This window comes from Cheilinus undulatus, linkage group 2, assembly GCF_018320785.1.
Source record: "Cheilinus undulatus linkage group 2, ASM1832078v1, whole genome shotgun sequence".
NCBI classification, from domain to species: Eukaryota; Metazoa; Chordata; class Actinopteri; order Labriformes; family Labridae; genus Cheilinus; species Cheilinus undulatus.
Genome location: NC_054866.1, coordinates 6,182,563 through 6,326,741, shown reverse-complemented (window position 1 = coordinate 6,326,741; position 144,179 = coordinate 6,182,563). Strand labels below are relative to the sequence as shown.

At 41.0% G+C, this 144,179-nt stretch overlaps 3 protein-coding genes across 6 annotated transcripts; 2 read left to right on the top strand and 1 right to left on the bottom strand.

Annotated features, from left to right (window-relative positions):
• The first annotated feature begins 46,447 nt into the window (after positions 1-46,447).
• Positions 46,448-74,690, top strand: slc19a3b (solute carrier family 19 member 3b). Its single transcript, XM_041806194.1, has 8 exons — positions 46,448-46,597; positions 48,580-48,759; positions 48,918-49,083; positions 53,909-54,224; positions 54,336-54,487; positions 57,404-57,596; positions 73,642-73,783; positions 73,854-74,690. Exons 1-8 carry the CDS (start codon positions 46,448-46,450, stop codon positions 74,004-74,006), a joined length of 1,452 nt encoding a protein of 483 aa, XP_041662128.1. The 3' UTR covers positions 74,007-74,690.
• A 2,851-nt stretch (positions 74,691-77,541) lies between these two features.
• slc19a3a (solute carrier family 19 member 3a) lies at positions 77,542-83,224 on the top strand. The gene is made up of 7 exons (XM_041811665.1): positions 77,542-77,688; positions 79,426-79,661; positions 81,092-81,596; positions 81,698-81,776; positions 82,342-82,534; positions 82,612-82,753; positions 82,840-83,224. Exons 1-7 carry the CDS (start codon positions 77,542-77,544, stop codon positions 82,987-82,989), a joined length of 1,452 nt encoding a protein of 483 aa, XP_041667599.1. The 3' UTR covers positions 82,990-83,224.
• A 5,194-nt stretch (positions 83,225-88,418) lies between these two features.
• Positions 88,419-137,636, bottom strand: agfg1a (ArfGAP with FG repeats 1a). Of its 4 annotated transcripts, XM_041804184.1 has the most exons (14): positions 137,247-137,636; positions 114,425-114,518; positions 110,492-110,607; positions 108,500-108,665; positions 107,654-107,816; positions 105,341-105,460; positions 102,287-102,358; positions 95,853-96,068; positions 93,776-93,947; positions 92,729-92,808; positions 92,202-92,318; positions 90,922-91,074; positions 90,723-90,817; positions 88,419-88,846 (listed from the first exon to the last, which is right to left on the bottom strand). In XM_041804184.1, exons 1-14 carry the CDS (start codon positions 137,411-137,413, stop codon positions 88,787-88,789), a joined length of 1,791 nt encoding a protein of 596 aa, XP_041660118.1. In that variant the 5' UTR covers positions 137,414-137,636; the 3' UTR covers positions 88,419-88,786. The 4 variants fall into 4 exon arrangements, with proteins under 4 accessions (XP_041660118.1, XP_041660127.1, XP_041660134.1 ...); XM_041804193.1 differs by lacking the exon at positions 102,287-102,358 and having other exon boundaries at positions 137,247-137,635; XM_041804200.1 differs by lacking the exons at positions 95,853-96,068; positions 102,287-102,358 and having other exon boundaries at positions 137,247-137,634.
• Between the last annotated feature and the right edge of the window lie 6,543 nt (positions 137,637-144,179).

Genomic DNA, 144,179 nt, shown 5'->3' with positions numbered 1-144,179 from the left:
CGTCACACTCACCGGGGATGAAGCGGCACAGGTGCAGGTGGAACGACTCCAGCGAGGTGGAGCTCCGACCGCAGGATGACAGGCAGGATGACAGGCAGGATGACGCCCCGGTCACCTCCCCGCTGCCGCATACAGCTGCACTCCGGGCGGATCCTGGATGCACGGCAGGTGCACGGCTGCTGCGTGCTCCAGATCTCCTCCATCCTCGACCGGTTGATGAGGGGAACGCCCATGGTGTCCGTCACCTCCTAGAAGGAGTCCAACAGCCCTGTATGAGCCACTTGGTCTCCTGGACTCCGCTGGTCCGGCGACAGCAGTGACGGACCATTTCTTTGGCTGTCAGCGTCACGGACGTGTCCCTCCCTTCGTCGACCTGCCTGGCCCACTGGAGGAGATCTACGTCACCCCGGTCCCACTCGTAGATGGCAAAGCTCAGCTGTGCCATGAAGGGGCCATAGAGTGGGTGTCTGTCCGTAGTGACACCTCTAGCGAATTGTCACATGAGGTGCCACACATCCAGCCACACCACCATGTGGTCTAACTACACAAACATAGCTGAGACCTGGAGAGGAGAAGAGAAAGGCGTGATGCTTAGGTCCACAAACAAATGATAACAAAGAATCTCAGAGACCCCCACAGACTCCAGAAACTGTACTTTGCACTGCCTGACGGCCACGCTGCAGTCCCGGTCGACATAGATCATGCTAGGAGGCGCCTGGCCCGCCTCCTTGTACCGCTGCATGAGGCCGCCATAGGTAGGAGCCCCTCGCCCTCCGAGTCGGTGACCACAGACATCAGCACCTGCCTGTGCTCGTTGCCGATGTTGGTGACCCAGGCGTCCGTCCCAGCTGCCTCACCCGCCAGCTTTTTTGCCACCTATAGAGAAGGAGGTAGGGAGAGTGAGGAGGAAGGAGGTAGGGACAGAAAGAGACGAAGACAAATGATCAGAGAATATCACATGATGCACACAGACATTTCTCTCCCGTGTTTAATGAAAATACTTGCCTTCTTGGTGGAATCCATCTTCAGGGTGTCCCCAAACACAGATGTTATCCTGGCCTTCGTCTCATCCACGTGCCCCAGCGCTCATCGAGCGTTGACAGACAAAAGCCAGTGCGTGCTGGGGACAGGGCGCATGGGGGGGACCGTCACCTCCTCCCTCTGCACCCCCAGCTGGACAAGGACACCAGTGAAGTCCAGGGCACGGCTCATCCACCCTTCGGTGTGGTGCTCCAGGAGGGTGGTCTGAAGACAAGCAGCGCTGTTACCCAGTGTGCGCTTGCTCATCTTGGTGATGACCCTCCTGTCACACGACAGCCTGTGGAGAAAGCCGAGAAAGAGCTTTGCCCATCACTGTCATACACAGGCTCACAAATGAAGAACAGAAAGCACAAGGCTATCATTTGTCCACTTACCTGTAGGTGAGGATGGCTGGTAACTTCAACTGGTGTCTCAGAGCCAGCTGTGCCACGATGTCCTGCCCCCACGCCGCATACTTTTTTCTGACAGGGATAGCACTCCAGGTACTCCGTGCCCATAAAGTACCAGGAATCCCTGTCAAGTACCCACCTTAAGGTCTTGTACAGACCGGCGCCGGTCAACCTGTGCTTAAAGTTGGGACACACAAGACTGTATGCCCACATCCTGTGAGGGGCCCACAGGAAGAACCGGCTGAGGAAGAAGGCCTGAGGCGAGGACGGCGGCTGGGTGTAGAGGGGCCTCACCTCTGGGGGGTGCCACCACAGCTGCAGCTGGCTGGTGAGCATGGCGTGCCCCCTCGGATCTCTCCTGAAGAGGGCAAGCCCAAGCCAATCGTGGTCCTGCTCAGGGAGCAGCCTCCTCCACTCCTTGGGGAGAAGCTGCACAAATAAGAAAAACACCAAAGATAAAGGTTAATAACAGTAAATGTGACGGTAATGACAGCTTGTGAAACAGAATCATCATTATCACCTCAACATCTATGAAGATGAAAATCAGGAGCTTTATACGAGCAAAATAATTCACTTTAGATCTATTTACCTGTGCACCAGCATTCAGGGTGGGGGGGTACAGGCTTGCCTGAGTCTCCAGCTGGCCCTGGTCCCTGTGCGGGTCCTGGTCCCGGAGCTGGCCCTGGTCCCAGAGCTGGACCTGGGCCTGGAGCTACTCCAGCAGCTGTAGAAACAAACACTACCACTCTTTACTGTGTTAAAGCTGATATGTGCACACAATAAGGCTATTAAAATGAAAACACAACCATCAACCTGTGCAGCAGCCTCCAGGAGGAGCTCATCAGAGATCTCCTCAGGTGCTGCACCTAGGTTTGCACAGGACAGACAAAACACGTCATGTGGCATTACAAATTTGTGACTGTAATTTCAAAGCTTCTTATTCTATAGCTGTGCTCACTAGGCTGAGGCAGGGGATGAGGGGCTGCCTGCTGGAGCGATGGCTAAAGAGCTGGCTGCTGGACAGGCTCCTTGTCCCTGCTTGTGATGTACAGCTGCAGCCTGTGGACCCTTGAGCCCTCCCTGGCTGTCTGGCTCCTCAGCCACTGCAGGTAGCTGCACACATGAAAAGATAAGTAAACAAAGCACAGTGTTGGGGCACATGTCACCAAAACACATTCCCTCTCCCCAGTACACACATCTCTGCCAGCAATACTCACCTCCTTGTCTCCGGGGTGTTCTCCTCATAGAGGGCTCGATATGTCCTGCCGGTGTACATGCCAAACTCCACCAGAGTGTCGTCCATGCCCCTCACAGACAGAGCACCCTCATGCATCCCCTGCTCCTGGAGGGCTGCCCTCACCTCCGGGAACAGCTCCGCGTATGTGACGAAGGCATCTTTGTTCAAGGCAAGGGGCAACTGTGAAGTGTCGCCACCTTCGCGCTCTTTCATATGGGAGGAAAGAACGTTGCAGGCGTAACCCATGTTGTGGCTCAAGAGCCACTTAAATGTCTGACCCCGGTACTGGCCAAACTGAAGCTCACTGGCAGAGAGCAACAGATTATGGTTCTTGGGGTCACCTCTAGCCTGGGTCACGCGTCCCCTCGCCTCTACGCTCACCCGTTTGGCCGACTTCACCGGGATCACGAGTAAGCCCTGGGCCCAGTAGGACTGGGCTACCCGTGATGCCTCAGATGAAGGGGCAAGGATGAGCTCTGAGGACAAGGGGAGCTTCCTCAGGGCTGGCCTGTAATCCATTCTGCAGGGAGAGAAGAAATACATCAATATTAATCAGATCATTAGAATATTGTTATATTGAAACTTTATGATTCAAACTAAACTACCTTTTTTTATCAGCCATGGCTATGCCAAAAAAACAGATGACTGTTTTAATCCACACACACTTACAAATAAATTCCTTTTATACAGCAGGATGAAGTGTCTTCTATGTGATTGCAAACAACAAACTATGCTAAAAAGCCCTGATAGAAAAACACACATGTGCATGCAGCTGAATAACAATTGTCATTATAACAACAAGCTCACAGCCACAACTCATGAATGAAACATGGCCTGACACACCACCAAACTACTAAAAGTGTGCTTAAATTGATGTAAAATACCTCTGATTTTACACTTTAATACCTGCCATTGTACAGTCTGAAGTCACTGTATTGCCAGAGAGTACAGTCTGGAGTCATTTTAATGCATCGTTGTCACTCTATGATTCAAAGTAAATTACCTGTATTATCAGACCTGACTATGCTTCGAACAGATGACTGTTTTAATCCACACATACCTACAAATAAATGCCTTTTGAACATCTTGATGAGCATCTTTATGTGATTGCAATCAAGATACTATGCTAAAAAGCCCTGATAGAAAAACACGTGCATGCAGACAATTTTCATGATAAAAATAAGCCAAAGCCACAACTCATGAATGAAACATGGCCTGAAACACCACCAAACTACTAAAAGTATGCTTAAATTGCTGTATCTCTATCATTTTACTAAAGGGATGAGTGCTTCCTTCTTCATCGCTGTGTAAAGTGTTGTTATAAAAGCATACCCAGTACAATTACATTTGCACACCCATTTAAACAGAGATCTCACTGAGACAAATCAAATGCACAGGGGGAAAGTCCAGAGGGAGGAAGGAAAATGGCCCCAGACAGCAAGCAGTTATTGAAACTATATTGAACCAATGTTATTTTTTTCAACCATAAGTCATTGAATCAACATTGAAATTTGCTGTTGATTCTACATCATGTTGCACCATTTTTTAATTTTGAAACATTGAAATTCTGAACATAGAAAAACAGAATTTCAATGGTATTTCAATTATCAGGAATATTGAAACAACGTGGACATTTCTTCTCAACTATGAATCAAAGTGGTTTCAATTCAATTTCAACTGTAATAAGCTGAATATCCAAGCCTAAAAACCCTGCTTTATCTACAGCCAGGATGTGAAAAATTGATGAAAACCTTTTAGAGTAGGCAAACAAGGACTACACCAGACAACTTTAAATTACATAATAACACATTTTTATTGCAATTTAATAGCATTTAGTGACACATTTCCTGGTGCTGGCATCCAATTCCCCTGCCCTGTCTGCCACTTCTGCACCTCCTGGGCTAACACGAATTGGGTGACTGTTCCGGGTCCCCCCTTCAGTACAAAAGCATCTAAATAGAAAATACAAACAAAGTGCAAAGTTAAGCTTAGTTTATACTTTAACAGCAGCAGGAAACCTAGAATGAAAATGTGACTTGATGCAGAATCCTGTCAGTTTCTGGTTCTTACTCTCTGATTGGGTAATGGTTGCAGCCTTGCATACTGACACACCTGCATTGAATTTAAAACAGAAAAAAACTAAAAACTACACAGGTTTTTTTGGTTTGTTTTTTTTATTTTATTTTGAAACGGAATGTCCAAAGAATGAATGGTTCACGGATTTGTCACCAACCTTGGCCTGTGCATATTATCAAGCAAGAATACCAGATTTTTGAACAATAGATAAAAGATTGTGTGCTTACCTGGGTGCCTGGCTTCAGAGTGAGACACTATGGATGAGTCCACCACGCGATGATCTCCTGGTCAACCATACATCATCTAATTTTTGATCGTATTTCCCAGGCAACTTTCAACTATAAATCGATGGCTTTTCAACAACATGCAGTTTCGCCATCAATCATTTTTCAATTATTTATCAACATTGGTGTCATCGCCCGGTCAACCAGAAGTAGATGCTTAATCAACCACAATAGCCGATCATAAATCAATGTTATTCCAACGTCATAGTCATGAACATCAGGTACCGTCAACACTGCAATGATGATTCAGTGTTTATTTATCATTGAGAAATCGATATCAACCATTATGACAGTTTAGATGAAATATCAACATTAATTCAATGTCGTTAAATGACATTAACAATCAATATTAAGGTTAAGCACAAGGCAGCGTTTAACACAACAGCAGCATTAGCCTATCTATTTTTAACAAAATTGTGGCAGTTTAAACGTCTTTTCAATGACAAAAGTTACCGAGGACGACTTGGTCATGTTAAAATAGCATTTTCACCTACGGAGAATGAATGACTGAATGAATGAATGAATGAATGGATGTGGACGAGCCATATCAGAAACAACACACACTTTGACCGTAACCGTAGTTTCAGTAAAGAAAACATCACAGTATCAAAAACTGATCATCAAAACTATTTAAAGAACTACTTTAAATTGCTACGTAAGTGAATCAATCCATTCAGAATCAAATGGTGGCAGAGTTAAGCTAGCAAAGAGCACGCCAGTCAGCGGTTTTACTGTTCGAGGAAATCGGAAAAGATAAGTATTAAGTAATGACTTGAATGGGATCATTACTACAGCATAATACAATCATTTATTCTCCGTACAAATTACGCTTTGACACCTTTGATAGCACTTACCTCGGTGTCAAACGACCTCAAAATCAAACCACCGAACGAAAGTCTTGACAGGAGATAGCGTCCAGAGCAGCGTCAAGAGGCAGAATGACACTCATTCCCGCTTGCTGGTATAAGTGGGCGTGAACATCCACACCAAGATGCTGGCGACTAATCAGACAGTGAGTCTTCAAGTAGAACCCACAAATCAGACGTTGTGATTTGTTGACCCGCTGTGTTTGGCTAAGGCTAAAGTAGAACAGGCCAATCAGGAGCTGCCCCCGAAAGTAGGTCATGCAATTGGAACGATACAAAAGTAGAACAGGCTGGAGTGAAGATCCTCAAGCGGGAGGCGCAATTAAGGATTAGGAATTGGAACAATACAGAGAAGATGGCCCTGTGCTGATCTTCTCTGTATCGTTCCAAATTTTAATTCTTAATTCTATGGCTCCATACTGATCTTCTCTGTATCATTTTAATTCAAATTTGTAATTAGGCCCAATACTGATCTTCTCTGGACTGTTTGAATTTTAAATTTGGTCCTGTGCTGATCTCCTCTCTGTTGTTCCAATTTATTTTTTTAATCTGGCCCCATGCTGATGTTCTCTGTATCAGTCCAGTTCTCATTTCTAAATTCATCCTATTCTATGGCCCCACTCTGATCTTCTCTGTATCTTTCCAATTCTTGATTTTTAATTTGGCCTTCTGCTGATCTCCCCTGTATCGTTCCAGTTTTTAGTTCTTAATCCTATGGCCCCATGCTGATCTTTTCTGTATTGTTCCAATTTCAAATTTTGAATTTGGCCCTATGCTTTCTACATTCATCCTATTCTATGGCCCTATGCTGATCTTCTCTGTATCATTCCAATCTTTAATTCCCTACTCTATGACTCCCTGCTGACCTTCTCTGTTTCGTTCTAATTCTTAATTCTAAAGCCTATCACCCCATGCTGATCTTTTCCACATGGTTCCAATTTTATATTTTAAATATGGCCCTGTGCTGATCTTCTCTGATCCAATTTTTGATTCTTTATTCTGTGGCTCAATGCTAATCTTCTCTGTATCATTCCAATTCTTAATTTTTAATTTGGCCTTGTGCTGATTTCCTCTGTGTCGTTCCAGTTTTTAATTCTTAATCCTATGGCCTGTGCTGATCTTCTCTGTATGGTTGCAATTCTTAATTTTCATTTTGGCCCCATGCAAATCTTCTCTGTATCATTCCAATTCTTAATTTTCGATTTGGCCATGCGCTGATTTCCTCTGTATCATTCCAGTTTTTAATTCTTAATCCTATGGCCCCATGTTTGTCTTCTCCTTGTCGTTCCAATTTTAAATTTTGAATTTGGCCCTATGCCGATGTTCACTGTATCATTACAGTTCTCCTTTCTAAATTCATCGTACTTCATGGCACCCTGTTGATCTTCTCTGAACTTTTCCAATGTTTTATTCTTAATTTTAAATCCCCTTTCTGATCTCCTCTGTGTCGTTCCAAATCCTAATTTTTCATTTGGCCCTGTGCTAATCTTCACTGTATTGTTCCAATTCTTAATTTTTAATTTGACCCCATGCTTATCTTCTCTGTATCGTTCCAATTTCTTATTCTTGGTGGCCCAGTGATGATCCTCTCTGTATCGTTCCAATTCTAAATTTTGAATTTGGCCCCATGCTGATGTTCTCTATATCATTCCAGTTCTCATTTCTAAATTCATCCTATTTTATGGCAAGTTAAGATTTGGAATGATACAGAGAACATCAGCATTGGCCGTAGAATTAAGAATTAAGAACTGGAACGATACAGAGGAGATCATCAAAGGGCCAAAATCAAAATTTAGAGGTGGAATGACACAGAGAAGGTCAGCATAGGGCCATACAATAGGATGAATTTAGAAAGCATAGGGCCAAATTCAAAATTTAAAATTGGAACGATACAGAGAAGATTAGCACAGGGCAACTGTGCTAATCTTCTCTGTATCGTTCCAAATCGTAATTTTTCATTTTACCCTGTGCTGATCTTCTCTTTGTCATTCCAATTCTTAATTTAATTTTGCCAAATGCTGATCTTCTCTGTATCACTCCTTTTCTTAATTCCTTTCTATGGCCCCATGTTCATCTTCTCTGTATCGTTGCAAATTTCAATTTCAATTTGGCACCATGCTGACCTTCTCTGTATCTTTTCAGTTCTCATTTCTAAATTCATTTGAATCAATGGCCCCCTGTTCTCTTCGTTCCAATTCTTAATATTAAATTTGGTCCTGTGCTGATCTTCTCTGTATCATACTGAATCTTAATTTTTAATTTGGCCCCATGCTAATCTTCTGTGTATCGTTCCAATTCTTAATTCTTAATTTTAAGGCCCCATCCTGATCTCCTCTGTGTCGTTCCAAATCTTAATTTTTAATTTGGTCATGTGCTGATCTTCTCTGTATCATTCCAATTCTTAATTTGGACCCATGCTAATCCTCTCTGTATCGTTCCAATTTTAGATTTTGAATATGGCCCCATGCTGGTGTTATCTATGTCATTCCAGTTCTCATTTCTAAATTCATCCTATTTTATGGGGAGTTAAGATTTGGAACGATACCGAGATGATCAGCATGGGCCATAGAATTAAGTTTTAAAAGTTGGAACAACACAGAGAAGATCAGCACAGGACTGAATTCAAAATTCAGAACTGAAACAGTACAAAGAAGATCAGTACGGGGACAAATTAAAAATTTAAATTTAAATGATACCATTGATATCAGTATGGAGCCATAGAATTAAGAAGTAAAAATTGGAACGATCAAGGAGAAAATCAACACAGAGCCATATTCAAAATCTAAAATTGGAACCATGCTGAAAAGAACAGCATGGGGCCAAATTAAAAATTAAGAATTGGAATGATACAGAGACGATCAACACAGGGCCATAGAATAGGATGAATGTAGAATTTAGAACTAGAATGATATAGAGAACATCAGCATGTCTCAGCTACGTTTGTGAAGTGGGACCGGATGGTGGTGCGGCTAGATGTAAGACAGCTCATGCGACGATTCGCTAGAGATGTCACTACGGACAGTCACCCACTCTATAGCCCCTTCATGGCACAGCTGAGCTTTGCCATCTACGAGTGGGACCAGGGTGATGTAGATCTCCTCCAGTGGGCCAGGCAGATCGAAGAGAGGAGGGACATGCATGTGATGCTGACGGCCAGCAAAATGGTCTGTCACTGCCTTTGCCGGACCAGGAGAGTCCAGGAGACTGAGCGAGCATACAGGAGCTGCTGGACTCCTTCTAGGAGGTGACGGACACCATAGGCATTCCCTTCATTGACCTGGTGACGATGGAGGAGATCTGGAGCAAGCAGCACCATCACCTGCCGTGCATCCAGGAACCGCCCGGAGTGCAGCTGTATGTGAAGTGGGGGGAGGTGACCAGAGGGGGGGGGTCATCCTGCCCATCTTTCACTGCGCTCGGGGCTCCATCTTGCTGGAGTCGTTCCACCTCCACCTGTACTGCTTCATCCCCGGTGAGTGTGACGTGCTGCGCACCTTTGCGGCATGAGTGCGCTTAGTTCTCAGTGTGGCTGACCCCTTTCCTCTCTCTTCACAGGCACAACAGCCAGCGTCCTCCACTTCCAGATGTTCCTGCTGGAGGGCCTGATGAGGTGGAACAAGAACCAGGCAAGAGAGGCAGTGCAGGGCGCCCGCAAGACACCTAGATGCAGACTCTCACATGTCCCACTCACTCATCAGGTGTTTGTGTTTCTCTTTTGTTTTTTTAACATTGTTCAGGGGAGCTCATCGGCCTAGAGTACCTGGAATACCTGAAGTACCCAGGCCCAGACCCGGATGCTGCCGATGGGACAGTGGAGGAGGAGGAGCAGCAGAGGCAACAGCAGCAGGAGGACAAGGGCTTCCATACTCAGAGAATTTATTTGGCCAATTTTGTCAGTTTTACATATTTCAATTACATGATAAATTGCTAACCAACTGAATTAAGTAATTCTAACACACTGATAAATATCTCTACTATAATGAAATTGAATAAAACTGAGATGAATAGACTATGAAGATTCAAACAAATGTAGCTCATAGAATATACTTAAATTCGGTTTATGTAATTTCTTTGAATAAATTCTATGTGATTCAAATATGTTGATGTACCCGTTGCAGTTACTTAAATTCAGTTCATTATTTCACAATAAATTACACTAAACACTAAGGGTGGGAGGAAAAGTTTGATACAGTAATGCGATATTTTGTCTGGTGATATATTGTATCATCTCATTCCCCAGGTATCGATTATTTCAAATTAATCGCTAATATGAACAGAATATAATAAAGGAAAAAAAATCAATAGTTTGTACAATTATTTGTCCAGTGAGGTTGGCAGAGGTGACGTCATAGAGCAGGAGAAAGTTAGTGCAAACAGGCCACAAAATAGATGGACATGACACATAAGGTTTGCAAGAAGTGCTACATGAAAACAAAATACTGCGTTAAGACAAACATATGGGCAAGACTAATGCTAAATAAGCTAAACACTTTAAAAAAAAAAGATATAAATTGCAACACAGTAACTGTGGTCTGAAAAGCCCAAAGTGCATATCCACATTAGGAACAAAGTGAGTTCTGTGGTGCCATTACACTCTTTAGTTTTTAAAAAATAAAGAATGTTTAAAAAAAAAAACCCAAAAGAACAAGCTTCTACTTTAACCTGTGAAATGACTCCTATGCTATAATGAACATAAACCCTGGTACAAACAACCCAAAACATGTTAAGATACTTGTGAACAGACAGCTGTGACTTTAAGACAAACAAAAATAAATTAGATATGTGTAACAAAACATTCTCCCTTCCTTGTGTAGTACCAATACAAAAGGCATGAGCACATCAGCTAGAAAGCCATCTGCTAAATTTGCTGTTGAACTTCACATTTCAAAGTTTGACAATTTTCAAGTAAACTTGTTTTGAAGTGCTTTTCTGCAAGAACGCAGTGAACATCTTCTGTAGCAATAATATTTTGAAAGTAAACTCTTACTCAAACTTAGAAAGAACCACATCGGTTTTATCTATTTAGAATAACTAAAGGTTGGAAATATGTCTGAGTAAAATCAAGTAAATTGGTTCATCTAATACCTCTACCAGTCAAAAATCATTTGTTTTTGAGTGCAGGGGGAGCTGGGGGACCTCCGGTTCACCTACAACATGAACTGGATCCTCTGGCAGCCTCCTACTGAGCCCAAAGCCCCCTGCTGTCTCCGGAGCCCCGACCGTCCCCGAAGCTCCCAGCGCTGTCAACGACAGCACCGTCACCGCGCCCCAGATGGAGGAGGAGGAGAAGGACAAGGAGGTAAGTGAATTCCATCTTCATCTAACATTTTTTGGATGGCTAAAAGGGCAAAGTAGTGATTTGTTTTAGCCCTCCTCTCCTCCCTACGTGTCTTTTGCAGGACGTTGTTGGCCCCGACAGGCACGGCGGATACCATCACACCGTCCGTCTGGCGGAGCTGCGTCACAACGCCTTTGTGAGACAGCCACAGATGAGGGAGATAGTCGCCCTGTGGCAAAAACTGTCCAACAGGGACAAGGCGGCTATTTCCTTTTTTTTAGTTGCTGTTGTTATCACAAATCCAGGTTAACTTTAAGAACCACAGAATGAAATCGACATTTTTATCACAGGTAAAATACATACATACAATACATACATGCAATACTGATTGTACAGTCTGAAGTCACCTTAATGCCTGAGAGTATAGTCTGAAGTCACCATAATGCTCAACACTTTTGCACTCATACAGGGCTCAAAAGCTCTGCTTTTGTCCGTTTACAAAGTGCTGGATGTGGCCATAGTCTTTCTGGGCAGGCTGACCACACTGCTGGCAGATCCAGAGCTTTGGTTCCTTTTTTCCGTCTTTCCGTCAGCTCCATCTTCCTGTCTCCTCCACGCTATGGACCTGGGGAGGGTTTCAACAGGGCTTCTGACTCTGCTGTCCCCTCCTTCAGGGGACAGAAACTTTCCCTTGAAGTAAGCATGGTTAGCAAAGGGTCAAAGGTTTTTGTTGACCCTTGTGGTTTCTCCTCTGGCCACAAATGTCACATGGGACCACTATAGAGCCACTGTAATGCCTGATTGTACAGTCTTAAAGCAATTTAATGCCTGAGAGTACTGTCTGAAGTCACTTTAATCATGTCAAAGCACTTTTAAACCCTTGTTTTTAAATGTGCTCTATAAATAAAGTTATTAACATTATTATTTTTGAATGTATCCAACTACCAAGTTGCAAGCCACTTGTTTAAAATAAATGTGATTCCTGATTGACTCAAATGATGTCTGATTTTTTTTTTTTTTTTTTTTTTTTAATCACAGATTAACATTGACCACACTTTGGGGCTAGAATGTCATCTCTCTCCAGGGCTTCTCTGCTCTTTGTTAGTAATATTCCTGTTATGTATGCATGTTTAGTTTTATGTGCCATGTTAATGTTTATTTTCTTTGAGGCACTCTGGCTGATTTGATCCTGGTCCTCTGTGGCACTACATGGCCTCCGTATACCGACTTCATGATATGGCTCTGCTCAACATATACAATCAAGCTCTCATCACCTGCACCTGTGGGGAGTCTACTAAAGCCCAAGAAGCACTTCTCCTCACTCTCTCTCAGCCTGCAGCCAGACCAGCCATGTTGTTTCAGCCACCATTATAATTTCATTGTTAAACCTCAGTTTTGTAAATAAAAGTCCTTTGTTAAAACTTTGATCGGTTTTCTACTCCCTTATGTTGCTTCCCCCCTGAGCCTGGGTCGTAACATATTGGGCACTCGTCTGGGATAACATTAAATCAACGCCAGATTAGTCAATTTTGTTGTTTTCCCGTAGATTGATAAATCTGTAGCTGTCTTTAGTGGTGAGCAGTTTAAATCATGTAGTTGTGTGCTGCTTCGTTCCTCTCTTCTGGTGAGCATGTGGTGAGTATAGTTTTGAGTATATTAACATTATGTACCTGTAATCTTCCCTGGTTGGGTTAGGAGGGGCGAGCTGGGCTGATTTCTGTCGTCCTTCCTTCAGCTTCTCATTTGTTATTTTGTTTTTTTTATTTTTGGTGGCAAACTCTGAGGAGGGACTGCATCAGATGTTGTCAGTATGTCTGGTGACGGTTCGAGCTTGGCAAGCCATCAAAGATAGTTAGGGTTGAGTTTAAGTTAGGTAGGGAACCAGTGGGGGGTTACTTTGTTAATATACTTGGGGCGTGCTTGCTGTGCTCACCAGTTTAGGTTTTGATTAGTTAGGTGAGTTTAAATTGGTGCTCCTTTTTGGGTTGGAGGCCATAGCAGTGTTGTGTCCGTGATCCTAACTTGTGTGTTTTGTGCAGCCTTGGTTTAGTCAAGTGTTTGTTTGTAGCTTGACTTCGTGTAGGCTAGTTTACCTGACTTTAGAGTTGCCTTTGTGTACTTTATATTACCAGTGTTTCCTATTTGGGTAATATTTTGTGCTAATTTGTATTGACAGGTAGTTTGTAGTCCTACTTTTGTGAATGTGGCTCCGGTAGCCATTTTTTTTGGAGAGAGCTTTTGAGATATAGCTGCTTCTACCGTGTTGGACACTGTTGAGGCCTTGAGCCTGTTTGTCTTGATGTTTTTGGGTGACTTGTTGTAGCTAACTGTTAAGCTGTTTAGCATTAACTTAGTTTTTTTGTAATGTTATCTAGGATGGCAACCCCTGATGACTTTATTAGTGCACCCTCTGAAGAGTTGCTTGTCAACTTTACAAAAGATCAACTTTTAAAACTTGCTGACTATTATGAAATTGAAATTTCTAGTAGTGACAAAAGCTTAAAGAAGAGCACTAACGATGCCCTTAAGGCTGCTCTGATTGAAAATGGCATCCTTAAATCTCAACTTTTGTCTCCATCTAAAAGCCCACCTCCTGAACTGTCAGATCCCGCCATTGAATTAAGGCTTAGAGAATTGGCTTTCAAAGAACTGGAATTACAGGAATGACAAAAAGATAGACTGTTAAAAGAGAAAGAAATGCACCTGGAAAATGAACGATTTCTTAAAGAAATGGAATTTAAGCATGCTTCACTTGTACACTCTATCCAGGTTGAACAATCTAGTTTTGATGTAGTCAAAAACATTAGACTTGTTCCTCCTTTTGTTGAGAAAGATGTTGAAATTTTTTTTTCACATTTTGAGCGTGTAGCTACCATCTCAAAATGGCCAAAACATGCCTGGACTCTACTTTTGCAAAGTGTTTTGGTAGGAAAAGCACAAGAGGCTTACTCCTCTTTGAGTCTTGAAGACAGTGAAGATTATGACAAAGTTAAAGGTTCAATATTAAAAATGTATGAACTTGTTCCTGAGGCTTATCGCCAGCGTTTCAGAAGCCTCAACAAGCTTGACCAGCAAACTTATGTTGAGTTCGCTAAAGAAAAAGAGACCCTATTTGATAGGTGGTGCAAATCTCAAAATGCAGAAACCAGAGAAGACCTTAGACAACTCATGTTGCTTGAAGAATTTAAAAACTGTCTACCTGATGTTGTCTGTATTCACCTTAATGAACAAAAGGTCACAACTCTTGACCAGGCTGCAGTTCTTGCAGATGAGTTTATTTTGACACACATGCTTAACTTTGACAGAGAACAGAATAAACAAAAAGAAAAACCTATGCTTCATAGAGCTCATTCCTCAAAGCAAGTTCCCCTGTAGCTGCTACTTTCAAAAAGACTTCTGGAAGTGCTTTTTCAGAAAAGGCTTGCTTCTACTGCAAAAAAACAGGTCATCTTGCTGAGTGCCATGTTCTGAGTAAGAAACAAAAATCTTCCAAACCTGTAGCCTTACTAAAAACTGTAAAAGAACCCTCTATTTTAACCACTCTTCAGCATTTATCTAAAAAAGGTCAGTTAGCTGGTTCTTCACCCTTCCTTGTGGATGGTTTTGTTTCCCTCAGTTCTGATCCAGCAAGTATGAAACCTATTAAGATCTGGAGAGACACTGGAGCTTTTCAGTCCCTGATTCTTCAGGACTTTTTGGAGTTTAGTGATGATTCTTCTTTAGGATCTAATGCTTTTGTTGAAGGTTTTGGTTATTTGTCATTGCCAATGCATCGTCTTAACCTCCAGACCTCTTTAGCTTACAGTGAAGTCGCTGTTGCTCTGTGTTCTCGTATCCCGATTGATGGTGTGTCCTTTATTTTGGGAAATGATCTTGCTGGTGACAGAGTAGTTGCTGTCCCTGAAGTGACTCCAGTTCCTGTTGTGACTGAAATCCCCGATGATCTAGAGAAGCTTTATCCAGATACTTTCCCTGTTTGTGTGAATACCAGTTCGATGTCGAAAAAAGACAAAGATTGCAACTCTGACCTTGAGCTTTCTGACACCTTTTTAGCTAAAGATGTGACGTTAGGGTTTGACAATGTTTTCCCCTCACGTGAAGAGCTAAAGGTTGGACAGAGTAATGACAAAACTTTGTCTCCCCTCTTTGAAGAGGCTGTTGATGAGGAGGCAGTTAAAGATGTTTCTTGTGGTTACTTTGTAGATGATGGAGTGCTCATGAGAAAGTGGACCCCTCCTAGCGTGTCTAGTCAGGATGATCGGAGTAGTGTGTTTCAAGTTGTTGTCCCTAGTGTTTACCGTCCTGATATCTTGAGCTTGGCTCATGATTATTGCCTTGCAGGACATATGGAAATTAAAAAGACTTCTGATCATGTTTTGAGGTATTTTTTCCTCTTTGCCCTTTTCCTTTTACTCGTCTTTGCAGCCAGGGAAGTGACCCAAGAGTCTTTTGGTTATAGCCCTGCAGAACTTGTGTTTGACCATGCTGTGTATTCTCCCTTGAAACTGTTGAAGGAAAAACCGTTAGCCAACCAGTCCTCGTTGACTGACTTGTTGAGTCCAAAGGTCCCGTTTGATTGGACAGATGTTTGTCAGTTGGCATTTGAAAGTTTGAAGGCTCTGCTAGCTAGTGCCCCTGTTCTTGCTGCTCCCAACTTTAACCTTCCTTTTAAGCTAGCTGTTGATGCTAGTGACGTGGGTGGTGGGGCTGTCCCCAACATTCCTGAGTGATACTGTAATGATCAATATGTCAATATTGACTAATCACCTGTCTTTACGCTTTGATCATAAACATTAGCCTCTGTATCAGCATTAACATCCTCATGTGGGATGACACATTTATGACCTTCCTTTCTCTGTCACCATGCTGTGACACTGCCAATGACAGAAACGAATGAAAACAGGTAGATCTCTTTATTAAATCACTTTTGAAACACTACAAGAGGTAAAACACACTGCTGGTTGTGAAATGTTCACTCAACACAGATGTAAGTCAGTTATCCAAGAGTAAAATGTTGTCCACAGACATCCACAGGTGTTGCTGCTCCACATCTGCATCTGTATAACAGCAATCAAAGGTGATCTCTGAGGAGGACTTGTTCCCATGCTCGTCTCCTAAAGGCTCGAAGGTTTGGGCCAATGAGATGGTTTCTCTGCACATTTGCATGGCTATGACCCTTCAGAGTGCTCAGACTTGTGTCTCTGCCAGCGTCACCTGTACTGTGGAGATGTTTGCAGAGGGGTTGATTGTTCCCGGCACCTCCACATCTGAGTTGGTTGACCTTTCCCCCCTCCCTGCTGAAGAGGAAGGGAGAAGTTTCTGAGTTACTGGTTGGATCAAGGAGGCCTGCCTGCTTTAAACTGATTGGTCAAAACTAGGTTTGAACTGATTGGTCAAAGGTGCAGGTAAAGAGTGTGTGTAGAGCTCTGAGGCCTTTTTCCTACACACAGAAGCAAGAGGAGAAGGATCACGACATAAACCTTTTTACTGCCTGTGAAAGTAAGTGCATGACTGAGTTGAGTGTCCTTTAATTCTGACCTGCTGTAAGTTTGAATCTGAATGTTGACTCTGCTTGTTCTTCACCTCTTTTTGTGTAGGTAATTTATTATTATTATATATTATTATATATTATATTATATTATATTATATATTATTATATATCTATTTCAGTGCTCACCAGATGAATTTTTGTTCGTTCGTAGAATCCCAGCAGTGATGATCTGAGGCATCAGCAGTCAGTCCTCCCTTCTCAGAAGGGGAATCAAGTTTGGGGGTGGGGGGGTGGGGGGAGTGAGAGGGACAGGGACAGGGTCCAAGCAGTAGACTGTCCGAGAGAGAATGAGCCCAGAGCACTGGGAGATGAGCATCTTTATCCAAGAGCAATGTCCCTCCGCAAGATGTTTGACACCCCAAAAACATTCTTCCTGCCCCCTCAGTCTGCTGAGACCCTCACCAGGACTGGGCCTCGTCTGGACACAAAGGGACCTTTTGGTTCACACCTGGAAGAGGGTTTCACACCTACACAGGAAGCCTGGCCCAGCCAGCCTTTGTTGTTCCCCACATAGCAAAACTGGTCTGGCCCCGTTCTGGCCCACACATTGCACTTAAACTCAGCCCACATACCGCAAAGAATGACAGTCCTTTGGTGGCCCAGATATAGTTTGCCAGAGGTGGCCCACACATAGGCCAGCATAAAGCCAGCCACAGAAACACTGGTGGCCCTGTGATGGCCCAGAACAGTTTCAGCACTGGCACCAAGTGTCAGCCAAATCTATACCACAATTAAGCTAGGTAATAACCACGTGCCACATTCCAGATTAAAAATACTTCAGCAACAATGACACCAGTATACATTTTTAAATTTGAAAATCTATTCACAAACATCAAATTCAAAAACATTATTTTTAATTTTTACACTCAAAAAAAAAAAAAAGATTTTTGACTATCATAGGTATTACTTGAACAAATTCACTTGGTTTTACTCAATTTAACATTTCCTACCTTTAGTTATTCTAAATAGATAAAACCAATGTGATTCTTTAAGTTTGAGTGAATTCAAATGAATTACATAAAACCAATGAGATTTGTTTACATAACAGTTCGGTCAGTAGGTGGCAGTATGCATCTGTAATGTTGTATTGTGGTCTGTAGGTAAGACCAAAGAACAAGAATAGTTGTTGTTTCTTTGGAGGAATGTTGACTCCTTGTTTGGAATTTTTGTCTCTCCCTGCCAGCATTTACTTGATACTTCAACTTTTTAGTAATCATTACTTATTCTTTTATATTTTGTCAAAAAATGTTGACATTACTAAATCAGATTAGTGGTTTGTACTATTCCGCTGAAAGATGCAATAAAATGATCATATTAAACTGAGATAACTTAGTATGTTTAGTTCGGTAAGGGGAGGGGCTAGTTCAAAATTTTCAAAAAACCATGGGTGAGACTGTCAGTGCATCTGTTGACATCGGCAGGCAACGCTTCATTTACTACATCTGAAGGCTGTGAAGTCACTCCTTTGACTTGCTGTGTCTTCTCCCCACCAGGGAGGGAGTAATTGTCTGATCTAAATCTGGCAATGCTTATAAAGGGCTCTTAATTTTTGAGAGATGTGGCTAATGGTGGAGGTCTTCAGTTCCTGAGTGTATGTTTTGTTCAATGCTGTGGCAAACAGTGATGAGATGGGATGATGATGATGATGATGATGATGGGATGATCATCAAACCACCAGAGCTGCTGTTGCCATGGTAATTAATGCCTGCATGGTTACGCATCACTGATCACAGATCAGTTACACCCGAGACAGCAGAGAGTAGTTTTGGGTGATTTTTGCTTGTAAACACAGTCTCCTTCTCCTCTCTGTGTGTTAAAACCGTAAATGGTGTCATCAAACGGATTTCGGCGTGAGCATCTGCAGGCTTGGAACTAGCAGTGATGTAATTTTGGTGTTGATTGTGCAAGAAATGAGGCCAGAAGGGCGAGCTAAAATTGGGCAGCTTTCAGACTCTTTAGGCCATTTTATCAGATTGGTAACATTGCAGCAGATCAGAGAGGTGTCAGCGTACTTGGGACAGGACAAAAATACCTGCGTTTTAAAGTTTGAATGATCTCTGTAGGTGAAAGTATGGCGAAGTAGTAGGGGTGGTAAAAAAAAACTAATTTTTGTGGTTTCATCGTCGCAGTTTTTTGCTAAAAATTGGCAAATCTCTTAGAAAAGTCATAGCACACCGATCGGGAACAAAACTCGCAGAGAAGACACACTAGGCCATGCTGATCAAAAGTTCTGAACCAATTTGCTGTTTCTCGAACGGTTTCCGAAAACCAAGCCCTCAAAGTTGGTCAACCTCAAAGAAGCCCTCCCTGCTGCTCCCATTCAAATGAATGGGGTGGTGGAATTCAGTGCCACATAAGCTGCGGCAGTTGGGCCTCTACACAAAAAAACCAAAGGTCCTACAGCTTTAAAAATTACATGGATGGATTCCTGACAAAATTTACTACAAAAATATCTTATTTTTAGAGAGATTTGGTCCAAATTGTGGCATCTGTGAGTTGAGATTCAAAAAAATTTCAGTCAATTTCACTCCTGAACAAGAGAGCAGTTGGTGATGATGTCACTCACTGATTGGCAGATCAAAGCAGCTGGTATGCAGGCATTGGTTACCGTGGCAACCGGACAGCCCTCAATGAGCTCTGATCACGCACACACGGAGCTGTTCCAGTAAAGCAGCCCATTTAAACAATGCTTTAACGGGATGGTGGGACTGAGGGTGGCTTCTCATCCACATACAGTCCCCCACAAAGTCTTTGGCAATGTCAGTCGCCAAAGACAGCCACTCATATATCCCATATGAAGTGAATGGGAGGGATGGTGCATTTGTGTGTGTGTGTTAGCGCGCGAAGCGCGCATGAGTGTGTGTTTGTGTGTCTTACAGATGCAGGTTTTTTGAACATTACAATAAGCTTACCATGCAGCTGGTCATGTGACTCACTGAACACGGGAAAATGGAATGCGTAATACACACCCATTATAAAGTCTGAGGCTCCTGACAGAGCTGAAGGGACACACCTCAGTCTAACTTTGAGCAGGTCAAAGGGTCAAAAAGGGATGAAACCCTCAAAGTGGAGGTCAAATGGGCATGAGGGATGTGCGACAGAGCGAGGACCCGACCAATGCTGCTTGCAGCTTTAATTAGGGCCCGAGCACCGACCCTCGGTGCGAGGACCCTATTGAAATGCTAGCCGTTTTTAATATTATTTTTCCGTATGCATTTGCTCTAATTTGAGGGCCTTCACATGCTCAAAAACTCACCAAGCCTTCACCCAAAATTGTCCCCTGCGAGAAAATCCAACCTTTTGGTGGAACTGTGCAAATCCGTCCAGCAGTCGCCAGTGGGCGGGGCCGAAAGTGAGATAGGGCCGTGGGTAACGCCTACATGCACCAAAATTGGTACGAATATGTATCATGATGAGACGAACAAAAAATTACATTATGGCCATCACCGCACTCCAAAACGTCAAACATCAAATTTTGGCGTTTTTGGAAAAGCACACATTTCGCAATTGAACAAACTCGTCCTAGGGCTTTCAACTGATGGACTCCAGAATTTTTTTGCATGAACTAGACCACCTGGAGATCTAAAGTTGTGCTCTGCAGGAGTTTTCACCAGTGGGCGGGGCTGTAATAGGAGCCCGGTTTTGCCCGATTTTTGATGTGTTTTTTACAGTCAAATTTACACCTTAAGGCCTTATAACTTTTTAGTGCTTATGTCAATCATCACCAAACGTCACATGGATAATCACACATTGGTCCTGAATACAACCATGCATCAATATCACCACTTTGTCACAACGCCCCCTTCTGCCAGGTAAACATTTACACCCTTACTTTTTCATGTCTGTTTTATGGGTTGTCACAAAAAAATTCACCAAAAATCAACTGTTCATCCTAGGCCTATGATTGTCACTGTGCTTATGGATCATCATCAGAGCTACAAAAAAAGCAATTTGGACCCATGCCAAAATCCCAATAGGAAGTCCACCAGCTCTGCCCCAAATCCAATATACCTCAATTTTTAGGACAATTATACACTGAACACTGATGTAACTTTGGTGGAGATCGTCCTATGGACTTCAGAATGTTATGGCAACACATCAGTATCACACTGAACACGCCCACATGAAAACGGATCTTAATGGCGCCATCCTCTGCCAACAGGAAGTGATGCAAATATGTGTTTTCTGCATTTTTCTTAGTGTGTTGAACCTTTCATGCTCTGGTTTTCACATAAAGTCCTCAATATCTGTCCCTACATTGACATGTTTCGTTAACAGACACCCCAGTGGTCATGTCAGCTATTTTGATCCTTCGCCATTGGACAGGAAGTGGGTCATTTCTGTGCTATTCTTACTTTTTTTTTCACCTTTAATCCTCTGATTTTCACCTGAATTCCTGTATATCTGTCCCAACATGGACATGTTTCATTAACAGACACCCCAGTGACCATGGCGTCCATGTTGATCCTTCGCCATTTCACAGGAAGTGGGTGCAACTCTCAAATGAAACACCCAATTGGCTTCAAATTTCACATGGATGATCAGGGTCTGCCTCTCTACAAATTTCTGTGTTCATTTCATGGATTTGCTATTGCGCCCCCTACTGGGAGATGCCATTAGCATCTCGATTAGTCCTCCGAGCGGACGTATCTCCTGGTTTCTTCATTGGTATTTCCTGAAACTAGACAAGATGGAGATCTCAGCTTGTACAGTGCAGGCAACACCCCAGTGGCCATGTCGGCCATTTTGAACATTCGCCATTGGGCAGGAAGTGGGTGTAACTCTCATATGGTACACCCGATTGCCTACCAATTTCACATGTATGATCAGGGTCTGCCTCTCCACTGATTCCAATGTAAATTTTAGGGTTTAGCTGTAGTGCCCCCTACTGTTAGATGCCATTACACTTCAGAAATAACAATTTCAATCTGTTTTTCAATGTTACATGATAAATAGTCAGTCCCTCATCACTTCTACACATCAACATCAGACATCCAAGCGGCCATGTCGGCCATTTTGATCCTTCGTCATCTGACAGGAAGTGGGTGTAACTCTCACATGAAACATCAGATTGTGTTCAAATTTCACATTTATTATCAGCATCTGCCTTTCATCAGATTTCAGTGTTATGTTCACAGTTTTCTTCTCCCTGTCCTTCGCCATTGGACAGGAAGTGGGGCATTTCTGTATTCCTCTTACTATGTTAAACCCATCATGCTCTGATTTTGACCTGAACTCTCGACATCCATCACAACATCAACATGTGTCATTTCCGGATGCCCCAGTGGCCACGGCAGCCACTTTGATTCTTCGCCATCAGACAGGAAGTGGGTGTAACTCTCAAGTGAAACATCTGATTGCCTGTAATTTTCACATGTATGCTCAGCGTCTGCCTCTTTACAAATTTCAACCTCAATTTCATGATTTTGCTGTAGCGCCCCCTACTGTAACATGCCATTAGCTCCTCCAAAATACAAATTCCAATGTTTTATGATTTTACATGATAAATAGTCCTTCCCTCATCAGCTCCACATGTCCACCTCCAATCCAATTTTAAAATTGGAACGATACATAGTTATTTTTGTAAAAAATCTTAGTTTTTTCACCAAAATATGATGTAAAGAAGGAACGCTTCACGAATTTGCGTGTCATCCTTGCGCCTCCCGAGCGGAGATCTTCTCTCCAGCCTGTTCTACTTTTGTATCATTCCAATTGCACGACCTGCTTTCGGGGGCAGCTCCTGATTGGCCTTTTCTACTTTAGCCTTAGCCAAACACAGCGGAGCGTGAAATCGCAACGTCTGATTCGTGGGTTCTACTTGAGGACTCGCTCTCTGATTGGGCGACAACATCTGGCTGTGGATGTTCACGCCCACTTATACCAGTAAGCGAGAATTACCGTCATTCTGCCTCTGGACGCTGTTCAGGATGCCAACTCCCGTCGTCAAGACAATTCGTTCAGTGGATAGAGTTTGTGGTTGTTTGAGATTGAGGTAAGTGCTATAAAAGGTGTCAAAGCGTCATTTGTATGGAGAATAAATGATTGTATTATACCGTAGTAATGATCCCATTCAAGTCATTACTTATTACTTAACTTTTCCGAGTTCTTCATACCGTAAACCCACCGACTGGCGTGCTCTTTGCTAGCTTAACTCCGCCACCTTCCGAACGGATTTACCGAGTGATTTAAGGTGTTTCTTTCGGTAGTTTGACTTTTAATACTGTGATGTTCTCTTCAGAACAACTACGGTTTCAGTCAAAGAGTGTGTTGTTTCCGATATGGCTCGTCCACATCACCGTAGGTGAAAATGCTATACCAAGTCGTCTCCGGTAACTTGTCATTCAACAGACGTTTAGACTGCCACAGTTTGGTTAAAAATAGGTCGGCTAATGCTGGTGTTGTGTGTGTTAAACGCTACCTTGTGCTTAACCTTAATATTGATGCTTGATGTGTCATGTAAAGCCATTCTCCGGTTCCTTTCTAGCTTAACTCCGCTGCCGGTTTATTCACTCACTTAGCGATTTAAAGTGTTTCTTTCGGTAGTTTTTGTGATGACTTTTGACATCGTGGTTTTCTTCGGTAAAACTACAGTTTTAGTCAAAAGTGTGTGTTGTTTCTGATATGGCGCGTCCAAATCCATTCATTCATTCATTCATTCATTCTCCGTTGGTGAAAACGACCAAGTCGTCTCCGGTAACTTGTCATTCAACAGACGTTTAGACTGCCACAGTTTGGTTAAAAATAGGTCGGCTAATGCTGGTGTTGTGTGTGTTAAACGCTACCTTGTGCTTGACCTTAATATTGATGCTTGGTGTGTCATGTAAAGCCATTCTCCGTTTTCTTCCTCCCTCTGGAGTTTTCCCCCTGTGCATTTGAATTGTCTCAGTAAGATCTCTGTTTAAACGGGCGTGCAACTGTAATTGTACTGGGTATGCATTTACAGCCACACTTTACACAGCGATGAAGAAGGAAGCACTCATCCCTTTACTAAAATGACAGATATAGCAATTTAAGCACACTTTTAATCGTTTGGTGGTGTTTCAGGCCATGTTTCATTCATGAGTTGTGGCTGTGGCTTATTTTTAGCATGAAAATTGGCTGTATGCACGTGTGAGTTTTTCTGTCAGGGCTTTTTAGCATCTTATGTTGTTTGCAGTCACATAAAGATGCTCAACAGGATGTGTAAAAGGCATTTATTTGTAAGTACGTGTGGATTAAAACAGTCATCTGTTCATGGCATAGTCATGTCTGATAATATGGGTAATTTATTTTGAATCATAGTTATAAAAATGCATTAAAATGACTCCAGACTGTACTCTTAGACCTTTAAATGACTCCAGACTGTACAGTGACGCATTAAAATGACTCCAGACTTTACTCTTAGACCTTTAAATGACTCCAGACTGTACTCTTAGACCTTTAAATGACTCTAGACTGTACAGTGACGCATTAAAATGACTCCAGACTGTACTCTTAGACGTTTAAATGACTCCAGACTGTACAATGGTGCATTAAAATGACTCTAGACTGTACAATGATGCGTTAAAGTGACTTCAGACTTTACCATGACAGTGATTTGTTACCTTGTACAATGAGAGGTATTAAAATGATTGTACTTGTGTACAATCAGAGGTATTTTACACTAATTTAAGCACACTTTTAATCGTTTGGTGGTGTGTCAGGCCATGTTTCATTTATGAGTTGTGGATGTGAGCTTGTTTTTATACTGAAAATTGTCATTCAGGTGCATGCACATGTGTGTTTTTCTATCAGGGCTTTTTAGCATAGTTTGTTGTTTGCGATCACATAAAAGACACTTTATCCAGCTGGATCAATGGAATTTATTTGTAAGTGTGTGTGGATTAAAACAGTCACTATTTTTTGGCATAGCCATGTCTGATAGAAAAGGTAGTTTAGTTTGAATCAGAGAGTTTCAGTGCTATTACTGTATATCAATATTCTGATGATATAAATAATAATGATGCATTTCTTCTCTCCCTGCAGAATGGATTACAGGCCAGCTTTTAGGAAGCTCCCCTCGTCCTCGGAGCTCATCCTGGCCCCTTCATCCGAGGCATCGCGGGTAGCCCAGGCCTACAGGGCCCAGGGCTTACTCGTGATCCCGGTGAAGTCGGCCAAACAGGTGAGCGAAGAGGCGAGGGGACGCGTGATCCAGGCTGGAGGTGACCCCAAGAGCCTTGATCTGTTGCTCTCTGCCAGTGAGCTTCAGTTTGGCCAGTACCGGGGTCAGACATTTAAGTGGCTCTTGAGCCACGACGTGGGTTACGCCTGCAGCGTTCTTTCCTCCCACATGAAAGAATGCGAAGGCGGCGACACGTCACAGTCGCCCCTTGCCCTAAACGAAGACGCCCTCGCTGCGTACACCGAGCTGTTCCCGGAGGTGAGGGCAGCCCTCCGGGAGCGGCGGATGCGCGAGGGTGCTCTGTCTGTGAGGGGCATGGACGACACGCTGGTGGGGTTCGGCGTGTACGCGGGCAGGACATGTCGAGCCCTATATGAGGAGAACACCCCGGAGACAAGGAGGTGAGTATTGCTGGCAGAGATGTGTGTGTGTGGGAGAGAGAATGTGTTTTGGTGACATGTGCCCTAACGCTGTGCTCTGTTTACTTATCTTTTCCTGTGTGCAGCTACCTGCAGTGGCTGAGGAGCCAGACAGCCAGGGAGGGCTCCAAGGTCCACAGGCTGCAGCTGTATGTGGCGGGCAGGGACAAGGAGCCCGTCCAGCAGCCAGCTCCTCAGCCATCGCTCCAGCAGGCAGCCCCTCATCCCCTGCCTCAACCTAGTGAGCACAGCTATAGAATAAGATGCTTCCAAATTACATTCTCAAATTTGTAATGCCACATGATGTGTTAATGTCTCTCCTGTGCAAACCTAGGTGCAGCACCTGAGGAGATCTCCGATGAGCTCCTCCTGGAGGCTGCTGCACAGGTTGATGAGCGTAAGTGTTTTCATTTTAATAGCATTATTGTGTGCACATATCAGTTGTAACACAGTATATACTAAATGTACATACTCCTGTTACGTTGTATATATGTGCTCTTCTTCAATTTACAATTTCTCCTTGCTTCTTAAAGCTTAATTAAGGTTAAAGCCTAATTTATGTTGTATATATGTATATATCTCAGTTTCATGTTTATTTAAGTTCCGTGTTTTTCTGTACAAGAGAGCAAAAGTTACCAGAGTCAAATTCCCTGTATGTGCACACATACTTGGCCAAAAAAGCTGATTCTGATAAAGAGCATTGGTGTTTGTTTCTACAGCTGCTGGAGTAGCTCCGGGCCCAGGACCAGTGCCAGGACCAGGGCCAGCTCCGGGACCAGGACCAGCACAGGGACCAGGGCCAGCTGGAGACTCAGGCGAGCCTGCACCCCCCGCCCTGAGTGTTGGTGCACAGGTAAATGGATCTAATGTCAATTATTTTGCTCATATAAAGCTCCTGATTTTCATCTTCATAGATGTTGAGGTGATAATGATGACTCTGCTGTCATCAAGCTGTCATTACGGTCACATTTACTGTTACTAATCTTTATCTTTTGTGTTTCTCTTATTTGTGCAGCTTCTCCCCAAGGAGTGGAGGAAGCTGCTCCCTGAGCAGGACCACGATTGGCTGGGGCGTGCCCTCTTCAGGAGAGATCCGAGGGGGCACGCCGTGCTCACCAGCCAGCTGCGGCTGTGGTGGCACCCCCCAGAGGTGAGGCCCCTCTACACCCAGCCGCCGTCCTCGCCCAACGCCTTCTTCCTCAGCCGGTTCTTCCTGTGGGCCCCTTACAGGATGTGGGCATACAGTCTTGTGTGTCCCATCTGTAAGCACAGGTTGACCGGCGCCGGTCTGTACAAGACCGTGAGGAGGGTACTTGACAGGGACTCCTGGTACTTTATGGGCACGGAGTACCTGGAGTGCCACCCCTGTCAGAAAAAGTACGCGGCGTGGGGGCAGGACATCGTGGCACAGCTGGCTCTGAGACACCAGTTGAAGTTTCCAGCCATCCTCACCTACAGGTAAGTGGACAAATGACAGCCTCGTGCTTTTTGTTCTTTATTTGTGAGCCTGTGTGTGACAGCGGTGGGCGATGCTCTTTCTCGGCTTTCTCCACAGGCTGTCGTGTGACAGGAGGGTCATCACCGAGAAGAGCCAGCGCACGCTGGGTAACAGCGTTGCTCGTCTTCGAGCGACCCTCCTGGAGCACCACACCGAGGAGTGGATGAGCCGTGCCCTGGACTTCACTGGTGTCCTTGTCCAGCTGGGGGTGCGGAAGGAGGAGGTGACGGTCCCCCCCCGCACCCTGTCCCCAGCACACACTGGCTTTTGTCCGTCTACGCTCGATGGGCGCTGGGGCTCGTAGATGAGATGAAGGCCAGGATAACATCTGTGTTTGGGGACATCCTGAAAATGGATTCCACCAAGAAGGCGAGTATTTTCACTAAACACAAGAGAGAAATGTCTGTGTGCATCATGTGATATTCTCTGATCATTTGTCTGTGTCTCTTCCTCTGCCCCCACCCCCCCCCCCCCCCACCCCCTCTGTCTCTCTCTCTCTCTCTCTCTCTCTCTGACTCCCTCCCTATAGGTGGCAAAGAAGCTGGCGGGCGAAGCAGCTGGGACGGCCGCCTGGGTGACCAACGTCGGCAACGAGCACGGGCAGGTGCTGATGTCCGTGCTCACCGACTCAGAGGGCGAGGGGCTCCTACCCATGGCGGCCGGGCTCATGCAGCGGTACAGGGAGGCGGGCGAGGCGCCTCCCAGCGTGATCTACGTCGACCGGGACTGCTGCGTGGCCGTTGGGCAGTGCAAAGTACAGTTTCTGGGCTCTGTGGGGGTCTCTGAGATTCTCTCTGTTATCATTTGTTTATGGACCTAAGCATAACGCCTTTCTCTTCTCCCCTCCAGGTCTCAGCTATGTTCGTGGAGTGGGACTGGATGGTGGTGCGGCTGGATGTGTGGCACCTCATGCGAAGATTCACTAGAGATGTCACTACGGACAGCCACCCACTCTATGGCCCCTTCATGGCACGGCTGAGCTTTGCCATCTTCGAGTGGGACCGGAGCGATGTAGATCTCCTCCAGCGGGCCAGGCAGGTCGAAGAGGGGAGGGACACGCTCGTGACGCTGACAGCCAAAGAAATGGCCCGTCACTGCCGTCGTCGGACCAGAGGAGTCCAGGAGACCGAGTGGCTCATTCAGGAGCTGCTGGACTCCTTCTGGGAGGTGACGGACACCATGGGCGTTCCCCTCATCGACTGGGCGAGGATGGAAGAGATCTGGAGCACACAGCGCCGTCACCTGTGGTGCATCCAGGATCCGCCCGGAGTGCAGCTGTACGCGAAGACGGGGGAGGTGACCAGAGGGGGGGGTCATCCTGCCAGTCTCTGGAGTCGTTCCACCTCCACCTGTGCCGCTTCATCCCCGGTGAGTGTGATGTGCTGCGTACCTTTGCGGCGCGAACGCGCTTAACTCTTGGTGTGGCTGACCCCTTCCCCTTCTTTCCTCTCTCTTCACAGGCACGACAGCCAGCACCCTCCACTTCCAGGTGTTCCTGCTGGAGGGCCTGATGAGGTGGAACGAGAACCGGGCGAGAGAGGCAGTGCAGGGCGCCCGCAAGACGCATCTGCGCTGCTACAGCGCCCAGTTGACCCAGGCCCTGGAGGACGCCACCCAGAAGTTGATGGGCTCCACTCTGGTGGCGACGTACACTAAGCCAAGGGAGTACACAGGTGAGCAGTCAGTGAAAGAGCGAGCGAGTGTAGATGCAGACTCTCACAGGTCCCACTGCCTCAAAACATTTTTTTGTGTTTCTCTTTTTGTTTTTTTAACATCGATCAGGGGAGCTCATCGGCCTTGAGTACCTGTACTCGCAGACGGGCACTCCGATGCAGGACCCAGGCCGAGACCTGGATGCTCCCGACGGCACAGGAGAGGAGGAGGTGGAGGAGGAAGAGCAGCAGCAGCAGCAGCGGCAGCAGGAGGAGGACGAGGGCTTCCAGGAGGAGGTGGGGGACCTCCGGTTCGCTTACAACTTGAACCGGACCCTCTGGCAGCCTCCTGCCGAGCCCGAAGCCCCTGCTGTTCCCGGAGCCCCGGCCGTCCCCGAAGCTCCCAGCGCGGTCGATGCCAGCACCGTCACCGCGCCCCAGATGGAGGAGGAGGACAAGGAGGTAAGTGTATTCCATCTTCATCTTATATTTTTTGGATGGCTTAAAGGGCAAAGCAGTGATTTGTTTTAACCCTCCTCTCCTCCCTCCTCGTCTTTTGCAGGATGTCGTCGGCCCCGACGGGCACAGCGGATACCACCACGCTGTCCGTCTGGCCCTGGCGGAGCTGCGTCACAACGCCTTTGTGACGCAGCCTCAGATGAGGGAGATAGTCGCCCTGTGGCAAAAACTGTCCGACAGGGACAAGGCGGCTATCTCCTTCCAGCCTCGCCACCAGGACCGCTTGGCGAAGGGCAGCTTTAAAGCGGGCCCTTCCAAGCACCAGGGCATCCCAGGGGTTGACAGCGTCACTCGGTACGCGTTTTTATTTTTCCTCCGTTCTCAAGGGCGTACCCTGATTAGAGTTTCTTAGTTGCTGTTGTTATCACAAATCCAGTTTAACTTTACAAACTACAGATTGGAATGGGCATTTTTATCACAGGTAAAATACATGTTTCTCACTCTCTCCATCTCTCTCTCTCTCTCTCTTTCTTTCTGCAGGTCCTTCCTGGGAGCTGGATCTGGTGCGGTGCAGTCTCCAAGCTGCAGCAGGATAGTGGAGGCTGTCTTCTTGGAGCTGTGCCGCATCCATTACGATGGCCGTACCATCGCCGGGGTGCGTGTAAACCGCTGGGCGGCTGTCAGGAGGGATTATGCCATTATCAGGGATAATGTGCGTAACCACCCTGGCCTCCTGGCAGCCGCGCCCATCCAGTTGTGCGAGGTCAACCAGAGGACCCTCCTGCAGTGGTAAGACTTGTGTCTCTAAGCCTTTCACGCTGTGACTGATAGATTGATCGACTGAGTGGTTGATAACAAAAGATGCTGGTTGCAACTCAAGTGCTTGAATGTGTTTCTACAAGGCACAACAAGCGGAGCAAGGCTGAGATGGTGCAGACAGTGACCATGGCGGTGCCAGGGCCCAGCGCGCAGGAGACCCCGGAGGAGGAGATGCCCACTGCTCGTGGTCTCCCGTCACATCCAGCACAGCCTGACCAGCCCATGGTTCTCGACCTGCCCCGGGACGCCACTGGTCAGGCTGTGACCCAACGCGGGCCCCTGGCACCAGAGCTGCATGCCGTCCTGGCGGCTCAGGGTCACGCCGCCCCTGCAGCTTCCATCTCAGCCACCAGCCCTGCAGCCTCGCCTCCCGGAACCCCGCAGCCCTCCACCTCCACAGCAGCTCCGGCCCAGCTGCCCCGGACCACCGCCTGGCAGAGGAAGCAGAGGGAGGAGGAGCGTCGCCAGGCCGAGGAGCTGGGTGCTCTCCTCTCGCCGGCACGGAAGAGTTTTACGCACTTCCTGTGCCGCCGCTGTGGCCAGCCCTAACCAAGGCCTTTGGCCACAGCCGCTACAGAGGAGAGCACTTCTGTGCCAAGGCCGAGGGACGCTCTGTGGAAGAATGGCTGGCAGAACGGAGGAGTGGAGAACAACCTCCGGTCAGTGACCTCCCTTTATTGAACTCTGTGCTCTCAATGCCAGTGTTTTATTATAGCTCTAAATGTGTGACTCTTTTATTCTAGCTTATTTGTCCATCTTCTCATTTCTGTCTGCAGGCTCTAGCTGCACAGCAGCATCTGCCAGCTGCCCTGCCCGGCCCTGCCTCTGCTCGCCCGCCCGCCCGCCCGCCCCTGCTGCTGCTGCCCGAGCGCTTGCCCCAGCGCCTGCCCGAGCGCTTGCCCCAGCGCCTGCCCCAGCTGCTGCCCCAGCGTCTGCCCCAGCTGCTGCCCGAGTGCTCGCCCCCGCTGCTGCCTCAGCGTCTGCCCACGCTGCTGCCTCAGCGCTTGCCCCAGTGCCTGCTCTTGACTCTGCCAGTGAGCAGCCACCTTCCTCCAAACGGGCAAGGAAACATAGGTGAAGGTAACACAGCGGGCACAGGGACATGTAAAAAGTGTAAATAGTGTACATTTTGTAAATAGTGTACATTTTGTAAATAGTGTACACTTTGTAAATAGTGTACAAAGTGTACGAAGTTGCAATCACTTTAATGCCTGATTGTACAGTCTAAGGTCACTGTAATGCCTGATTGTACAGTCTTGAAACACTTGAATGCCTCAATTTACCGTCTAAAGTCACTGTAATGCCTGATTGTACAGTCTGAAGACACTTGAATGCCTCAATTTACAGTCTGAAGTCATTTTAACCATGTCATAGCACTTTTTAAGCCCTTGTTTTAAAAAGCGCTCTATAAATAAAGGTTTTTATTATTATTTAATGTATCTGACTCTACCAAGTTGCAAGTCACTTGTTTAAAATAAATGTGATTCTTGATTGGCTCAAATGATGTCTGAATGTTCTTTTTTAACCACAGATTAGCATTGACCACACTTTGGGGCTAGAATGTCACCTCTCTCCAGGGCTTCTCTGCTCTTTGTTGGTAATATTCCTGAGTTATACTGTAATAATCAATATGCCAGTCTTAACTAATCATCTGTCTTTACACTTTGATCATAAACATTAGCCTCTATATCAGCTTTAACATCCTCATGTGGGATGACACATTTATGACCTTCCTTTCTCTGTCACCGTGCTGTGACACTGCCAATGACGGAAACGAATGAAAACAGGTAGATTTTAGAATGAAAACAGTGTTGCTGCTCCACATCTGCATCTGTATAACAGCAATCAAAGGTGATCTCTGAGGAGGACTTGTTCCCGCGCTGGTCTCCTAAAGGCTTGAAGGTTTGGGCCAATGAGATGGTTTCTCTGCACATTTGCATGGCTATGACCCTTCAGAGTGCTCAGACTTGTGTCTCTGCCAGCGTCTCCTGTACTGTGGAGATGTTTGCAGAGGGGTTGGTTGTTCCCGGCACCTCCACATCTGAGTTGGTTTGACCTTTCCCCCCTCCCTGCTGAAGGAGGAGGGGAGAAGTTTCTGAGTTACTGGTTGGATCAAGGAGGCCTGCCTGCTTTAAACTGATTGGTCAAAACTAGGTTCGAACTGATTGGTCAAAGGTGCAGGTAAAGAGTGCGTGCAGAGCTCTGAGGCCTTTTTCCTACACACAGAAGCGAGAGGAGAAGGATCGTCACCACATAAACCTTTTTACTGCCTGTGAAAGTAAGTGCATGACTGAGTTGAGTGTCCTTTAATTCTGACCTGCTGTAAGTTTGAATCTGAATGTTGACTCTGCTTGTTCTTCACCTCTTTTTGTGCAGGATGAAACCTAGAAAAGTCACCCAGAAGACCAAGCATGTGGAGAAGGAGGAGAAACATGAGTCGGGTATGTAGAAAAAGCCATTCAATGTTTACAATCAATCAGTCAGGAAAGTTTTAAAAAAAGACAAGAAAAAATAGCTGCCTGTCCCATTTATATCAAAATGTTCCTGTCCAATCTCTTGCAGACCAGACCCAGGTCCTGCCCGTGTCCTCCACCACCTCTGCTTCCTCCGAGTTCCCCTCCACCTCGGGAGCTTCCGGCCAGCCCCCAACAAGGAACACCCTCTACAGGTGCAGGAAGACACAGGAGAGGGACAGGGAGCTGCTCGCCAGCACCTCTGGGGCCAACGCCGCAGTCAGGGACCCCTGCGACATCTGCGGGGAGCAGAAACACCTCACCTCCGACCACGCCTATTTCAGAGGCGTCTTCTTCTGCCCCCTGGAGCAGGGCCCCGGAGCACCGACGGCGGAGGAGTGGCTGCAGAGCCAGAGGCCCTGCCAGTCCCTCCCAAAGACCACAGTGTGGAGGAAGAGGAAGCTGCAGCTAGAGCCCACTGAGGGGCAGAAGGCCCACAAGCCCCACAAGCTGCGGATCTGCAAACGCTGTGGCCAGCTGGCCCGAAAGGAATTTGGCCACAGCCAGCACTTCTCTCCCAGTGGCCGAAAGGAGAGCTTTTGCACTCTGTACGAGGGGAAAAGTGTGGAGCTGTGGCTGGCAGAGAGAAGGAGGAGGAGGACTGATTTCATTTTATTTTATTAGTGTAAAGATTTTTCATATTCTTTTTTTTTGTAAATAGTTTTCTTTATTGGTGTGTGTATTTGTGACCTTATTTAATCTGTATTTATATTGCCCCTCTATACTGTAACATAAACTGCACTGCCACTGTAATTTATTATTTAATTTATAATTAAACCTGATTTGTGCTTGACACTATTCCTCTCAGACTGCTTCTTTGACCCTGACACATGCTCTGCTTTGAAGAAAAACACACACACACACACAGGCTCCATAAATAATCACCATGACAAAACTGTTATAATCAAACCTAAACTTAGAACAATGAAGTGGGTGATTCTGTAAAAACTAAAGAAAATTGCTCCAGGATTACAATAATAACAATTTGACTTGTCAAGCAGGTTTTGAGGCAGTGGAATATAGGCCTCTTTATTTAAAGAAAATGTGCATGAAAATCCGATTGTACTCAATCCCTTAAAAAAAAAAAAAAATCAATATGAGACTCAAATGAGAGTGACTTTATTTAATGCTGGTAGGAAAATGTGGGCGTACAAATGTTTAAATATATTTTATGTCTTTATATGGGCTGATTAAATGTACTATCAGAGCATGAGCACTCTTGAATTAACTTTTAAAACTTGAGTCTTTCAAGTTTTGTACTTGAACAGTAACAAACTATTTTTTTTATATAGAGCCTTTGTAAATACACATGTCTATCATTGAGGACTCCGAGCTGCAACAATACCCGTACTGATTGTACAAATTTGCCAGTCAGAGGAAAGACTGTCGTGGACTCAAACACCGAAAATAAGTTGCAAAACATAGCTTAAATAAAATGTCTCCAAATTACTGCACACGCAGAAAACTGAGAGGCTAAATCAAATACTTCATCTTCTATCCACAGACCTCTAAAAATAGCTGGCTGGCTTATTATGCAAATGATATTTTTCTCTGATTTTCCTAAATATTAATGCAAATGACAGAATATTTTTCAAGTCATCAGCCATTAGAGCATAATTAAGATGTTTTCAAACAAACTTCATAATGACAAAAAATATAAAAAAAAAAAAACCCTCAAAATGCACTGTTCCACATTATTAAGCACAACAGCTTTTTAAAACATTTTATAGGTTGTAAAGAACTGAAAATGGTCATTTGTAGAAATTGCAGCATCAGGGGGTCATATTTACTGAAATCAAAGCTATTTCAATCAAAAACATCTTAACAGGACAAGTTCCATGTTAACATAGGAGCCCTTCTTTGATATCACCTTCACTATTCTTGCATCCATTGAACTTGTGAGTTTTTGGAGAGTTTCTGCTTGAATTTCTTTTGCAGGCTGTCAGAATATCCTCCCAGAGCTGCTGTTTGGATGTGAACTGCCTCCCACCCTCATAGATCTTTAGCTTGAGGATGCTCCAAAGGTTCTCAACAGGGTTGAGGTCAGGGGAGGATGGGGGCCACACCATGAGTTTCTCTCCTTTTATTCCCATAGCAGCCAATGACACAGAGGGATTCTTTGCAGCATGAGATGGTGCATTGTCATGCATGAAGAAAATTTTGCTACAGAAGGCACGATTCTCTTTTTGTACCATGGAAGAAAGTGGTCAGTCAGAAACTCTAGATACTTTGCCGAGGTCATTTTCACACCTTCAGGGACCCTAAAGGGGCTGACCAGCTCTCTCCTCATGATTCCGGCCCAAACATGACTCCGCCCCCTCCTTGTTGACGTCCCGGCTTCACTGGGACATGGTGGCCATCCACCAACCATCCACTACTCCTCCGTCTGGACCATCCAGGGTTGCACGGCACTCATCAGTCAACAAGACTGTTTGAAAATGAGTCTTCATGTATTTCTGGGCCCACTGCAACCATTTCTGCTTGTGAGCATTGGTTAGGGGTGGCTGAATAGTAGGTTTATACACGACTGCAAGCCTCTGGAGGATCCTACACCTTGAGGTTGGTGGGACTCCAGAGGCACCAGCAGCTTCAAATACTTGTTTGCTGCTTTGTAATGACATTTTAGCATCTGCTCTCTTAATCTGATGAATTTGTCCATCAGAAACCTTCCTCATTATGCCTTTATCTGCACAAACCTGTCTGTGCTCTGAATCAGCCACAAATTTCTTCACAGTACGATGATCATGCTTAATTTTTCCTGAAATATCGAATGTTTTCATTCCTTGTCCAAGGCATTACACTATTTGACACTTTTCAGCAGCAGAGAGATCCCTTTTCTTTCCCATATTGCTGAAACCTGTGGCCTGCTTAATAATGTGGAACATGTGGAAAAGTGCATTTTGAGGTTTTTATTTTTTATTTTTAAAAAATAATAGTTATCATTATCATCATTATCATTAAGTTTGTTCAAAAACATTTGAATTATATTCTAACTGTTGATGACTTGAAAAATATTATGACGGTCATTTGCATTGATATTTAGAAAATCAGAGAAAAGCGTTGTTTGCATAATAATGTGGAACACGGTGTAGCTGCCAGCCCTCTGACCAAAGCAACCTCATGAGTAAAGATCTGAATCAGGTGTGCTGCAACAAACCAGGGGTCCCATTTATAAAAGTTGCGTACGCACAAAGTGAGGCCTGAAGTTGGCATACGCCACTTCCCACGTGAAGTCTGATCTATAACCATCAGACCTGACAGTGAAATACAAGCAAACTCTGACCAACGCGTACGAATGTTATGGAGGCAGTTTCATTTTAACAAATGTATAGAGAGCAATATTTTACATTAGTGTGAAAATGCGTTAATATCTTTAATAAACCTTTTATGTATTTCATGATCAGTCTCACTTTCATTCACTCTGAGCGTTGGTGGTCAAACCTTGACATCATTTGATGTAGTAGATTCTAAACACTAAGACGTGTGAAATAAAGCCTACCTTGGCAGCAGTTATTGATTTAAAACAGTATCCTTTTTATAACAATGGTTTTTGTTTAAAGACCCTGTAAAATGAAAATAAATCTGTGTTTAGGTTTGTTGTGTGACAGGTCACTGTGCGATGAACCCTCAGGTCAAATTTCCTCGAACGAGGCAGGAATCTTCTCCTGGATGGTGTGGGCGTGTCTGTTGAATGAACTGAAGCCACGCCCACTCAGGAGAAATGTGATCCTGTCAGATTTAAAAAATGTTGAATTGATAAAGGCACTCGCACGATTACAATGCACCTTGTCTTTTCTTAGGTCAACAAAAGGTCAAGGTCCGTTTCTGGCTCAAATCTCTTATGATGTTTTAAATGATCCAGCCAGGAAAGAAGTGAAAAACTTTCTAAAGGTCTCAATACAGAATTCAGTCACATGTAGATCTCAGTGTTTTCATATGTTTACAGCAACCATATTCTAACATATCTGCACAAATTATGGATTTGACTTTACAGTTTTAAATAAAATTCAGTGTGAGACACAGTAGTGTCTGCTCCACACTCCATCACTGAACTCATTTTTTAATTCTTGCATATTTTTAATCATGACTGAGTAAACTAAACCCGGCTCTCACTTAATCATAAAATACCCTCATTATCTGTCAGAGTTCATGTTGAACTCACCAGAATGTATAAACGTTAAACAAAAATCTGTTTTAATGTCAGAAAATGTATTTTCTTCTACTTCATCCCTGTTGCTGTTGTGGTTCACTGTCAAAGTATAAATGTTAAAAAGGAGGCAGATCAACGTTCACACACTTCCAGGTGGATTGGGATCTATAAAGAATTACGTGAAGATGCGTGTACGCAACGTTTTCAAAGACCTGAATTTTTGTTGGAGCACGCTGATGTTGGACTTTTGAATCACGTGTAATTCTAGTATGGATTCTTCAGTCTGTATTTTAAATGAGACAGTTTTATAAATGAGACTCCAGGTGATTGTAGGCAGAAGTGCTGGCTGCCAGTGAGGCCAGGCTGGAACCGTGAAAGTCACTTTAACACCTTCTACCAAGGTACCAAGTTTCCAGTCTGACAGGAGGTAGTAGAGGTCCCAAAACCAGAGTCAAACATGGAAGATAGTTGCAAAACATTACTAATGAAAGATTAAAACAAAAGACAAGTTCTGAACAAAAGTTCACTCTCTGAATTACTGAACAGTCAGAAAACTGAGAGTCTGAATTAAATAGCAAATCTTCTATTCACAAACCTCAAAATCATAATCTGTCAGGTAACTTCAGAGCAGTGGTGGGTAAATGACTGTAAAACTCGTCAGTCTAATGAACCGCCGTGTTTCCATGCTTTGTGTTGGAACTTTTACCAAAACACAACAGTCACGTGAATGACGTTCAAAGCCTCCAACATCACTGGTGCTTTGTAGCTTGTTACTGGTTTTGACAGTGGCTGTAAACAGCTACACTGAGACTGATTTTTAAGTATAGGGAAAACAGCACCCTGCAGTGATGGGCCATTTTAATCTGATTTTACTTACGTGATAAAATTGACAATAAAGCCTAGCACTGTAATACTTTTCTAGATTAAAAAACAACAAGCTCCTGTTCATGAGCTCATTCTTGTTGTGTCCCAATTATTCAGAAATGACTGATGAATTAAAGTTCAACATTTACCCTGTGAATGTTAGCCATAGAGAAAAACATGTCTGTTGGGACAAAGATGATTGAAAATGTGAAATCTGGAGATGTGCCAGGTATTTCTGTGGCTTAATGGATACGTCTAATTGGGCAAATCAGACTCCTCTTTAATGAGGCGGGATGAAATCTCACTGTAGACCAACAGATACATCCTAATGAGCAATTCCTATTATTGCAACAGAAAAATAGCTTTGCAAACTGTTGCATAGCTGTGTTTTTAATGCAGAGATTTGAGTGTAAAATAGTGAGGTGCCTTTGTCTCTCAAGTGAACAGATGTAGTTTTAGTTTTTTAGTTTTTTTTTGGTTTGTTTTTTTTTTTGTTTTTTTGTTTTGTTTTGTTTTTTTGTTTGTTTTTTTGTTTTTTACCCAAGAATGAAATATCAAAGCTTCAAATCTTGTTTGGCACAACTGGATAGAAAGCCCCAGTGTTTCATGATACATCATCTGCCCATCACTGCTTCAGAGCAGACAGAGTTTCAGCTGCATGCTGGCAACCCTCTAACTAAAGTAACCTCATGATTAAAGATCTTCATCAGGTGTGCTGCAACAAACCAGGTGATTGCAGGCAGGTGTGTTGACTAACAGGGAAGTCAGGCTGAGACTGACAGACACTTTGATACCTCTGAAAAGTGCCGATCACCAATATTCTCATATTTTTTTAAGTTGCCAGTCACATTTGTTACCCTCACACACAAACAAAAGGCACTGAAACAAAAATCTCTTTCTTTAAATTCAAACACAAAGAGAGAGCCAACTGATGGTGTTGACCCTCAAACACTCACAACCCAACAGAACTGAGCAGCAACCTGCTCCCTCTATAGCCTCCCAGCCCTGCTGATCACCAGCAGCTCTCAGCTGGGAGCAGCCACCTCAGGTGCACCAAGTTTCCCTAAACGAGCAGGGTGAATTGTGACAAGGTTTGAGGGAAGAAAATCACCAGATTACAAACAAATCTAGGCATTCATAACACATTAATATCGCTGATTTCACAAAGTTGCTGATCACGAATATTCAAATTTTTTTTAAGTTGCCAGTCACTTTAATCACTTTGACTGTACAAAGTTGCGAGTTACATAATGCCCCAGCAGTGCCACAGACTGATTGGCTCTACGCCATTTCACAGAAATGCAGTAATTTGTGTGAAAGAAGCTCCATCCAAACACTGATTGCATAAATGAACATAATTTCCCATAAGGTCAAAATCTTGTTTTGTGAGGTGTATAGGCCACAATCATCAACATAACAAGAAAAGCTTTGAAATATTTCACTTGTAGTGATGAACCCAGAATTTACTTTTTTATGATAAGTCTAATTTTTAGTGATGCACCAGTTTGTTGTTAGAGTAAAATAAGTACAGGTAACAACCATACACATATTTGTTGCGTGTTTTTATCACCCCATAATTCAAAGTGACCTCTGAATGTTGATAAATTGTCAAAGAACTGTACTGAACTGCAAACAGTTGCATAGCTGTGTTTTGTGACTTTTAATGCAGAGTTTTGAGGGTTAAACAGTGAGGTGCTTTTGTCCCTCTGATGAGCAACTGTTATTTTAGTGTGCCACCAGATATCACCGCTTTTCTGTTTTGTTTTTTTTTTAACCAAGAATGAACGACAACGGTTCAAATCTTGCTCTGCACAACTGGATAGAAAGCCCCAGGGTTTCATGATACATCATCTGCCCATCACTTCTTCAGAGTGAACAGAGACGTTCTGGAAGCTGCATGCTGGCAACTCTCCTACCTAAGTAACCTCATGATTACAGATCTTCATCAGGTGTGCTTCAACAGCCCAGGTGATTGCAGGCAGGTGTGCTGCCAGACAGAGAAGTCAGACTGGGATCCTGATGCAGTCACTTTAAAGACCCTGTAAAGTGAAACTAAATCTGTATTTAGGTTTGTCGTATGTAAAGTCACTATGTTGTGAACCCCTAAATCAAATTTCTGTCAGATAAAACATCTCCAAGTTTATGAAATGAAGCTTCAAAATCATGAAAACGAGGCAGTAAAATCTGCTCCAGGATGATGTGGGCGTGTCTGTTGAATGAGCTGAAGCCACGCCCACTCAGGAGAAATATGATCCTCTCAAACTTAAAAAGATTTTACAATCTGAATTGAAGAAAGCACTCAGGCTACACTCATTCCCTTCACCTTTTGTTGACCTTAGAAGAAGAGACAGAGTCCCTTTTCTGGCTCAAATCTCTGTTATTTTGCTTTAAATGATCCATAGACCTGCCGGCTGACAGATTTGGTAAATTTACCTAACAGTGAACAGAGAAACAGCATTTAACTGACTGTTAACTTTCAATACAGGCAGTGACATCAGCTAACAACAGACTGGACTGAGATGAACTGCTCTGTGATTTTATATTGTAGCGTTAGAGGGGCGGGGTCATTCCCTAATGTGGGCCCATGACATCATGAGTCCACATAACGGCCCCACCCACATTAAACTAGGCCAGGAAAGAGGTCAACAATTTTCTAACAGTCTAAATCCAGAATTCAGTCACATGTAGATCTCAGTGTTTATATCTAGGGTGACAAGACAGAAATATGGGGTTTCACTTTACAGGCTCTTCAACGAAAAAAGTTTCTGACTCATGTCACAGCAGCACCTAATTATGGTGCCGGTACAGAATACGATAAGTACGGTGGCCCTGAAGGCCAACAGGAAATAAATATTTCAAAAGCGCAAAATACATTTCACAAAACACAAAAACATTTCACAATACACAAAAACATTTCACAATACACAAAAACATTTCACAAAACACAAAAACATTTCACCGATCGCAAAATACATTTCACGAAACCGGAAAGGGTAGGACCATGGTGCTTGTTTGTGATTGGCTTAACCCAAGTCTGTCCAGCATCAGTCATTTATCATTTCCTGTTTACACTTCTTACCGCAATGGCTGAGCCAACGCGAAATTTGAAGTGTCTACCGGCATGGAAGAGGAACTTGAGTTGATAGCGGAATACTTCAACAAGGGAAATACATATAGTGTGATTCTTGATATGCTCTCCTCGTATCATGACATACACATTTCAGTTGGAAGCCTAAAATCGCGCTGAAAGTGTCGTGCCAAAAGAAGTGCCCCCGGTAGGATTTGTATCCCCCTGCCGCCTTTGCCGAAGGAGCTGACTATCGACTATCAGGTGTAGATTTCGCCTCAGTGAATAAAAATGACAACAAAAGAATGTATAAAGCAGAAGATTAGTTTTGATCATCTGTTTTATTCATCATTATCGTGTTTTTGTCAGTAATATCTTTTAAAATAAGATCTTTTAAGTAAACGTTTTGATACTGCAGCTTGGTGCACACTCATTACGCCGAACTGAGAACGCATCTTTTTCCTCCTGCGTCCTGTCATTGTATTTTGGCGGCGTGTTGGTCATCAAATCTGGGTCCACGCTGCTGTACATGAGTAACAGACATATTTTCTTCATAACTTTTATCATCTTCTATTAGCGCTGTTTAGCGTCAAGCCGCTGACATGCACTCACCACTTCCCAATTCCACCTCGAGGTATTTCAAAATAAAGGTCCTGCATAGCCATTTCACTGAATATTAACTTGTCTATTGACCAGTCTGAACAAGATATATGTACAGAGAGATCAATTTCAGACCATTTATTTCAACACATCATCCACTTCGACTGCATCCCACTCTAAACAAGTGTTTCACAGTGTAAAGAACTGTAAAAAACAAAGGAACATTTAATTGCAATCAAATATGTCATCTCTTCGGGGTGTATACATGGTGTACTACTGCCTTGTCTTTGCTTTAATGCAAATTACAAATGATTTTAGGTCTCATTTTAGCCTTGCCAGGATTTGTACCCCCATCCACAAGGAAGAGGTGGGGCTCCCTGCCTCAATAGACTTTTCTTGGCCAGCTCTCATGACAACTGATGACATTTGGGACTTTGGAGAAGTTTGAAGCATTACTCTTGAAGTTAGAGGGGGGATAACAAATACATCAGGCCTAGATTTGGCCCTGAAATAATTTTTATCCCCCTGTAAATTGAAATAGAATTGAGTTAACCTGTTCAAACTCTCCAGTATTATCAGGCTTGATCAGAAATGAACACAAAATGAATGTTATGATGGTAGTTCATGATTTGAGCATTCTGGAGGGGGGATACATTTTGCACCATTTATACACCCTGAAGAGATGACATATTTGATCGCACTTTAAATGTTCCTTTGTTTTTTACAGTTCTTTACACTGTGAAACACTTGTTTAGAGTGGGATGCAGTCGAAGTGGATGATGTGTTGAAATAAATGGTCTGAAATTGATCTCTCTGTACATAAATCTTGTTCAGACTGGTCAATAGACAAGTTAATATTCAGTGAAATGGCTATGCAGGACCTTTATTTTGAAATACCTCGAGGCGGAAGTGGGAAGTGGTGAGTGCATGTCAGCGGCTTGGCGCTAAACAGCGCTAATAGAAGATGATAAAAGTTATGAAGAAAATATGTCTGTTACTCATGTACAGCAGCGTGGACCCAGATGTGATGACCAACAAACCGCCAAAATACAATGACAGGACGCAGGAGGAAAAAGATGCGTTCTCAGTTCAGCGTAATGAGTGTGCACCAAGCTGCAGTATTAAAACGTTCACTTAAAAGATCTTATTTTAAAAGATATTACTGACAAAAACACGATAATGATGAATAAAACAGATGATCAAAACTAATCTTCTGCTTTATACATTCTTTTATTGTCATTTTTATTCACTGAGGCGAAATCTACGCCTGATAGTCGATAGTCAGCTCCTTCGGCAGAGGCGGCAGGGGGATACAAATCCTACCAGGGGTACTTCTTTTGGCACGACACTTTCAGCGCGATTTTAGGCTTCCAACTGAAATGTGTATGTCATGATACGAGGAGAGCATATCAAGAATCACACTATATGTATTTCCCTTGTTGAAGTATTCCGCTATCAACTCAAGTTCCTCTTCCATGCCGGTAGACACTTCAAATTTCGCGTTGGCTCAGCCATTGCGGTAAGAAGTGTAAACAGGAAATGATAAATGACTGATGCCGGACAGACTTGGGTTTAGCCAATCACAAACAAGCACCATGGTCCTACCCTTTCCGGTTTCATGAAATGTATTTTGCGATCGGTGAAATGTTTTTGTGTATTGTGAAATGCTTTTGTGTTTTGTGAAATGTTTTTGTGTTTTGTGAAATGCTTTTGTGTTTTGTGAAATGTTTTTGTGTATTGTGAAATGTTTTTGTGTATTGTGAAATGTTTTTGTGTATTGTGAAATGTTTTTGTGTATTGTGAAATGTTTTTGTGTATTGTGAAATGTTTTTGTGTTGTGTGAAATGTATTTTGCGATCGGTGAAATGTTTTTGTGTTTTGTGAAATGTTTTTGTGTATTGTGAAATGTTTTTGTGTTTTGTGAAATGTTTTTGTGTATTGTGAAATGTTTTTGTGTTCTGTGAAATGTTTTTGTGTTTTGTGAAATGTATTTTGCGATCGGTGAAATGTTTTTGTGTTTTGTGAAATGTTTTTGTGTTCTGTGAAATGTTTTTGTGTTTTGTGAAATGTATTTTGCGCTTTTGAAATATTTATTTCCTGTTGGCCTTCAGGGCCACCGTAGATAAGGGACATCTTCTAAGGAGAAAATAGATTTAGGCAAGTCAAGATTAAAGTAAAAATGTTTGTGAGTAAAGTTGAAATGTCGAGAATAAAGTCAAAATACAATTTTAACATTAAAGTTGAAATGAAATGATTAATTTGATTGTTCAAGCGCAGTGCTGGGGAAGAAGTTGTTTAACTCCCTGGGTCCGTTCGAATACAGGGTATCCACGGGGTCTTAAACATCTTAAAAGTCTTGGCGCGCCGGTAGTCGAGTGGTTAAGGCGCATGCCATATACGCAGGTGACCCGGGTTCGAATCCGGCCCGTGGCACTATTTCCTGCATGTCTCTCCCCGCTCTCTCCCCTGTTTCCGACTCTATCCCCTGTCCTATACTATCAAATAAAGGCAAAAAGGCCAAAAATAAATCTTAAAAAAGTCTAAAATCCAATAATTTGAATTTAAGGCCTTAAAATGTCTAAATTTATCTTAAAATCTCATAAAATGTCTTAAATACGATATTAAAGGTCTTAAAAATGTATTAATATAACGGATCGAGGACGGAATCGGGGAATTGGCCTATAAAAACGGAATTTACAATTTAACGCGGAAATGGAATTAATTTGACTGAAATGCTGTGTTTTTTTAGAAAGAGGAACGTATATCTGAGAAATATGTCCCCGGGGGAACACTAAAGCGGGGCACAACCTGTCCCTCATTCCCCCCGCTCCCTCTTAAACAAATAACAGCATGTCAAAGCGACAGACAATGCATGAAACACCGGCAAACATCACGTAGCCCCATACGGGGCTGTACAGTGGGACTTAATGTTGCACCTTCAAGAAAACTCATCCGTACTTCAAGTTATTTTACCTCACCACACCACCTGAGCGGTGTGTCTCACCTCACGCGAGGCACACCGCTCACCCTTCGGAGGCTCAAAATCAAGTCGGGCGTATTCGAGATTTTATGGAGTCCCACAGTCTGAATGATGTTAAATTTGAGTAACAGTTATCTTAATAAATCCTCCCATAGATACTGTAGTTCCCTTTGGTTGCTTAATGAACCAGCACGTGTCTGTATTAACGTAGCGCCCTGTTATGAGGCAGACGGACAGACAGTGAGGGAGATGAGGAGAGAGCTGTTACAGTCAGGAGTAGAACAATGCAGCATCCCTCTGCATGGACTGTTACAGACTGTGAGAGTAAATACAAGTTTAACTTTAATGTGACCTTCTTATTAAGTTACTATCACTGTGTTTGAGAGAACAGAAGGATTTCTTCATTTATATCATAAACAACAGTTAGGATGTGATTATACACGTGGATGTGTCTTGAAATGTTGGAAATATCTGACTGTTACACTGGTTATAATTATTTTATATCAGCGTTACCCAACCAACTGCTTCTGGGCCAACTGTGGCCCTTATTCAATACATTTAAGATTATTTCTATTTAATTAGTGGACATTTGATTCATTTACATAAACAAAACACTCTTTTTTTCTGGGAAAAATAGTGGAAAGTTTAAAAAACGGAATTCCAAAAATTATTAAAATGGAAAAAAACAGAATTTGGCAAAAAAAAAAAAACAGATTTCATAGGGCCCTACATGTACTTTGCAAGTAATTCTGGGCCTCCGATATCCCTTCATGTCTTTTTAATTTTTTGCCAGTATGGATGTGAAATGCATCTTAAATTGTTTTTATTATGGTCTAAAAAAAGTCTTAAAAAGTCCTAAATTTGACTTGTTGAAACCTGCAGAGACCCTGGAATAGTCCATTTTTCTGAGGAGGGTTCCTAACTGTGAGAAACGACCCGGAAGTATTCTAGTGTCCGCCATGAAAAAGGCCATTTGAATTCTCTAACTCAGTCATTCTCAACTGGTGGGTTGGGACCCAAAACTGGGTCGCAGAGCAGTTTTCAGTGGGTCACGAATGTGTGTCTGGAAAAAAATGGTGGCAAAAGTCTATGAAGAACACACAACATAGCTTTTAATTTACTATGTTTTATTGCAATAATGGGTAAATGTAAATGTTGTATCAATATTTATCTCCTTTCTTTCAATAAAAATGCTGCTTTTACCAAGATGATGAGGTGATTTCTCAAGATCTCTGGTCAAAATTTACACAATATCACGGGGAAAGGGGGTGTAAACATGTCAGTTTTGTCCTTTGTTTTTTCCTATCATAAATTCTGTTCATCCAAGGTCTCAAGGTTTTATTTAATTCAAGTGCATTGTTGAAATTTTTGGTAATTTGGGTCACAATTTATCATCAGAGTTATTGGTGGGTCCTGAGGCTGGACCAGTTGAGAACCAGTGCTCTAACTTATAAGGAAAGGAGCTTCATTCCTTCCTTTATTATCTCCTTTGGCCTAGGAAATACTGGACCATCCTTTACCAAAGGAGAGATGAAAGACGACCCACAATTCTTTGCGTAAACTTCATTTAAAGTGATGCACCTGTCAACAGCTCATTAAAACGAGCGACCAATTTTACTGTAACTTTACTAGCCCTGATTTAAAAATTAAAATTCTGATTCTGATTTCATTTCTTCTCATTTCCATTTTTATCTAAACAGTAAACTGATCAGTCAGTATTTCAAACTGCATTTGTTTCTTTTTTTTAATATTAAAGTAAATGTGATAAAAGTTTGTAAAACACAACCAATTCAAGCGATAAAGTTGGCATGTTAACATATTGTAATTATTATATTTATATTTATTATCATAATGATGATAAATCACAGGAAATCACAATCCCGGAAAACAGGAACAGGAGCATAGCTCGTTGTGGAAACTTTGAGGAGGTGTAGTGGAGGGCATTGAACTTAAAAATATTATTTGTGGCAATAAAGTATGTATCAGCATAAAATGTCTCCTTAAAGGGTACCATCAATTTAATTCAAGTCTACTTCCATTATTTTTTCTAATGATTCTTTTGAACCACAACTAAGGAGCAATGTCTGATTTTAGTTAATTTTCCATACATTTTTATTTATCATTACTTTTGTCCGTTATTTCAGTGATCATTGCAGGTTTTTCTGTCTTTAACGGAATGGGAACCAACAGCTTTTTCAATGTGTGTATTACTCATCTGATATTATATCTCAGAGCAGGAGGCCCCAGACACTTCCTTTCCTTGTCCTGATAGTAAAACCACCTTTGAAACAATCTCCTGTCCTATTAGTCTTTATCTATTAAAACCTTGTGCTGATGCCAACACCAGAGGACGGTTTCCTCTCAGCTGTCCTTTGTTTACTGACAGCTCAAAGTCTACAGCTCATAAACTATGACTACGGCACGTGTAGATCATAAAGACTGAGTTTATAAAAGCTGCTGAGAGCTTTAACACTCCTCTTTGCACTCAGGTAGTTGGTTTGTTAACAGAAAGTTGTTTCAGTCAAGCTTGTGGAGTTTAAAGCCTCTGCAGAGGTAAAACCATGAGCTTTTTATCCAGACTGAGGTCCTCTGGCTGGGCTTATCCCACGGCCGTACTATCACTGTACGGTTTTTTTGCTAACTGCAGAGTAGCTGAGCCTTTCCTCACACCGTACCTGATTGGACCACACAAGAACATCTCTGAAGAAGTGGTAAGAACGGCAGACAAGGTCCAGTAATGTACATGGATATTGTCCTCCTGAGACCCAAGTATAAATTTGTATTTCTCCTAGTTATCTGGGATTAGTAGAACCTAATAAGCATATAGCATATAAAAACTAAACTAAACATTGTTTTTCAACAGGAAGTAGTTTCATTCAGGAACACTGTTGTCACATATTTAACCCTTTTGTTGCAAAATAGATATACAGTTTTATTTGGTGGAGAATACTTTGCTTAAAAGATGCTTCCTGGGTTTGTCAAGCTGCAGTCTTTGACTTTCCAGGGAGTGCATGGCTGGAGACCCTCATATGGATAGACAGACATTTGACAATGTGTATAAAGGAGGAGGCTGGGGTGGAGGAGGTGAAGCTTTATCAGCAGTAGCAGCAGCTGTGTTGTATATCAGCATTAATGCAATCAGGGATTAGCGCGAGGTATGTCATATCTAAATACTCCGCTGTGCTGAGAGAAAGAGCTTTGATTGGCTGTGGGAGCTCTGAGGAGATAATTGGGATCAGCTGGCCATCAGCAGATCACAGCTGGGCATATGACTCTGTGTCCTTCATGAACAAACTCTAGGCTTCATTAGAAAAAAAGATGTCCTCATATGTGGACAGTGGATTTATTTTACTGTATAACACAATAAAGATGCTGTTATTTAGCAAAGACTGGGGCATTCTACCAAACTGGTGCAAAAACAGAGTTAGAAATACTCTGGCAAAAAAGAATTTATTTTGTAAAGTTATGTGCTTGCATATTGATAAATATAGCTTTATCAATAGCTTTTTATAGATAGCTTTCCCTCCTCAAGGTCCCTTCCACTCTTTACAAATCTCCTATTCTTCCGCCTCCAAAGCCCCCCAGACCATCATGCTGCCTCCACTTTGCTTGACTGATGGTTTTAAGCTCTGTTCTTACATCTTTTTATTTGTTCTGCATCTCACAAATGTTCTTATGTTTGATCCAAAGACCTCAAACTTGGAATCATCAGTGCACAACACCTTCTTCCAGTCTTTCAGTGTCCAGTCTTTTTGCTCCCTTATTATTAAAATGGTTTTTAGCTGTGCAACAGGATTAACTTGGATTAGCAGCCGTACCAGGAGGTTGATGAAAAAAGGATTGACAATTGCTGATAACTGTTTGTGACCTGCATGAAAATGTTTTTTCTTTGGAAAACAAAGCGTGTATATATATGTGTTTATATTTGGTACTGAAAGGTAGTGAAAGCAGTGACAAAAAATGTTTAAACAGTTAATTTTGATTAAAATGACTGATAAATGGTAAAATAAGTATGTTTACCTTTTGTAATTTGATCATGTTGCAGTCTGATGCTACCGTTGTTTAAATCCATTTTTACTCGTCATTACTGAGTGAAAACAGAATTTTAGTCAACTTTTCAAATTTATTAAAAAGAAAAAACTGAAATATCACAATGACATAACTATCCACTAAGTTTACTCACTTCTTATTTTTGGCAGCAATTACAACCTCAAGTCTTTTTGAATATGATGCAACAGACCTTTGCACATCTGGATTTGGGAATTTTCTGCCATTCTTCTTTGCAAATCCTCTCAAGATCAGTCTGATCTCCTCAAACTCTTCCCTGCTCTGGAGTTAATATGAAATATATATCCCATGATGCCATGGATGTGTGAACATAATATTTACTGTTTCAGGTAAACAGAGACCTGGAAAACATTGTGATTGGTTGGAAGAATGATGTGCTTCATAATGGGTCATAATAAAAAGGGGTCCCCTAAAACAAAGCCAGTTTTGATTTCGATTTCTCAAGTGGGACTGAAAAACCAGAAACAAGACATAAAATACCAGCATGCAGCTCCAGATCTGTAGGTTGAGAATTGTTGTTGTAGAGCCTGTGATCATTACTGAGTCTGTTTTTAGGAGCTCTACCCGACTCTGAGGCCTGAACCATTAGCTCTGGATCAATTTTTGCTCTGTGGTGTTTACGCAGGTCACAAACTACCTGTTCCCGATCTGGACGTACTCCTACCTCGCCTTCCTTTTCCCTGTCTTCCTCCTCACCGACTTCCTGAGGTATAAGCCAGTGATCGTGGTGCAGGGTTTCTTCCTGGTCACCAACGCCGCCCTGCTCTGCTTTGCCACGGGTCTGCCTGCTATGGCTTACCTTCAGGTCCTCTGGAAGATAAAACATTCTTGAAAATATTTAACTGTCTTCCCTCTTGTAGTGGTAGTATTTTATCAACATAAATAATGAATATGTAGTTGATCAGGTGTACCTAATGAAGTGGTCAGTGGCATCATTTTGTACCTGCTCTCTCCCATCAACAGGTTAACTACGCTGTAGTGACCTCCACCGAGGTCGCCTACTTCTCCTACATTTACAGCGTTATTCCTGTGGAAAATTACCAAAGAGCCACCGGCTACCTGCGCAGCGCCATGCTAGCTGGATATACGTTTGGGGCCAGCCTGGGCCAGGTGCTCGTATCACTAGCAGGTAAGGTTTCCTAACCTTTAATGAATTAAAAATACATTGAAAAAAAAAATGGATTCTGTGTCTACACCGCGTTCCAAATTATTATGCAAATTGTGTTGAAGTGTCATAAAGGTAAAATGTGTTGTTTTCCAGTGAAACTCATGGATGGTATTGTGTCTCAGGGCTCTTTGGGTCAGTGAAATCAATCTCAGACACCTGTGCCAATTAGTTTGCCAGGTGAGTCCAATTAAAGGAAAAACTACTTAAGAAGGATGTTCCACATTATTAAGCAGACCACCATTTTCAAGCAATATGGGAAAGAAAAAGGATCTCTCTAGTGCTGAAAAGCGTGAAATAGTTGAATGCCTTGGACAAGGTATGAAAACCTTAGATATTTCACAAAAACTTAGGCGTGATCATCATACTATTAAGAGATTTGTAGCTGATTCAGAGCACACATGGATTCGTGCAGATAAAGGCACAATGGGGAAGGTTTCTGCCAGACAAATACATCGGATTGAGAGAGCAGATGCTAAAATGCCATTACAAAGCAGCAAACAGGTATTTGAAGCTGCTGGTGCCTCTGGAGTCCCACCAACCTCAAGGTGTAGGATCCTCCAGAGGCTTGCAGTTATGCATAAACCTTCTATTCGGCCACCCTTAACCAATGCTCACAAGCAGAAATGGCTCCAGTGGGCCCAGAAATACATGAAGACTAATTTTCAAACAGTCTTGTTGACTAATGAGTGCCGTGCAACCCTGGATGGTCCAGATGGATGGAGTGGTGGATGGTTGGTGGATGGCCACCATGTCCCAACAAGGCTGCGACGTCAGCGAGGAGGTGGCGGAGTCATGTTTTGGGCCGGAATCATGGGGAGAGAGCTGGTCGGCCCCTTGAGGGTCCCTGAAGGTGTGAAAATGACCTCTGTAAAGTATGTGGAGTTTCTGACTGACCACTTTCTTCCATGGTACAAAAAGAAGAAACGTGCTTTCCGTAACAAAATCATCTTCATGCATGATAATGCTCCATCTCATGCTGCAAGGAATACCTCTGTGTCATTGGCTGCTATGGGCATAAAAGGAGAGAAACTCATGGTGTGGCCCCCATCCTCCCCTGACCTCAACCCTACTGAGAACCTTTGGAGCATCCTCAAGCTAAAGATCTATGAGGGCGGGAGGCAGTTCACATCCAAACAGCAGCTCTGGGAGGATATTCTGATATCCTGCAAAGAAATTCAAGCAGAAACTCTCCAAAAACCCACAAGTTCAATGAATGCAAGAATTGTGAAGCTCCTATCAAATAAGGGTTCCTATGTTCAAATGTAGCTTGACCTGTTAAGATGTTTTGATGGAAATAGCTTTTGCTTTCAGTAAATATGACCTGCTAATGCTTCTAATTTAACAAATGCATATTTTCGGTTCTTTACAACAATAACATGGTTTGAAACTCTGTTGTGCATAATAATTTGGAACAGTGCATTTTAAGTATTTATTTTTGAAAAAAATACTGTTATCATTGGGGGGTTTGTTCAATAACATTTGAATTGTACTCTAAAGGTTGATGACTTAAAGATTATGATGACTGTCATTTATATTGACTATTTAGCCAAATCTGAGAAAAATATCATTTGCATAATAATTTGGAACACGGTGTATAGATGCATCTCAAAAAATAGAATATCATGATAAAGTTTCTCCTGTAATTTAATTCAAAAAGTGAAACTTCCAAATATTCTAGATTCATCACACATCAAGCGAAATATTTCAAGACTGCTTTTATTCTAATCTTCATGATTACTTCTTACAGCTCATAAAAAATATATATCTCAGAAAACAACGGCAATTCAAAAAAAGTTGAGCCGCTGTTTAAAATAAAAAGAATGCAATGATCATCAAATTTTACAAACCCACTTGTTGCATACACTTGTGGGTGCCTTCCTCAGCTACCTTAGCAGGTAGCTGTAGCCATTGGCCAGGAGCAGATGTCATCAGGTGGTGCACAACCTTCATTGAGTGTTTTGGCCCTCAACCACAAAACTCTGTAGTTGGTGGGCCGGCAGTGAGTGGCCAGCTCACTGCCCACCTACTCCTGACCTCCAGCCTTCCTCCTCCCGCTTGCTCCAAATCCAACACGAGGCTTGTCTGCCTCCTCCCCCGTCCTACGAGTAGCTTGCTTCTTGCTCTTCTCGTCCAGGCCCAGAGCTGACAGCAAGTGCCATGCCGACTTAGCTGGGAAGCCCCTGCATCCAATCTCTACAGGGAACAGCCACGCCTGCCAGCCCTTGTCTCTGCAGTCTTGGATTAGGGGCTGGTACTTTGAGGCCTTCCTCTCATGGGCCTCTTCACAGCTTTCCTCCCATGGTGCTGTTAGTTTGACCAGAATTATCTTCTGGTCTTTGGTTGACCACAGCACAATGTCTGGCTGGAGGGTTGTTTGAACCACCTCCAGGAACTGCAGCCTCCTTCCTACATCAACCCTCATCTCCCAGGAGCTTGCAGCTTGAAGAATGTTGGAACTTCTTCTTGTGGTTGGAATAGGCCTCGCTCCTTCCTTAAGGAAGGTGATTGCTCTCTCTATGACTGTGCCAGCTGGCCTCTTCTTGCCTCTCTCCCGCTCTATAGTGTCGGCGAGTGAGAGGAGAACTTTGTCACGGCGTCATCTATTCCACCCTTGAGTTAAAGCTGTTTTGCATCCAGACAGCATGTGCGCTAGAGTCCCCTTCTGGCTGCAGAGCTTGCAAAGTGGATCCTCTCTCAGTCCCCATGTGTGCAAGTGTGATGGTGAAGGAAGGGTGTCATACACAGACCTCAAGAGGAAGGAGATACGGTAAGGCTTCAGTCGCCGCAGTTCTCGCCATGTGACCTTGCGCTTGGGCAGATCCCATTTTGTCCAAGCTCCCTGGGAACCCTGTTCCACCGCCCTGGCTATCCGCATCTCCTCCTCCCTTCTCCTGACCTCCGTCTGCACCATGTCTCGTCTGGTCCTTGCATTTGCGTCTTCCCAAGATTGGAAATGAGCAGAGCCGAGGCCTTGCCGACAGACGCATTGGTTGCCGATGATGTCTCTCAGCATATTTTATTCACAGTAGAACATAAACAACATCAGATGTTGAACTGGAGACATTTTACCATTTCAGGAAAAAATTTTCTCATTTTGAATTAAATGGCAGCCACACATATCTAAAAAAATAGGAATGGGGCAACCAAAGGTTGGACAAGTAAGTTACACTAATGAATAACAGCTGAAAAGTTGTCAAAAACAAAGTGTGTGAAAAATGTAGAATTTATGATGGTTAGACTTTTTTTTCTATGGACCCATTTTTTTTGTACTAGTACCCTTTTTTTAAAATTTAGAATTTTTTCCTCAACTTTTGGACTGTTTTTATTTCTCAACATTTGCACATTTTTTCTTAACATTTGAAACATTGTCTCCACATATGGCACATTTTCTCAACATTACGAACTTTTTCTCAACATTTGGACTGTTTTCCTTAAAGACACTGTGAAGTGAAACTAGATCTGTATTTAGGTTTGTCGTATGAAAAGTCACTATGTTGTGAACCCCTAAATCAAATTTCTGTCAGATAAAACATCTCCAAGTTTATGAATTGAAGCTTCAAAATCATGTTGATCTTAGAAGAAGAGACAAAGTCCGTTTTCTGGCTCAAATCTCTGTTATGATGCTTTAAATGATCCATGGACCACTGTGGCTGATAGATTTGGTAAATTTACCTCACAATGAACAGAGAAACAGCATTTAACTGACTGTTAACTTTCAATACAGGCAGTGACGTCAGCTAACAACAGACTGTACTGAGATGAACTGCTCTGTAACTTATCTTGTAGTGTTAGAGGGGCGGGGTCATTCTCTACTGTGGGCTCGTGACATCATGAGTCTACATATTGGCCCCGCCCAGATTAAACCAAGCCAGGAAAGAGGTGAAAAATGTCACAGTCTAAATCCAGAATTCAGTCACATGTGGATCTCAGTGTTTTCACATGTTTACAGCAACCATATTCTAACATATCTAGTGTGTTCAGACACAAATTATGGATTTCACTTTAAAGGGTCTTCAACAATTGAACATTTTTTCCTCAATATTTGGAAATTTCTTTCACAACATTTGGACTTTTGTTACATTTTCCCTGACATTTGGACCTTTTTCTCTAAATATGGGCCTTTAATTCAGTATTTGGACATTTTCCTTGCATTTGGACCTTCTCTCAAACTTTGGAGGTTTTATTCCTCATTTGGACATTTTACTCAACATTTGCACAATTTTCTCCATATTTGGACCTTTTTCCTTGTGTTTGGACATTCTGACAACCTTTGATGGTATTTCTCCACATTTGGACTTTTCTATCTCATTTTCCCTGACATTTGGACCTTTGACTCAACATTTGGACAATTCTCTCTAAACCTCTAGACCTTTTTGTCAGTGTTTGGACCTTTTCCTTGCATTTGTACCTTCGCTCAAACTTTGGAGCTTTTTCTTAACATTTAGACCATTGACTTTACATGTGGAACTTTTTCTTGACTTTATTCTCAACATAACGATTTTTTTGCTTTGGACTTTTTTCTCATCATCATTCCCTTTTTTGACCATTGTTATCATATTTTGACTTTATACTCACTATTTTTTCTCAACATTTGGCCTTTACCCATGATGCTATAATGCAGAAAAAAAAACCTTCCTCCGCTCATAACTTGTCCCCATGTTTTTCTCTAATCCTGGTCTGTAGGATCCTAATAGCTGAGCCTGCATAAATAAACCACATCAAAGAAAACGAAGAACTGAACACTGTGTTTAATTTAAGCTGACGAAGCTCTAACTGTAACCTTCAGGAGTGGACTACTTCTACATCAATGCCATCACTCTGGGGATCGTCAGCATGGCTTTTCTCATCTCCTTCTGGTTACCCATGCCTCAGAGGACCCTCTTCTTCAAAGGGGAAAAAGCTGCAGCTGTGGGCCCTCTGTCACAGCAGGAGGGGCCTCTGGGAGCCCACGGGCCCGAGGAACCAATGACAGATGTGGGTGGAGTTGGCAGGAGGAATGAGAGGATGGAGCGTGATGACAATGCTGGCTGGTGCAGCAGAGAAAACGTGGCCGCTGCAGGCCGACTACTCTGGCAGAGCTTCAGGGAGTCCTACTCTTCCAGGTTTTGTCTTTAGTTTGGTTTACTGCAGACAAAGAAAACAGACAGCCGCTCATTATGATGTTTGAAGTTTTATTTATGATTTTAATGTGTTTTATCATGACCGTTACGCAGGCATTTAATCTACTGGTCCCTGTGGTGGGCTCTGGCAACAGCTGGCTACGTGCAGGTTTTTAACTACATCCAGCTCATGTGGGACCACATCGAACCATCTGCCACATCCTCCATCTACAACGGAGGAGTCGAGGCTGTCTGCTCTCTCGTGGGTAAGAGACGAGGATGGTGTGTTTGTCTGTGAGGAAGAAAATTAACAGGAACAAGAGAAAAAAAAAGAAAAATTAAATTAGAAATTTATAAAGGGTATTTTGGTATTTAGGCATCAACATGTTACACAAATTTTTACAGAATAAAGTTGAATTTTTCTGCACAATCACATCATTCTATACAGAAAAAAACTGTAACGTTAGTTAAAGCTGACCCATTAGAGCTTGCAGTAAAGAAAAACGACCTTTTCTTGATTCTTGGTTAATTATACAACCCTGATTCCAAAAAAGTTGGGGCAAAATGTAAATAAACCCATATTTTATTCATTATAGAATATAAACACATCAGATGTTCAAACTGGGATGTTTTACCATTTCATGAAAATAGTAGCTCATTTTAAATTTGATGGCAGCAACACACTCTAAAAAACTAGGGACAGGGCAACCAAAGGCTGGAAAGTAAGTGGTACTAACGAAAAACAACTTGAGGAGCATTTTGCAACTAATTACATAACAGGTCAGTAACATAACTGGGTATAAAAGGAGCATTTTGGAGAGACAGAGTCTCTCAGAAGTAAAGCTGAGCAAAGGTTCACAAATCTGTGAAAAACTGTCTAAAAATTGTGGAACAATTTCAGAAAATGTTTCTCAATGTAGAATTGTGAAGACTTTAAATATCCCATCATCTACAGTCCATAATGTAATCAAAAGATTATGGAGAAATCCCTGTGAGCAAGGGACAAGGCCAAAGGTCAATATTGGCTGCTGGTAATCGCATAAAAACAGGTTTGATATTTTACTGGAAATCACTGCATGGGCTCAGAAACAGTTCCAGAAATCACTGTCAACACAGATGGTCCTAACATCCGCAAATGCAAGAAGAAGCCATCGTTGAACAGGATCCAGAAATGTGTCCATCCTCTCTGGGCCAAAGCTCATACAAAATAGACTGCAGCAAAATGGAAAACTGTTCTGTGGTCATACAAATCAAAATGTGGAATTCTTTTTGGCAACCACAGACGCCGTGTCTTGTGGACTAAAGAGGAGAGGGATCATCCAACTTGTTATCCTGGCACAGTTCAAAAGCCTGCATCTCTGATGGTATGGGGTTACATTAGAGCTTAACTACATTTGTACATGGACCAGATTCTGTTTTTACAGACACTTTGGGGGCCAGACCATCAAACGAATTAAATCAAATACATATTTCTGTATTATTAAATTATTTGTATTTGTATTTCCTTCCATTTTTAAGCATTAACATTGACAACAACAGCCTCCACTGCCTATACCACAGCCAGCAACAAGGAAGCAATTGAGATATTTCAGCTTCAGCTCCATATTTCTGGAGGTTTCTACGTTGTCTAAGACTGGGTTTGACACCACTATGCTGTGTCCTAATTCATGAGCAAAATGTGCCAAAAATTAGTCTTTTCCTTTAAATCTCATGCAAGGAAAATTGTACTCTCCAAGAGCCTGGAGTCGGGCTGGGCAATATGGTTAAAAAATTGAATCTCCAGTTTGTTCACACAAAACTTGATTTACAATTTTAATCTTTTTTTGTTTGTTTGTTTTCAAATGAAAAAGAAAAACACTCAAACAGGTTTCTTTCACTTTTATCAACAACCAATAATAATAATAATAATAATAATAATAATAATAATGTTTGTATGATGTTTTTTTGTAACTAAATTGAACTGAATGTTCCTTTAAAGGTCAAAGTGTGAGCTGTTAACTTGTCTGTAAAAGTGCACTATGGAGGGTTATTTACATAAACATTCAGACTCTGAAAGTTTTAATCCACTTAAGAAGCAGACAGAAAGTTATGCTAAAGTCTCTCCATGATGTATGCAAGTAAACAAGAGCATCAGAGGAATATTGATTATTTCTGTATTTGATTTCTTGTCATCTCTGCTACAGAACCAGTGTCAAAAAAGAAAAAATATTTTGGCAAGCAGATCAAAACTACTTTTAGCTTCACTTTCTACTGAAAGTATTCAGGATAAATGTTGTTTACAGGGTTGCCAGAACTATCATACCATGGGAGATCGTATCGTGGGTATCGTACACGTATGGAAACTATCAATGCTGAAAAGTTGAGAGAGGTTTCAGAGCAACATATGCTCCCATCCAGACAAAGCTCTTTCAGGGGAGACCTTAACTATTTCAGCAAGACAGTCCTAAACCACATACCAACATCACAACAGCATGGCTTTACAGTAGAAGAGTCTGGGTCCTGAACGGGTCTGCCTGCAGTCCAGAGCTTTCACCAATAAAAACATTTGGAGCATTACAAAAGGAAAAAAAAAACAGCAAAGAAGACCCAGGACTGTTGAGCAGCCAGAATCCTACATCGGATAGGAATGGGGCAACATTCCTCCTCCAGCAACTGGTCTCCTCACTTCACAGATGTTTACAGACCGTTGTTAAAAGAAAGGGGGGATGCTACACAGTCGTAAACATGGCCCTGTCCCTACTTTTTTGAGATGTGTTGCTGCCCTCAAATTCAAAATTAGCTAATATTTTTATGAAATATTAAAATGTCTTAGTTTCAACATCCTGTACGTTGTTGATATTCTACTGGGAATAAAATATGGCTTTATACAGTATCCCATTTTTTTGGATATGGGGTTATAAAAGATGTTTCTGTCTGAAATACACATAGCAGCTTTGCTGCATGTTGGCTTAAACTCAGACCAGCTCAGAAGAAGTAGAGTAATGTCTTCAGTTAAGGAGGTAATGGATCCTGTGATTATTCCTGATGGTTGAGTCTGAGAGTCGGGAGGTTGTTCATCACAGAGAGCGGAAAAGACACGTGTCTGCATACATCTTTATTCTAGGAGGAGAGCAATGTAGTTTGTGGGTCACAGCAGACGAGGATGTTTAAGCGGCTGTCCTATCTCTCTGTTCCTCGGCCAGGAGCTGCGGCGGCCTTCTCCGTGGGCTACATCAAAGTATCATGGGCCGTGTGGGGGGAGCTGGCGTTGGGCTTGTTCTCTGCCGTGGGGACGTGTGCCGTGTTCCTGATGGCCCTCACCAGAAGCATCTGGTTGTGCTACGCTGGCTACGTCATATTCAAATCCTGCTACATGCTCCTCATCACCATCACAGCGTAAGCTCGCTTTCACACACGCTCACACCTGAGAAACTCCAGTCCTTCACAGTCCTAAGGTTTCCACCTAAGGGATGAGGATGGGGGTCTTAGGAGGTTAGACTGGTCTGCATGCAAAAGGTAAGGCTGGAATATTTAGAGAGGTAGAAGACAGAATGTTTGTGAAGCTGGGGATGTTGGGGCCATTTCCCCTCCATTTGTGCTGATGCTCTCTGAATTGTTCCTGTGATATCTTCATCTTCAGCTGAGCTGCTTTTAATGCAGGCAACATCTCTGCAGGTTACAACATGGCTCTCATGGGGGTTAACAGCTTCATCTCCTCAGGCACGCTCTAGGTTGTTCACTGCGTGCACGTTACTCTGGTGCCCTCTGTTGGCAACAAGATGCAATAACATACAACAGGCACTACATAACATCCCTCCCCTCTTAAATCTGAACCACCCTTTAGTTCTGAAACACAAGCAAGTCTTAACACACATGATCTAAGGAAAAAAGGGACTGGAGAGCGTCTTTAAACTTATAGTACTGGTAAAAAAAAGACAGAGCTCTTTAGTGAAAGGCATGAACAAATCCAGAAAAATATCAAGAAAGTCCTTATTAAACTGGAGTGCTCATAAATTAGAGCATGATGAAACCATTGACTTCAACACGTTTCAGTGTCTGGCCTTCTTGGGAAGAATAATTTTCACTCTAGCGTATAGAATTACAACTTTGAGATGGTGCATTTTGCATCTTTGTGATATTTGTAAGTTTATGAACTTGTTTCACTCTGTGTTTTCCTTTATTTTTTGGTCTGTACGTTTTTTCTACACACCTTAGTGTACAGGTGTGTCTCCATAAATTAGAATATCGTGGAAAAGTTCATTTATTTCAGTAGTTTAATACAAGAAGTGAAATGCGTATTATATGGATTTAGTACCGAGCAATAAATAGGTAGTCTTTATTTCTTTTATTTTGATGATTATGGATTACAGTTAATTAAAACCCAAAATTTGCGATCTCAAAAAATCAGAATATTACAAAATACCAATAAAAAGCGTTTTTAATGCAGAAATACTTCTGAAAAGTATGTTCTACTGGTCTGAATTTTTGGGTCTGGTGTCTCTCATCTTCCTCTTGAATATACACCTGAGATTCTCTACAGCAGGGGTCATCAACTACATTTGTACAAGGACCAGCTTTTTCCTAAACTTTGGGGGCAAACTTCCAATTAAACTAAAGACATTTTTGAAATGGTCCAATTAACACATTTTTGCTGTTATGAATGCTTAGATTTTTGAGAATCTGGATGATTTTTTTCTCCCCACAACAACTCAGTGAAAATTCACCCTGCTCGTTTAGGGAAACTTGGTGCACCTGAGGTGTCTGCTCCCAGCTGAGAGCTGTTGGTGATCAGCAGGGCTGGGAGGCTATATAGGGGACAGGCCTGTTCAGTTTGGGTTATGAGTGTGAGAGGCAACACCATCAGTTGGCTCTCTTTGTGGTTGAATATAGAAAACAAGAATTTGAGTGCCTTTTGTTTGTGTGAGGGGAAAAAAATCCAGACTATTGTTATTTCACCTTCCCTTAACTCCAATGACTCCCACCTACTTTTGTTTATGGGTCATATTTTCAGTTCGTCTATCATTTTGATAGACTTAGTGGGTGGCAGTGTGGAGACATAATCCCCTGCCATCTTTTAGGAATACAAGACCCATTTTTGGTTTGTTCATGCCGTTTTTTTGTTAGTTTCCCCTGTGGGACCTTTGTTATAAAAAACTGTATTCTTGGGGGGGTTAACCATATGTATTTCTTCTTTCTTTCAAATATATTCAATTTTAGGCTCCAACAGTGAGATCAGTCCCTATATCCCAGTCAGCCACAAGAAGGGGACTAATATATTTTAGCTAAATACTTTGGTGGCTGTCATGTTGTATATGCTGTGTAGTGATAAATGAAAAACCCAGTCAGGAAAGTTGCTTTCCCAAAACACCCAAAAGCGGCAGTTTTTATCAAGAATGAGCTCATAAGATATGAGGGGCCTGATGTGGCCCCCAGGCCATCAGCTGATGATAAATGCTCTATGGGGTTCAGGTCCAGCAAGTTTGCTGGCAGATCAAGCACAGTAATATCATGGTCATTTAAACAGTTTATGGTACTTTTGGCAGCGTGGGCTGTTGCCAAGTCCTGCTGGAAAAGGACATCAGTATCTCTATAAAGCTTCTCACCTCAGTGTAGTAATCATGCAGGATGTCTGTGTTTTTAATCCTGTACAAACTGACCACGTCTGTTAATCCAAGTCAAATTGCCAATTATATTCCAGCACACACAGAGGTCCATGCGTAATAGTTATCTAATGCAAATGGGCATCTCTGTATTTTATGGTGGTGATAAGGTTTTTTTTTTTTTTTAATACAGTCCTTCTGCATCTTTCTAAATAAAAAAATAATAAAGGCTGTGAAGAACATGTTTAACAAAGTTTTGGCACATAGGTTTTAAATAAGCCTTCTGTCAGTTAATTTCAGCTTATGTGTAAAAACACCTTTTAGTTAAATTATTTAAACTGCTGTCCAAAACACGTGGACACATCGCTGCTCTCTTCATACCCACAGTGCTTCTGCTCTGTCTCCTATAGCTCCTCTGTGCAAATTCCTGATTTGCTATCAGGATTATCTAGCCATAATTTCCATGCATACACAAATTGTGATTTTGAACATGTGAATTTAATCGAAGAGAGTTGTTTTATATGTAACATGTCCAGAGTGCAGGATATTAACAGCATCACCTGTGTAAAACTGTTGTGGTTCATATTTAACATTAGACGTGTTTCTCATACATTGATATGGGGATGTTCGACTATTTCTCTCGTCTGATAAGCTGCTAAATAAAGAGTTACAGATATTTCACTTGTTTATTAGCCATGGACAGCTTGATACAGATCTAAAAAAAGGTGAATTATAGAGGGAGAAAAAAAAACACTGAAGAGCATGTTATCTATGGGAAACTTTGGTTAATGGTAAGAAGAAGAGTGCATTTTCATTGCTGCAGCCATGCAGCGCCTTCATGTTTTCCTTCAGAAACGTCTGTAAATCTGAATACATTACAGACTACGCTTATCGAATAGAACTTAAAGGTCACATATTTTAGCCTTCTGAAAAAAGGTTATATTGTTCTTAGAGGTCCTCAAAACATCTAAGAAATTATAAATCTGTGATTTGAGCTTCCTTTTTAGTTTTTATTGAACTGAGCCATGACCCCAAAACTAAGGTAAGAGAGAAACTGGGACCTCTGAACTGTTACACCCCTAGTTTCTAAATGAAGGCTGCTGTGAATGGGCCGTTTCACCACTCCCTCATAGCAACTTCACTCTTGAACCCCCGTATACACACACTTTTTACCTGTCTTTACATGTCTTTTACTTTACAAGTATTTTTATTATTTTAGTAGGTTGACAGGAAACAGTGAAGTATTTCAAAACCTCTTGTTTTAATGTTGATGTATAAGGCTTACACCTCAAACATTTTTTTAAAAATCCAAAAGAATAATTTATTATACATAGATTTTGACCTTAAGGAAAATTGTGCTCATTTATGCAAACAGTATTTAGGTGAAGCTTCTTTTACAAAAATTACTGCATCTCCGTGACGTGTCGTGGAGCCAGTCAGTCTGTGGCACTGCTGGGGTGTTATGCAACTCGCAACTTTGTACAGTCAAACTGATTAAAGTGACTGGCAACTTAAAAAAAAATCTGAATATTAGTGATCAGCAAATTTCAGAGGTATTTATGTGACTGTCAGTCTCAGCCTGATGTCCCTGTTAGTCAGCACACCTGCCTGCAATCACCTGGTTTCTTGCAGCACACCTGATGAAGATCTCTAATGATGAGGCTACTTAGGTTAGAAGGCTGCCAGCATGAAGCTTCCAGAACGTCTCTGTTCTCTCTGAAGCAGTGATGGGCAGATGAAGTATCATGAAACACTGGGGGCTTTCTATCCAGCTGTGCCAAACAAGATTAGAAGCTTTATCGTTTCATTCCCAGAAAAAAAGGTTATCTTGTGGCATACCTAAATAACAGCTGTTCCTCAGCACCAAAGCACCTCACTGTTTCAATCTCAAATCTCTGCATTAAAAGTAAAAAAAAAAAACAATTATGCAACCATTTGCAAAGCTGTTTTTCTGTAGCAATGTAAAGTGCTCATTAGGATGAATCTGTTGGTTTACAGTGGGATTTGACTGTATCACAGTCCCAGCCTGACTTCATTAGCAGCCAGCACTCCTGCCTGCAATCACCTGAAGTCTCATTTGTAAAACAGGGTTTCATTTAAAATACAGAGTGAAGAATCCATACTAGAATTGCACGTGATTCAAAAATCCAACATCACTGGCAACCAAAAACACTGATTTATGAAATGTTGTGGACACACATCTTCACATAATTCTTTATAGATCCCAATCCACCTGGAAGTGAGTGAACATTGATCTGCCTCCTTTTTAACCTTTAAGCTTCTGGCAGTGAACCACAACAGCAACAGGGATGAAGTCGAAGAAAATAAATTTTCTGACATTTAAACAGAAGTGAATGAAGAGGTACAGACATGTCACTGATGCATTCACACGACACTATTACAGTGCTAAAAATCCACGCTTCACCATTACGCAGAGTTTCACTGCAGGTTTTATTTGTTTACAGGACATGCTGATGTCTCTATTTAACATCAGATGTCTCCCACTATAGGATATTATTGTAGAGAATTTTTATTGATCCCTGCAGATACTGATAAGCAACGTTTTGGTCAGTGTACAATGGGTTTGTATTTGTTCATAAATTCTGGTGAGTTCAGCATGAAATCTGACAGATAATGAGAATATGTTATGATTGTGTGAGATCCAGGTTTAATTTACTCAATTATAATTAAAAATATGCAAGAAATAAAAAATGAGTTCAGTGATGGCAGGCAAAGGTGGCTGAGTGTGGAGTAGACACCACTGTTTCTGTTTGTCCTGGTTCACACTAAAATCTATTTAAACAAATCACTGTTATAACAAGAATAACGGTTTAAATCAATGACTGCTGCTACGGTACGTTTTGTTTTACACACCCTAGTGTTTAGAATCTACTAGATCAGATGATAAGGTTTGACCTCCAACGCTCAGAGTGAATGAAAGTGAGACTGATCATGAAATCCATGACAGGTTTATTAAAGATATTAACACATTTTCATGTTATAATGTAAAATATCGCAATCTAGGAATTTGTAAAAAAAAAAAAAAAAAATGAAACTGCTTCAAAAACATTCCTACTCATAGGTCAGAGTTTGCTTATATTTCACTGTCAGGTCTGATGGTTGTAGATCAGACGTGGGAAGTGGCGTATGCCAACTTCAAGCCTCGTTTTGTGCGTACGCAACTTTGATAAATGGGACCCCTGGTTTGTTGCAGCACACCTGATTCAGATCTCTAATAGAGGTTGCTTTGGTTAGAGGGCTAGCAGCTGAAACATCTTTTTTCTCTCTGAAATTCTCAGCCAGTTATTTTTCGAGATCTGTGAATATAATAAGTATTTTATTCAGTCTCTCAGTTTCCTGCATGTGTAGTATTTGAGTTAATTTATTTTACAAATGTATGGCAACTTATTTTCTGTGTTTGAGTCTGCTTTTGGGTCCTCGACAACCTTTCGTCTGACTGGCAGATTTGTACAGTCAGAGGTATTAAGATTGTGTCACGGTGCCAGAATAATTTTTCAATACGGGTATTGTTGCAGCTCGGAGCCCTCAGTGACACAGACCTCTTGCCTTCGCCACATGGTGGCCAGTATTTACAAAGGCTCTAGAAAAGAAAATCATTTGTTAAATTTCAAGTACGAAACTTGTAATTCTCAAGTTTAAAATGTGAATAAACAGGACAGCAGTGATGAGCCCTTGCACTGGATGTCAGTGTCACTGGTGTGTCCCTCCCCTCCTTGACCTGCCTGGCCTGCTGGAGATCTACATCCCCTCAGCCCCACTTGTAGATGGCAAAGCTCAGCTGTGCCATGAAGGGGCCATACTTACAGACAGAGCACCCTCACGTATCCAACGTTCCCGGAGAGCTGCCCTCACCCCCCGGAACAGCTGGGCGTAGACGCCGAGGACGTCCTCGTTCAGGGCAAGGGGTGACTGTGCACAGAGCAACAGATTAGGGCTACCGGGGTCACCTTTCATCTTTAGTCCAGTCTTTAGACTGGATTCATACACTGATGTGATTAAAAAGTCTGAGTTTTAAGGAGTAATTGGCTGAGTAGAAAATGTAACTTTTCCAGCGTTATGGTTAAAAGGTGTTTGCTCCAATAGTACTTTAAACCTGCCAATGTAAAGACATCAACTATATTTAAAATGTTTAATGCCCAAATAGTCCTGCTGGCTTATCACAAAGTCAGTCTCATATGAGTCTCATTAACTTATTAAAGGGGATTTAGTAAAATCTGATTTTAATGCACATTGTCATAAAATATGGAGGCCTATATTCTTGAGAAGTCAAATTGTTATATATATAAAAAAAAATTTATCCATGTGTAAAACAGTACTTGATTCTAAAGAAGAGATCCTGGAGCAGTTTTCTTTAACCCTTAATTTTCACAAATACAGATTATAACATTTTGGGGTAATTATTGATTATAGAGTCTGTGTTTCTTCAAAGCAGAGCATGTGTCAGAGAAGCAGTCTGAGAGGAATAGTGTATATAGCACAAATGAAGTTTAATTGTAATTTTTTTTATTTATAGACAGTCTGAAGGGGCAGTATAAATACAGATTAAATAACATCAAAAATACAAACAAAAAAAACCCCACAAAAAAGGGAAATATTTAAACTATTTATATTTATAAAGGTCAAACAAAACCAGAGCTGCTTCTTTGTCCTCCTCCTCCTGCCCCATTCTGGCCCTCCTCTCTGCCAGCCACAGCTCTACATGTAATTGTAGATTTCCCCCGGATTCCCCAAACAAGCTTCTCTTCATATTTAAACATTTCAGGGTAAAATGCTGTCTTGTTGCCTAATTAACTGGGGAAGTTCGATGATCTGTTTTAGTTCATTTTTTATCCTATTCACCTGTAATGCCTTGACAAATGTATGCAAATGAGCACATTTTAATTAAGTAGTGCGTTACTTGGATATCAATGAGGCGATTTTGATGACAGATTTTTAAATACACGTAACTGTATTCACCTGTAGTTTCTCACCTTTAGTGCAGTGTGAGTCTGTATGACCAATGCACTTTGCCCATGACAAAAGAAACAGAAACAAAAAGAAGCCTGACATACTTTTTCCCCTCAGCACGCAGTGTGGTTAACTAGTGGCCATAACTTATGAGGGGTGTGTGCAGAGTCAGTCACACACACAAGATGCTCACTTCACTTCAGTCATCTTGCAAGAATACACCATGCACAAACAAATACCGCTGCAAAACCTACTCACCCGACCATCAGTTGTTGAAACACTCCCTCCTGACCGTCTTTAGCACCTCAGAAGCGCTTAGCTACAGGGCACATCTGGGCACGTGACGTCAGGGCAGTGAGGGCATGTCTACGTGGATCATGTGACCGACTGAGGGTAGACCCACCCCCACGGCACGTGCCGCCTCAACTCAGTCATGCACTTACTTTCACAGGCAGTAAAAAGGTTTGGTTCTCCTGCTTCTCTTGCTTCTGTGTGTAGAAAAAAAGGCCTCAGAGCTCGACACACACTCTTTACCTGCACCTTCGACCAATCAGTTCAAACCCAATTTTGACCAGTCAGGTCAAAGCAGGCCTCCCTGATCCAATCAGTTCCCGCCCTCAGCAACTCTTCTCCCTTTCCCCTCTGCAAACAACTCCACACTAAAGGAGACAGGGGCAGCGGTGGGTGTGCGCGCGGGCGGATGGGCAGAGGCAGGGCCAAGCAGGGCTGGCAGATGCTGCTGTGCAGCTAGAGGCTGCAGACAGAAATAAGAAGATGGACAAATGAGTTAGAATGAAAGAGTCACACATTTAGAGCTATGATAAAACACTGGCATTAAGAGCACAGAGTTAAACATGGGGCGGGGTCACTGACCGGAGATTGTTCTCCCCTCCTCCGTTCTGCCAGCCATCCTTCCATGGAGCGTCCCTCTGCCTTGGCATAGAAGTGCTCCCCTTTGTAGTGGCTGTGGCCGAACGCCTTGGTCTTTGGCTGGCCACAGTGAAGTGGGTAAAACTCTTCCATGCCAGCGAGAGGAGAGCACCCAGCTCGACGCTCCTCCTCCCTCTGCTTCCTCTGCCAAGCGGTGGTCCAGGGCAGCAAGGCCAAATCTGCTGTGGAGGTGGAGGGCTGTGGGGTTCCAGGAGGCGAGGCTGCAGGGCTGGTAGCTGAGATGGAAGCTGCAGGGGCGACGTGGGCCTAAGCCACCAGGACAGCATGGAGCTCCGGTGCCAGGGGCCCGAGTGGGTCACAGCCTGATCATTGGCGTCCTGTGGCAGGTCGAGAACCATGGGCTGGTCAGGCTGTGCTGGATGTGACAGGAGACCACGAGCAGTGGGCATCTCCTCCTCCGTGGTCTCCTGTGCGCTGGGTCCTGGCACCACCATGGTCACCATCTGCACCATCTCAGCCTTGCTCCGCTTGTTGTGCCTTGTAGAAACACATTCAAGCACATGAGTTGCAACCAGCATCTTTTGTTATCAACCACTCAGTCGATCAATCTATCAATCCCAGCGTGAAAGGCTTGGAGACACAAGTCTTACCACTGCAGGAGGGTCCTCTGGTTCACCTCGCACAACTGGATGGGCGCAGCTGCCAGGAGGCCAGGGTGGTTATCCACATTATCTCTGATAATGGCATAATCCCTCCTGACAGCCGCCCAGCGGTTCACACGCACCCTGGCGATGGTACGGCCGTCATAGTGGATGCGGCACAGCTCCAAGAAGACAGCCTCCACTATCCTGCTGCAGCTTGGAGACTTTGACACACCAGATCCAGCTCCCATGAAGGACCTGCAGAGAGAGAGAGATGGAGAGAGTGAGAAACATGTATTTTACCTGTGATAAAAATGCCCATTTCAATCTGTAGTTTGTGAAGTTAACCTGGATTTGTGGTAACAACAGCAACTAAAAAAAAAAAAAAAAAAATCTAAACAGGGCACACTCTTGAGAACAGAGGAAAATAAAAACATGTACCAAGTGATGCTGTCAACCCCTGGGGTGCTCTGGTGCTTGGAGGGGCCAGCTTTAAAGTGGCCCTTTGCTAAGCGGTCCTGGTGGCGAGGCGGGCAGGAGATAGCCACCTTGTCCCTGTCGGACAGTTTTTGCCACAGGGCGACTATCTCCCTCATCTGAGGCTGTGTCACAAAGGTGTTGTGACGCAGCTCCACCAGAGCCAGACGGGCGGCGTGATGGTATCCACCATCACATCCTGCAAAAGACATGGAGGGAGGAGAGGAGGGTTAAAACAAATCACTGCTTTGTCCTTTTAGCCATCCAAGATCCAAGAGAGAGAGACCCACAGTAAAATGATCAGAGAATATCACATGATGCACACAGACATTTCTCTCCCGTGTTTAATGAAAATACTTGACTTCTTGGTGGAATCGATCTTCAGGGTGTCCCCAAACACAGATGCTATCCCGGCCTTGGTCTCATCTCCGTGCCCCAGCACCCATCGAGCGTAGATAGACAAAAGCCAGTCTGTGCTGGGGACAGGGTGCATGGGGGGGACCGTCACCTCCTCCCGCCGCACCCCCAGCTGGACAAGGACACCAGTGAAGTCCAGGGCACGGCTCATCCACTCCTTGGTGTGGTGCTCCAGGAGGGTGGTTTGAAGACAAGCAGCGCTGTTACCCAGCGTCCGCTGGCTCATTTCGGTGATGACCCTCCTGTCACACGACAGCCTGTGGAGAAAGCCGAGAAAGAGCATCGGCCACTGCTGTCATACACAGGCTCACAAATGAAGAACAGAAAGCACAAGGCTGCCATTTGTCCACTTCCCTGTACGTGAGGATGGCTGGAAACTTCAACTGGTGCCTCAGGACCAGCTGTACCACGATGTCCTGCCCCCACGCCGCATACTTTTTTCTGACAGGGGTGGCACTCCAGGTACTCCGTGCCCATAAAGTACCAGGAGTCCCTGTCAAGTACCCTCCTCACGGTCTTGTACAGACTGGTGCCGGTCAACCTGTGCTTACAGTTGGGACACACAAGACTGTATGCCCACATCCTGTAAGGGGCCCACAGGAAGAACCGGCTGAGGAAGAAGGCGTGAGGCGAGGATGGCGGCTGGGTGTAGAGGGGCCTTACCTCTGGGGGGTGCAACCACAGCCACAGTTGGCTGGTGAGCACGGCGTGCCCCCTCGGCTCTCCTGAAGAGGGCACGCCCCAGCCAATCGTGGTCCTGCTCAGGGAGCAGCTTCCTCCACTCCTTGGGGAGAAGCTGCACAAATAAGAAAAACACCAAAGATAAAGACTAATAACAGTAAATGTGATGGTAATGACAGCTTGTGAAACAGAATCATCATTATCACCTCAACATCTATGAAGATGAAAATCAGGAGCTTTATATGAGTAAAATAATTCACTTTAGATCTATTTACCTGTGCACCAACACTCAGGGTGGGGGGTGCAGGCTCGCCTGAGTCTCCAGCTGGCCCAGGACCAGTGCTGGTCCTGGTCCAGGAGCTAGCGCTGGTCCCAGCACTGGTCCTGGGCCCGGAGCTACTCCAGCAGCTGTAGAAACAAACACTACCACTCTTTACTGTGTTAAAGCTGATATGTGCACACAATAAGGCTATTAAAATGAAAACACAACCATCAACCTGTGCAGCAGCCTCCAGGAGGAGCTCATCAGAGATCTCCTCAGGTGCTGCACATAGGTTTGCACAGGAGAGACATTATCACATCATGTGGCATTACAAATTTGTGACTGTAATTTGGAAGCATCTTATTCTATAGCTGTGTTCACAAGGCCGAGGCAGGGGATGAGGAGCTGGCTGCTGGACAGGCTCCTTGTCCCTGCCCATGATGTAGACCTGCAGCCTGTGGACCCTGGAGCCCTCCCTGGCTGTCTGGCTCCTCAGCCACTGCAGGTAGCTGCACACATGAAAAAGATAAGTAAACAGAACACAGTGTTGGGGCACATGTCACCAAAACACATTCCCTCTCCCCAGTACACACATCTCTGCCAGCAATTCTCACCTCCTTGTCTCCGGGGTGTTCTCCTCATAGAGGGCTCAACATGTCCTGCCGGCGTACACGCCGAACTCCACCAGAGTGTCGTCCATGCCCCTCACAGACAGAGCACCCTCAAGCATCTGCTGCTCCCGGAAGACTGCCCTCACCTCCAGGAACATGCGGCGAGGGCATCTTTGTTCAGGGCAAGGGGCGATTGAAGTGTCGCCGCCTTCGCGTTCTTTTATGTGTGAGGAAGGAACGTTGCAGGCATAACCCACGTCATGGCTTAGGAGCCACTTAAATGTCTGACCTCAGTACTGGCCAAACTGGAGCTCACTGGCAGAGAGCAACAGATCAAGGCTCCCGGGGTCACCTCCAGCCTGGATCACGCATCCCCTCACCTCTTCGCTCACCCATCTGGCTGAATTCACCAGGATCACGAGTAAGCCCTGGGCCCGGTAGGCCTGGTCTACCCGTGATGCCTCGGATGAAGGGGTGAGGATGAGCTCCAAGGACAGGGGGAGCTTCCTCAGTGCTGGCCTGTAATCCATTCTGCAGGGAGAGAAGAAATACATCAATATTAATCAGATCATCAGAATATTGTTATATTGAAACTCTATGATTCAGACTAAATTACCTTTTTTTATCAGACATGGCTATGCCAACAAACAGATGACTGTTTTAATCCACACACACAAATGAATTCCTTTTATACAGCAGGATGAAGTGTCTTTTATGTGATTGCAAACAACAAACTATACTAAAAAGCCCTGATAGAAAAACACACGTACATGCATTTAATCTCCATACAGATTACGCTTTGACACCTTTGATAGCACTTACCTCGATCTCAAACGACCTCAAAATCGAACCACCGTAAGAACGTCTTGACGGGAGATAGCGTCCAGAGCAGCGTCCAGAGGCAGAATGATGCTCATTCCCATTTGCCGGTATAAGTGGGCGTGAACATCCACAGCCAGATGTTGGCGACCAATCAGAGAGTGAGTTTTCAAGTAGAACCCAAAAACCAGACATTGCGATTTTTTGCCCCACTGTGTGTGGCTAAGGCTAAAGTAGAACAGGCCAATCAGGAGCTGCTCCCGAATGTAGGCCACGCAATTGGAACGAAACAAAAGTAAAACAGGCTGGAGAGAGGATCCCTGCCTTCAAGATTTAAAATTGGAATGATACAGAGAAAATCAGAATGAAACAACAGAATATAAAGTTTAAAAAATGGAACGGTACAGAAAAGATCAGCACAGGGCCGCAGGATGTAAACTATACAATGGGAACAACACAGAGAGGATTAGCAGGGGGCAGTGAAATTCAAAATTTACATTAGAAACGATACAGAGAACATCTGCATGAGGCCATAGAAATGAGAAAAATTGGGACTATACAGAGCAGTTAAGGACAAGGCCTAATTCAAAATTTAAAATAGGAATGATAAAGAGAAAATCAGCATGGGGCAATAGAATTTAGTCATCATCATTGAGGATAACACACAGTGATCACATGTAGAGATAACGTAATATCAAGTAAAAGTTGTCTAGACATAGGTGTTTCATTTGATTTTTAATGTACCACTGATGATAAATACCATCAAATGAGCAGAAATATAAGAACAAAGGTACAGAATGAGGCACAACGATGTGGCTGAGCTGCAGGTGTGAGGCAGGGCTGGTTTTAGTCATTTGCAGACCCAGGGCTAAGATGAATATGAGGCCCCTCCCCCTTTTGCTAAAGCATTAATAATGAGTGGGAAAAAATAGAAAGCATGTCTTTTATGTTAATAAAGCCACAGAACTACAGTAAAGGCCCCAGTGTGAGTTAAAAAAATATCCAAAAAGCCAACCATTATTCATCAGCCTTTAGAAAAGCACCTCATAGCTCAAACTCAGCACATTATAATATCTTAAAAAATCCTTAGGTCAAGTGGAACTCACATAATGCTGGTTTTGGGCCAAATGCTTCAAAATCACCACTTTTCAGGGAATAAAAAACACATCTTTTGATATATTTTATTGCTTTTCAATAGGTTAAAACCCAGTGAGAGATGTAAAGGGTGACCAGTAGCACTGATTTATAAAAACAAATTAAAATCATTAAAAAAAATTGAGACAGAAGGTTTTGGCCCTAAGTCAGCAAATAAAAATAAGCTGGAGCTCTTTTTTTCTTTTTTGTTGTCCTTTATGTCTGGTATGACAGGTGATATGATTTTCATTAAGCAATGAATTGTTGTATTTCTGTTGATTGTTTTTATGTTTGAGATAAAGATCAAATCAAATAAAAAAAATATATGGTCATTATCAGTGACATATGATTTCTTCTGACAATATATGACATTTTGATGAAGCCTGTTGTATCCCACTTAACATCACAATTACCTACCAATTATTTTTTAATTTCATTTCAGCTGTGGATTAACTGACCTATAATCTACCTCACATCCCCAGTTTGGATTGTGGATCTCACTAAAATATTTTTGACAATGTGGCTGTTTGGTAGAGTAAGGTTGAGTACCAGCCTTTTATGCTTAAAAAATAAATGTAGAACATGAGAACAAAATAAGCTGCATTTTTGTTGTGCAGATGTCTACTATCAGGGTCCAGTGGACATTCTTTCTCAGATTTGCCAATTAACATCACTTTGGGATTAGTTATGATCAATTTATTAAGTTTCGTGTGTATTTAATAGACCTCTGATTAGGAGTGTGCTACTGTTTCATGAATTGATTATTTGATTATTGTGGACTATTGTGACAGTGGATTATTGTCAACTCTGAGTAAGCTGCAGTCTCCATTGGTACTTTTTTTTTTTAGGAGTATTTATTGTGAGAATACAGTTTGCTGATTCGAACAGTCCTGCCTCCATTTCTACCGCTGAGTTAAGTTTTTGATGTAGTAATTTGTTTTATTCAAATGAAGCAGAATATCACAAACTGATGTGTAATCTTCTATAAACGATTGTTAGCACCATCCACAGAAAAAGATATAGGTTCAGACCATAAACAATTTAATGTGAGGGGTTATCAAGACTGTGGCCTGTTTTACTTGTGAAGTCTAACAGATTGTGGCGTGTTCATAAATAGTCTAATGGATTAGGACTACCTCCATTAGTTTAGCAAACTAGGGGACCCCCAAACAGCATCTTGCATAGGGCCCCCACAAAGCTAGAAAAGGCCCTGGGCATAATCGTCATAAGATATGGGTGTGAGAGCGCATTGGCAGGAAGTTAGTGGACAAAAAGTTGAAACGAGGGCATAGGAAGCTTCCATTTGAACACAAGACAGCACAGCTCAATGAATGAGCTCAACAAAGAGACACACCCCCAGCGGGCTTCCTCTGCTCTCTTCTCTTGCACGCCCCTACGTCGCTCCACTGCTGCGTGCACCCGACGGTGATAATATACAGATTTTAAAAAACCATAAAAGTTCAAATTTGGTAGAGAAAGCCTGTCTTCTTTGTGTGTGTAGCAGATTTATTGATGTGACCTACAATTAATCTTTACCAATGACAATGTTTACCTCAAGGCTTTTAGGAGTGTTTGTTCAAGTAAGCCCTAAGATAGCTGCAACTGGTCACTAAAGAGGCACATGCAGCTGGAGAGCCATTGGTTGAGTGTCACTGATATAAGGGTTAAAGACCCTGTAAAGTGAAATCCATAATTTGTGTCTTAACACACTAGATATGTTAGAATATGGTTGCTGTAAACATGTGAAAACACTGAGATCCACATGTGACTGAATTCTGGATTTAGACCGTGACATTTTTCACCTCTTTCCTGGCTTGGTTTAATCTGGGCGGGGCCAATATGTGGACTCATGATGTCACAAGCCCACAGTAGAGAATGACCCCGCCCCTCTAACACTACAAGATAAGTTACAGAGCAGTTCATCTCAGTCCAGTCTGTTGTTAGCTGATGTCACTGCCTGTATTGAAAGTTAACAGTCAGTTAAATGCTGTTTCTCTGTTCATTGTGAGGTAAATTTGCCAAATCTATCAGCCACAGCGGTCCATGGATCATTTAAAGTATCATAACAGATTTGAGCCAGAAAACGGACTTTGTCTCTTCTTCTAAGGTCAACAAAAGGTGAAGAGAATGAGTGTAGCCTGAGTGCTTTCTTCAATTCAGATTATAACTTTATTTAAGTTTGAGAGGATGGTATTTCTCCTGAGTGGGCGTGGCTTCAGCTCATTCAACAGACACGCCCACATCATCCTGGAGCAGATTTTATTGCCTCATTTTTCATGATTTTGAAGCTTCATTTCATAAACTTGGAGATGTTTTATCTGACAGAAATTTGATTTAGGGGTTCACAACATAGTGACTTTTTAAACGACAAACCTAAATACAGATTTATTTTCACTTAACAGGGTCTTTAAAGACGGGTAATTTTAATTCTTCTCAGAATAGGCTGGGGCTCCCTATTGACTTGTGGGGCCCTTTGCATTTGCATATTCTGCATATAGCAAGAAACGGCTCTGAGTGACTGAGCCACAGGCTAGCAGTACGAAACAATTTGTCACGTTCTATGAATTTTCTCAGTGAATATAAATAAGATGCAACAGACTGTGTAATGAAGGTTTGAGTGTGTGACAAAAATAATAGACCCAGTTTGTGAAGACCTTAAAGTTATAAACTTCCTCATTCTCACAGTCTCCCCCTTCCTCTTGTATGAATTTAATAAACTAAACTAATATTTTTCATGAAATGGTAAAGTGTCTCAGCTTCAACATCTAATATGTTGTTTATGTTTTCTTGTGATAAAATATGAGTTAATGACACAATCATTTACTGCTGTTTTTATTTACTCATTACAGAGCGCCCCAACTTTTTCGGAATTGAGGTTGTAGATTCCTTTGCAATAAGTTTGCATTGCTATCATTGATGTCTGTTTTAATTGTGTTTCAGTTTCCAGATAGCTTCAAACCTCTCCATGGAGTGCTACGCTCTGACCTTTGGGATCAACACGTTCGTGGCGCTGTCCCTGCAGACTATCTTGACCGGCGTGGTCGTCGATGAAGCTGCGCTGGGATTGGATATCGTCACACAGGTTTGTTTTATTTTTTAGTTAATATGATCTATTCATTATCAGTGAGGATGACTGAAGGTTTTCTCCACAGTTCATCATCTATGGCAGCTACTACGCTGCCATCTCACTGCTCTTTCTGGTCCGGGGGACCTACACGGCCTGGAGGAGTCGATGTGGCCCTGAGGATCCCCAAACCAGGGAGCAGGAGTCCGGGGAGGAGGTGATGTCTGCTGAGCGTTTCTGAACTGTCTCACCATTCAAGTCTTTGAAATGCTGGAGGAGTCAGATTTTGATTACCAAGAGATCGTTCCTTCTGCCTGTGAGGAGTAAAACATTCAAACACTCACGTTCCCCAGATCAGGATCTTGTTTCTGGTGGCTTTAAAGCCTCCCACTTCCTTTTAGTGTGTTTTTAGCTGCTGTGCCATCAGTGTTAAAATAACAAAGACATGACTGCACATTCTCTGATATGCACACACTTGTGCATGTCCCAGACAGAGGAAAATAAGACTACTGAGGCACCTTTTCTTTCTCTCACAGACATAAATACACACTCACAAATGCCTAAATACATCAGTGAATACGCAGCTCTGTTAAAACAATTACACTGATGTACATGGTATTAAATACTGTAAAAGAATAAAGCTCAAGATTTACAGCAGTGTGCCACACTGGGACAGTAGTTCCCTCAGACTCCTAAAATTTTTAACAATCATCCCTTAATTTGCAGCGTTTTCCCAGAATGCCTTTGAGCAGCAGACATGTTTGCACCCTGGGTGAAGCTACCAGCTGAGTTAGTGAAGTCCTGACTGTGGTAACCTTCATTTATATGACAAGGATGATAATTTGGACTCTGAAAGAGTGCTTTCTGGGTGAATTGCACCTTACAATCTTACACTGTAGGATTTCAGAGGAAGGTGTCATTGAGATAAGACCTTAAACTACATATAAAACTAGTTCCTGCACCCTAGATCTCTGGATGAGTGAAAATAAATACAAGTCTTGTACAGAAAGATGCATGCTTTGTATGAAATTCCTGTTTGACAGGCGTGGCACATGAATTGAAGCATGTTTTTGATGGCTTTAGTCTGTTCTTGTGACCGTCAGCCATGTTTACTTCCCTGACCTCTCTGTTCTTGCTCACTTCACTGACTACCTCTCAAGAGACTGTTTTTCAAGGCACATGTAAAAAAAGCAATGACAAGATTGTTAAGATTAAATGCACATGATGGAACCAGTTCCGGTTGATTCCCATCGTTACTCAAAGCCAAGGAAGAATCCTGGAATGGTCGTTTTTGAAGGATGCTACGTCATCGCCTGCTGTTGGAGGACTGCCCCAATGTTGAACTTGCTCAATTTTACAGTGTATGAGTTAAAAAAAGAGAGACAGATGTGCCTTAAGTGACATCAAAGCTGCAAGGATTTAATTCTGATCACACTTGACAATATTGGCTTCTAATACAGAGAGCAGCCATTTTAATTCTTTTTCTTTATATTCATGTTAATTATATCAGCTCAACTTTATTCATCCCAAAAGGTAATTTAGTTTGGCAGTCTACCCAGACCATACAAACATTAAAAATCAGCAAACAGGAGCTGTCATGGACAACAATAATAAATAAATGCATTAATAAATAAATGAATATAGAGGTACTCACTGGCACGTTGACCCCCTCATGTGGCTTCTCTAGGAACGACACACTCAGAGACTTCCTCTTGTTTCCTATTATTTCCCAACAGTCTTCTAAAAGACATTTTGCTGTTGGGTCACATTAAACAGTTTAATCCAGTATTGGAGCATGAGCTTATCTCTCCTTATTCTTATTATTTCAACAAGCAGGGCTGTCAGAGGAGTTGCTCTGAAAGCTCTTCTCAATTCAAAGAGCTTTGGCCTTAAGCCAGTCCAGTTTAGCAAACACAGATTTAGAGGCTGAGCCAAATACAACAACACACCCGTAGTCTAAAGTAGACCTCATCATGGCTTAATACAGTGTTTCCCAACCATTTTTCCTTGCAACCCCCACATAGCAGAGCCCCCCCCCCCCCGGACCCAAGAGAGAAGAAAAAGTGACACACTGATGTCAAAAATCAACATAGTGTTAGAATTTTGTGCTGTTCTTTGATTGGCAGAAGGACAAAAAGAGCATCAGTTCGGCTTAAATGGTCATTGACCCAAAGTTTATTAAGGATTACATATAAAGTTTATAAAATGTCACAGATATCACCCATCTGTGTGTCCCAGTGAGCTCTCAGAGCAGAGAGCTCCTGACCCTCGTTAAGTGTGTCTTTTTATCTTCAGGGGAGGATTCTCCTACACTTCCTAGTGAGGAGGAGCCCTGTGAATTACGACACTTCCCTGTAACAAAGAGTGGTCTCACTAACGTTAACCTTAGCTGTCATCACTGTATACAAAAAGGAGCCACTCACTCTAATCTTAGCAGAGGAAAAGATTAACTAGATCTAAAAGTACAACATGACATTTTGTAATATCTCACAATAGATTTCATTTTACTGATGAAACCCTTAAAAAGGCTTACGCATGCTTTCCTTGTCAAAAGAACTTTGAATAAACTACTTAATAACTGCTTTATCATGGTTTTAGTTAATATTTACAAATCTAAATTTTTGGCAGCCTCAGAGCAGACAAAGCTTTGCGCCCCACCCTAAAATCTTTTGCGATGATTGTCAGATAATTTGAGTCCAAAAAGAAAATACTTACAACACAACAACAACCTGCAACATAAACAACAACAACAGCATAACATCAACACAAAAAAAAAACAACCTGCACACAGTTGACTCCTGATGGTGGCAGGCTATCCATGCAGTGATACTACTAACTCACAATCCTGTGTGGTAAAATGGCATCAATGAATCCAAATATCTGAATAGTGAATGCATAGGTCACCACAAGCGAGCATCTATTTTCATTATTGTGAGTTCCACCTGGCCTAGATACGTGTTCAACTATTAGAAAGTAGTGAGTTTGACTTCTGATGCTCTTCTGAGAACTGATGGACTGTAGGCTACTTGGGAGTTTAGATTTAACATTTGTGTATGTCCTGTAGATCTCTGGAAGAATTTAAGAATTGAAAAGAGATGCTTAAGAATAATCTGTTTACTTGCTATGATTGACTTGAGCTACACCAGGGAGCACCTTTGCCTTTGGCATCTTCAAAGGCAGAGGATGGAGTATTTCATACATTTTGGTGACATAATGTTTAAAGGCAGAGGATGAAATGTTTATGAAACTGGAAACATTGGGGCCTTTTCCCTCCATTTTGCCATATATGGTAACTTTTGGATAAGTGGGTGAAACTTGCAAGCTGCAGGGAACCCTCACTTTTTGCCAGTTCCACCAAAAGTTGCAGTAAAAAATTCAAAGGTTGCCAACAAAAACAGTCAACATAAGATTGTCGGGTTACATGCTTTATAATAATGACAAAGAGATGAAGCATGGAAGCTTGCATTGATGTTGCTGATCTGTGCAATGATGCTGTAAAATCTCTGCAGAGCTTAATAAGAAAAAAATCACATGGCGCAATAAACATAGAATTATGACAGAAAGTTTGATAAAGTCCTGATATAACCCTGACATAATCTTGCTACCTGCTTCATTTGTGAATGGCGTTGGCCTTGAGGTGGACTGTCAGCTGCTGCTCTTTGACCGGGTTGTTCATTGACAAACTGAGCTCAACACTTAGACAGCTTCAGGTGTTTTGACATGAGGAAACAGCAGCAGGACTAGGAACCCTTACACCAGTGTCAAAGCAGAAGAAGATGGAGGCTTTGAGGAGATGGAGGGCCAGCTGGAGATATCCCACCACTCTGCTGTGCATGTACGGCTTCTTCAGCACCGTCAAACCTCTGGAGCCTTTCCTCATCCCCTACCTGACAGGGCCAGACAAGAATCTGACTTCAGAAGAGGTACGAACAGGAAATTTAGACTTAATGTCAAACAAAATGAGAAATGCATGATAATGTAAGTCCACCTGAAAGAACAGCTGTGCTCTGGTTTGTGCAGCCATCATGTTTTTTAAATGATTTTAATGCTTACTTAGAATCCTTTTTTTTTTTTTTTTGTACTGGTTAGAATTGTTTCCACATAAAAATGATACAAAGTAACAATGCTGGTTAATTTCAACATTGTCTTTATTACCTGAGTGGAAAAAAACACTCGGGATTATAATACTTCAATATCTCCTTATCATTCTATCATGAAGCAATTTCCTGTCTTGACTTTTTACTTTTTACTTTTATTATCATTAGTCTGCTGGCAGGTGTGGTTTCCACATTACTTAAACTCATGCATCAAGGGGGCCTAATCTGGCCTGCATGCAAAAGGTTAGGATGGAATGTTTTATAGTCATTGATGGGAAAACATGTATTTGAATGCAAATAAGGGGCTAAGAGTGAATAAAGTAAAATCAGAATAATAGAAAGTCTCACTGGAGGACTGACAATATCTTCAAAGGCAGACATCATTTTCAAAGGCAGATACAGATTGTTTCATCAAGCTAATGATAATTGGCCTCCACATTACTTAAACTGGCCAAGGCCTAATCTGGCCTGCATGCAAAAGGTTAGGATGGAATGTTTTATAGTCATTGATGACATCATCTTCAAAGGCAGAGGATAAATTGATTTTAAATTATTGATGACAATATCTTCAAAGGCAGACATCATTTTCAAAGGCAGAGGACAGATTGTTTCATCGTTGATGACATCATCTTCAAAGGCAGAGGACAGATTGTTTTATAAGGCAGAGGAAGGATTGTTTTATAGTCATTGATGACATCATCTTCAAAGACAGAGGACGGATTGTTTTATAATTGTTGATGTCATCTTCAAAGGAAGAGGACAGATTGTTTTATAAGGCAGAGGAAGGATTGTTTTATAGTCATTGATGAAATCATCTTCAAAGGCAGACATCATCTTCAAAGGCAGAGGACGGATTGTTACATCGTTGATGACATCATCTTCAAAGGCAGAGGACAGATTGTTACATCGTTGATGACATCATCTTCAAAGGCAGAGGACAGATTGTTTTATAAGGCAGAGGAAGGATTGTTTTATAGTCATTGATGACATCATCTTCAAAGGCAGAGGATGGATTGTTTTGTAATTGTTGATGACATCATCTTCAAAGACAGAAGACGGATCGTTTTAAAATTGTTGATATCATCTTCAAAGACAGAAGACGGATGGATTTTTTTTTAATTGTTGATGTCATCATCTTTAAAGACACAGGACAGATTGTTTTATAATCATTGATGTCATCATCTTCAAAGGCAGAGGATGGATTGTTTTGTAATTGTTGATGACATCATCTTCAAAGGCAAAGGATGGCTTGTTTTTTAATCATTGATGACATCTTCAAAGGCAGAGGACGGATTGTTACATAAACTTTGATGACATGCACAGGACTGAATGTTGGTGAAGCCTGGGATGTTGGCGCTTTCTCATTTTTTACCAAACAGTAGACCATAGTTGGTAACTTTTGGAAAAATGGGTGGTCATTGGCGAGGTCAAAATAAGGGAAAGATTGTTGGTATTGATGTGTTCCGGTGATGATAGATACATCAAGAAATGCCTCATACTGGCCCCAGCCAGGGCCCTCTACATCACTTAAAACAACCCTGTCTCTTGATTTTTCCTTCTCAGGTGAACAACCAAATTTTCCCTGTGTGGACGTACTCCTACCTGTGTCTGCTGGTTCCGGTGTTCCTGCTCACCGATTGGCTGCGTTACAAGCCTGTGGTGGTGTTTCAATGTGCCGCCCTCTTAGTCACAACAGCAATGATTAGATGGACACAAAGTGTTCCAGCCATGCAGGCCATGCAGTTCTTCTACGGGGTGGTGACTGCCAGCGAGGTGGCCTATTTCTCCTACATCTACAGGTAGTGGACCGTTTTCACGGGGTCAGGGACAATAAAGGGGACTGATGAGGACTAGGCTGTATGGAAGCCATGCTTCTGTATATTAAAAACAACCTTTGTAACAGCCTAATGTAATGAGCTTTTTAATTTATGTGTCTGTGACAAACAAAAATAATGGTTACATTTATACTCAGACTTGTGAATATTTACATTTTGATTAGACCTCCCACTTTCATAGACCCATGTTAATTTTGAATGTACCTCCTCTCAAAGTTGGCAGACAATGTATCTTCAAGCAACGTCTGCTTGTACATCACTCATCAGCATGCATTGGTACACATGCACAGTATAAGCCTAAACAGGCAAAGTAAAGGGCATACTAATCAGGCTAGAATCCATGAATATGTGCCATATTTTCACTTTAATATTTCTCCTGTTGTTTTTACAAGTTCCATGTCATTTAAATGCATTTTCCTGCCTACGTACCTTTCGGTCTACCCACCTACCTACCAACCTACCTTACTATCTGCCTGTCTACTGACCTACCTGCTTACTTGTCTGTCTACCTACCTTCCAGCCTACCAACCTACCTGCCTGCCTTCATTCCTACCTACCTACCCCCTGACCTTCCTGCCCACCTAACTACTAACCTACCTTCCTATCTGCTGGTCTACTGACCTACAGGCGAGATGGCAGGTGATCCAAAGTATGCCTACCTACCTGCCTGGTAACCTTCTGGCCTGCCAACCAAGCTACCCATCTACTCACCTGTATGCCTCCCTCCTTTCCCGACCATCCTACCTATCTACTGCCCTGCATACCTACCTACCTAACTTTGTGCCTCTCTGCCTGCCTAACTGCCTTGCCATTTTCTTGCCTGCATGCCTATCTACCTACCTACATGCCTACGTACTGGCATACCTACTTACCTGTCTGCCCACATACCTGCCTCCCTACCTACTTATCAAGCTACCTACATACCCTCTAACCTGCCTACCTACCTGCCTGCCTACCTACCTTCCTGCCTGCCTAGCTAACTAGCTACTGACTCACCTGCCTGCCCACCAACCAACCTATTTTCCTTTCTATCTACCTAGTTACCTACCTTACTGTCTGTCTACCTACCAACTTTTTACCTCCCTACCTGCCTGCCTACTTGCCTATCTGCCTGCCTGCCCACCTACCTACCTGTCAGCCCACTTCCCATTCTGCCTGCAGACCTACTTACCAACCTACCTTTCTACCTACCTGCCAACCTATCTACCAGTCTTACTATCTACCTGCCTACTTACCTTCCTGCCTGCCTGCCTACCTACCTACCTTCCATTTACAAGATGGCAGGCGGTCCAAAGTATGGACCAGTTGAGAACCACTGACTTAAAGGTCACCCTAATGATCCTGAGGGTTTTTGGAGAAGATGTGATATTTTGAACTTTTTTTTTTTTTTCCAGCATGTTGGATCTGAAGAGGTATAGAAAGGCCACATCTTACTGTCGCAGTGTCCAGCTCCTCGGGTACACGGTGGGCTCTGTTCTGGGTCAGGTGCTTGTCAGCTTTGACCTCATGTCCTACAACAACATAGTGGTGTTCACTCTGGTCCTCAGCGCCATCGCCTTCGTGTTTACTTGCCTCCTGCCGATGCCGCAGCAGAGCATGTTCTTTCACCACAGAAAGACGGCAGTGACAGAAGGTACCGATGGGGAGGGGACTGGAGATTCAAAACAGGAGGTACAGGAATCAAAAGTTGACCAGCAAGATGTAGGAGAGGAAGGAACGCCAAATTCAGAGGGGCGTGAGGAGACTGCTGAGTCAGCTGGGGCTGAAAGCTGCACCAAGGTCCTCTTCCGGCTGTGGACCGACTTTCGTTTGTGCTATTCGTCCAGACAGCTGCTCTACTGGTCACTGTGGTGGGCGATGGCCACCTGCGGCTACAACCAGACCGTCAACTATGTCCAGGTCAGTAACAGAGGGAACAGCGATAACATACTTCGTGATAATGGAGTGACCGATCACATGGTCACATGACCTGATGAATGATTGTTCAATGACCCTTGCAGGTGTTGTGGGAGCATGTGCAGCCATCTCAGAACTTCAGCATCTACAATGGCGGCGTGGAGGCTACGTCAACCCTGCTGAGTGAGATACATCATATTTAACAAGATTTATGGGATAAACATTACTATAATCTAGTGCCCTATGCACCCCCCCCCCCAAAGTGACTGACCTAATTCAAGAAAGGTCCAGCGAATTGGTGCTAGTAGTCTCATAGTTAGTGAAATCCTGATTACCTGAATGCAGTGAACGTGTCTCAAGTTATTGGAGTACAAAGACACCTGTGTCTGGAGGGTTCAGTCACTGGTTTATCAGTATTCCTTGCTACCATTACACCATGAGACAAAAGAACACTCTGAGCAACTCACTGAGTAAAATTTCAGTGTCCAGATGTTTGACCCTGATTGAGGCCTATTCACAAAGACTCAGTGCTGTGATGGCAGCAGAAGGTGACTCTACTAAATACTGACTTGAAGGGGGAAATATTTATACAGTCACTTATTTTATATAAAATAATATTATGTAACTGACTTTACTTGAGGAAATCTGTTTTCACTTTCTCATTAAAGAAGTTTTTTTGGTGACAAACCCAGATTACATCAACCATAATTGAACATCCAAGGAGGTGAATACTTTCACCGTCTTTCAGGTGCAGCCACGGCCTACGGTATCGGCTTCGTCGAAGTGAGATGGGAGCAGTGGGGGGAGCTCGCTCTGGGCGGTTTCTCCGGACTTGGAGCGGCAGCACTCTTTCTCATGACCTTCATCGGAAACATCTGGGTCTGCTACGTCTGTTACGTCATTTTCAAGTGCCTGTACATGCTGCTGATAACCATCGCCATGTAAGAGCATTTCATTTTCACAAGGGTTTTAACCTGATTGGCAAGAAAAGCAGCAAAAGTAACTGAACATCTTGTAGGTACCAGATCGCAACTGACCTGTCCATGGAGAGGTACGCACTCGTCTTTGGAGTGAACAACTTCGGAGCGTCGGCTCTCCAGACAGTAATCACATCCATTGTGGTCGACAGCAGAGGGATGAGTCTGAGCATCATTCCTCAGGTGAGCTGACCAATCAGATAAATGCCTTTATGACATTTACTACATTTTACTGTAAATGAGTTTGAATTTGTGTCCTTGTCTTACAGTTCACCATATACTCCACCTACTTCTTGCTCATCGCCGTTGTCTTCATGATCCGAGGAATCTTTACCATTTGGATGTCACGGAGAACCAGGAAGGCCCCCACGCCACCGGACAAAAGGGAGCCTCACGTCTACGCAGAACACCAGTTCTGATTAACAGAGGGATTCAATACTCCCAGCTTAGATCATCACTTTAGTGAGACAGCTGGGCCAAGTCTTCTCTGTGTGTAGTGGTGAAATTGTGACGTTAATTTCCTTCCTTCAGCATGGTTTAAAGGTTTTTACTTGGTAGAAATCTGTTTTCACTTTGACAGTAAAGAGGGTTTTTTTGTCAAAAAAGTCATTTTATATTGACCATGATTGATTTATAAAATCATTAAAAGGCATAACGTTCAAGGCGATGAATACTTTTTATAGGGATGGTGTCCTTGTTTTTATTCCTTTACTGAGGACAAGCTTATCAAACAAAACGATCAATTTATGATCAGTTAACCTCATCACCTGGGATTTTTAATGATTTAAATGGGAAGGATCCTGGCAACAAGACTGTTTGTCTAATCTAGAAACAGTAACTGAAGCGTGCAAGGCTTGACAAAGGTCAGTCCCTGGCAAACACATTTACAAGACAAGGAAATATGGGAAAGGTTTTCATTGGCCCAGGCTCATTGGGGGCTCATGGAGTTGAAGAAAAATGCTCATTTGTAAGTTTGAGCTATGATAAATGAAGATTATTTTTTAACTTCAAATACGTATTTTATTTATCGCTTTTAAGAATACATCATGTTAAAAAATGTAAACCCTGTTTAGTTTAAATAGATTCTTTTTTTTACCATTTTTTCCAATGCTCTGAGAAAAAGTCAGAATTCTGACTTTTCTAAGAAAACTGATTCCCTGTCTTTTTTTTTTTTTTTTAAAGTGTCCCTAACAGTGTTCTTGAAAAGCCAACTGAACATAATGGCACAAAGGTTTGGAAAGTAGAAAAGAAAGAAAAGGAGGGATCTAGTCAGACATTCAAGTTTTTTTGGGTGGTCCATGAGAGCTCATTTACAGTAAAATAAGACATATGCACCATTATAAAAAATCTAAATAATTATAAAAACACTTCATGACAGTTTTATCTGAGTTGAAAAGGACAACAACTTTGAAGCTCAGGTAGATTTAACTTTCATGACATGTTTTCATCATTTATACATGCACTGATCTGGACTACTCCATCTCCATTCTATCTTAGATCATTAAAAAACCTGTTCTTTTATCCGTTTTTATATTTCTTTTATCGTCACTGTGATTTCTTGCCACATGTGTATAGATTAATTTTTTATTTTTATCTTATTTCTTATATTCTCATATTTTCTCATAGTATATTTAATTTCTTTTATTCAGGAGATTTTTTTATCATTTAAAACTTTAACAACCTTTCTAGAACTTTACTGTCATTGCTGTTCCTTTCTATTGTTTTACTTTTATTGATTTTTGTGCTACAGTTGTTGTGACTTCTCGTTTGACTTTTCAAACCTTCTCCATTCAGTCAGACTTTTGTTTAATAATTCAGAGAATTTTGATTCCTTGAATTTCTGACTTTATTGTAAATGTTAAAGCATTTTATAAACATCTGTTTTTAAGCTGCTATAGAAATAAAGTTAATATTATTATAAGTTTATATATATTTTGTCTGATGTAACTGATGCCTCAGTTTAACTGGTGACACTCCACTTAACATTCTCCTGCACTGTTCGCCCTTTATAAACATTAACATCACTAGAAACAAGTTTGTGGAGTCACAAAGTGAAGAGATAAATGCCAGAAAAGAGAATACATGTGACTTTAGAGATGCCTGATCAAACACATGAACGGTGGTGGAAAGTTACTTATTCCAGAAACACTGTCCTTGTAACGTTAATGTTTCAGAAAGCACTTATAAACTATTATTATCAGGAACCGAGCAACGACAAAGGATGCTTACTGTTATTTCTAACAAAAACCCTAGCATTAAAAAAGAAGGGAAAAAATCATGTTTAAATGATAAAATACAAATATATTTATATTTCAAATCCTTTTTTCTCATTCTGAGATGTAAGTCAGAATTCAGACATTACTCTCAGACTTCTGAGATTTATGGCAGAATCTTCAGAATAATGTCGGGATCCTGAGTTCATTGTCGGAATTTTTGGAATAATGTAAACATTTTAACGTTAGTCTCAAAATTCTGAGACTCAAGTCTGAATTTTGAGATTAATTTCAGAATACTGAGATTGATGTTGAAATAAAAGATTGAAGTCCAAAATTTGAAATTAAAAACAGAATTTTTAGAATTATGTTGGAATTTTGAGATCAAAATCAGCATTTTAAGATTCCAGTCAGAATTCTGTGATTAAAGTCAGAACTTTGAGATCAATGTTATCTGTAGTTTACAGAGATAAATATTAGAAAATAAAATAAAGGTGATTATGCACATTTCCAATCAAAACAAAATAGATAACAGCAGCTATTAAATGTAATTTGTGAGCCCACAGACACTTTGATTAATGTTTATGTTTCTCAAAGCCAGATGTTCACATCAAAAAAACTCTGTGAAACAAAAGTTTAATAATAAATAAAATGTAAATATCTCAGTATCATGTTATGGATGTAAGAAAGTTTTGGTGGACCTCAGATGATTTTCAGTTTTAAATTGGACTGCAGTGTACTGAAGTTTAGGACAGCCTACCAGAGGCAAAACAAAGAGTTTACACTGAAACTCTGTTTATAAAAGAAATTAGCAAAGTGCATTTTTTTGAGTCTAATGTTTTGGTTGTATGAGGGTTTTTGGTGGGTCCATGAAGATTTCTGGGTCAAATTAGGCCATCGTGTACTGAAGTTTGGGAAAGGATAACAATCACCTTCTAATAAACTCCAGAAGCTGATTGAAGCCAGGCCAAATATTTGACTGCCAAGCTACTGATCCAATGTGAATTGGTGTATTCTAATAAATCACGTCTGTGATTGGGGGGGTCTACTGGGTCTTTCAGGGGCCCAGCAAGCTCTATGGATGGATCCTGGCTGCAACACCATGGATTTCAACAATGTTCTTTTTTTCTTTACATAAAAAACTAATTACAAGAGTTTTGTGTAAATAACTTCATAGAAATGAACAGTGTGGTCACATTTTCTTACTTAAAATTCATTTAATATATTTATATATATTTACTGTATATATTTACATATTAACTTAAAACTCTTAAACCCAAGGTCAGTGGTTTTCAGTTCCTGTTCAAGGATGTGGATCAGAAATGTGGTCAGCCTGTCGTTCCCTGACACAGCACTCACTCTTATCAGAACAGGCTCTGTTTTTTTTCTTCAGTGTGAATACATTTTTTTCTTAAAAGTCTCCTGGCTAAAAAAAAAAAATCAGTTTGGTTTTTCACAAATACAGCAAATGGCAGTACCCATAGTGCTGAGGTCAGACGACACGCTAAGAGAATGATTACAACCCGATCCCACAGCTGTAGGGTTTCAGGACCCAATGACCCTGAAAATCAGCGGTTTTATCCCATGTGGGGACTCAACAATCAAGGCCACATCTGGGATGCCTCACGACAGCACGTCTACCATGTTTGAGTTTTCTGTCTGTATGGAGTCATTATTGTTGCAAAATGTAAAAGCACATTTCAGTGTGTAGAGATTATGACTTGTTGATTTTGGGCTCAGATTTTTCTTCAAACTTTCCATCAGAACTTGCCTGTGTGCTCTAAATGAGCTCTGATTTTTCTCTGATGATGTTCAAAACTTTCTCTGCACTTACAAAACATATTTCTGATCTTGGTTTTTTTGATGAACCAACCAATAGGAAACAGGTAGAGGATGGACCAATCATGTTTGCTCTGCCTGTTGTTGCTATGTTGGTCCCAGGGAAACATTTGCTTTGATCTCGCCAAGAAAGTCCCGACATTCTGTCACATACACTGAGAGCCAAAAATCATCCTCAAACTTTCACTGTATTCAGTCAGGATCACTCATCATACATTTTATCATTTCTTTTGGCAGAGAAGGCTCTGCTCTAAAGACGCTCCCTGGGTTAGTCAAGCAGCATGCTTCGATTTTCCAGGGAGTGCATGGCCAGAAATCCCCCTCTGGATAGATACATTAATAACATTGTGTATAAAATCAATAAAATTAGTTCAAAAGCAATTAATACACAGTAGCATGAATCTCATTTTAAGGGGGCAAAAAGCTTTATGCTATAAACGAGCTGGCTGGGGTGGAGTACCTTAAACATTGCTAGCAGCAGCAGTGTGGTGCATAGCAACAATTGGCAGAGCAAATATGAATGGTCCATTCTCTTCCATATTCCTATTAGTGTGTTCATCAATAAATCCAAGAGTACAAATACACTTTGAACACACAGAGAACATTCAGAGTGTCCGTTTCACAAACGAGCAGAATTAGCCTGTATAAGAGGAGAATGGTTTTAGCACGACTACATGAAAACTTGAACAATCAACCAAAGCAGACGTTTAGAGCACCACGGAGAAAATATAAGCACAAGGAGGCAGTTTAGAGCATAAAGGCAGATTTGTTTGAGGAAAAATCCAAGCCCAAAATGAATAAGTTATACTCTCTAAACGTTAAAATAGTGTCTTCAGTTTTACCTCAACAATGACACCATATTACTAGTTTATTAAATATACTTCTGGAGTTCAGTTTCTATCTAAAAAAAAAACCCTCCTAAATTTAAAAAAGCAAGAGAGCAACAGATGTGGACCAAGCACTACTCATGATGGATGAATCCAGTAGGGCTGTACAGTCACGTCATCGAGGAACAACCTGGACAGACAGGAATGATGAGCTACATGGTCTTTAAAACTGCCATATTTTGAATACCTTGATGACTGCTGGAAGATGGCTGCTGCAGCAATGAAGGGTACAATAAAAAGTTAATTTAATGTCGTTTTAGTGCATGATGGTCCTTTCATTTGCTTTTGGACAAGGCCTAAATGGAAATGTTCGGTTAAGTTGTCATGACCTTCCACAAATGCTGCTGACGACTGCTGATGAAGAATGTGAAGGTCATCCCATTTTGCAGGGAGAGATTTCATGAGCGTGTGGTGTTAGTCCAGACAGGCCACTGAGTCAAGCGCTGCTGATTCACTGTAGGCATGCTATTGGCTAATAACACCCATGCTGCCATGATTAAAGTGCTCTAGTCTGGCTGCTCCCTCTGCAAGCTTCTTTTTGCAACCCTCCTCCACTCAGCTACTCCTTTATTCTGCTTCTTAATTAATCAGTGTTATTATGGTATCAGTGATGCCTGATCTGCTCTGGGTTTTTTTCTGCTTCTCTCCCTACCTAAGACTTTTCTTGTGGGCACAGGAAATGCAGGAACATGTGTGCATGTCAGTTCGTGGAACCCAGAACAGCCACAACGCCAAATATAAAAACGGCAGTAAGTGCGAATTAAAAACTGCTTATCAAGAGAAAAATTTATACTGCGAATCACATTTCTTGACAAAGTGGTGTCTTATGGCTCTGTAATCAGGGCATGGTGTCTGACCTCAGCGTAACCTTTCCCATCACTTAACAAATGTCGTGGTCGATACAAATACTGATATGCACAAAGAGCTCATTTCTTAGAGAAAATCATATGTACAGGATTGCAGCATAACAAACAGGATACACGGTATGAAATAAGTTAGTTTGATGATACATCGTGGTTCAGTAGAGGCCGGGCTCATTCACAGGATCGTCAGAGAGGAGGGGATCGACCTCTCCCTCCACTCACGCCGCAGTTTGTCGCGTAGCCGTCGACCGTTATCAGCAGGATGTCCGTCACATTGTTCCACCGGTGACAAAGCGCCATAAAAAATACAAATCCTTACAAACATTGTGTTTTTAAAGCTACTTGTGAAACCAAACAGTGCAATAGGAGCAAGCGCCCGTTGTTGACCCTGTAGTGAAGCTGATTGGATGGTTGCTATAAGAAGGGATTGGTGGAGGAGCCTCCAGCTGGGTACTGAGCAGGCGGACCGGCACCCTGCAGGGACAAAAAGAGACAATCAGGGAATGTACACGCTTTCTCCAAACACTGAGAGAGGAAGAAGTAGTATCCAATCAGTGAACAGTTCAATGTTTGACTCTGTTTACATCTTAAAATACCAGTGTGCTCTGACTATTCAGATACCAAGTGACTGCAGTTTACTACTTACAGAAGAGACATTATTATTACTATGATAATTTCAATTTTTCAAAAGTCTTTCCCAAGTGCCGTTAAACAGATCAATATATTTTTATTACATCTTTTTCAAACATCCTAGTTTTGTTATGGATGCTAACATTATTTCACTCTGTACACAAAAACCCAAAACTACCAGGGTCTAAATTCTTAGCCCCCCTGATGATGACAGTCAGTAGTGCCTCCTTTTTTCTGGATAACAGCCTGCAGTCGTTTGTTGTAGTTTTAGCCTCAGACTCATCTCCTGAGGAATCCGAGCCTGTTCTACTTCGGCCAATCTCTCAATGGACCTTGGTCTTCAATTCACCAATCAGAATTTCAGTGGGATTACGGTCAGGGCTTTGTGTTGGCCAGTCAGAAAGGTTCACTTTGGTCTTCCGGGGGTAGTTCTTCACCAGGGGCGTTGTATTTTTTGGGTTGTTGTCTTTTTGAAAGACAAAGTGACAACCCACACCAAGTTCTGCTGCTGACTGCTTGAGGTCTTCACTAAAATCTTCACATATCTGTTTTTCTTCACGATTCCTTCCATCTTTATCAGAATCCAAGTTCCAGATGCACTGAAGCATCCCCAAAGAGCAATACTCCCACCACCATGTTTCACTGCAGGGACGATGTTCTTTGGTTGACACGCCTCTCCCGTCTTTCTCCAAACATAACCAATGTCTCTATGGCCAAAGAGCTCTAGTTTAGTTTCATCTGACACGCTTCCAATATTAGGATCTTTCTCCAGGTTGTCCTTAGCGTACTTCAGTCTGGCTTGAAGGTGTCTCTTCTGCGGAAGTGGACATTTTCTTGGTCCATTCCCATTCAGGGCTCTAGTGATGGTCTTCTTTGAGACTACAATTCCCTGGCTAAGTCCTTCACAAGCATCTTGGCTGTTGTTCTGGGGTCTTCACATCTCTCACTAGTTTTCTTTCCAGAATCTTTGAAATTATTCTCCCCCTACCTCTGCCAGGCTTGTTCTGGACTGTGTGGCTCTCTTTGAATTTATTGATGAAACGCTGTCATAATGTTGTAGATCCGTCTCCTGCTTTGTGAGCATCAAAAATTCTTTCTCTTAAGTCTAAACTGATTTTTGGTTGTTGTTGCCATGATGCTTTCTCCAGTGACAGCTCAAACCCCTACTGAAGTTATTAGACTATGTGAAAATGTGAAGATAACCTCAGTTTAATTTGATTTTACAAGCTTTGAGCATTACAAAGTTAAGGCACATCACTGAGTACAGTGGTTTGTGCTGTGGCTCAACAAAAAGGTCTGTTCTAAAGAGGGTTAATAATATAGACCCTGGTAGTTTTTGTCTTTAGTGAAACAATATAGTTGCTGCATACAAAGTAAAATATTGTTAGCAACCAAAATAAAACAAGGATGTTTGGAATAATTAAAAAAAAAAATCCTTGCTCTTTTTAACAGCACTTTGGTCCTCATTTGTATGTGAATGTTAGGAGCTGGACTTTGCATTTTCATTGTTGTTTTAAAAAAGCTGAACTGGTATCAAACAAAGAGTTGTTTGGGAGCAGAAAGACAAGCAAGAAACTAAGATAAATAATCCTGATCTCTAAAAAAAGACCCATCATGGTTGAAGGCTGGATGGATGTACGCATACCACTGGTATCTGACCGAGCTTATCAGGTGTTAATTCAAGGTAGCTCTGAAATCAGACCATGCAGCTTTTACTAACCAGGAAAGGGTTACTAGAGACCATTGGTCCCGCCATGGCCTGTCCAAACGGAGTCACAACCGGCTTTACCTGGGCATAGGCCGGATATCCCCCACCTGAAAGACACAGGTGTCGCCAATTAATGGATGTGAATCTGCATCAGTGACCACATAAACAAACACAGATGGATGCCATCACTGTGATCTACACAGAAACACACCGTTGGGCTGCTGGGGGTACGCAGGAGGCTGAGGGAAGGGAGTCTGGCCAGGAAAGGGTTGCTGAAAGGTTCCACTAAAGCTGGTGGGGAGGTTGTAGGCTGCAGTGTTCCCAAATCCGGCAGGCATGCTCATGGAGCCCGTGCCGAATGATGCTGCGAGACAGCAGGAGAGTAAATGGTTAAAAAAGCTTTACACAAATACAACACAAAGTCGATATACAGGGCACATAAACATCCCATAAAACACACACAGGTTTCTAAATGGAAGCTGGAAGACAACAGAAGAAAACAGAAACTAAGGTGTTAGATCAACAGCAGCTGGTTAGAAAGCACACTGAGGAATGAATGAGCTGATAGGTTAGGATCAATACAATGGTCATCAGACTGGTACAGGGAATGTGGAGGTTTGGTGACTATTCATTTAAAAGGTCAGTAACTGAACCTAACTTTGTCATCTGCCAATCAGGGCTGGGTCATTCAGACCAAAAATACCCTGATATTTTTAGCTGAATGGGGATAAACTAAAGCAGACCAGCTGGGGTGAAGGAAGGGGGAAGTGGTTATGCTCAGACAGGTCTGAAACAATCCTGCCAAACCCCCTCAGACTCATACCGAGTTAGTTAATGTGTGACGATTATAACTAAGGCGCATTGTCCTGATATATTTAGTGAACAGGAAGCAGAGCCAGAAAAGATGCAAGCAGAGGACACCAGGGAACGTACCAAAGGCTGGAGGGTAACCCTGCCCAGGAAGAACCCTCATCAAGCCTGTCCAGCATGGCGAGAGCAATCAGACAGAAACTGAATCTTCATTTCAGCAACTTTCAGCAGTATTGATCTTCTCTGAGCTCTACTGCCCACACCCACAGCAAACATTTCTTTACCATACTTTGATCAGTAAGGCTGGCCACATGCTAGACCAGTGGCTCCCAACCTGCAGTCAGGGCCCCCCTGGGGGGTGGGCAACAAAGATCTCAAGGGAAGATAAGGCTCTGATATCCTCCAAATTATTTATTAACTTAACTCATAATACACTCATTAAATACTTTATACAAAAGTATTTTGGTAATAAACACGTACGGGTCTATTTTTTAGGGTTTTATCAATTAAAAATGTCACATTGATGTTGATTTTTGTCATACAATTGACACTCTGTTTTCATGTGGGTCTTGAGGGGGGTTCAACTTGTTTCTTACACAAGGAGGGGGACTCAAAGGAAAAACGGTTGGGAACCACTGCACTAGACCACGTCAGATCCACACAAATGTCCACAGAACAAACCTGCTGCCGCTGCTGCCGCTGCCGCCATGTTTGCTGCTCTGCCGTTGCTCTGGAAAGGGTTGGTGGCCGCTGCAGCGGGGGCCACTCCAGCGGCGACGAATGGATTTGTTGATGGAGCTGTCAGAAATAGAAATCAAGTCACAGATGAAGACTACAGAGCAGAGAAGATAACGGGAAAACATGTAGGAAAAGTCTCAAATGTCTTCTGTGACCTCTAGACTAAAAAATCCAGGAAAGTAAATGATCACGGATGAACTCCAGCTGAAAGTTCAAGATTCGTCCACAGCCCTCAGCGAGAGTTCTTAAAGAGCACAACCATTCAGGCCTCCACATCGTCCATTAATCCCTGATAATTGGACACCTCGTTGGGCTCTAACCCTTACACGTCAGCCCTGTGATTGACTGGTGACCAGTCCAGCGTGTACCCTGCCCCTCTCCCAATGACAGCTGGGATAGGGTCCAGCCCCCTGATGGGATAAGTGGTGTAGAAAATGGATGGATGGATGGATGGATATATTTTTACTGACCTCCAAAGCCTTGTGCCATGCCAGGCAGGACTGGTTGCGCTTGTACTGTTGACACTCCGGTCTCCTGACCAAACATAGCCCTGAAGGGAAATAGAAACACAGAGACTGGCTAGGAAGACCAGGAAAAAACCCAGAACAACCCGTCTGATAGATGTGTTGCTACTGTATGTTTTGTTAAACTTTATTGCTCTGACATGACTTTAGTGACCGTCTGAATGTGCTAACTGTAGTTTTCAGTATTTTTATTGTTTTTTCCTGATACTTTTTGATATTTTCAGACTAGATTAGCCCAAAATGACTGAGAATGAATGATCAACTTTCTCTACTGAAGGGTTGTAGTCATGTTTGCCCACATGTCTAACTGTACTGTTGACATGCTTTTCTAATATCGTAGCTGTGCTACAACAGAGAGCATGGAGACCTCTGTTGAACAGTTTGGGATGTTCAGGGCCTTGGAAATGTTTCTGTGTCCATCACCTGACTTATACTTTCCAACACTCTGAGTTGCTTGGAGTGTTCTTTTGTCTTCATAGTGTAATGGCAGCCAGGAATACTTATTAACCAGGGACTGAACCTTCCAGGCACAGGTGTCTTTATACTCTAATCACTAGAGACACATTCACTGCACTCAGGTGATCCCCATTTCACTAACTGTGAGACTACTGGCACCAAGTGACTAGACCTCTTTTCAACTGTGTTTGTTTAAAAAATAGGAAAGTGACAGAACTGAACTAGTGATGTAACATTCTTTTCTTTCCCTTTATGTGTGACTTTGTGCAGGTATTGTCAGAAAAAAAGATATTACATCACCAGTGTTCTGTTCTGTAAACTTTGTTTTTTTGTTTTTTGTTTTAAGACAAACACAAAAACTAAACTATTGTCATTTCTCATTTCTCTTTTGAAAACAAAAAGAAATTAAAAACAAAAAACTGTTTGTTTTTTAATCTTAATATAAAATAAACTACCTCAAAGAGCAAAATGTAGGTTTTAAGTGTTTTGTTCTGTTGGCTTTAAAATAAACTGTTCCTGTGTGTGCCTGTGTCTCACCCTTGTGATGTGCTGCTGGTGTTGTAAACGCTTGTTGCTGGCGCTGATGAGCTGAAGGCGGTATCCAGCTCAGCTAGAGCGGCATAGCGGTCCCCTCCTGTCAGCTGCTTCTGAGATAAACCGCCCACTCCTGCTGCCGTGGCCGAGCTCACGCCACCAGGAGCACCACCCCCTGGAACAGAAACAGAACAGGAGAGGTGTGCTAAGTCCAAGGATCAACGCAGGAAGGAATCTATTATCTCAAAAGACACAAAGAAAAGGTCCAGAGATAGCTGCCATATCAACCTATTAAAATAAAGAGGAATAAATGTTCAGTCAGTATGATGTGCACTTCTAACATAGAAATACAGTTATTAATACAAACAATCAGACTAAAACCAGCCTGTGAAGTCTCTGGATTCTGATCAAATACCAAGAAGGCTATTTAAGCAGGTTGAATAATCCGGGGGTTTGTTGTGTTAAAGTAGACTGGCTTGAAAGCTCTGCGACCGGGGGACCGACTCTAAAAATACTAACGTCATCTAAAATCACCCAAACCTCCAACAAGAGACAAAGAAGTAGACTGAACTGTCCCTGCAGAGGGGCTGAAGAGTCAAAGGGGCAAAGGTCTAGGGACTTGATACTCAAACTCAACAACCACTTTATTAGGTACACCTATTCAACTGTTTATTAACAGAATATCCAATCAGCCAAAGGCATAGCAGCAGCTACTTTATTTAGACATGGTGAAGATGATGTGACCAAAAACCACAAGACATGTATAAATCATCTTTCGACCCCATTCTGATGCTAAATTCATCCTTCAGAACTTCATTCTCACTATGGTTTTGTCCTGTTCATTTTATTTTAACTACAAGTACCCTATTATTCAATTACACTGTCTATGATATTATAAAAATTTCATTACATTCAAATTATAATACAACCATTCTTTACATTCAGATAATATTGCATTTTTTACACTCAAATTATATAAATTCTGCACATTTGTATAATTTTTTACACTCAAATTATATAAATTCTGCACATTTAAATTATAATACAATCTCTATTCTTTATGTTCAGATTACAGTACAATATCAATTCTCTATGTTCATATTATTAAAAAACCTCAATTCTTTATGTTCAGACTTTAATATAACCTCAAGTCTTTAAATCCAGATTATAATATAATATCAATTCATTACATTCAGATTATAATATCATCTCAATTCTTTATTTTTATATTATAATAAAATCTCAATTCTTTAAATTTATATTATAATCTAATCACAATTCTTCTTACTCAAATTATAAAATAACTAAAATTCTTTATGCTCAGATTATGATATAATCTCAATTTTTTATGTTCAGATAATAATATTACTAATTATTTACGTTCAGAATATAATATTAAAAAATCTTTACATTTTAGAGATTATAATATAATATCAATTCGTTATGTTCAGATTATAATATAACCTCAATTGTTTATGTTCAGATAAAAATATATAATTACAATTCTTTACATTTAGAATTTAATCACAATTGTTCACTTTCAGATTATTATAACATTCTTAATGTTCAGATAATAATATAACCCTTATTCTTCACATTCACATTATAATATGGTCACAATGTTCACGTTCAGTTTATAAAATAACGGCAATTGTTTACATTCATATAAAAATATAAACACAATTCCTAACATTCAGATTATAATATAATTGCAGTTCATTATTTCTCTCTGGATGAGCTCCTGTCTCTTTCAGCTTTCAACCATGCATCCATCATGAACATACAACCAGTTTTTTGTTATATATGCATATGATAAATAAAGGCCACTGTCTTTTAGTTAAAAAGGTTTTATCAAAGACCGGCGTGGGAGTCAGACACATAGAATTCAATAAAGTTAAGACATATTAAATGTTTTCATCACAAAGATATTTCAGCCGCTGGTAAGATGTTAGTTCTGACGAGCAGTTGGGTAGGTGTACCTAATAAAGTGGTTAGGGAGTGTAACGTTCCATTATACTTCTGTTTTTGGTCTTTCCCTTCAACAGAGATGTAAGGAACAGGCTAGGCAGGAGGAGTTTACCTTGCTCTGATTTGGCAGAGCTAAACATGTTATCCAGGTCAGCCAGGGCTGCGTATTTATCAGCAGGGCCGCTAGAACTCTGAACAACATCTCTGCCTGCTGCTGTGGAGTTACTCTGCGAGGATGAACTGAAGGATCCAAAGTCAGCGCTACACGATTTGGGGAAGTGGTCAAAATTTGCAAAATTGGAATTTGCTAGTCCGCCTGCTGTGCTACCTGTGTGGAAGAGAGAGATTGAGAGGTCATGAGGGGGCCCTTGATGGTTTTAGGAGAAACAGCAGTGACAGGATGGAGAGGAAGAGGAGGAGCTGCAGGGGCGGGAGAGAGTAAGGCTGTAGACATAAATACAAAGACGCTGCATTGACCAGCTGTTGCAATACGCCAGTGCTCCTGCCATAATGGTAGAAAAAGCTCACCCTTTTAACACTTGAGAGGTTTTCTGTCTAAAAAGCACCATCATTTACATTTGGATGATGCATCGTCCTTACAGCCAATCATTTCTGTTCACTGAAGGACTCATTAGTTGTAAAACTAGCAAGAAGTGAAGCCTATTGTTTTTAAAAGAGATTTCATATCACAAGATGGGGCAGGACTTGACACACCTTTGGCTTCATCTTGCCCCTTCTGAAGCTCTTAATTTGTGCTTTTCAAAATGTTGAATGTATGACGCATTGACTGTCAAGATTATGTGGCTTCACTTGCTGTGAATTATTTTCTTTCAGATATGTTCAAGATAAATAAAGATCAAATCATATGACAATCACTGAGACTAAAAACATTACCAACATGGCATAAACATAAATGTATGAGCCAGCTAACCAATGCAGTGTCTATGTACAACCCCAATTCCCCAAAAATTGGGTTGCTGTGTAAAATGTAAAGAAAAACAGAATTATGCAAATTTCATAAACCCATATTTTATTGACAACAGAACATAAACAACATATCAAACATTCAGAATGAGAAATTTTACCATTTCATAAATAATAATAGCTCTTTGGAATTTTCTGGTTGCAGCACATCTCAAAAAAGTGGGGACAGGGCAACAGGAGGCTGGAAAAGTAAGTGGTACTACTGCAAGCCAGCTGGAGGAGCATTTTGCAACTAATTAAGTTACTAAGCCACAGGTCAGTAACATAACGAGGTATAACAGGAGCAATTTAGAGAGGCAGAGGTTCACCAATCTATAAAAAACTGTGTTTAAAGTTATTCGTGGAACAATTTCATAAAAATGTTCCTCAATGTAAAATTGTGAAGACTGAATAGCCCACCATCTATGTCCCATAATATCAAAGATTCAGAGAATCTGCAGAAATCTCTGTGTGCAAGGGACAAGGCTGAAGGTCAGTATTGGATGTTGGTGATCTTTGGGCCCTCAGGGGCCACTGCATTAAAAACAGGCATGATTCTGTACTGGACACCACTGTATGGGCTCAGGAACATGTCCAGAAATCATTGTCTGTGTTGCAGTTGGCCGTGCCATCCACAAATGCAAAATAAGGCTGTATCATGCAAAGAAGAAGTCACATACGTGTGAAAATGATGCAGAAACACTGCCCTCTTCTCTAGGCCAAAGCTATGTAAAATGGACTGTGGTAAAATGGAAAACTGTTCTGTGGTCATATCAGTCAAAATTTGAAATTCTTGCTTGAAATCACAATCATCTTGTCCTGATGTCCTGACTAAAGAGGAAAGGGACCATCCAGCTTGTTATCCTTGCATAGTTCTAAAGCCTGCTAGTGCTTATGGCGTGGGCAGCTTACACATCTGAAAAGGAACTATCAATGCTGAAAAGTAGAGAGAGGTTTTAGAGGAACATATGCTCCCATCCAGACAATGTCTCTTTCAGGGAAGGCCTCGGCTATTACATTAAGACAATTCTAAATCACATACCACATCCATTACAACATCATGGCTTCACAATAGAAGAGTCTAGGTGCTGAACTGGCCTGCCTGCAGTCCAGACCTTTTACCAACAGAAAACATTTGGAGCATCATAAAAGAAAAAAAAAAAGAAAAGAAAAGAAGCTCAAGGACTGTTGAGCAGCAAAAATCCTACATAAGACAAGAATGGGACAACATTCTTCTCCCAAAACTCCAGCATCTGCTCTCCTCACTTCCCAGATGTTTACAGACTGTTGTTAAAAAAGAGGGGATGTTACACAACGGTAAACATGGCTCTGTCCCAATTTTTTTGAGATGTGTTGCTGCCATCAATTTCAAAATGAGGAAATTTTTTCATGAAATGGTAAAATGTCTCAGTTACAACATCTAGTATGTTGTTTATGTTCTATTGTGAATAAAATATGTGGTTTTGAGATTTGCAAATCACTGGCTTTGATTTTTCTTTACATTGTACACAGTGACCCAACATTTTTGGATTGGGGTTGTGCATATCATGTCTTTGGAGTCAGCTGGGATACCTCCATTTTTTTGGGACAGTTAGCAACGTCGCTAAGAATATCCTAGTGAGAAAGAAAAAAAAACAGTTTAATTTACTACTGTTGGAGAACCATTAAGGCAGAATGGTGCCTTTGTGGTTAAACCAATGCTGAATACCACTCAGACAAAACCAAGACTAATCAAGATTTTGTGTCAAAACAACAAAAGTTCAACATTCTTTAGCCCAATTCAGACCAAAAATATAGACTGAGCTGCAACTCGCAACTGCTTGGCCGTTCTGTGACTTTCTTAAAGCTGACTAGTTCACGCCGCTGCAAGTGAAGGAGGCGAAGCACTGCTTCCATAGCAACAACTCTCACAGTCACCCTAAAGTTCCTACACAATAAATCTGTCTCCACAAGAGGGACAGAAATGCATTTTCACTGTTTTACTGCATATTTATCATATTGTTTAACATCAGGCCTGACGATTCATCTATTCCCTTTGACATCTCAAAGGGATGTCCTCTTATAACTAGGGTATTTAAGGTATCTGCTGAGGGAAATTGATTTTCCACATAGAAGTTTAACTTGTACAGCCTTAAATTTCTGATGGATAAGCTTGTGTAGCGCTAGGGCTGAACAATTTTCAAAAATAATCTAGTTGTGATTTTTTCACAAATATTGTGATTTTGATTTAATACGCTATTATTCTTGGGTAATCTTATGTATTTTCGACAAATTCAAGTGATAAATACTCCCATAAATAAGACTGTGCGTATTGAAAACAATGAAATTATTTCCGAAGCAATTAATCCATAGTACCATGAATCTGAATATGGGGGTGCAACAAGCTTTAAGCTATTAAGGAGGCGACTGGGGTGGAGGAAGTGAGGCTGGCTACCAGCAGATCACAGCCGGGGTATGATTGTCATGAAGTAACGCTAGGCTTCATCAGTTTTAGATAGAATGAGCTAACTATTTTTGCTCAAATTGCAAATGTGACGTCATTTGCTTTGTTTAAGGGCATTTTCATTTTTATGTTACTTATTTTGATTAAGAAAAACATACATAAAAACAAAAAGGAGGATTGTTGTAAACCATTATTAAAAAACACACACTTGAATATTTGCATAATGTGCATCAATCTCTGCTGCTGCAAAAAATTTATTTATTAAACTGTATTTTGACATCCAGCATCAACGTTAAGATAAAGAAATCAAATGCAGAATTCTGAGATCAAAGTCAAAATTGTGAGACTTATTTCAGAGCTCTGAGATTGAATTAAGAATTTTGGGATCGAAGTCAGGTCCCTGCGATCAAAGTCAGAACTAAAAACTGAGAAAAAAAGTTGTTTTCCAAATTAATCTTCAGTGGCTCTCCTCCTGTTCGGTAATATAGAGATGTTATCACATGATTCACAGCACACCTTTATATAATGAAATATTCTACTTTGAGTGAATATTTTTCAATATGTCCTATTTATCTGTATGTCACATCCTAACCAGTTGATTTCAATTTGCTGAACTGAATTACAGACATCACCATTGTGTCCTTTGACAGTTTTGTTGTTCACTAATATTTGGTCTGAAATGGGCCTAAGATTGCAGCTGATAGATAGTAAACAAAATCCTGGCTTTTTAAGGAAGAAAAAGAACTTCAAGAAAAGATAAATGTCACATTTTACTAAAAACAAACAACCAAATCCAAGCACATGCTAACTTAGGCACTTGCCACTTTTTTAGAACTCTCACACCATGTCCTAACAGCATGCAAGCATCAGATATCGAAGCCACATTGTAGCATCACACAGTCACCATCCACACTGTACTGTTACATATTTCTCTACTCTTTTTGGCTTCTCCAAGTTAAAATTACATCTAGGGCTTTTATTTTGAGTTCAGATAAACAGAGGAATGGTGCTTGTATCAACAGCTGTGTGCTTCATAGTTTAGCCTGAGTTTTATAACAAGCCAGAGTTCAGATATGGTTATTATCATTGTACAGCTGTCTCCACTTTAAAAAAAACAAGCTAATCTGTGAAAAATGAAAGACAATCAAAGAAATCTTGCTGTTAGACACTCCTGGTTCCCTGTCATCTCCCTCTTTCCTCACTCTTTGTCAACATGAGCAGGAGAGAGGTGAATGAGGATGGGGTGACAGGTCGAAAATGACATGCTGCATCGCTCAAAAGCTGTCAGAATATTACAATCAGTGTAATCAAGCTTGTTTAGTAGCTGATGCTCAATCGAGTCACGTGCAGTTAAGACACGCCACAAGAACACTGTGCAGACTTTAATTTGTTCCAAAACAGCATCATCAGTTTGAGTCAACACATCAACAACTGCAACGGCATAACAAAGACCTCAGACTTATCTAAAGGCAAGGAAGAGCTATCTGGAGTTGGGCAGCCATTGACTTTAAACTGTTAAATCTTTGACATTGTTTAACCCTTATGGGAGGTTGTGTGTATTTAACATCCTTTTAATTCTTCACATTTTGTTAAGTTTGGCTGTGTTCATGTATATGGCATGGATTTTGGCAAGATTGTGTATTTTATTTGGTCTCAGAATTTCCAGCTCAGCTCCGACAGTCAGTCTCAAATACACTGTTTACAAGCAAGAGTTACACTCAAGCTGAAACCCATTCAAACTGATATTTCTGATCTCACTTCCATTAAAGCATAAAACATGCATTTTATTGTATCTGGGTGTCAATCTGGGCTTTTGCTTTGAAGTGTTTATTTTTAACTACTCTCCATCAGATGGCATCCTTCAGACCATATTTGGCATATGAAGAAAAAAACATGCCAAACATGCAAAAAATAATTATGCATAAAAATCAATGATGCTTCTAATTATATACATATCCCAGGCTGCAATAATTCAACACAAAAAAATACTTTGCATATAGTATATTAAAAATAATCAAATTTTCTGTGTTCTTTTTTCATTGAAAACATGGTGGTATCACGGCAATAAAACTGAGATTCAAAGAGTTAAAATCTTTAAAAATGAATGACTATTAATTATATCAATAATTAAGTTAATTTTATTAGAAAAAATTAAATGAAGCAGAATAAATTATTAATGTACGATATTTATTAAAGCTGCTGAATGAAAATTGCATTTTTTGTGCTTAGCAGCTTGAGATTCAGTATTTGACATTGCACAAAAATGATAATGCATAAAAATCGATGTTTCTGCTCATCATTTACATATCCCAAGCTGTGACTCTACGAGTAAAAAATTACATTGGATGTAGAATACTGAAAATAATTGATTTCTCTGTTTTTTCCTTCTAAAAACATGGTGGCATCATGAAAGACACTGGCATTCACAGGGTTAAAATCTTTCACAATTAATGAATATTTGATATCAATAGTTAGGTCAGTCGTTGGTGAAAAAATAGCTCAATTCAAGTAGCATAAAATATTAACACATTATATTTTTTTAGCTACTGTAAGAAAAGTGCATTTTTTTGTACTTAGCAGCTTGAGTGTGACTAATATTAAAATAATCTCTAATGGTTAACAAGGCCTGGGAGATAATTCGATTATCAGTTAGAAAATGTATATTCTAAAGAACAAATATCTAGATTTCTCTTAAACTTTCTCTGCTGCTAGATGATAGATGGAATGTTTTAAAAACTTTATAGGATGACATCATCAAAGGCAGAAGACGGAATGTTGGTGAAGCTTGCCATGTTGGTGTTTGATGTCAATTTTTGCTGAATAGTAGGTCACAGTTGACAACTTTTGGAAGAGTGAGTGGAACTGAACTGGCTCCTCCACCGTGGTATCAACTTCCGGGGTTATTCTATAAATCATCCCGTCAGGACTCTGTTTCCCAGAGTCATCTTTAATAATGGAGCATCTATCGGACGCTATAATCCCTGTTTTGAACCAGTCAGATTAGCAGCAGTGATTCAGGCCTACAGACACAAAAAGAGCTACATGCTGAGACACAAAAACATCCACAGAGGAGAGGATCAGAGACGACATGTTGGGCATGGAGGACAGGGTGAAAGCTGTTAGCCCAGAGAGAGACTTACTGTGAGCGCCCTGGAGAGGCAGGGCGGCGGCAAACTCACCCACACTGCGGCTGGATGAGAGCACAGTGAACGCTGGCAGCCAAAAACCAAAGAGGGGAGGGAAGAAATGAGGCAATGAGCAATGGACGACAAGGTGGAACAAAACAAAAGAAAACATGTAGAGGTAGAAAAAAACGATCAAAGCACACGAGCTGCTGCTGAAGAAAAAGGATGAAACACGTGAGATGGAGCGAACAGCTTAGGCCGGACGGCACGGCCAGAGAGAGGAGGATTATTTTACAAAGCCAAGAGAGATAGAGAAAGAGAAAGAGAAGGCCTTATCCATCAACTGTAAACATGCTGAGCTACATGTAGGGACAGCAGAGGGCGCTACAGTGCATGAGATGTATCTGAGAGGAGGGAAGGAGGTCACTGATAGTAATCCAGTCTGTTTGTGCACCAATATAATGACTGAAATGCTCCAGTACAAAATTTAAAATATCCTTTATGTTTAAAAAACCAAACAAACAGTGTGGGGTGTTCACAGAGGGAAATGTGGACTAAGGTTGGGCAATATGTAGTTTTGAAAATATATTGGTGTATTTTAGGATATGTTAAAGGGTCTGAGAGCAACACACAGACTCCCTCCTTCATACTGTCCCTAATCAGCAACATCATCATTCAGTCTATGCTGCTTTTTAGATTTAATTATTAGCCATAATGCCATAACCATTCAGGGTAGACTTACAAGCTACCTAAAAGAGAAACCATAATATATGGGCATGAAGAAGACACTATTCCTCATGTTATTAGCATTGTTTTAAGAAAAACATGGTTTATTTGCGATCTGAGTTAACAGCACAAGTTTACCCATTAGACTTCCACTTTCACACAGGAGGCGGTCCTAGAATGTGCATGTGCACTGGAAGTGATGCCAGAGTGCATGCACAGCTTGTAACCAGCATGAGGGTGGAAGTGCCTTTTTCAGTGCATTTCTCCCTCATTATGAGAAATTTATGAATGAAAACAAACCGTCTGTTTTCTGTGTAGTAAATAGGGCTCAATGGTGTGGTTCCAGAAGCCAAAAACCCATTCATTTTCTCCATAGCTTTGATTATTAGCTACATCATCAGAAGTACCCCAGCTACACTTACCATAAGCTACCTGAATGTTAAACATTGATATATGCTTTTGGGATATGCGCGGTTAAATTTTTTTGTCAGATTAGCTGGAGTGAGAGTTACAAGTAGGTTAGACTAACAGCCAATAACTTTTTTTATAAACACAGGCCTAAAAGCCCGGTCTATAATCCTCTTTAAAACTGCAATGAACCTCCCACCAGTAGCCACTGTAGCTTCAATGAATGGCTGCTGCCTTTCTGTCTAAGCTTTCCCCCGGCACTTTAACAATGTAAACATGAGAAGCTCAGCAGTTACCATGTAGTAGGAACATCTTGGTATGACAGTTTTTTAAGTAATAAATGGAAATAAAGTGGTATGTAGGCTGTCAAGGGTTGAACTCGCGTACAGCTACTTAACCAAAGGGAAAAGGCCACACATCAAAAAGGCACAAAATTAACCTGCAAAGAGGAACGAAGGCTGGCGGAGCTAGCTGCTAATGTTAACAGGTGTGATGCGAGCCTGATATACTCTGTACAGCGGGGCTAACACAGCGACCCTGTGATGAATTTGACTGATTTTTAAGTATTTTCCCATTTTAGACTAGTTGGCTAAACGCAAGTTAAATGAGTGTTTAGTCGAATGGGGAAATAGACGCATAGGAACATCCCTAATGTGCTCCAGTAGAATGAAAAATTTTGCATAATATCAACCTCGTTTTAAGAAAAAAACAGTTATTTGTGATCTCTGTTAAAAATACTACAGTAGGTTGTGTCTCTCACCCTTCAGTTTGGCAAAACAGTGTCTCCTCGATCATATTTTTATGTATGTTACTACGAGTACTATATTTTCTTGCATTTTGTGTTTGTGCTAAAATTTCAAAAAGCTAAATATAATAATGATTAAAAATAAAATACTACAGTTATCACTATATGAGTGTCACAGTGATGTGTCTGATTGGTTGGGTCTCAGGTTACCATGGAAACGTCTACTGAGCCAGTGAACAAAGGCTGTTAACTGCTGGTGACAACAGTACATGCCACAGTTATATGGTGCAATAAATGCTCAAACTACAACATGTTACATATTGTCCTTTAACATAAACACTACAGTAAAGGTAAGGGTAAAACAGGCACATATACGGTTTAAATCACAATGGATTGTGGGCTATGGAGTTCCTTCCTCCTTGTAAAGAAATATCTAGAGTATTTTACCTTTGCCTTTTTCAAATGCTATTTTTGTGCTGAATCAAACGTTTTATAGTCCGGAGTATTCAGGTAGGTGGTTAGCTAGGTTCATGCCTTATGAGAGGGATTTTATGAAACGTCTATGGGGGATTTAAATGGCAAATTTCACTTCTGGAACCAGCACTGCTGAACCATTGAACAGAGCCCTCAATTCAAAACAAGAAGTAAACAGCGGGACTGGACAGAACTCATACAGAGTTATTTCTTGGTTGGGAGCCCCCTTGTGGAGGAATTTTACACGCTGTGCGTTTAAAGTTAAAGAGACGAAGGATCTGTTTTTAATACGAGAGGAAGAGATTCTGAAAATAAAGGATGATAAAGATGCTTAAAATTATTTAGCTGATGTGGATAGAAATAATTTTCATCACTTATTGTGACCATGAAACAGATCAGAGTTTGTTCAATATGTGACTTTCTCTGCGGCCTATTAAATAAATTGATTCATTGCATTGGTGCATCCCTTATTTCAGTGTTTAATATGAATGTCAAAGACACTGGCTATAAGCTTTTGGCAAAGACACTCCATGCAGCCTTTGAACTTGTTTTTCTGTGTGCTGAGTCATACATTTTCACTGCTAATGTGTACACATCTTCAGAGAGATTGTTTGTATATAAGTAAACCAGTAAAACTAGATTTATGCAGCACTTTAAACCTGTGCAGGACTTGATTCCATGTCTGAAAGTTGCCCCACAAAGAGAGCGTGGTCTACCTGTATTTGAGGGTTGGAACGAGGCTGGAGGTGCTGAGGGGAAACCACCTGTCGACCCAGACGTGCTCCCAAATGCATCAAAATTAGCAAAGTCAGCATTCACGTTGGCATTCTGTGTCGCTGTCGGTGGATGAGGTTAGGATGGAGACGTGAACAGAAAAAGCACAATGAGAGGAAAACATGGGATGAGACAACAGGGTGGATTAAACATATAATGAAAACAGACATGGACTACAACATAAATACAAAGGATTATGAATAAATATGAGGGATAATCATAGCATGACGTCAGAGCGTGGTGGATTAAAAGGCCGAGGAGATGGTCTGTGGTTAACCCCTCCTCCAGGTTACCGTTAGGACTCCTCATCTAGAACAGAGCAATAATCACGATTCATCTCCTGGGTGTAAACGCTAGGATGCCGTCTAAGTAGGTGGAATAACAGCCTGTCTTGATGGCTCTTGGAGGGGAAATGAGAGGACGTTCTGCTCCATGGGGGCCAACACTAATAGGCTGATGCTACAGACATTAGTAACCATGGAGGCGAGTCCACCCATAACATCATCAGTGCTGCTCTATAATGTATGGCTGTGTGTTATAATCATGGATGAGCTGCTGACATTTAACAGATTCAGCCTGATCCCGTTGTTTCTGAAGGTCATTGATCACTGATCAGCATTCAGCCATGCCTTTAGACGTGAAGGATTTTACACAGCTGCTGCATTAATGGACATGCATATGATGACTGTGTTCTCCATAAAAAGAAGGGGGGTATGCATCAATAACCCTTTTCTAACAGGCCACACCTCCTCAGACAAAAAATAAACATGGTGGCCGTCCACAATGAGAACATACAGTGGTAAAACAAATATCTGCTCAAAATAAGGCACTTTTGGCTTTGACAGAGCTCTGTACTGATTACTAAAGACACAGTGCACCATGGGTGTGGGAAGAAACAGGTTTTCTGACACTAAAAATCTCAAGTAGAGGTATTACATTAACACAGTTTAAAATTTTTATCAATACCAAATTCAAACCAAATTAAATCAGTACAGGTCTTGATACCACAGAAAAACCAAAACTGATCACTTGTTTCCTTTTTCCCATTTTGCACACCAGAAACGTTCACTGTTTCACAGCTAAAGAAGTTTAAAACACAACAAAACCTCTGCACAGGTATGAAGGAAGACTCAGGATTTAGTTTGACTGATGATGAGGCCGTGACTCTCGGCTACGCTCTCCGTCACAGCTTCTATCGTAACTATTCAAGTCACTGTCTGGTGAAAATACAAACAGATAGAGAGCAGAGGAGAGAGACTGAGATGTCTCCTGGTCCGTTAAAGTTTTCCTTTCCATCCTGATCAACAGGCTGATGACAGCCTCATAGCCTCGCACAAACATTGACACCCATAAAAATGACCTAAATATGAAAAAATTAGAAATTACACACAGAGCAGAATTACTGCAGACAGTTCTTCTGGTTTATTAAAAATCATTCAGAGGATATATATTTGATTTTATGTGGGACAGATACTTTATTTTAGCAAAATTTGATTTATTTTTTCCTTTACTACTATGAACAGTCAAATCTTATAATTGGTTCACTGTTTGATGAGCCTTTTTAATGTACAGGTGGGAAATTTAAAAAAGGCAGTTTTGGATGTCAAGGAGATCATTTTTGTTGTCTTGGTATCAAAACTGTAAACTAACCTGACACGTTTTCCACATGGATGTGTTTCACACATCCATGTGGAAAACTTCCCATAGATGGTGTTTGGGAAAGGGCAGAGCCTTTGAATAAAAACTCGGATTGTGACTGGATGAATGTTCTGTCTGTCACATCTTTACAGGTCAATCAGAGCAACAAAACATGAAGACTCTTGGTGAATTCAGTCAAGAGAGGGGCATAAACATCATTTCTGCAAAGAAAACAACTCAGTGCTGTTCTTTGTTCTGAAGAAATGTCGTCAAGTCAACTTTGACATCATGTGGATACCCTCCTTATCAGTATTAGCTACAGGTTTATTGAACCTCCTCCAGTTATTTTTCCAACACTCCTTAATAAAAGCATGCGTACAGCTCTCTGCTGAATATTATCTCCTAAAGTTAAAGACACTTCCTCATTTATAAAGGGCATTACCATAATCACTGCAGATTACTCATTTCCTGCATTTCCTCACTACTTCCTGTCTCAAAGAGCCCCTTCCCTGTTGAGCAGAGACATTTATGTTTTCCTGACTTGTTAACTGGGAACAGAGTTCATAATGCCATCACATATAAGTTATTGCTCAATCACTCAATTGTGTGTTCCTTACTTGTGTGGCTGTTGAAATGTGCAAAGTTAGCAAAACTGGAGCTGCCTCCAGCGTTCATGTTGGGAGGGGCGGCAAAGATGTCTCCACCCAAGTCACTGAGGAGGTCAAACCTCTTGTCACTGAACTGCTGCTGGTGGGTTTGACCACGGCTCGCCACAGGAGACTGGTGGAGAGAAGAGATGAAGTTCATTAAGGCTTCAGGAAGGTGGTGGACAACACACAGAGAAATGACTGGATCTGGATGAAGCCTCCTTGAGACTGCACGAATGTAGGCGAGCCTTATTCAATATCTACAAATGTAATTGGTGCCAAACAAAAACTGACATATAATTAAGAAATTGTGTGATTGGACAAAATAATGTATAACATTAGACAGGCCCCTCTTTTTTTTTTAGATTGACTTCAAAGTTGCAAGTGGGCTTAAATGGTGGCTGGGCTTAATGGGTACACTTACCCTACTTTCCTAGTCTTTTGTTGTCCCGTCCCTACTTTTGTGAGATATGTTGCTGCCATCAAATTTAAAATGAGCTAATATTTTTCATGAAATAGTAAAATGTCTCAGTTTCAACATCTGATATGTTGTTCATGTTCTACTGTGAATAAAATACAGGTTTAAGAAATCTGACTATCATTGCACTCTGTTTTTATTTACATTTAACACAGTGCCCCAACTTTTTTGAAATTGGGGTGATAACTCATTCATTAAGATTCACAGACATAGAGGCAGTCAGGGGTTCACCACGTGGCTGCAAGAACTGGGGATTGAGCCCCTTACTGAAATACGACCACAACCACCTAGTGAAACAATAACATGTAGAGTACATGAACGCAGCACAGATATCTCACCTGGTTAGGTGGGGTGCTCTTGTTGAGATGCAGGGCCGGGGCAGAGTCCCCCAGCAGGGACTTGAGCGGCCTGACCTCAGGAGTGCTGCTAGTGCTGCTGTTTGAGGAGCCCGAGATGGAAGCATGGACGGACGCCACAACCTTGGCCTGCTCTGGAGGTATGTACCTGGACAACAGATAAGGTAACAGGTGTGAGGATAGAGTTAATACCAAACAGGTTTGAAAAATAAACCACAGGATAAAAACAAAACCACTGGAAAAACAGAGGAGGAGAGAAAGATCTCAGCATGTTTAGACCTGATCTGTTCTTTGTGGAAGTCAAACAAACAATAGCAAACAGATATTATGAAATCACCCATTTTAAGAGCTGTGCTAGTGATGTGAAATTTACATCTTCATTAAACTACATAGTGTGAACATTAGAGCTGAGTAACTAAAGCCTACAGTTTCAGCTGAGGTTCATCTGCCCCAGAAATCAAAGAGATGCCTTTATGATAGTATAAAGGCTTAGAGGGAGGAGGGATAAGACACACCCATTCCCTCCTTCCTACTGTCTCTTATCAGCCACATCATTCAGCCTATGCTGCTTTTAAGCTTTGATAATCATCCTTAATGTCACAACCATTCAAGGTACACTCACCACGAGCTACATATTTGATTATGGAGTAGACACAATTTCCCATGGAATAAACCTCACTTTGACAAAAACATGGTTTTACTCACAATCTTAGTCAACAATACTACATTACCCACAATCCCTTAGTGTCACAGAAATGTCCCTGATTGGCTGAACCTGCCTTTACATGCAAAACTTTAACAACAAATGGTCAACAAAGGAGGAATTGGGTAACGAAGGTGTGTTGGAGATCATATAGAAAATGTAATTTTTTAAAGCATTTTCCAAGTGCTGTTAAGAAGAGCAAGGATTTCTTTAACACAGCTTTTCCAAACATCCCAGTTTTATTTTGGATGCTAACATTATTCTACTTTGCACACAGAAACAAAATTATCCCTCAAAAACCAAAAACTACCAGGGTCTAAATTACTGGCCCCCTTTAGAACTGGCCTTTTTGTTAAGTCACAGTCAGCAGCAAAACTGGGTCTGGGACGTCGCTTTGTCTTCCAACACGACAATGACCCAAAACATACGTCTCTTACGGTGAACTAAATGTCCAATGTTGACGTTACTGACTGGCCTGCACAAAGCCCGGACATAAATCCCATTGAAACCATCAAATCTGGAAGAGCTTGAGAGATTGGCCAAAGAAGAATGGGGATTCATCAGGAGACGTGTCAGCAACTTATTCAAACTACAATGAATGACAGGCTGTTATCCAACAAATATAAGACACGACTGATTATTAGCATCTGGGGGGATCATAATTTAGACCCTGGTAGTTCTGGGTTTTTGTGAAATAATTTAGTTTGTATGTGCAAAGTAAAATAATGTAAGCATCCAAAATAAACCTAGGATGTTTGAAAAAGCTGTGTCAAAAAATCTTTGCTTTGTTAACAGCACTTGGCAAATACTTTAAAGAAAATTACATTTTTGTAGGGGACTAATAATTTCATCCTCATCTGTATGTTGCATGCATCTGTGTCATTAAAGAACTGTCATTACAAACAATTTTAAGTTTAACTTAATGATAATGGTAGAGAAATTAAACCACAGCTATCAGTAGAACAGTTTCATCCAACAACAACTTAAAGTTTTCATGCTTATTTTTAGCATTCCACCTATTCCAGACTGACAGAGCTGAACTCAGTTGACCCATAACTACATGAAACAACTTCGTCTTGCACGTGGAGCAGCTCGACTGTCATGACATTCTCTGCATTTAAAGTTGAATATCTGCTGACTTGCTGGAGTTTAACTGCTACGAGCCGCCGGTGAGACATTCCTAACCACAGAGAGGAGAAGCACAAAGGAAAGCTACGTGTCTGAGCACAGCACACATCCACCGGGGTGTTCCTCTACTCAGACAGACTCACCATCTCTTCTTCTCATATTTGTCTTGAAGGAACTCCTTGACTTTCTGCGGTTCCCTGAAGTCGGGTATTGAAGAGGTCCTGTCATCATAAAGGCCCAGCCAGATCTGCTTACACACCTGGAGAATTTAGAGAAGAACTGTTTGTTGGTGGAGGATTTCTGCTGCACTCACAACAACAAATACCTGCAAGTCTTTTTAACTGTCACAATGAGCCATTAAACTACGAACTGTATCAGCCCATAATGTGTTCTGTGGTCACAGAACACATTATGGGCTAATACAGGGATGATATACAGTAGTTAATAGTTAATTTCCTTAAGAGCCATTAAATGTTGATCAAGAAAGCATTCATTTCAGTTTGAGAGAGGTTTGCCAGGTTGGTGAGTTACTTAAGGAAAAAAATCAAAGCCTTGTCATTCTCTGACCTTGGCTTTTAAAAAGCATCACAGAGGAGTTTGCCTCTAACAGACATATATAAAGGCATCATGCATGTGTACCTGCAGTAGAGGACGCATTTGATGCTTTTAGACTTTAGCCGTAAAACTAATCGAACTAATCCTGGTATCAGATATTGCTCTGTTTATATTTGAGTGATGCATACCAAATGACATCTCAGAGCGCAGTGAAGCTGCTATTAAGAATGAATGGTAGCTAATAAGCCATGAGCTCAGAGGCTAGCAGTGCTTCTTTAACAGCTTTTCTTCCTCATGTTGTCATAAACATGCTTTTAAAGGGCACACAACCGGGAGCCTCGAGTGGTCGGCATACAGGTGCAGCTCAAACAAATTCAAATATCATGAGAAAGTTAATTATTTTTCCTTTGATTTACTTCAGAAAGTTAAACTTCCATGTCTTCTAGATTCATCTCACAGAAAGTGAAACACTTCAAGACTCTTTTGCTTTAGTCTTGATGAGTACGCCTTACAGCTCACAAAAATTTACTACCTCAAAATATCAGAATATCACAAATCATCAGCCCAAGAAAAAGATTTATATACTTATACAATTTATTTATTTTTACTGCATCTATATAGGGTAGCATGGAGCTGACCAGTCCATGGCACTGCTGAGGCTTTCCCCTCTTTTTCTGCCAAATAGTAGGCCATAGTTGGCAAATTATGGAGAAGTGGGTGGAACTGGCAAGACAACCTTGCAGAGTTATTAGATGTTAAAATGATAAGGCTGTGATATTATTGGATAGTGCAACAGGCTAAAAACTTACATTATCATATAGCAGCAACTTTATTTCAAGTGCCACCAATGAAATGCCTATTCTAAGTGTATGATATGTTAGGAGACAATAGTAGCAACATGAAAAAGTGAACAAAGCAGTTTGGCTCCTTCACAGATACAGTGCAGCTAAACCAGGATTAGCTGTGACAGCAGAGGGCGAGTGATAATGCTTAAGTGATAGACGGTGGCGCAGACGGCGATAACAAATTCACTCTACGTGAATTTATTTATCAAAAGCTATTTTACGAAGTAGCACCTGATAATGCCTTACACATCAATGATTCCCAGTCTCATTGTCCCAGAGGGGAAGGTAGGTTAGCGATTTAACTCTGGGATTGAGTAGACCTATATAGTCAATGGATTGTCCCAATTCCATGTCTGACATCAGGACAGGAAGATCCAACTTCCAAAGCTTCAAGCTGATTGTTCCCAGTCAGAGAATGACCAGACTAATAGAGGTGGCAGCTCTAGGTGTGGTAAGTGTGGTTTTGTTAAAGTGACTGCAAATCTGTAAACAAAGGCGGCCGGTCTAGAGATTAGCGTGGATGCAGCTATTGCAGCAGTTTGATCAGAACTGGGCAACATTTCTTTATAAAAGGCGAGAAAAGAACCACACTGAAAGCTTTCATTGGTGGAAAATATGTTTTTGCTCTTCTCCTGACCAGCTCTACTGTGGAGGTGTGCGCCTTCTATGTCATGTTATGTGGTTCTGATTGGACTGTTATGAATGTGACTGACAGAGCGTATATCAAGGCCTTTATGGCACTGCCAAGATGGGTGTAAAAAATACCCCACAGTATGGAGATCTGAAACGCCCATCTGTGTCCCAGTATCAATAAATACCCAAAGCCAAGGTACCAGATCTGAATCAGAGCTTAGAAAGCTGGATTGGTGCCTCACTTCATGTAAGGGTAAATGCCCGATGAGGTGTCCATTTATCAGGGATAAATGGACAACGTGGAGGCCTGAACCATCTGACGCGCAGCCTCTGCAAAGTCCATTAATCCCTGATAACTGGACACCTCGAAGGGCATTAACCTGCTTATACCATGGTCACTTGCCAACGAAAATTATTAATAGAACTACCAATTTATAATTTCATACGTTTTGTGATCAAAATAGAAAGTTTTACTAAAGCAAAAATTTCTTTCCCCTAAAAACACCTGAGGGCTTGACTAATAACTGGAATAGCCATTCCAATCCTGTGACGTTCTCAGGTAATATAAACATAGTTCAGTACTGCAGTAAATAGGGCGGGCCACAGATACAAAGTCACAACTGAACAGAAAAACTAGTCCGCTCAGCGCACTTTCTGAACGGATTTATCAATGAAAAGACATGAAGACGAGTGAGACTGAGAGACATCTGTGATCAGACTATAAACCTGTGAGGTAACATGGACAGTCAACATGAACAGCCATCTGATAGAAAGCTTAGTTTTAGCAGACCAGCTGTTTGAATAAACAGATCAATTCCCCCTTCTGCACTACGAGGTCACAGACGTGAAACAGAGCTGTCCACGCCCTGCAGGTGCCGATTCTCCATCAGACACGTCAATATTTATCAGATATTATCATGCCGGTTCATCAGAAGCATTTCCTTTGGCTCTACAAAGAAATAATGGCTTCTTCTCTTTTCTTTTTGTTATTCAAATCTTCTGACAATAGTTTATAGCAGTTAGAACAGGAGGGAAGTGAGTTTTTTGTGACACTCACTTCTCAGAGTTAAGGTGAGCATGGAAACAAGACGTCCATCGGATATAGAAGATAAGACCGTCTTAGGTTACAGGTCTTAAACCTGGAGTCTGTCATTTTATTCATGTCAGTTAAGTGATGGTTGATGTGGGTCCTTATGCTCCTTAGGCTGGCAGCGCTGCACTCCCAGCTCAGAAAATATGACTGCCTCAGGTTGCTATAGTAACTCCTAACGGAGTAACGGCTAACGGCTGCTGCGCATTAATTTGGAACACTGTAATGATTTTTTGACTGGAACTACTTGTGTGGTTCGAACAGTGTCCATATGTATTAGAAGTTAATGGACACCAATGGAATTTCCAGAGCCAATCAGAATCGAGTATTCACAGAGACCATGGTATGAAACAGATTTAATGTCTTTCTCTGTCTTTGGTACGGTGCTTTGTCCTTCGGTAGCCTTTACGTATCGAGTGCTCTCCTTGAGCTCATCTTGAAGGAAGTGGTATTTTTACAGCAGGAAGGATACATGCATCATCTCCAGCCTTCAGTCTCCTCCGCGTCTGCCTGCCCCAGCATTGCCAAAGCTTTTAATAGGCCATGTTTCCCATGTGGCATTGCTCCATTTCCTACATTTCCTTTTACAAGAACTGGCTCTTTAATGATCCTGCTCCTTGGTTTCTTTAACAGAAAAGGGCTGAAGAATTTAAAAAATCAGACATTACTTAGACTTTTCTCTAACCTTTTGTATAATTTAATCAATGTAATCAACTGATCCTTTAAACATGGCTGAATAAAGTTAGCACTGAGAAAATACAGTGATCCACACATCAGGAAGCTCCCTTATCAAGCCTTTAAATGGAACCACTGTCATTTTAAGCCATCATGCTCTTCTTATGACAAATATTTGTGACATAGATACTAGGGTTAAATGAGTACAGTTAACTGGTAACAGATAAAGGAAGTAACAGAGGTGACATTAGTGATCGGGCAGAGAGTCGCTGGCTCACCTCATTTCCATGTTTCTGTAGAAACTCTATTTCCTGTTGTGTGAAGGTTGTCATGGAGATGGACTTAACTCTGTGGGGTGGGTTCAGTCCTCGTCTGTGGGAGGAGAAACAGAAACAGGTCAATTTAAACGAGACACTGATCGCGATGGTCACATCTAGGGCTGAGTGATACAGACCAAAAATCATTCCTGATACGTCTGATCTGAATGAATGCACACAATGTTTATCTGCAGGTTTTTATACTAAGAAACAAAGAATTGTTTTCACAAAACCAGAATTATAAACTTTGATATAAAAAGTGAAAGATGTCTGATACCACAGCAACAAAAACAGAAGTCTTAGACAACTAATATACGGCAAGTTAGATGAACAGAAATTTAAAATGAACTCCTACATACTTGCATAAAAACAGTGGCAACATATTGGTAGACTGAGGTCATTAAAATGTTCTGTCTTCTTAAATATCATATTTTTGAAATTGTACAAATATCCTATTTTGATGACTTCATTGTCTTCAATCAGAATTTAACCAAAGGTAAGAGAGAGATGTCTGCAAATCCATCGGCAACATGATGTATTATGTTGCCCAGCCGTTAGTCTATTTTACCACCAAAAGACTTGTTTTGAAAATGAGAAACCATAAATAAAAAAACAAGCTGTCTGACAATTACCATTAAAAATAGGAAAACAGAACATTGAAAAATCCTGACCCTGGCTCTTTAAGGTGGTTCATGTCAAATTTGAATCAAAAGAACAAAAGCTGTTTTCACTTCTCTTTGTTTTTCTTTTCCAAAAAGAATGAATACATAAAAATAGTTCATTTTTCATTTTTATTGTTTCTGTGTTCTGATCAAAAAGAAGGATAAAAGAATTGAACACTGGTGATGAAAACTTTCTTTTTCAAAACACCTTCAGGGAAAAAAAGAATGTTACATCACCAGTGTTCTTTGATCTTCTTTCTTTGATCAGAAAACACAAACATGTTGAAAATTAACTATTTATTTATTTATTTATTTGGAAAATGATAGAAGAAAAAACAAAAAATGAACAACAGATATGGAAAATGGAAATCAGAAAAATGGACCACTGTCATGTTTCCAAACAGTATGAAAACGGTTTATTCTTTATCTTATTGCTAATGTGTTCTGATCAATTAAAAAAAAAGATAGAAGAGCAGAATACTGCTGATGCATCATTCTTTTTAACAACACGATCAGGAAAAAAAGGACGTTACATCCCCAGTGTTCCCTTCTTTGAGCTTCCTTTTTAACCAGAACAAAAAAAAACAACAGATTTTGTACAAATAACTTTTTTCAATTATTTCTTTAGTAAATTAAAAAATGAGAAAAATTGGAAAAATGTGTTTTCATTTCTTGTTATCCAAAAAGCATGAAAACGCAAAAAATGGTTTATTCTTTATCTTACTGTTTGTGTTCTTAAAAACAAAGAAGATAAAAGAATGAAACACTGCAGATGTAACATCCTTTTTCACAACACCTTTAGGAAAAAATAAGATTACATCACCAGTGTTCTGTTCTTTTATTTCCTTTCTATGATCAGAACACATAAACAATAAGTTGAAAAATAAACTATTAACTATTGAGTTCTTTTGGAAAATAAAAAAAGAGAAAACGAAAAACAGCAAACAGTTCATTTTATATCCTCAATTTTTTAAATTCCCAATTTAATGCAAACTGCCCGGAAATAAGTTATTTCTTAATTTTGGATCATTGGTTTCAGTTGAAAAATCTGTTTGCTGTAAACTACACTGAACCCCAGTTGCCAGTGTCTCCTGGAAGCTCTACTTTCTAAACAATCTACAGGATGTTACATATCGTAAATAAAACTCGTAGCTCTAGTGTTATCTGAACATCCTCAGCCTCTTTGAACTGGGCGGTTAAATGAGCAGCACACTGAGACGAACCGCAGAAACAAACGCTGACAGAGACGAGGAATGACCAGGACAAAGGGGTCGGGTGAAACTTCCTTCTAATTGGTGTTCAGTGAACAGAGGCTGTCAGCACTGTGGCAAACTCAGTGATCTCCTTTAATACAGAAACTTCATTTATGAGGTAAAACCCATTAGACTCCACGAGCCCAGGTCACATCCCTCAGAAGGCCATGGCTCACGCCACCACAGCCCAAATTAAAACCTCCTGTTCACTGTAAGGGTTTAAAGAGCCAGCATTAGGCTTGTATATTAAGCTCCAGGCTCACTACTAAAGGGAAAGTGTGGCACTGGTTTCAAGGTCGCCACATGTTTTGTCTGTGAAGGTGACCAATCAGCATCCAGAACGCAAGCAGATTATTTTAACAGCGAGCAGAGAGAGAGACTGCTGAGTAACACAGCCATCAATAGAGGAGGAGACGACTTACTGCAGCACAATCTGACAACACAAGACCCGAAGCTCTGTTATTCACGCTGTCAGTAGGGCTGGGAAATATATCAGGTTTTTCAGATGCATTGATATATTTCAAATAATTTATTCATGTGTTCATGAGTCTGAACTACATGAGTTAGCTCAGTAACAAGGCGGTGCTTCCAGATATTACCAACAACTGACAGTTGGTAGGGCTGGGAAATAAACCAAGAATTTTGGTTTATCAAAATATGTTCAAATGAGATAGAGGGTATGACCAAACTGTTTATACTGATATGTTGATGTTAATTCTTAAAACATGATATCAGCACTAATGCTCAGAAAAACATAATTTAAACCAAGAACCACAGACATTTATGTCATTGATCACAAGATATTGAAAATGTCTAGTTTGAATAGGGCATTATTTATTCATTTTCTTTATTTAAGGGAGCATTAAATTATTAGTTTAATCAAATGATGATGATACTTGTTTAATACCACAGCAACAACAACAAACACTCCTTAGCACCTTAGCTCTTTTATGTCTTTATTTGAAATATTATTCCCCAGAAAACCTTAAAAGGGAAGATTTTACATCAGAAATGATCCATTGCAAGTAACATGAATCTGTGAGTTTCCCACAATTACACAGCAGGCTTTAATTGTCAAACTTAATTATCTACCTCTATTTTTTGCCTGCATATTTCCATTGCCCTTATTGGCAATTTTTCGCTACTTTAATTCCATTTTTACTGCTTTTAGCCCATTTTCGACACTTTTATCCTGCTTTTAGGAATTTTTGGCCCCTTTGATTTCATTTTTAAGCTGCCTTTTGCCATTAAATGCCACTAATTTCCCATTTTGCCAGTCTTTCATGAATTTTGCCAATTTTTTCCACCTTTCTTCAAATCTATTGCCCATTTTAGTCACTTTTCACTCATTTTTCTCCACGTTTTTGCCACTTTTTGACCATTTTTGCCACCTCTAACTCACTGTTTTTTGCCACTTTCCACCCATTTTTGCCACTCTGCCTTTTTTTGGCCACTTTTCTCCCAGTGTTTGCTGCTTTAAGCCCATTTTTGCCACTTCTTTTTGCCACTTCTCCCCCCTTTTTGACACTCTTATCCTGCTTTTTGCTATTTTTTGCCTCTTTCTGACACTTCTCACCCATTTAAGCTGCCATTAGCAATGTAATGCCACTTTTAGCCCATTTTTCCCACCTTTTTTTCTGATTTTTTCCCATTTTAGTCACTTTTCACTCATCTTTTGCAATGTTTTTGAACTCATTAGTTGGTCACTTCTCACCCATTGTTGCCACTTTTCTCCTGGTGTTCGCCACTTTTTGACAATTTTTGCCACCTTTAACTTATTGTAATTGCTGCTTTTCACTCAGATTGTGGCTCTTGCAAATGTATTGTTCAACAATTTGGCTCTTTGGTTGAGCAGAGTTGAGTAACACTGGTTTAGACATTGCTCGCTCTCTTTTTTTTACCTTAACATTTCAAAATTTAGTTTTGCAAGAGTTTGCCTGCAGTTTTTGTTTCTATAAAAATGTCCAACATGACTGTGTATGATTTCTTATGTCTCTGTGGTATCAGACAGGTTTGGTTTAATTTCTACCAATGTGAATTTTTACTTGTCCATGGTCCAGCTATAGGTCAAAATTACCAGCTGACACATCAGCTGAAAATATCAGCAATACCGATATCATGGCGCTAATATTGTGTATTTCTTTTTTCTTTTAAAGATTTATTTTTGGCCTTTGTGCCTTTATTCGATAGGACAGTGGATAGAGTCGGAAACAGGGAAGAGAGCGCGGAGAGACATGCAGGAAATAGTGCCATAGGCTGGATTGGAACCCGAGTCGCCTGCGTATATGGCGCGCGCCTTAACCACTCGACTACCGGCGTGCCAATATTGTGTATTTCTAATCTAGATGTACACCTTTTATCACCATTCAGATAAAAAGAAGTAGGTAGGATTATGGTCCACGTTTCTCCATGCTTCCCACCCCTAACTTCCACTGAGGGACAAATCAGACGATAGCGTCCGGTGAGACTCATCAGTCATCCATCATTAGGATTAATTTTTACATCAAATGTGACCTCAAATGTCTTCCTTCTAAACCTGCCTCAGAGCAGCTCAGTGACAGTGTCTGCCTCCTCATTAGAATCCTTCACAGTACAGCAGAGCATTCTGACAGCTTTATAGACACAGTTAAAGTAAATCTACACATGTAGATTCTACTAAAGCTTCATGACATGTGACCTAATCTAGCAATGCCATGGACATTGCCATCTAATGTCATCTATCACCATCGATCATCATCCCACGGTGATGAATGTATGCCTTCAGGAACAGATGCCTGTTTTTCAGTATCTAACAGTTGAACACTTTCAACTTTCAACACTGAACAACTTTCAGCCCAGACTTCAAGCTTCTTGTGCTGCTATAAATACTAGGGACGATAAACCCCAAGAGTAGCTCCTGATCAGCTGTTCTCTCTCCTCTCCTAACCTGCAGGTTGAAAAAGTTGACCATTTTCATGTAATCTATCCTGATATAGCCAGAATTAGTCTGAAGGCACAGGTGATAAAGTTGAACTATTCCTCTGTTTTTGTCTGACATCGATCATTGCTCCTTCTCTACAACATGAGAACATTCAAGCCAGAGACATCTTAGCTGTAATATAAAATCATCCTCCAGACACCCCCGCTGGTCTTAGAAATTTGATCCACAGCGTAACTATTACAAACACAATGTCATACACATGAGTGGGATCCTAAAGGCAGTGAAACAGTAGACAAGACTGCTGAATAATTCATCACAGTTAGCCCTGACAGAAGGTGCTCCTGTTCTTTACACATCCACCAATCAGCTGGCTGCTCTGCTAATTAGCCCACACGACAGATAAGTAACACTTTAAGCTATCAGAGGGTTTAAAAGAACACAATCACATTTTCACACACAATTGTTTGGTGCCATGCCTGAGCACGAATACTCCCCCTCCCATCTCCCTTGATGTCCTGCTTTCACAACACACAGAGTGCTATCCTGGTGTGAGTCCACTTCAAGAAGTGTTCCTGGGGACGAATCATGTACATGAACAAGGTACATGCAAGATATGAACACAACTGTGCTCAAGTACAGGGTACTCTTGAGTAAGGTTGTAAGATCAATCCTAAACATTTCTTTAAAAACCATAATATCTGTGCAGCATGGGCCTATTTCATCCTCTGACTTACATGGTAGATGTAGAAGTACGAAGAGGGTCATTGTTGGTGTCTCAGAAATAATAACAGGACTTGGTTAAAACCTAGTATATGGCTCACCGCAATTATCTGGGATCCCTGTTGAAATGCCTGACTGAATTGTGTGTTCTGGCAGAGTGATTAGCTTTTGGGGTGTGTTATTGTGCCGTCTCTAATGTCTGTGGGTTGAGAATTGAAGGACATAAAGCCCTGTCAGCAAGAAACAGCAAACCTGACACGCCAGATTGACTGAATATATTTCACAATCCTCTGGGAATGCTCCCATGGAAAGTGTTTCGGAAGGGCAGGACTTTTCAGAAAATCTTCAGAAGGTGATTGGAGGAACGTTCTGTCTGTCACGTTCATGATGGGCCAATAAGAATGACAAATAAAGTGGTGCGCATGCGCTACTCTTGTGCAGGCTACCGCTGCCTTAGATCGTTAATGGCAGAGCTTCATGTAAAATGATGCCAAGGCCGGTCAGGAGATGAGCAAAACCAACTTCTGTGCCAAGTCAAGCTTTTGGTGTGACTCTTTGCGCTTGTTTTAAAAAGAAATGTGTTCCACTTCCAATTAAACTGCCGCTTTTCTACAGCTACATCCAAGCTAACGGCTACCGTGGCAGCAGCCCCAGGATACACCGGAAAACCTGACCAGAACGATCGCATACCGATGCTGAAACAGAGTGGGAGAAGTGTGAAAACATCTTTTCTGTCACAAAAAGCTTTCAGTGTTGCTCCCTGCCCTGGTTTTTAATAAAGAGATGTTGTCCAGTTCTGACCAAACTGCCGCTGTGGCTAATTCTGAGCTAATCACTCCACTAGCGGCTATTGTATACAATCACTCACAACAACTAACTCTTTCCCCGTAACTATCACATACTCATGCCGAAGCACATCAGCAAAAAGAGAAAAAAACACCTTTTAGAGCACAACAAGCTTTTAGGGTTGTTTTTATTCATCATGGCATACAGAAACTTGGTCCAGTTCAAGTAAAACAGATGCAGTGCTAAAGCTTTATCCTAAGTAATCACCGCAGTGAGGCAGCTATCACTAATGGCTTTCAGTACAACAAAACGCCACCGTTAGCACAACTCTGTATATATGGCTCTGAATGTAGAGTCACTAAGTCAGTCAGTCAGTCACATACAGACCCATGTGTAGGGCAGTCAGCCAAAAATTTCCATGATGGACTCCATTGCCCACATTGAGCATAAGCAAATGTTGTTTTGAGTGTTTGCCATGGTTGTCTCTTCTTCTTTCTTCTTCTTGGCAGATTTTCCAACCAACTACATGCACACCAGAGAGAAAATTCTCTGACATTGATGGATTGTTTTATAAAGGATGATAGAAAATTTTGAAGGCTGTCCATCATTTTGACCATCTAGAAAAAATGAGGACGACCCTTGTTTAGCATGCTCACACAGACAGACACAGCACTTTTGTATTTTGCATGGCCAATCATGGAGGTTATTAAATACATTTAAAGGATTCTGTTCACAGCCTGTCGGTTTTATCACAGGAGATGCAGCACAACTGAAAACTTTAACTGAAAAAAACAAATGTTTGTTTAATTGGAATCATCCTCGCGTAATCATGTTGCAGCTGCATCACAAAATGACTCAAATACTGATAACGAATCTGTAAAGATAAACTGTAACACATGAAAATAGATTATTATAAAAAATTCACATGCACCTATCGTCCAATCACTGAAGTAGTTCTTAAGTGAATGTACCAGCAGGAAAACAGAAGATGAAGCGAGAGAGCCCTGCGGTAGGTGAGCAATAAGATCCTCCAGTCGTCTGATGAAGATGAAACTAGGTCAGGTACAGAAAGGAAGCCTCCAAGCCCTGCAGCTCCAAAATGAAGACAGGATCTCTACACAGAGGTTCAGTCATGGTGAAATGATAACAGGTCGCTCTTGTGGGTGGTTACTTCTGATAGACACCTTTATAAAATCACCGTCATGAATTCAGAATATTTTACATCTTAGAATAGTAAGATTCATATTATAATCATTTTTCATTTAACAACTACCCTCATTTACCATTAAAACACTAAATGATGATGAGAGGGTGTGATGCTGCTCAGAGAGAGGGAGAAATTCTCTGATGTGTTTACCAATGGAGTGATTACAATAGAAAGAAAACATGAATTTAGCATACTTCAGGTCTCTCTTATTTTAGAAAACAACAATCTCTACCTTATTTTGACCGTCCTCTGTTGTCAGCGTTTGTAAAAGTGGGTAGAACTGCTAACTATGGCTTACTATTTTGCAAAAATGGAGGGAAAAAGCCCCCAACATCCCCAGCTTCACTAACATTCCTCCCTTTGCCTTACATGAGTGGGTCCCTGAGTTCCAGCTAAGGTTCATCAAAAAATACCTTTGTGACATCACATGTCTTTATGCTATCAAAGAGGCTGGGAGGAAGGGGGGATAACACATGCCCACTCCCTCCTTTCTACTGTCCCTTATCAGCCACAACATCATTCAGTCTGTGCTGCTTGTTAGATTTGATTATTATCCATACTGTCAGAACCATTCAAGATGGAGTTACTGCAAGGTACCTGAGTGAGAAACCATGATATATGGGCATGGTTCATTTGGCCAAAGGCACTACGTTACCCACAATCCTATAGCCTCGCAGCAACATCCTGAGAATGTAACAATGGTATGTGCTCCCGTAGAAGATGAAAGTCTGTCAGATATCAAGTTCCATTCAAGAAAAAACATAGGCACACACTCATTCCCTACCCTATCCACCATACAGTGAGCTGCATATGGTGGAATATATTGTGGACTCAACTGCAAAACACAAAAATAATTTTGGACACTACTTTAGCCACGGGAAAAGACGTCATTGCTGTCTCAAAATTAAAATGTTTAGCAACAACGGCTCGTAGATTTTCATGACAACGGCTGTGGAAGGAAATAAACAGTAGAATTTCACTGAAAACTGATACTAAATGTGATGTATTTTCCCCCCAAAATAAAAATAATACTAGGTTTTAAAAAAAGCTTGTATCGTCAGTTGCAAAACAGTGTATGTTTTTGTGTGTAATGTAACTTATTTTAAGTATAAATATAATGGTCTCATGTCTTACAATCCTCAGAGCTACTCCGTTTTAAATCCTTAACATTTTCTTACAGATTTAGTTAAAACCAACAAAAAAAGAAGTGTTAAATAAAGTCTTATATGGGTTCCTGTGCTCCTCTCAATCGTCCGTCATGTTTGAGAGCAGCAACCGCGATGCATGATGGTAAATATTGCTGGGCTAGTGAGCATCAATCATTCACTACTTTTCACAATGCATTGTGGGATAGAATGAGCGCATTACATAGTGAATAACAATTCACACTCAGAATTCGGACACCACTACAAAATGGCGTATTCACTTCATAGTGCACTATATAACGAGGTCCGAAACCTGGGCGTAATCCTGGACTCTACTTTCTCCTTCAAGTCCCACATAAAATCTATCACCAAATCCACCTTCTATGACATCAAGAACATCTCCAGACACAGACCATCACTTCCTGACCCTGTGGCAGAAACATTCATGCTTTCATAGCCTCCCACCTGGACTACTGTAATGGAGTCCTGTCTGGGGTACCCAGCAAAACCCTGGACAGCCTCCAGTACGTCCAAAACTCTGCAGCTAGAGTTCTCACCTGCACTAGACCCTGGCAACACATCACTGCGACCCTCATCCACCTTCACTGGCTCCCTATCAAGTCCTGCATCAACTACAAAATCCTCCTCCTCGCATACAAATCTCTCCATGCCCTGGCTCCTCATTACCTTTCTGATCCCCTCCATCCATACACACCATCCCGCAACCTTCGGTCTTTAAACACTGGCCTACTTTCCATACCCAAAACCAAACTCCGAACCTATGGAGACAGAGCCTTCAGTGCTGGAACACTCTTCCTGCAGACATCCACAAACACCACCTGTTCAAGACAGCATACAGTCTTCACTAAACCACCCCTTACACCCATCCTTCCCTTCACACAGTTTGTCCATGTCTATGTGTTCTTGTAAAGCGTCCTTGGGTTTCTTGAAAGGCGCTATATAAATTCCAGATATTATTATTATTATTATTATATAGTGAATAGGGAGTGATTTCGGACACAGCCAGAGCTTATTCATGATCTCAGCCAGAAATGCTACAATACTCACAGTCCTTGAGTGTCACAACAACATCGCTGATTGGTGGGGTGTCTGGTTACCATGGAAATGTCTACTATTCCTGCAAACGAAGGCTGTTGACTGTCAATGATGATAATACATGCCACTGCAGTGTGAAGCATTGAATATGCAAACTACAAAATTGTAGATTAATTTAATTAATCACAGGAATGAAAGTGGAATTAAAAATATATGTACATTAATCGCCCTCTGATTGCCATCACACAACCGGCTAAGGTAGCTCTGTAACTTCTATTGGAACTATTGGAAAACTGAAAATTAATTTTTCTTAATTTCTATTACTACATGGACAAAATCCACATTCCACAATTAACAACATCCGAGATTGACTAGTGGACTCTGGACAATCTGCACTTGGTCTCCTCTTCTACTGTTTCAAAAGCTAGTAGATAGTTTTGATGCCATTCTGAAGCATGCCCCCCCCCAAAAAAAAATCACAGTGAATTTATCACAAAGTCTATCCAATTAGATTAATTTTTGATCAACTGACGGTGCTAATTACAACATTATCATTTCACATATAACCACTACATTGAAGATAAGTGTCTTGTACTTTTGCCTTCTTCTCCGTTTTTGAACGCTGTTTTTGCACTGAATCAAATGTATTATAGCATGGGCCTAAGCAACAGCACTACATTACCCACAATCCTAGAGTCTCATAACAGTATCTTGATTGGTGAACTGTGAATTTCAGCTGTGGGCTGCTACTGGATAGGTTAACAGTCTTTTAAAAAGTGGGCGGTAACAGTTGAGCTCTGTGGTGACAACAGATGGCGCTACATACGTCACAGATCACAAGATAGGCCAATGGAAAGCGATCAAAATAACTCAGTTGCAGTAGACTGTTCCAGACTGTAGAGGGCAGTCACTTTACTATCTTTATTAGCAACACAAAATGTAGATGTAAAAAACTTTGAAGGTATGGACCCTTACTAATCAACAAGCAAACTAAATCCATAGATATGTGTGGTTTATTTGTGAATAAAGGGCACTGAGGGTTAGGGTCTCTTTAACGGTGGTTATCAAACAGTATTTTGTTACTTGTCAGATACCCATCACCCATGGAAAAATATCTTTTCAAACATGCTATAAGTCAGGTAAAATTTGTACATTTTTACAATTTAATGATTGTTCAGTTGTTTGAAAACTGTTCCCCATCCCTAGCAGGAACTGTGTTGAATTAAGAGTAATGACAACCCCCCCACATACACACCAGTGTGTGGTGTTTTGACGGGGTGGAGCTGGAATCTCCCATGTAAACACATTCCTTCTGAAGGTGGAGGCGTTCCCAGGAGGAACACCACTCACAATGTTTCTTTCTAGAGATCTGCTCCAGGCAGGAAGTGACCCCACTTGGTCTCTGTGTTCCTGAAAGCAATGCTGGAGCAGAGCATAACAGAGAGGTTGGGAAGTGTCGTTGGCACCGGCTGTCCAGGATGATATTTATCATGAGCAGGTTAACAGAAACGACAGGAACTGTGAAAATGAGCATGTTCAGCTCTCCTTTAACCCTGACGTTTGACCTCCTAGGAAAAGCTCCTGAGTCAGTGAGTTATGAGCATGAAGATGTCGTACAGAAAGATCCAGAAGAATGCCTTCAGTCTGATTTAAAGCACTTAAAGCACTAAATGAGGATGGTGTGTAGCCCCTTGTCTCTTTGGAGACCCATCTTTGGCAGCCTATCATGCCCTGGAGCTGTTACAGTATGCAAATGAGGCGAGCTGGTCTGCTGCACAGTAACGCCTCGGTCATGATTATTTTACTGTGCAATATGTGATACTATTGTCTGACACACAACTCTACCCAGCAGATAGGACGGGAAAATAGGTGAGGCTGGAAACAGGCTGGAGCTATCACTGATTAAATAATTTCAATTTTTAATACAAATACTGTCAATTAGAAAGAAGTCAACATGTCATCCCAAACTAAATTACTGAATACACTCAGTCATTAAGACAGGAAATTTGAAGATTCACATGGCCTTTATCATGTCTTAAAGATAAATTTTGATGGTTTTCACCAACTCTTCTAAAAGTGTGTCACAATCATTCCATCTTCTGCCGTTGATGATGTCTCTTTTTATAAAACATTCCATCTGCCAGCAATCTTTCCCTGCCAATCAGGAACCTGATTGGCAGCACCTGTGGGTACCAGAAGCTCAAAGCAACAGTCAATAGCAACAGCAAAAAAAGCTGTTTGGCATTGGCAGAGAAGATTTGGCATATTTTTCATAGGCGCAACCCACACACTCAGCTCTGCTGCTCATCCCACAAATGCATGATCCTTACAAATGTGGCATCATTTAAAAGGGTAATAAACAGGCTTTCCAACGGTATAAGATTTATTACCAAGAAGCATTGTTACAACAAAGAAATAATGTACAAAACACAAATTGCCTTACTTTTTGTTTTAAGTTTAGATACTGCATTTTAAAATGTCTATAAAGTATCATGCCAGGAAATATTTAAGATATTTTAGTGTATCGACTTTTTGTCCCACCCCTAGTCATTATGGAGGCATGGTAAGAGAAGATCACTTAGGAGGATGTGAGACGTGTGATTTGATTAAGATTCAGGTGTGAATCTTTAGACAAGAGATGACTGCCCAAACTTACTCGCAGGCTTCGTTACATTATTTTTAAAGAGGAACAAGTAAATCCTCCGTATTCAAACATACCTGACTACATGTGGAATAGGCCTCAGAGAAAAGTGTATTTTATTTTACACTGGCCTCAGTGGGGTCTTACTACAGAACAAGTCATATTAAAAAAAAATTAACTACATCATCTCAAGTGTCATTTTGAACTTTAATTAAAAACAGGCAACAATTTTTGAAGATAACTCTAGAACTGACTAGCCCCAGTAAAAGCCTTTTGCTCAAATGGAAAAACAAAACCTATATAAAGGCCTTTGCATATTTTCTGTCTGTCATATTATATAAGACCTAAAACCAGAAACTTCAAATCAGCAGAATAATCTCACATGATCAGTTTTTCTAGATTTGCTCTTTTTTTTCCTTTTAAAGGACGCCACATAACAAACAGCTCTCTGTATTCATGAAGAAAAGTTCACAGCCCAAAACACAGCATCAAGTCTGAGCATGAATCTTGAGACAAGTTCTCACAACGCCAAAATCTTTGCCTCACTCGAACTGAGAGGCAGACAGTGACCTCTATGCCACTTCCTGTTGCACATGTTGGAGCACATGCTGCTGATGAAGTGCGGTGGAGCCATACCACTTCCTGAGCCTACAATCACACCAGGCTTCCTGTGCACATCAGTGTGTTTAAACCCACACTCTTCTGCTGGGAGCCGGCTGACAGTCAAACTCCTACAACGGCAACAACAACACGATTCGTCTCAATAAAGTTCACAGAGAGAACAGCAGCGTGGACGACGGAGGGAAATGTAAATCACAATCTGGAGCTATTAAAGAAGTCAATTAACTGGCATAATGGGCTTTAATACCATAGGGTGAGCAGATGGAAAATTCGCATAAGAGTCCCAGTAGACCCACTGGTGGAGTGAAATAGAGGGCAAACTGAGCCCATCAGCAAAAACACCATTAATCTCACTCTTTTCACTGCTACAGTAAATATATCCATATATATCACGTGGAAACAAGCAGAGGCAGCAGATTAAGGTCAGAGACAGAGTCACAGAGAGAATGTATAGAAGGGAAAAAAGCCATGACTCAAACAGGGAGCATAGATTAGCTCAAAACAGGTGTTTCTAGTCAGGTAAGGCACGTATAGATCAAACGAGGTGTTTCTATAAGGTCAAACTATGAGGTGTTTCTATCATCATATGCATATCAAGTTAAATAAAGTACAAAAACCAGCCAGATACATCATGTCTATGTGAATATATGACTATATTTTAGTCAAATTTGTACATTTATTTGGTCAAATATAGTAACATTAGGCCAAATAAGGTAGGTATATTAGTTAAATTAGATCCATATTCTGACAAATTATGTCTGTACACTAGGTCAAAGAGGGTGCACATATTAGGTCAAATAGGATACATCTATTAGGTCAAATCTGGTAGGTATAATAAGTCAAATAAGATCCACATATTAGGTCAAATAAGGTATGTACACCGCATTCCACATTATTTTGCAAATGATATTTTTCTCTGATTTTCCTAAATATTATATATTAGGTCACATAGGGTGAACATATTAGGTCAAATAAGGTATGATTATTTGGTCAAATTGGGTGTGCATATTAGGTCAATTAGGTTATGCAAATTATGTCACATAGCACGCACATATTAGGTCAAGTAAGTGATTTTTATGTGGTTAATTAGGGTATGTATATTAGGTCACATAGGGCGCACATATTAGGTCAAATAAGGTATGATTATTTGGTCAAATTGGGTATGCATATTAGGTCAAATAATGAACGTTTAGTAGGTCAATTAATGTAGGTACACTATGTCAAATAGGGCATGTATATAAGGTAGGGGTGTGACGAGATCAAAACGCCACGAGATTTCTCGTCGCAGAAAATCAATCTCGCGAGATCAATGTTGTGCAGACACTTGGAGCAGCAGCTCTCCTTACAGAAGATGATACCAAACTGGAATTTATATCCAAAGATGCCCTGGACACTATAAACTGTTGGTGAGAGAGCAAATGAGGAAACGGAGCTGTGCAGAGCTGGTCTGTATACTGCAGCGGTAAACTTAGCAAAACAAACTCTGTATGAGCGCCATAGAGTAGCTCCAGTTAAATGCACCCTGTTTGCTGTCTGACAGCAGACAGAGCAGAGAGACACACTCGCTCACAAACGCACACACATTAACACACACGCTCATCTGTGCGTCATGTCCAACACTGTCAAAGCACATATGAGAAAAAAAGACCACAAAAACGATAAGATAATCTATTTCTTTAAATAACAGCAAATGTGTTATTGACAGAAATTTTTCTTTTTAGTGTTTAAAATATAGATGTCCTTAAAGAGGATGAGAAACTGTTTGATTTTACTGATGCAGCTCTTTATATTTCAGTCTGTTGTAAACAGTGCTTTAAGTACTTTTAAAATAATCTAAATTTTTTATTATATGTAAGTAAGTATAATATTATACTGTTTTTAATATTACTAAAAACAGTTATTGTAATTGTAGCGATGAGAGCATAGTGTAGTAAATTAAAGATTTTGTAGACTGTTAAAATGAAAGGTTTGATTTGAAGAGCATTAAAATGTACAGTTTGAGTCAAAGTTAGACAAAACATACTCTTTGGAAGCATTAATAGCCTATTCAGTACTTGGTTCAAACATTTTTGAATAGACCTGAATGCATTGTAATTATCACTTTCAGTTGTATAAAGGACACATTATCCAATCATTAATTTTATTTCCAAAATTGAAAAAAAGTTTAAAATCTCGTCTCATCTCGTCTCGTGAGTTAAGTGTCTCATCATACCCCTAATATAAGGATAAATAGAATGCACATGTTAGGTAAAATAAGGCATATAATATGTCAAATAGGGTACAATTCTTAGGTCAAATAAGGTATGATTATTTGGTCAAATTGGGTATGCATATTAAGTCATATGAGGCATGTGTATTAGGTCCAATAGGACACATTTCTTAGGTCAATTATGGTAGGTACATTAGGTCAAATAAGGTTCTATTAGTAGGTCAAATGAGGAATGTGTATTAGTTCAAAGATGGTAGGTGTATTAGGTCAAAGATGGTAGGTGTATTAGGTCAAAGATGGCAGGTGTATTAGGTCAAAGATGGTAGGTGTATTAGGTCAAAGATGGCAGGTGTATTAGGTCAAAGATGGCAGGTGTATTAGGTCAAAGATGGCAGGTGTATTAGGTCAAAGATGGTAGGTGTATTAGGTCAAAGATGGCAGGTGTATTAGTTCAAATACGGTAGGTGTATTAGGTCAAAGATGGTAGGTGTATTAGGTCAAAGATGGCAGGTGTATTAGGTCAAAGATGGTAGGTGTATTAGGTCAAAGATGGCAGGTGTATTAGTTCAAATACGGTAGGTGTATTAGGTCAAAGATGGTAGGTGTATTAGGTCAAAGATGGTAGGTGTATTAGGTCAAAGATGGCAGGTGTATTAGGTCAAAGATGGCAGGTGTATTAGGTCAAAGATGGTAGGTGTATTAGGTCAAAGATGGCAGGTGTATTAGGTCAAAGATGGTAGGTGTATTAGGTCAAAGATGGCAGGTGTATTAGTTCAAATACGGTAGGTGTATTAGGTCAAAGATGGCAGGTGTATTAGGTCAAAGATGGTAGGTGTATTAGGTCAAAGATGGTAGGTGTATTAGGTCAAAGATGGCAGGTGTATTAGTTCAAATACGGTAGGTGTATTAGGTCAAAGATGGCAGGTGTATTAGGTCAAAGATGGCAGGTGTATTAGGTCAAAGATGGTAGGTGTATTAGGTCAAAGATGGTAGGTGTATTAGGTCAAAGATGGCAGGTGTATTAGTTCAAATACGGTAGGTGTATTAGGTCAAAGATGGCAGGTGTATTAGGTCAAAGATGGTAGGTGTATTAGGTCAAAGATGGTAGGTGTATTAGGTCAAAGATGGCAGGTGTATTAGTTCAAATACGGTAGGTGTATTAGGTCAAAGATGGTAGGTGTATTAGGTCAAAGATGGCAGGTGTATTAGGTCAAAGATGGTAGGTGTATTAGGTCAAAGATGGCAGGTGTATTAGGTCAAAGATGGTAGGTGTATTAGGTCAAAGATGGCAGGTGTATTAGGTCAAAGATGGTAGGTGTATTAGGTCAAAGATGGCAGGTGTATTAGTTCAAATACGGTAGGTGTATTAGGTCAAAGATGGTAGGTGTATTAGGTCAAAGATGGCAGGTGTATTAGGTCAAAGATGGCAGGTGTATTAGGTCAAAGATGGTAGGTGTATTAGGTCAAAGATGGCAGGTGTATTAGTTCAAATACGGTAGGTGTATTAGTTCAAATACGGTAGGTGTATTAGTTCAAATACGGTAGGTGTATTAGGTCAAAGATGGTAGGTGTATTAGTTCAAATACAGTAGGTGTATTAGTTCAAATACGGTAGGTGTATTAGTTCAAATACGGTAGATGTATTAGGTCAAAGATGGCAGGTGTATTAGTTCAAATACGGTAGGTGTATTAGTTCAAATACGGTAGGTGTATTAGTTCAAATACGGTAGATGTATTAGGTCAAAGATGGCAGGTGTATTAGGCAAAAGATGGCAGGTGTAATTGGTCAAAGATGGTAGGTGTATTAGGTCAAAGATTGCAGGTGTAATTGGTCAAAGATGGTAGTAGTATTAGGTCAAAGATGGCAGGTGTATTAGGTCAAAGATGGCAGGTGTATTAGGTCAAAGATGGTAGGTGTATTAGGTCAAAGATGGCAGGTGTATTAGGTCAAAGATGGCAGGTGTATTAGGTCAAAGATGGCAGGTGTATTAGGTCAAAGATGGTAGGTGTATTAGGTCAAATATGGCAGGTGTACTAGGTCAAAGAGTGCATGTATATTAAGTTAAAATTAGGTTTTTTTAGTCTTATAGGAAACATACAAACCTACCTTGCCCTATTCAAAAAAGTAGGGGTGTCTCAATCCTGATCATGTGTACTAGAGCTGACGTTTAAGCAATTTTTGTAACTGTATGGAAACTTTCTATTTGATCTGATGATTGAGTCTGACATCAAAATCTGCAGTTTAGGACCCAGTAAGGTCAAACTGATGTTCAGGCTAATTAAGGCTCCATGTTCAATTCAGATACAGACAATCTAGAAGCTTACAGGACCTATCGGGGCAATACTACCAGAGATCTGTGTGATCTAGTGGCCTGTAGTTGAGGAATTTTTCAACATACACCTGGACGTAAAGAATATGAGTGAGTATGTGGGAAGGGACAGTAGTTTTCTTCTGGGAAGGGAGCAAAAATGAGCCAAAAGGCTGAATAAACTGTTCAACATTCGACATAAAGATCATTTAGCATCTACTGGTTGACAAACATTTTCCATTTCCACTTCAGCATTTACATTACTCTTGGGTGTAATTTAGTTGTGATAAAGCATTTAGACGAGCCTACGTCAGCTGGTTACCATCAGGATGATCAGTTCATTGAGTTAACAGTAAACCGCCACTTTACTTTTCCTCTGTTTCATTCACAGAGGCCTGTGATAAGTAAATAAACTTTAAACAGTTAAAAAGAAAAAAAACAGCCTTTGAGTCGAGAGGAGACTTCATGGGAAGGAGACCATTTTAACAGTTATGATAGAACGTCACAGATCTGCTGCGAGGCTTGACAGCTGAGTTTAACAATCAACAAAAAAGCACCTGCATCAAAAAGTCCTCCTCAGAGCTGCTGTACAAGACAAAGATGGAGCTAGATGACTATCTGCTTCCAGGCATTATAAGTAGGTGGTAAACAGGTATCATTCCTGCCACTAAATGGAAATTTAACACCGTCAACTCCAGTTTAAACCCATGCTTTGTTTTGTAGTGCACACATGAGGCATAATTGATGCTACTGATAGCCTGAACTGGCAGCGATGGTGGTGGGTGAATAAAAGTAGTTTAACAGAGTGATCTGTGACAGACAGATTTGTTTTAGTCCCATCTAGTGATGTTCCTATGTGTATAATTTCCCATCCGTTTTGCAAAATACAATTGTGCTTAGCCGACTAGTCTAAAATCAATTAAAGACATTCTGTAAACCAACTTCACATTGCAACTGTCACAGCCTAACAATGTGAATTTGGTTTGGAGAATGTGGCTGATGTTAGCAGTGCCAGCACCACAGGCCTTCGATCCTCAGTGCAGGGATATTACTGAGCTAATTGTCGTCACAGAATACTTGGGTTTATTTGGGAGTATGTTCTCTCATTCACACAGATGAGTATTGAAAAATATTTCCAGCGACTGCAAAGGCCTTGTCCTGAAGAGGAGGCAATACAGTTTGGATCACAGGAGGTACAAAACGGTGAAGACATCTAAGAAACACATGAAAGAGTGAACAGATGTCTACCAGTGTGACAATTAATTTGCCTCCAATATTTCCAGGCTTCAACTAGTGCCGCAGCTGTGGCAGCTGAGGCAGTAAGAGAGGGTCAGGAGGAAGGGATAGCAGCAGGTAATCAGGGAGACGTAGGACAGGAGGAGGACAGCAGCCAACATGCTGTAGAGCCTGCTAAGGCAGAAGCAACAGGTGAGACTTAGCAAACACAGGGACGTCAAGCAGGGGCCGGATCAGAAAAGCAGTTTTCTCAGGAATAGGGTCCTAATTTCTTTTCTTCTTTGCCTTTATAGAGCGGACTGCATCAGGAATCAATAAACACAGAGTGACTGGATTTGACCCAGAGTGGCTGAAAATGCCTCAGTTTTAGACATGGCTGTACGACACACAGCACAGTAAATTTAGTAGCGGCCCCATATCTTCAGTTATTATTAATAACCATGTTTTTGTTTTGTTCATTTTGTAATTTTATGATTGCTCTACATTTTAGGGATGTTTTGTCGATTGTGCAGGATGCACAAGCCCACCTGGAGAAGGAGAGCACCTGGCCGCCTGCTTGAAAATATCCAGAAATGAACCTGATCCTGAAGACTTCCCATATGAAAAGGCTTTGGAATATTTTTTAGCAAGCCCTGTAAAATAAAATGCCCCGAGAAAGGGTACAAACTCAGCAGGAAAAAAAATTTAACAAAATTGTTACTCCTTTTGATCTAAGTTCCCTACTTTATTTATTCAAACTAATTTGGATTAGTTTGGCAACCCACCACCACAAATAGATTCTGGTTCTGTGGGAAACACTGTTCTAGATAACGTTCTCCTCATGCTCAAGATCAAAATAGTGCTAAAACACACAGTTTCTACAAGATGCTACTGGTGCTAAGGAAGAATTCTATGATTAATTTCAGAGTTCTGACTTTTTCTCTGAACTGGAAAAAAAAAATGCGTTCACAATGTAGTTTTCCCTGGTGTCACTCGGCCCTACAGTCAAAACAGAGGGCCCTGTAATCCACGCCATTGTAGTCTATAGATTAACACATTGTCATGCCATCCATCAAAACAAAGAAAACAACAGGTTACATTCGTTTTGCAAAGTTTAAATATCTGTATTAAATTCTGCAGAAATATGACACCTCACCATTTTGATTTCTGTCTAAATGTGTCAAACATCACTCACACCAAGGAATCAAAAACCTCTTCAGTGTGCATCATTTGAGCGCTGAACTGAGGTGGGATATCTTAGGTTGAATAAAAAGAAATAAAAAGCTTCACTAATCCCACATCAGCAGCTACAGATGCTCGGTTACACAACTGCATAGCAAAGCTTTAAACCAGCAAGGCAAACACTATCAAAGGTCATATCATCGAGCTGAACTAACACCATCACACCATCATATCACGCTGGGTGTACTCTCCTGTCATTTAGATAAATATGGTTATGAGTCTGAGTGCATGTGATAAAAATGTCTAAATATTATAAACATGACTACTAAATAAATCACATCTAATACTACAAGGCTATCCCCTGGAAAACAGGTGACGAACATCAGTGAACATTTATCAATAACCCTTTTCACCACTGCCTTGACACTGCTTTGAAGTACTGTAACAATGAGCTACATCATACAAATGAGGGGTATAATATGAAACCAGAGCTTGGTGTCCATATATAAGCACCTATGCAACTTCTCAAGTAGTTCTGGTCAAAAAATTTTTACTCTGTTCAAAATTAACGCACAGCAGCCATTAGAAGACAAGAGTGCCCATAGCAGCCCGAGGCAAGTCATGTTTTCAGAGACGTAAAGCTGAAGTTCTCAGAGGATACAAAATAGCAAATTTAATACAACGATGAGTAATTTCACACTGAGAGGTGAGTGTCGCAGAAAAATTCTCCCCTCTGCTTTTCTAACTTCTATAAACTATTGTCAGAAGATTTAAATGACATAAAACAAAAGAAAACAAGCCATTATTTCTTCTCATAAAAAGACATGATAACGTCTGATAAATATTGTGTCTCTAATGGAGAATCAGCACCTTCAGGGCGTGGACAGCTCCGTTTCACCTCTGTGACCTCGTAGTGCAGAAGCGGGAATAATTCTGTTTATTCAAACAGCTGGTCTGATAAAATGAAGCTTTTTTATCAGATGACTGTCCATGTTAACATACAGGTTAACAGTCTGAACAGATGACCCTCCATCTCCCACATCCTCATGCCTTTTCACTGATAAACACGTTAAGAAAGTGCGCTGAGTGGACAAGTTTTCTTGTTCTGTTGCAACTTTGTATTTACGGCCCGTTCTATTTACTGGAATACCGACTACATTTACATTCCCTAAGAATGTTATGGGATTGGATGGTTATTAAGCCCTCCGGTGTTTCTAGGGAAAAGGAATTGTTTTATTAAAACAATTTATTATCTATACTCATTGCAAAACCTGTGAAATGATAAATAAGTGATTTTATTCATTCTTTTCTTTGGCTAGTGACCATGGTATAAGCGGGTCCGCGAAGGTAACTGTCGCATAGCCAATGCCTCCACGTCATCCATCAATGCCTGATAATTGGACACCTTGTTGGTAATCAACCCTTACATACTGGACAAACGTACCAACAACTTAAATATTGGTATCAGTACCGTGTCATATTGTCTTTTCCAGTTTTTATTTTTTCTGTTAAATGTTTAATTCCTGTACATTGGGAACAAAGCTAACAGGTCAGTCTGTGTTTGTATGTACAAGTAAAGTTAATTTCCATACTGAGAATCATGACTTTAATCTCAGAATTCTGTCTTTTATCTCATAATTATGACTCTCATAAAATCTGTCTTTGACTTTAGAATTGAAATCCAGTATGAGAATTATGATTTTAATAGCAGAATTCTGACTTTGATCTTAGAATTCTTACTTTGATATGAGAATTCAAACTTTAATCTCAGTCACAATTTTGACTTTGATCCTGGAATTCAAGCTTTTCTTAGAATTTTGACTGGGGTGGGAATCACTAGTGGCCCCATGATACGATATCACGATACTTGAGTCATGATTCTCTATCATTGCAATTTTAAACATTTTGTAATACAGTGAGTATTGCAGTACCATAAATTGTGATATACTGTGATCCATACCATTTTTTCAAGCGTTCAACTGATTTAGCATTAGTCTTGCTCTTATATTTGTCATATCTCCGCAGTGTTTTCTTTTCATGTAGCACTTCTTGCAAACCTCATGTGTCATGTCCATCTCATTTGTGTCCTGCTTTGATTCCTAATGTCCTTCCCCTGGTGCTGCCATGTTTGTTGAGCTAACTTTCTCCTTCTCAATGACCGTCACCTCTACTGACCTCACTGGACAAACAATTGTCCAAACAATACATTTTATTTTTCCATTATCATAAACTTCAGTTCATGTTAGCAACTGATTTGAAAAAAAAAAATCTATTCTTGGTGGACGAGGCGATACAATATATCACCAGACAAAATATCCCGATACTATGCTGAATCGATTTTTTCTCCCACCCCTAATTTTGACTTAGATCTCAGAATTCTGAATTTAATTTTGGGTACAGTTCTAACTTTAATCCCAGAATGTGAAAAAAGTTGTATCTCAAAGAAAATGTTTTTAGTGGCCCTCATCCTCTTTGATAGTGTTGCAGCATGAATGTATAATTTTTGGTTGGTATGGCCCAGCCCTAGCAGAAACTAGCCTCTGCCTTATCTCCAGACAGAGCTTGTCAGTGTCTGATAAATTCAGTAGCTAGCACTGGAAGCTAAAGTTGGCTCGTAACTGAGGTGGTTGCTAGGCTAGCTTGCTGTGCTAAACACTGACAGGTCTCTGTACCCCGCCCAACACATCAAACCAGGACAATGTCAGCATAGCTTCAGTCTGACTGGTACTACTGGATCACTGTCTACCGTTAGCTAGTTGGCTAACTGGGTTTTGGCATGTGGCTCGTTCCAGAGAACCTGAACGTTGGTTGGTGTGCGCCATGTCTGAGCTAAGGTCACTCAGCATTAAAAAACTTACAGGATGCCGGAGCAGGAGGTGCAGACGAAGGAGCCCACGGTCATGTTGGCGTAGGTAGGGCCCCGCTGGTCGCAGTCAAAGCACTTTCTGTTAGGAGCCAAACTCGTCATTTCTCTCAGCATCTTCAGGTGTTTCTCCTCTTGTTTTCGTTTCGCACTCGCCGCCATGGTCAGGGATGTCCAGCAGGATTAAAAAACAAACAGAAACCTAGGGAAGGCAGAGAGTCTGCTCCTGTTAAACGAAGCTCTGTGCTTATTTAACGGTTACCGGCCCGTGATAAAGGCAGGGAGGGACCGGGAAGGTAGCTCCGTTGTCAGGGGGCCTTGCGTCTCCTCGAACAAGGAGTTAAGAGGCGTTGGATCAGAGAGGACCACAGTGTCTAACGGAACAAGAAGCTTCCTGCCTCCTACTTCCGGTTTCGTTTACATCCCGTTACGGAAAACACAGCATCTCTTTTTGGGTCAGGGACGGTAACAGCTTTATAACGTTTATACGTTCAGGAAAGTTCGGCAGTCTGACTACTGCATACTGTTGATAAAGTAACGTTTTTTAATCTATCTCTAACACCGGGATTTACAAACTGCAATGCAGATGATCCCAGGACAGCACAAGCACCCCCTGGTGGAAGACCCCTTTCAGAATCCCTTGTAATATCCTAAACATGACGTGTGTATTCTAAAAATCTAACCTTAAATTTTAAAGTAACGATTTATAATCATATTTTTCATCTCATTGAATATCTTTCGTTGTTTACAGTCTGGTCTTGACAATAGGACTGTCGAGATTATTCGAGGTAACTGTGATTAAGGTCCCCAATTTATTAGACCACCACCCAAAGTAAGGTTTATGCCGCAGCTGCCCTAAAATAACAGCATTGGTAATTACCAAAATCTTTTTTTAAGTTTCTGCAATGATTAATACACCAATATGTAGAAGCTCTTTAACCCAAATGATATTTTTAATGCTAAAATAGAATTATTATTGTTATCCATGAATTTTCAAATTTACTGATTTAAAAAAAACACTGAAAAATAGTAAATAACATTATTATTTCTTGATTAATATGTCAAATTAGAGTTATTTACTTGCATTCCTGAACAAAAAAATGAGTTTTAGTGCTTGAATGTTATGCTTGATTCATTTTTGACTTCTCAGAGAAGCCCAGTGAGCCAACTCAAATTTGGGTTCAAAAAGGTGAATTCAGTTTGAAATCCCTCATTCCTGTTCAAAATGGTAAAACATGGAGAGCTCACTGAAAGTGTCCGCATTAAAGCACTTCATGATGCTGGATGGTCTCTGAGACAAATATGACAGGTTGTCTAATAAATTTGTTAAGCACTGTATATACACACACACACACACACACACATACATACATACATATATATATATATATATGTATATATAATTTTGTTTGTGTGTTTGTTTTTTGCAGTTCTTGCATGGCAGCTCAGAAGACAAGTCAAAAGTTATCTGCATCGGTGTTCTCAAACATTTACCTTTTTACTGCCCCTTTCCCAACCTGGGGAGTTCAGGACCCCCTTGGGGAGGCGCCAGAGATTTCAGGGTGGGCTTGATGGCCTGTCTGCTCTAAGGTTGTCAAAATTAGGTTCACTAAAACTACCTTAAATCGTGATAAAACCCATACGAATGGTTCTTCCCTAAGTCTTTTAGTAATAACACTTGGTTTGGGCTATTGTGTTCAGCTTTGAATGATGAAAATAATTCAGATTATGTGTTGTGACAGTAATATGTCCCTTTTTTCCATGTGGGTCCTGGGGGGGGACACAGCTCTTGGATATGTGAAGGGGGTGCTCAATGGAAAAATGGTTGCCCTAATATAGTTTCAATCCATAACAAGTTTTTTTTCTATGGTAAAGTTCACTATAATCTTTAAAATCTTTAAAAGCAGGTTCGTGTCCAAACAGGAAGTCAAGTACCTTTAGTTTGAGACAGCAGAAAAATCCAAAATGACATAAAGGCAATTAAAATGCAAAAAAAGTGGAATTTAGAAATTCAGTAAAAAAAAGTGTGATCAATTGTCATTAACTACCCAAATTCTGATATTAATCAGGATTAAAATCTGTATCCTTAGTGAGAATAATCTCTTTATTCTAATATTTGAGGAAAGCCATAAGAGCCTCTGAAGATGGGAAACACCCTTTTTTTCCAATCCTGTCATCAAAGTCAGAATTCTTTCTTTAATCTTAAAATTCTTAATTTAATCTTAAAACCTTAGAATTTAAACTTTGATCTCTGAATATAGATTTCTTAACTCTGACTTTAATCAGAGATAGGGACTTTTATGCCAGAATTCTGATGATTCTCATAAGTCTGACTTTAATCTTAGAACTCTGAGTATAATCTCTGAATTTAACTTTGAGCTCAGCATTTTTTTTGACTTTGATCTGATCATTCAGACTTTATTCTCAGTCATAATACTGATTTATGCCCTATTCACACTGGATTACCTTGGAATCTCTGATAATTCGTAATGATCCTGCAGGACATCCTTGTTTTTAATCCCATGCGAGTCAACCATGTATGTAATTTGACAAATAAAAAAATCCAGGGCAAAATACAGACCATTTTGCAGCGCACAGAGGTCCACAGGAAATTCTATCCCGTGCAAATCATAATTTAGGTAGGTAACCGTGTGTTTTAAATGGTACATGCAGCTTTTTGTGATTGAAAAAAATTGAGGCTGGAGATTGTCAAAGTTTGGACTCATATAGGTTGTAATAGTAATCATCTTTCAGTTGATTTCATCTTATGTGTAAAAATGTCTTTATTTTAGTTAACTTTTTTATTTAAACTCTGCTATCCACATGTGCACACACCTCTGCTCTCTTCATCAGCTCAGAGCTTCTGCTCTGCTTCCTACAGTTTGTCTTTGCAATTCCCTGATCATATCTCAGGATTATTTGGCCGTACATTTCATGAATAAAGCAGTTTACGGTTTGAAATGTGCCGCTCAACATTCAGTGGTAAGACTGTAACAGTTGATCTGAGTTGATGTGGATACACAGCGATCCCAAATTTATAGAGTGTGGACTAATATAACTAAAGAGCAGAGCAGTAAAGAGACATTTAGTTGAGAGGATGACATAGAGGACGATGACACGCAGATGTTACTGACTACTGTGCACACCACAGCTGTTTATATGAGACAGCAGTCTGTTAGACGCTACAGTGTTTGCATTCTTTTTAAAGGTAAATCAAATTATTTTAGGACTGATGTTGTGTTTATTTTTCACCAAATCGCCGTGCGTAAGGACAATCCATCTGTCATCCATGTGCGTTAGTTCACTCTCTTTCAAACAAATAGTCCAGGAAAACAATAAAAAATACCATGGAAACATCTGTTCATACTGCTCCTGCTCTGTCTGACAGCAGGATTAAAGATCTTGGACTAATTTTGTGCTAGAAATCAAAACATCTCAACGCCGAACATGCGCTGTGCGCACTGGGGCGGAGTTGTTTTATTCTACAGAAACATAAACAACTTACAGTCAAACAGGTGTGATAAATGACAACTGATTATATAAATACAGATAAACTTCCACTGAGGGCAGTGTAAAGAAGAGAGCCTGCCTGTTAGCTTTCTCTATGAGCTGATTTATTTAAAGGTGTCCCCAGGGCCGGCTCAAGCTTACTTGGGGCCCTAAGCAAACTTTGACTGGGGGCCCCCACTGGCTGATCACTGTAACTGATGCAGTCAATGCTAGATAATCTGCACATACACAACTAATCTGAACCCCAGTGGAGAAAAAATGAGGTAACAGAACTTGAGATTTTGTTCATTTTATTTCAAACCACATTCTAGATATTGAGAGAAATTCAACATATAATGTCACATACATTTAGTTAAACTAGACTCATGTATTTGACCAGTGTGTATGAACTGTCTATTTAGTCCACTGATGATCATCCCTGTCCATAATGGTAGTGACTATTAGAGCCACGCTCTGGGTCCACTGGCATGCATGCAGTAGACTGAGCTGTCAGCTGGACTGTTGTGGATCTGGAGAGGACTGTGATTGTCTCTGGGAGATCAGGAAGTCCTCCATTCCTCTGTCTGCTGGGATGTTCTGGGTTTTACCTTCATGCACACAGATGGAGGAAGTTTCTTGTCCCCCCTCTCTTGTCTGGACTGTCTGTTAGGAGACGGCTGTGTTGGTCCTGAAGTCTGCAGGAGTGGACACTTGAGAAGGAGATGGACTTCTTTCTCTTTTTCTTATCTTATCATTGTTTTGGAGACCAGCCTCATCAGCATGCATCCAAACTAAAAGAATAAAATCAATCTTTTTAATGTGTTAATGGTAAAAACTTACATTTATGTACAAAACACACAGAAATAAGAGGTGGAAAGTTACTATTTACATTTACTTAAGTTATTGTAATACAGTATTATTTTTGTGTACTTTTACTTTTTTTAGTACTTTTCAAAATCACTACTTTTTACTTTTACTTAAATACATTTTGAGGGAAGTATTGTACTTCACTACATTTTAAAAAGTATTAAGTACAGAGTAAAAAAAAACACTAAAAGCCAAAATGAGGCGACTAGCTTTCAGCCAACAAGAAAATGGCCAGAAGTTTGACTTTGACAGCACATGATTGTCAGCAGTGAGAGAATGGTTTCACATTTCATTTCATTTTTCATTTCATTTATTTGTTCTAGTCATGGCAAATCCATATTCACTCACAAAGAGACATTCAACCTCACTCCACTCCATGGCTAGAAAGGAGCAGGGAGAAGAAAAATTCTTATTTTGCCTGCCCCACACTCAAAACACAATGTTCAACAGCTGGTCTACCAAATTTACAATAACTAAGAGAATATTATTACAACAACATTCAAGAAAGATACAGTAACATTTTCAAGACTAACAACACCTGCCCTCAGCAGTACAATAGGAAAACAAAACACCCTATTCACCATGTTCATAATGTCTAATGAGTCTCTCTTTAAACATTTTCTTGAACTCAAATATATTCAGGCAGCTCTTCATATCACTCTGTAAGGAATTCCACATTTTAACTCCAACCACAGAAATACACATATGTTTTAAAGTCGTCCATGCAAGTTGATGCTTAAAATTAAATTTCCGTCTATGGTACTCATCTTCTGAACTAAAAACAAAAAACTTTAGTAAACTTCCTGGTAATGCTCTACTTTTAGCTCTGAACATAACTGTGAGTGTCTTCAGCTCAATCAAATCTTTAAGTTTTAACAATCCTGTCTTAATAAACAGACTGTTGGTATGGTCTCTATAACCTGCTTTGTGAATAATTCTTACTGCTCTTTTCTGTAATAAAAATAATGGATTTATGTTGCTTATATGTATTTCCCCAAATTTCCACACAATAACAAAGATATGGCAGAATAAGAGAACAATACAGCATTCTCATAACTTTGCAACTCAACATAAACTTTGCTTTGTTTAGAATAAAAATATTTTTAGACACTTTTGTTTTTACGTGAGCGATATGAGCTTTCCATGTCAGTTTATCATCAACAATCACAACCAAAAAAGGAAATTCAGACACTCTTTCAATGTTTACACCATCTATGGTCATTGACATATTTTCCTCCTTTCTTTTATTTATAAAAACCATAAACTTTGTTTTATTTAGATTTAAAAACAACTTGTTTTCATCAAACCATTTTTTTTTTCACTTTCACCATTTCATTTTCTACTCTTGTTACCAACGTTTGTAAATCATCTTCGGAACAAAAAAAGTTGGTGTCATCTGCAACACTGACTGCAGTGACTTTGAGACTTCACATAAATCATTTATGTACAAATTGAAAGGTTTAGGACCCAATAAAGAACTTTGTGGAAATCCACATTCTATATTGAGACACTCAGAATTAAAACCAGAAAAGTGAACATATCGTTGTCTTTTAGCTAAATAACTTTGTAACCAGTTCAAAACGACACCCCTTAACCCATATGTTTGTAATTTTGAAATCAAAATATTATGATCAGTGGTGTCAAATGTTTTTTTTTTTTAATCAATAAATACACCAATAGTATATTTCCTTTTTTCTATTGCTGCATTAATTTCTTCAGTGATTTCATTAATGCTAAAGAAGTTGATATGTTGCTTCTGAAGCCAAACTGACTCTCATTTAATAGTTTATTCTTTTCTATGAAATAATCTAATTTATTTGCAAATACATTTTCCAGTCCTTTAGAAAACTGTGATAGCAATGACACTGATCTGTAAACAGTAAAGCTGTGTTTGTTTCCTGTTTTAAACAGTTGTATAACCTTTGCCGTTTTCAGTCTGTCTGGAAAAACACCTGTATAAAAAGAAACATTAAAATGTAACATAAAGGTTTTATTATGCAGTCAATTGTCTTTTTAATGATAATCATGTTGATCCCATCACTATCAATTGATGTCTTTTTTTCAAGCTTCCCTACAACAGAAACTATTTCATTGTCATTCATTTCTCCTAGAAACATGGACTGCAACATTTTACATCCTTCAATTCTGCCAGCTCTGACTGCCATCCCCTTTTTAATTGATTTTGCAAGGTTAGGTCCAACACTGACAAAAAAGAGTTGAATTCATTAACCGCATCCTGCATGTTTTCATGGTTCTGTTATTATCATTAGTAAAATAACCAGGTGTATTAGTTAACACAGGCTTGTTTCTCAAAATATCATTCAAAATTTTCCAAGTACCTTTGATATCACTCTTATTTTCCTGCAACGTTTTATAATAATAATCTTTCTTGGCTTGTCTCATTATTACCGTCAGTCTATTTTTGTAAACCTTATATTGCTTCTCTGATATTTTTGATCTAAATTTTATAAAATCCCTATACAGCTTGTTTTTCTTCTTGCAAGCATTTTGCAAACCCTTCGTAACCCAAGGTTTATTGTTGTAACTGTTGTTTTGTTTAAATTGTCTCATT

Excerpts from the sequence above, each read along its gene's own strand:
- slc19a3b (XM_041806194.1), top strand. The coding sequence starts at position 46,448 with ATGAGCTTTTTATCCAGACTGAGGTCCTCTGGCTGGGCTTATCCCACG. Across the intron at positions 46,598-48,579 it reads AGAACATCTCTGAAGAAGTG|GTCACAAACTACCTGTTCCC; the intron begins GTAAGAACGGCA and ends GTGTTTACGCAG. Across the intron at positions 49,084-53,908 it reads GGTGCTCGTATCACTAGCAG|GAGTGGACTACTTCTACATC; the intron begins GTAAGGTTTCCT and ends TGTAACCTTCAG.
- slc19a3a (XM_041811665.1), top strand. The coding sequence starts at position 77,542 with ATGGAGGCTTTGAGGAGATGGAGGGCCAGCTGGAGATATCCCACCACT. Across the intron at positions 79,662-81,091 it reads TATTTCTCCTACATCTACAG|CATGTTGGATCTGAAGAGGT; the intron begins GTAGTGGACCGT and ends TTTTTTTTCCAG. Across the intron at positions 81,597-81,697 it reads AGACCGTCAACTATGTCCAG|GTGTTGTGGGAGCATGTGCA; the intron begins GTCAGTAACAGA and ends TGACCCTTGCAG.
- agfg1a (XM_041804184.1), bottom strand. The coding sequence starts at position 137,413 with ATGGCGGCGAGTGCGAAACGAAAACAAGAGGAGAAACACCTGAAGATG. Across the intron at positions 108,666-110,491 it reads AAATATGAGAAGAAGAGATG|GTACATACCTCCAGAGCAGG; the intron begins GTGAGTCTGTCT and ends TCTGTTGTCCAG. Across the intron at positions 105,461-107,653 it reads ACATTTCAACAGCCACACAA|CGACACAGAATGCCAACGTG; the intron begins GTAAGGAACACA and ends ATCCACCGACAG.